The 144,179-nt window shown below is 29.3% G+C and overlaps 1 long non-coding RNA gene across 1 annotated transcript; it reads left to right on the top strand.

Annotated features, from left to right (window-relative positions):
* The first annotated feature begins 49,213 nt into the window (after positions 1-49,213).
* On the top strand, positions 49,214-138,966 carry LOC129959122 (uncharacterized). Its single transcript, XR_008783403.1, has 3 exons — positions 49,214-49,646; positions 113,851-113,941; positions 138,680-138,966. It is a non-coding gene; the product is annotated as an uncharacterized LOC129959122 (long non-coding RNA).
* The last annotated feature ends 5,213 nt before the right edge of the window (positions 138,967-144,179 follow it).

The raw sequence follows: 144,179 nt of genomic DNA, 5'->3' as shown, positions 1-144,179 counted from the left end.
TGTATCTCCTCTCCTTTTTTTCATTAAGTTTTGACTTTCATTGCTTCCCTTTCTTTATGCTTTCATAGAAATATGGTTCAGTGCGCAATTTAATTTGTTCTTTTTCTTTTGTTTTCCATTGTGCTAATAACTAGATTGTCTCGGTAAATTTATTGCAGCATTCTCAAGAACTGGATTCAATGGTTATCGATTAATCAACTATGCAAAACTAGAATTCCAGTTATTTTTAGTTGCTTTTTATCCGTATTAATTTCAGCATAAACCTCCGCATAAGATTTCACGACGTAGATTTTTGTATTTATTTCATTAAATTAAACTGGACAATATTTTAAAAACTAATACATATATTCATATACAGAACGTTATTAGATAACATTAAAATTGCTTTCACGACGTAGAGTTTTGTATTTATTTCATTAAATTAAACTATGCAATATTCTTAGAACTCATACATATACTCATATCCAGAGCGTTATTAGACAACATTAAAATTAGTTTCACGACGTAGAATTTTGTATTTATTTCATTAAATTAAACCGTGCAATATTTTTAAAACTCATACATATACTCGTATATAGAGCGTTATTAAATAACATTAAAATTGTTTCCACGATGTAAATCTTTGCAGTTATTTCATTAAATTAAAGTGCAATATTTTCAGAACAAATACCTTGCATCTTGATTTAAGTGCACTAAGTGTATATGAAGCCTGTCAATCAAATCAATCCAGCGTAGTTTAATAAGTGAGTGTCACTTTGGAATAAACATCAATCATTGGAAGAAATCGGTGTGGAATAAAAGAAAAATAAATAGATGTTTATCAAAAAAAAAAATGGACGTGTAATTAAAACATTTCTGTGACCTGATAGGAACATTATCCAACAAAATGTTTAGAATATTTCCATTCTATTTAATATCGGTTAGAAATTGATTTCATTGACTGACTGAACTTTTAAACAAAATGCAATTAATAAATTTAAATTCTATCTAACTATTATTTGAGAAAGATTGAAAAAAATCAGTGGTAACCCTATTTCATTTTATACAAAGAGAGTTGGTTTACAAAATTTTAGAACTTTCACCAGCGAAGGCTGTTATTTTATCCCTGATAAACCTGATAGATGTCATTTAACAAGCAGATGTCACTTTGAAGCAGCTGTCAAGCACAAGCGCCATTAAAATCACGCAACACCCCTTCCTTTTCACATGAAATGGCCCTTATCTCCCTCTGAAAGTGAACCATAAAAATCCCCATGCGTTGCATCCACGAACATTTCTACCTGTACTAAACAGCCGCATGTTTTAACCGCACATATTCTAAAAGCTCTGACTGTTTTCATTTGAGGTACTTGCAGAAAGTAAACACCACGCCATTATTGACAATTCAAAAGAATTATTACTTCACTTTTTCTTCACCGACTTTGAACTCCATTTCCTTCATTTCATGCTGCTTTTAAGCATTTTTATTTAACTTGTCATGTTTCATATTTGTAAAGATGGAATTTTGTAATCGATTTTTCTCTCACTTTTAGATGAGTTAAGAGTTTTGAAAGTATTTCAATTTGTTCAAGAGTTTTGAAAGTATTTCAATTTGTTCAAGAGTTTTGAAAGTATTTTCAAATGTATTATCATTGTGGAAACACAATTGCATTTCCAAATTAGATGATATTCTTATAAGGTTTCAGAAATATTTTAATTGAAGTACTTAATTTTAAGTACTTTAATTCTCAGTTAATTGGTTAATATAATTAAATAGTGTTTCTTACAAGTGGCTCCCTCTAATGGTGAATTTGAGAATTTAAAAGGTTTCAAAACCCTTTAAATTTGTAATAAGGAATTAAAAATTAAATACTGAGTAGTAAAAAACAATTAAAATAAAAAAAAAATCAGCAAACTGCTATACGTGATGTGTTTTCAAAACCTCGCTATATAAATTTATTGCTTAATATATTATGTACTGCTAAATATTCATGCCGATGATATTTTTAAAGGATTCAATGTAGTATTTTGAATTCTATATCTACTAAAACCAGGGACATAACTGTTTAAATTCAATTAATCTGAGATAAAAATGTGCAGGATTAAAGACATACACTGAAAAAATCATAAATAATTAGAATTAAATTTAACTGCATTGAAAAGGACAGATCGCAAGTAACATTTCATATATATGAAGCTGAGTGTGAACATTCAAAAGGAAATTAAATTTTTGACTGTTTAATAGGAGTTCAGAATATGGAGTCTAGCTATTGATAACTGGCAGCTTGTCTAGAATTTGTACAAAGAGCGGACAAAAATGTCGACAGCGCATATTGGTTATCTAGGTAGAGCGTTTAAATTTAAAAATGCAAAGCAATTATCTATCGATATTACAATACTTTGAGAATAAACCATTCATAGTACTTTGTAAATAAATCATTAATTTTCTATCCCTTCAGTCTGGACATCCTATATTAACCCAACAAAAAAAATATTTTCTGAAAACGCAACTTTTGTGGTTTGCATTACTCCACGTCTCTTTCAGGTGTTTTTATTTTTTGTTTTTTTGTCGGTTAACTATTTTAAGCCAAATTTTTGGCGCAGTAGCTTCTGAGGGCAAAGACCACTGAGCACCCGAAGGCAGAAGTCTGACTTCAAGCTCAAATGAAGATAGCAAGCGCACACTCGCTTGCACAACCCCTTTATACAGAAGGGGGGGGGCTCATTCATGCACCTCACAGAGAGAACACACGGAAGATAACAACCTCACCCGAACCAGGAACGCCTAGATCAAGGCGAAGGCGCGCTACCCCTAGGCCAGGACGCCGGCGTCTGTTTCTGATTGTATAATATAAAGATAAATAAATATTAACACCCCTTATTTGATCTCAGGTAAGTGGTATTGAAATTTATCAAATCACTTACATGCAAAAGAATTTGATACGGTTGAAAAAGAAATGGATTACACTGATTTTTTTTTTCAAACAAAACATCAAGGATATGAATGGAAGGAACATCAAGGAACATCATCAATGTATATGAATTATCTATTTGGTCAATTTCAATGTCTTTTTTATAGCCATTTTTGCGTAACCAATACAAGTTTGAAAAATATCACCTTCTCCTACTAAGTTTGCTAATTTTTTAAAAAAAGTATTTAATTTCAGCTGTGTTGGGGGTGACTGATTTTCATAAAATTTCTCTAAAAATAAGTTGTTGTTTATTTTCGAAATAATAAACAGTAGACAAATTTGTCATTTGCTGTCATTGAGTTGATAAACATTAATGTATATGAATATAATCCTTCTAAAGCCATTCGTAAATATTAATATGTAATGATATATGCTAATCATTTTAAAACTTATTGCTATGAAAAATACATACCATTACTCTTTGTAAAATAAATGTTTAGTTTAATATTTATTGATGTATACAAGAACAATAAATCAAAAGTTTCACTTTTCAGAAGCTATGTTATTTCAGCTTCGTAAGACGACATATACAAGCACTACCTGAAGGTAGGAACAAAAAAAATATTGTTTTTTAATATTTCATTTCTTTTCTCATCAATTAAATTATATTTTGTAATATTTCAGCATAATTTGCTTTGTTTGCAATGGCATTTTTGCACATTTAGAAAATTCTGAATGGATGAAATGCCTTGTTTTTGTACTGATGCTGTACAGTTTCTTAGAATAAATGCTAGGAAAACATTTAAATTCTACTCGTGATAAATATTATTTGATAAAAGTATCTCTTAATTTAATCTCCAAACTTAAATGGCAGAAGAAATATGGTAAACTTCCATTGCCCGCTGCTTAACTCATCACAATAAATACTCATTAGAATCAAGAAAACGAGAAAGAAAAAAGTTTTCAAAATTGAAAATTTTAAAAAATGAACTAATGAATGAATGAACTTTAATGAATGAATGTTTTAAGAGAAGAAGGAATATCCAGCAAATTGAAAGCTTTTGAAGAAAAATACTTTTATCTTATTATTAAACATTAATAACATAAAATTTATACTCATTTTTTTCGAAATAAAGTTTTCAAAAATATTACTTAAAATTCCTTAAAAGTTAACTTACTTATTGTTTATATTCCTGTTTAGGTATTCAGCCAAAATATAAGTACAATTAATAAAGTATTATAAAATTATGCAGCTTTTAAGCTTTAAAAAAAACCAAATAAATAATCTATGATTTCACACTAAAATTTTCGTAATTAATCAAAATTTTGAATTTTTGCTAACCTTTTGCATCAGTCTCTAAGCAAACACATCAAAATACTTTTATGTGTAATACAAAATGTTTCAAATATTATCTTTTAATAAAGGCTTCCGAACATAGTCGAATATCTTAATTACCATATACAGTGTATTTGTGACATTACGAACAATTAGTTTGGAACAAAGCCGATTATGAGTGATGCATTACTTTGGTTTTCCATTACATTACCGGCTATTATTATATTCTTGAAAGTCATTAAAAATGATAATTCCATAATGTGAAGTCAATTAGAAGCTTTAAGTTTATTTAAAAGCAGTCGTAATACCCCCGAAATAACCAAAGTATGGGGCTCTACTTTACAGGATTATTTTGACGCACTTAAACTTCTGCTCATTGCACAAAGTAATATCTTAAATGTAACAAAAGTTGTTTCATCTTCTATTTAAGATGAAAAGTGAAATGCCTTCTGAAATTTTAACTTCAAACGGATTTTTCTTCATATTAGGTTTTCTTCTATCCCCTTCATGTTTATAAAGTTTAATCGTTTATTCATATTAAAAATAAATCTTTTAATTGTTTAATAAATTTTTATCATTATAAGAGATTACAATATCAGACCAAAATTTCAATACCGTTATTCGGTATTTTTTAGATCTTAATACCGGGATACCGGTTTTAATACCGGTATTAAAACCGGTATTAGAAACTTTAGAAATAGAAAGAAAACATTTTTCTTTGTATTATTTGTCAGTTTTATTAGAGAGTATAAATATCACAAACATAATTTGTAACTTCTAAATTATAACAATATATAAAAAATCACAAAAAAGTAAAGGAACATCTTATTTATTTAAACACAAAAAAGTGTAAATATCACTATTCAGTCTGTGGTACTATTACAAATTTTTGAAATGTGATCTTAAAAAACATAATGCATTAATTGTACTGTCATTAAGCCTGAAAAGTAATTTTTTGCAAAAATTAACAGCTGTCGAAAACGCTCTTTCGGCATCTAAGCTAGTTGGTGGTACTGTTAGTAATGCGCGATATACTTTTTAAAAGTATTTACCTCTAAATCCCTCATCTTCAAATAAATCGATTTCTCGTCGGATGGTTTTGGATATAGCTGATTTCTGTATTGTATTTTGGTTCGTTGAAATTTTCTTATTTATCGCTAATTCTAATTTTTGTTCAAGAGATAATTCCTTTTCACTATCGACATTATTGTCATCATAATCTTCGATAACTGAACCGAATTCTTCTGAATGTGGATAGGTTTGTGGGTAAAAAATTTTAAGAAAATTTACTCTAAACTTAATCAGATTTGAATTGGTTAGTCTCTTTTCTTCTTTTTCATTTATATTTTTAAAATCATTATAATTATGTAAATATCGTAAAACATTTTCTATTTCGGTATGCCTTTCTTCTTTGCGATTTTTCAATGCAATATATAATTCTTCAGATAGTGATGAGTGCTGTTCTTTCAGTGACTGCAACATGAAATTTATTGTTGCATTAGCTGTTAATAAATTAGAATCTATCCGACACAATGCCTCAATAGTCAGTTTTATTGGAAGTAGAGCTGATACAGTTCTTGTTATTAAGTCGAATTCACTATCTGAAAAATTAATTTACAGGTTTAAGTCGATTAATTCTTTTTGATTGGATATCTCAGTTTCCAAAATCGTTCCATCATTAGGAGTAAACTGTTCCAACGTGTTTTAGAATCTTATATTAACATATATTCTGTTTTATTTTCAGTTAGTATATATTTTAGTAATATGTCATTTTTTATAGGGGAACGTTTAAATATCTTAACAATTTTTCGAAGTTTATAAAGTATAGGAAGAAATTCTTGATGGGTTAATATTTCATCCTCATTAGCAGTATCTTCTTCAACAATTACTTTGTCTTTATCTTCATTGTCAATATCACTCTCACTCTTGCTCTCTTCAAAGTTGGAATCCGAAGTTTCTATATCCACAGTATTTGGATTTTTGGATTCTTCTTTCCTTTATTTTTTTTTTTTGGTATAATACATCTATTATTCCTAATGAATTTCATGAGCATAGCGCAATTACTGATTTGCACCAATCAGCTTTCCAACTTTTTTCATAACTGTTGCTCCCTCAGTCGTTATGGATACAATATTTTCTTTCAGGGATAATCCATGTTTCGCTAATTTATATTTAAGCAATTAATGAAGCCATTAATTAGCTAATTAATTTCGCCCGTTAGGGAGACATAAAAACAAAAAAACAGGTACTATTTTGCTATGTTGGCGATATAGCGGAGACAGTTTTAAAAAAAATTCTAATAAATACCGAAAAAACGGTATTTAAACTTGTGAATACCGGTATTGCAAAATTGTACAAATGGCTCAAAATACCGGTATTCGATATCCCGGTGTACCAGCATTGCAATCCCTATCATTATGTATAGGATAAAATTGTATATTTAATAAGTATTCATTTGTTATTTTTTATATGAAAATATAAAATTAAGTACTCATAAATTTCCAGTTTTTGAAGTTACAGTAAAAGATAAATAAATTATATTAAATTTAATAATAAATGTATCTTGAAATCCAAGCACAATTTTATGTCAAGTATGTCAGTAAATCTGTAAAAAATGTTGAAAGCAAAATTTCTATTTTAAAAAGTAGTAGAGAATATTTTCAAAAAACTTAAATTGTATCTAAACAGACAGATCAAAATAATTTTTTTCAAGCTCATCTTATTTGAATGCTAAGTTTCGTCATGATCAAAACGTTTTAAATAACATTTGAAATAAAAGAAAATTTTAAAAAGATATTGCTCTTAATGTAGGGTATTTGTCACAGCGTAATATACTTGCATATAGTAAGAAACATATGCAAGAATGAATGTAATAAAGTATGTAAGAATATTGTTTTAATAACATGAATTTCTAATATCTTTCTATGAAAGTTGATATAGTTAAACGTCATTTTGCAATGCTTGAAGAATGCAGGAAACATTTTTTGGAAATTCCAATCCTGATTGGTAATAATATGACATCGTTCCCAATAATTCCATCTTTTGTGATTACAATATGTATGGAAGAAAATTCTACACTCAATAATAAACATTCATTTGTTTTTTTAATAATATACTGATACAAAATAAAGCACTGATAAATTTCCAGCTCCAGTTACGTTATAATAAAAGATAAAAAACTATATTAAATTTAATAATAGATGTGTCTTAAAATTCAAGCACAATTTTATACAAAGTATGTCAGTAAATCTACAGAAAGTGTTTTAAGTAAAATTCATATTTGAAAAGTAGTAGGGAGTGTTTCCAAAAAACTGAAATTGTACCGAAACAGGCAGATCAAAATAATTTTTTTTCCACTGATTTCATTTGAATGCTAAGTTTCGTCATGATCAAAACGTTTTAAATAACATTTGAAATAAAAGAAAATTTTAAAAAGATATTGCTCTTAATGTAGGGTATTTGTCACAGCGTAATATACTTGCATATAGTAAGAAATATATGCAAGAATGAATGTAATAAAGTATGTAAGAATATTTTTTAATAACATGAATTTCTAATATCTTTCTATGAAAGTTAATATAGTTAAATGATATTTTTCGATGCTTGAAGAATGCAGAAAACATATTTTGGAAATTCCAATCCTGATTGGTAATAATATTACATCTTTCCCAATACTCCCATCTTTTGTGACTTAAAAAAAAAAGTCCGAAACAGAATATGGTTTCCATTTTCAAGACTTTTCCAACTTACAAAAAAAGGAAATGGCAAAGGCAATATAAATACTTTATGTCTCTGGCAAGAGAGAAATACAATTCTTGAAATAGAGAAAATATAATTACATTTGTGTGGATAGAAGAATAAAAGAAAAAAAAAAATACAAAAAAAAAAGTTCTTAAAAGATTGCCTATTGCTCGTGATAATTCTCGGGCTTACTCATAAAAAAAAGACGCCACCTGCGATTTTCTCAGTTTGTTTTTTAGTTGCGCAATTTTGCGCATATTGAATCGCAGCTTTCAAGAATGCGGGCAATTTTGCGTTTCAAAAACTCCTATTATTCGAATCTGTATTTCTTTCTTTCATTTTTTTTGGGTCCTTTAAAGATGCCATTTCCCAGGGAAAAGATTTCTTTAGTATTCAATAAACGACTAAAATATCCATATATACTTACAGAATTCTCTTGCGTCGGATTTCGCTTTTCTCTTCACTGATGTACCACCCTCTCCCCCCCCCAATCCGTTTTCCAAACCTCTGTTTAATCTGCTTGATGCTGCAATGAAGACGCTTTTTTTGTGAAGCTTCTTTTTGCTTCTCTTTCCGTTTCTCTTGTCACAGCTGCATTGGAATAAATAAGCTTTAGAGAACTAAGGGGTGGAAATGTAATCTTATCCATTCTTAATTGCGCCACTAATCACGCTGGGGTGAAATCCCTTCTCGAATTAAAGCTCCTCGAGCATATACTCTTCTCTTTCCTCTCTCTCAAATTTTTTTCAATCTCCCCATATTAATGGGGAACTTCCCTCTCTTAATTTAAGCTCTTAGAAGAAAATTCCTTTTTCATATCGAAATGGAGAACACCGCTTTGTTTACTGGATCCTGTTATTGTACAGAGCTGGATGGCTCATAAGAGATCGAAGGAAGGACGTGCCGTCAGCTCGCTTTTCAGCTTTTCATGGTGCTTTTAATTTAATTAAAGAACCATAGCTGAGATTTTTCTTCGTCTCGGATTGCAACTAACTGATGAATTTGGTTCAATTTAAAGATTATATGGAGCCATTAGTAGCCTGATTGGATGAGTCATGGCATTGCTGAGGAGCAAGAATGAAAGGGCTATGGGTTCTATCTTCTTGGTGTCAATTTTATCTTCTCCTAATAACAGACATATATTATACATTACTGTATGATATTAAATAACATCACAATATTGAATAATATAATATAGCACAATATTGTTGCTTCAACTCTACGTGAATTTATGTTAGTAACAAAGCTTTTCTAGTTACTTTTAAATGAATTAAAGAATCATAGTTGAGATTTTCTTCGTCTCGGATTGCAACTAACTGATGAATTTGGTTCAATTTAAAGATTATATGGAGCCATTAGTAGCCTGATTGGATGAGTCATGGCATTGCTGAGGAGCAAGAATGAAAGGGCTATGGGTTCTATCTTCTTGATGTCAATTTTATCTTCTCCTAATAGCAGACATATATTATACAATACTATATGATATTAAATAACATCACAATATTGAATAATATAATATCGCACTATATTGTTGCTTCAACTCTACGTAAATTTATGTTAGTAACAAAGCTTTTCTAGTTACTTTTAAATGAATTAAAGAATCATAGTTGAGATTTTCCTTCGTTTGGATTGCAACTAACTGACGAATGTGGATGAATTTAGAGGCTATTTGAAGCCATCGGTAGTATAATTAGATGATCCATGACATAATCCAGGAACAGGAATAGAAGGGCTATGGGCTCTATCTTCCGAATGTTAGTTTCATGTTCTCCTAATAGCACACATATATCATCGAGTATTGCAAGATATTAAACAAAATCACAATATTAAATATTATAATATCTCGCAATATTGTGCATGATTGTGCAACATTCTGAGCTACCTGGGTCTTAAACGACACACCATCATATTATCTATTCAGGAATTCCTCGCTTTTTTTCATGATTTCTTGAGGGTAAACAAATGTAGGCTTTTAATATGTAGGCGCAAACAAAGGTAGGCTTTTATCTCTTGAAATTTCTTCAAGAAGGCAACTTACTATATTTCGCAGTTAAGTCACATTTTTACATTAGATGATTTGCAAGTGCTCCAAAGTTATATGAACCAGCAAAAAATAACATAGTTCCATTTATCATGAATCCTAGTCTCAATATTTGTCTAGATAAAATGGGAATAGATTCACCACAAATCATTTGAAGCTAGAAAGCTCTTCACAGCTTAAAAGCAGCATAGAAGTAAAAAAAAATCAGCATTAAAAATAATTTTAACTTAAGCGGCTTAGTAACTGCATTATCAAGAGTAAATGACAGATTTTTGTTTTAAAATGCTTTATAAAAGGAAAATTACTTTGTTTGATTAATGTACAAAAATATATATACAAGAGCATTTTGAATCTGATTTCAGTGTAAGGGCATGAAACGTTGGGTTTTTTTTAAGCTAAAGTATTTGAATTGATTTTAATTCTTTTCGATTTATTATATTTAGATTCCGAAAGGTTTATTTTTATACAGATGCCTTTCCACGATGAATTTTTAATCTGTTACCTGCTTTAGTTGCTACAGAAGACAGAAGCATGTACAAATTTGCAATTACGAAATTATGATAGAGACTAGGCAAATAAAAATTTAGTAATTTTGTATTTTTACAAAGAATTTTCGTGGTTTTAAAATCTGCAATCTCCAGAATTTAAGCTATAAATTTCAGTTACATGATCATTAAATAAATGACTAGCTTTAGCTAAATGCATTAAAAAAGGACATAACTTTTGTATTGTTGAAGAAAATCAAAGCCGGAGTAATTCTATTGTTGTCACTATGTGTCTTAAAGTTTTAACGAAATGATAACATAAATATAAACAAAATAGATCATAAGTAAAAAATGTATTAAGGAATTACTAATGTTGCATAATTAGCAATAATAATAAATTTATGTGCTTTCTACCTTGTGCGCCGTAAATTAAAATTTCATTTTAGTTGAATTTTTTTCTACGGCCGCTTTTTTATCGTCATTGCTACAGCGAAAATTGTAGAATTCAAAAGAATTTTTTAAAGTTTCTCATAAGACGACGAATATATCATTCCTTTATATTGTCAGTTAAATTTCAAAAGGTCGTATGACCTATGGTGGCTATACAGGATATATGTCCTTTTGCAATTTTAATGGTGATGTACTGTCATAAAAAATGGAGCTGTCTGAAATATATAAAAATATTGACATGCATTTGATAAATTGTGACATATACTTATTAGTGATAGAATCCATACATACTTTGCAAAATATTAATGAAATTTGAAAACATTTCAATTTATGAAGAAAACTCAGTCACTAAGTAAAGGAAGCAGAAAATGACGACAAATATTATCATCTTTAAGATCTGCCTTTAGTTTTAAATCGTATCTACTTTTTGTATATATGATTTTATTTTTTTACGTATTTTTTGTTTATATGATTTCAATAATTTTGCGTGATTTAAAGGAATAAATTATCATGATCATGATCTAAAATCATTTCGCATGATCTAAAGAATGTTGTAAAGGAATCAATTATGAAGCAGCATAAAGAAAGCATTAAATAAAATGGAAGCAGAAAGCAACAAAAGTATTACCATCCTTAAGATTTATATTGATTGTTATTTCCTATCTAGAGTGTAGATAGCAACAACTGGCAATTTCCCATCTGGATATCACAACAAAATTCGATCAATCATTTTATTTTTACGAATCAATTCTTGCGCTGTTGACTCTTACTGCCTATTTTCCGTTTTCGTTTTGCCATGAAAGACCTAAAGCTTTACAACTAAGAAGTATCCCATCTCTATCAATAAGAAAGCGTTATTTTCTTGCACGTAAGCGGGAATACCAAATTGGGTCAGGAAAACATGGAATACGCAGAATTTTCGCATTCATGATGATTAAATGGTTTCGGAGCAATTCAAGAAAAATAATTGAAATTCTTGCAGAAAGGTGTTTAAATCTTCAAGGTAAAAGAAAAAATAGAAGTTATCTCTCAATAAATGAAAATCTACTTCAAAATAGGGTTTTTTTTTCTTTTCTTTTCTTCTTTTTTGCAGAATCCAAAGAGAAAATTGAATAAATAATTGTGAATTTTCTTGAACCATGTCGTTAAAAAAAGATATGAAAGCGACGAAATTGAATTGTATTAAAGCCTAAAATGGAAGATTTAAAACAATGTCATGATGATTCGTTACTAAAAGACATGGAAGTAAAAGTAAAATGGAAAAAAATAAAAGTAAAGTAGAAAAAGTAAAAATAAAATGGAAAAAGCAAAAATAAAATGGAAAAAAATAAAGGTAAAAAAAAATTGCGATAAAATTAAATTGCGAAGAAAGTAGTAACCTCTTTCAAATGCTTTAAAGCGATATGTTTCTCTAATACACTCATTTTATGCTGAAATGATACAAGTCAAACATACCTTGCTAATTGAATTTTGTAATCCCTTAAGGAATACAGGAAGAAAATACTATATTGCCAATATAGGCGACATGCAGAAGATGCCAGAAAACGATCAGTAACAATTTTCAAACGAATATGATATGGAATTAATTCAGCATCCTGCAGAGAGAAAATGGTATGTTATCCCAACGTTAGACAATGTGCAGTTGATATTAGAAAATGTGGAGTTATGCTAATGGACATAGAATGCATTAAGTATCTTACAGGAAAAAAACGAGTCGTCATCATATATGTAATTGATGTAGAAGGCATGTGCAGTTACATTTGTCATGTAAATGAGACATTACTTGAATAGATTTCACAAGGAACCAGAAGAAATTATCTCCCCGAAACTTTCTCGCACTCTCTCAAACTAAGGCATTATCCTCCTCTCCTCGCAAAAAATTGTAGACCTTAGTAGACTATGAATTGGTTTATACCTTATTGTTTTAACCTTATTGTAGACTATGAATTGGTTTTGCTAAATATTTGGTAAACATTTGGCAGTGAATGCTTTGCTTGACTTCAATGAACATTAATTACGCAATATAAACCATTGGCTTGAATACAATAATTTTACATAATATATTATGCAAATATTTATTTAAGGCGCCTTTTTGTCGATCGATTGAAACAAAATTTGACATGTAATTACAATTGTAGTCCGAACTTACATACTGAATTATTACTTTTACATGCATGCGAAAGCACAGACAGACAGAAGATCAACCCTCTGACAGATATGTTTCAAAATTTGATAAGAATCTACATTTTAGATTCCAAACCTATATACCAAATTTTATCTGTAGCTTTTTTACATTTTCTATTTATTGAATTCACTTATACTCAAATTGCCAGTCAGGCAAACTTACTATGAATTGTTATTGCTAAATATTTGGTAGAAATCTACCAATTCGGTCATAAATACAAGTACTAAATTTCATCTGTCTAGTTCAAAGTATTTTTTGATCTATAGTATAAGCATTGTATACCAAATTTTATCTGTAGCTTTTTTACATTTTGTATTTATCGAATTCACTTATACTCAAACTACCAGTCAGGCAAACTTAATATGAATTGGTATTGCTAAACATTTGGTAGAAATCTACAAATTCGGTCCTAAATACAAGAACTAAATTTCATCTGTCTAGTTCAAAGCATTTTTATATCTATAGTATAAGCATTGTAATCAAATAAATATTGGAATAAAAATGTTTTAAGTTCTATAAAATTATATTCTATTAAAATAAGGATTATCAACTAAAATGAGGCATACAATAAAAGAAGTATTTCAACGATTGTGGATTGCTGGTAATTCACTCAACAGCAAGAATCTGCATGAACGACTTTAGGTCCCAGCATATCTTCTACTAAATAAAGTTGTAATTAAACAATCGTAGATTTTACACGAAGTCTAGTATTAATTACCAAATCCGAATATATATATATATATATATATATATATATATATATATATATATATATATATATATATATATATATATATATATATATATATATATATATATATATATATATATATATATAAATTGTTTAACTTTCATTTGCGATCTTTACTTGCAACAGATTGAGAACAAAAAGCAACAACAGATTTTGATACTACATCCCTTACTCAGGTTAGTTAGCTGTAAAAGTATAGAAGCACAAGCGTTTTCTAATTAAATTGCTCCAAATATAGGGTAAGAATATCTGAAACTGGTATCCTTACCCTGGATTGCGAATTGCTTTTAATTAATTAAATCATTTCATGACATTAAATTTTAGATGGAAGATCAATTTCAACACTAAACTGATTCGTGAGAAAAGAGTGTCCACACACTACTAAAGTTATCATAAAAATTTTAATTTATTCCCTAATTTTTTTATCTATAGTTCAAAGAATATTCCAATTTGTCATCTCATTGTTATGTGTTAATTCGTGTAAGAATTCTATCTTGGTGTATTTTTCTGTATAGTTTCCTTCCAGATTTGTTATGGAAGTTCTGAATGTGGCTAGCATCTCAACTTAATGAAATAGTCTTTATCGTTATTCGAAAAGACATATTTATTGCAATTGATCAGAAAAATTTCCAGGAATTTATGCATCTTGGCACATGTGAATGGAAATGGTCAAAGAAGAATTCTGGTGAATATATGAGAAGGAAATACGAGGAAGTGTTCAGTTTATTTTTTATTTTCTTATTGAGTAAATTCTAATGTATTGAAATAAGAATAAACAGATTTTTCTAGAAATAAGGAAAAGACAACCATCGGTTTTATTAAACATGTATTTAGAAAAACTAAAGAAGACTATAACTTCCTTTAATTAATCTGTGACTGTTACAATAAAGATATTGTTAACAGGATAATAGCCCGTATAGACGAACACGTCTTCGAGTAAAAATATAATCCACAGAATTTATTCTCCTCCGTAAATAAACAAGCTAAACTCTTAAGTTATTTAATCAAAATAATTAGCTTTATAAAATGATTCAGAGAAGTATAAATTAATTTTTCATAAATTAAAAAATCTTTCAGTATTGAAATTATCTAAAATATGTATGCATGCTCGTATCAATCATATTAATGCAGTATTAATTGCAGTAATTAACATTTTTCTGTATCACATTAATGTGCTAAATTATTTAAGACTCTGTGAAATTTCCCTGATATTTAAATTGGAATAATAATTTCTTCTGGAATGTTCAATTTCATATCAGAATGAAAAGGAGAAAAAAAAAATGTTGAAACTCATATCTTTTCACTCACTAATTCTTGTCGTTATGGCACCATCAATATATATTCTTGCATTGTTGTGAAAGACCTGAAGACACGCAAGTATGAAGCATCTCATTTCTATTAAAAAGTAAACATCTCTTGCACGCGAACACGAACACTGAAATGAGCTGGCTAGCAGAATTACCGATACGTAATGTTTCTCTTCATATCTGTTTGGGGAGTGGCCAAAAAACAACAACTTTGGTGAAAAATCGCGAATGAAACGTTTCTTACGGAAGGAAATGTATCGACACCTCCTTACCTTTACTTTTTCATCGAGTAAGATAAAGCTCCAGAGGGTGTGTGAAGAAATAGAAAGAAAAATCCAACTCAAAACGAAGAAAAGAACGCTACTTCCCCCCCCCCTTTTTCAGCTCAACCCTTAGCTCGGAAAGGCCGTGAACATTGAGAGCTTTATAACTGGTCTGTATTTTCGATTTTCTGTTAAAGAGAATTCGACATCAGCTGTGACGGGTGGTAAGGGTGATGGTGTAAGAGGGGTCTAGGGAGGGAGATGAAGTTCTGTCGAATGTGCGTCGAATGCTTAAGCCTTTTTCGAACAAAACAAACCCAAGAAATTATTCTCTACCTTCTTTCGGAGATTCTAAACTCTGAAACGTGATTCTAGTTTTAAGATGGTAAGATCCGATCGCAATACGGACTCTTTTTTTTTTTGGGGGGGGGGTCTTTCTTTTGTTCCATCAAGGTTTCTATTTCGGTACAATTTAATCGTAAGGTGTTTTCTTATATATATAAACCTTGTAGATTCGAACGTGATACTTGTTTGTCTCTAAGTTACTCTTGATGAAAAGTAAATACCTTTGGGATAATACATGTTATTTTCTTCTTTATAATCCCTCTTTAGTTTTGAAATTCTTGTATAGCGTTAAGATAGGATATCCATAGTAAATGGGGTCGGGAATTGTTTTTATCCTGTAATGGGACACAAACTTCTAAAATATAACATGTATAACTGAAAAACTAAGCTTCGCTTGGAATTTGTTTTTTTTTTTTTTTTTTTTTTTTTTTGGCAAACATATTTAGATACGCATCACATACTAATTAAATATGAATATTTTTCAGTCTTATCGACATACGAACTGGTCATTCAAATAATTCATGAATGCATTATTATTATGAATGCATTAGTACATTCATGAATGCATTATTATTATGAATGCATTAGTACATTCATGAATGCATTATTATTATGAATGCATTAGTACATTCATGAATGCATTAATCTGCTATATTACAGCATTCATTTTACGGTTTATCTATCTTTACCTATATTTTTGAACTTACACTCAGTTTTAACATGGTGAAATAGGATCCCAGATGGCGCTATATGACATTATCAGGATGAGGGCAGATGGAAAAAGGCTCTAATAGTTATTAAAAAAATGTTTTTATGGTGTGTAAAATCGCATTTTTTTCAGGAAAGACATCTATTTAGATAAACTTAAAAAACAAAACTTTATCTAAATATAAAATTTGATCCAAATCGTTAGGGCCGTTTCCGAAATTTAGGGTTAGCAAGAAATAAGTTACCCACTTCAGAGGGCTGTAAAATGCGTTCTATTGGTCCAAATAATATGAAATTTGAAATACAGATTATTCAGATGATGCGCTTTACATTTATTAAATAAAAAAATAGTACAAAATTTCACCGTTAAGTGGCGTTGTAATAAACATAAAACCATTTAATATGGTTTATAATTGTTAAATAAAGTAAAATTAAAATTGCTCAATACATTTTCCTTCCTTTTCAACAATATGCTCTAATCGGAGAACCATATTTTCTATAAATGACCGGAGTGAGTCAGCTGGAATATTAAGAATATGGCGTCGGATGTTGTCCTTCAGATCTGGTAGAGATGATGGCCTTTCACGGTACAAGTACAAAAATATGCAATATTTACTCTTTAAAGTTATAAGATAAAACTGTTTATTTCGTATGTTATTTTAGTCATTACAAACTTTTTTTTTATATTTCGCGATTTTTGCTACTTCGCAAACATAACATCTATTGTTATAACTCGATATTTTTGTATTTGATAGAATAGTTAAATGATAGCAAAGTAGTCTGTAATAAACAAATCAAACATTATAAGTTGGTCGTAAACTTTAACTTATAAAAAAATAGTATATTCTTGATAATAAAATTATTAAAAAGATGAAGTTCTTTTGAAAGATATTAATTTTTGCATTTTATAATAAATTCCATGATGGAAATTGAAATCTACGATATAATGTTGTCACCGTTTTTGTTTGAACACTGAAGAAACTTTAGCTCAGAAATTAAACCGTGTCTTACAAAATATATTTATTATTTTTAATAATATTTGTTCGGAACAAGTTTCAATTTTTGTGTATAATTTAATACATTATATACTTATATTACATTTAAACATATCGGATACTATGCGAAGACATTCCTTCCCATTTCGGAAGATTCAAAATATTTGAAGAAAATATATGTAAAAATGTAAATATATAAAGAAAGAATGAAATAACAAACATAATTTTACAATGGGATTCAGATTCGGTTCATATAGCTCCATTCTTGAAATGACAAACATAATTTTACAATGGGATTCAGATTCAGTTCATATAGCACCATTCTCATAGTTCCGCAGCCCAATATATTATAGAAGAATAAATGCAGATAAAACGGATTAGTTTGGCTTTTTCCTTTTAAAAAATAGCCTGTGAAAACTAGGCAGTTTTGGCATTGTTTTTACAACATTGTACATGTATACGTACAAATGTAGATTACAGACTTTAGTGCCTTTATCATTGCTGGAATTTGAAATTCAAATGGGACTAGATCAGGGCAATAAGTTGATTGGATGGAGCTCGTTATCCAGCAACATAACATCTCTTAACCGCGATGGGAAGTAATAAATGCCTGCAATTACGAGTTACGCACATGCCCTAAATGTATTTGATTTCGATAGCATAATAATCTTAGCCTTTTCTGAGGGAAATGGCATAATTCATCTACATTCAATTCATTAATTTGAAAATTAGATAAAAAAAGACATCCAAAATTTCTCAGAGATTGAAATACCTTTATGACTATTTACTACAGACTAGACATAAATAAGTTGGTCAATTTCCTAATTGAATCATTTGAAAAATATTAATTGCAATGTACTAGTTCGATAGCGTATGAGTAGTATTGTATTCTACATTTGTCGAAAGATAGCCTTAGTAGTTTTAAGTCTACATTGAGTGAAATATAATCAACGATTTCTCAAGATTCTTCTGTGTTCTTTCAAAAGTGGGAAGTTATAACAACACTCTAAAAGTGAAATGTGTCTAAAATCTCATGAAGCACATTCCTTTGAACAAATACAACGTAATTTCTGTGGAAAATACCATGAAAGTGCCCAAAAGGAGACCTTGCATTGCTTTTGATTGCACGTGATCTTACAATCCAGAATTCATTTATCGATGGGAATCTGAGACAAAGATAACTCAAAAACACTTAGATCTAGACGGATGACATTTAGTATACTGTCTTTAAACCAAACTTATAGATTTCTATCAAATTTTGAGCATTATCCGTTCTGAGGAATTCTATCTCTCCGATTGTTCGATTATATGTTAATATGATAACTGCAAAACGAAGAGAGTTACATTGATAAAATTCGTTACACACATTTAACATCTATTGTATTGACGCCTATCAAATTTTGAGCCAAATTCAACGAGGGGGTGTCGGTCTTTACTTTCATATACATATGAACGTGACAACTCAAAAACGCAATGAGTAAAATATATTAAAATTGGCATGGGATTTTGTGACAACAATTCTGGATTTTTTAATACATTTTTGTTTCAATCGATTGGAAAAAAAAGCATCTAAAATACAGATTCGATTTTCGGATGTTATTAACTGTATGTCAGGGCTTAAACGCCAAATAACGCACCAAGGAGACATGACAGATTCAGTAAAAAGGCTAATTTCGCGCCAAAGGTTAATATTTCGTTAACTATTGTATGTCAATGCCTTTCAAGGCGTTCTCTAGTACAGCACCTTTTTTTAGAGAGTATGCGAGAAAATTTTGGAGAGACCACCACTCCCACTTGTTTTACTAGCCTTTAATTATTCAACTTAAAAACTTGGAACTTAAATAAAGTCTTCAAATATTCACTATCGTATAATTAGGAAGCTTTACATCATCAGTTCTTAGGCAGATTGCCTTTTCTTATTTGTTTTTTAATACTAAAAAAAAACGAAAGCGATATAAAATTTATAATTCAGTAACACGCAAGAAATTAAGGCGAATCAAAATTATGTGGGGAAAAAAGCATACAAAAACACTCTGATGAATGGAGACGCGAAGTAATTTCTTCTAACTCTCTTTCGGACAAAAAAAAATATTTATGATTTGAAAATAGCTTATGAATAAATAAATAATCGGATACACAAGGATAAAATTGGTATTAAATAAATGTATAATTAAAGATAAGCTCGCGCAGAATGGTTTATCTATGAATTAGTAATGACTGCATTTCTCTAAAATAAATGCTCTAAAAGCTTCGGGTTTTTTTTTTTTTTTTTTTTTTTTTTTTTTTTGTAAAATTGATACTATTATGACATCTAAATAATCTATCTCCACGAAGAATGCTCAGTTTAATTAAGGGAAAATATTGTTTACCTTTGCGTCTAAGTTACAACTGAATCTTATGTGTAACTATATTTTAAATAATACTATTAACATTTAATAGAGGTATATTCATTAACTTTATTAAATTCACATGAATATTCATTATTTTATTCAGCTCAGTATTTCCAGAGAAATCTAGGGGCTAAATTTATTTTGATATTTGCAATTAAAATTTGAATTCATTCTAATTACTCATTAACATAAAGCAAAGTAAGCAATAGAAACCCATAAAACATATCTACAAGCATCCATTCCTTATGAAGAATTCTAACTGTTTTATTTATATAGGATTTGTTATTTATTTTTCTTGGCTCTTAGTTGTTAAAAAATGTTAAATGTAATGTTTATTTTTCGGCACAACTCCGAACAAAATTACTTATTTATTAACATATAGCAAAGTAAACAATAATTATTTATTTCCAATGTCCCATTCATTCGACGGCGTTCAAATGTTTTAACGTAAATACGATAATATCATTACGATAAATAAATCTCTTTTTAGTTAAACATCTTTCAAAATTTACATCTCTTTAACGTATTAAAGTCTTCATATCTAAAGTAAAGCATTTTATCATGTTACTCTCTCAATATAATAGATTACGCTCCAATTTGCATAGAGAAAGCGTTTAACGCTTTTATAAAACACTACTAAAGCTGAATTTCTTTCAGAGGGATAAAGAACCCTTTTATCATTTTTTTGTGTATGCATCTTATTTAGAATAAGAAAGATCCATTAGTTCATTCAAACAACAGAAGAGGAGAATCCTAGCGATGCCGAAAAGCACTTATCGATAAACTAAATGGCATTGTCAGAGAATGTAGTGAATTGTGAAATATGTAGTAATTCAAGAATAAATGCGTGGAAATAGGTAGTAAATCTTTGGGCGTGCCACAGCATCGATACAAAATCGCTAGAGCTCCCTTTTGGATTTAAGTGCAAGCCGAAATAAAAGCTTTTCGCGGAAAGAAAGACTGCAATCGTTTCAAAAAAGAAGAGAAATACACCAAATTTAGCTTACCATCACCTTAAAGTTTATTCAGTTTTTCGTCTGAGTATGGGCAGAGGGGAGCAAGAACTTCCAGCTGAATTTGGATGTTTTTCTAGGCTTTTAGTGTCATTTTCGAATGATTTTGAAACGATGATTTAAAAAAATAAGAAAAAAAAATTTATATTGATTATCGACATTTTTGGACTGAGATTTTTGAAGAAAAGTACTTAGTCTTTATGGATATCGCCGAAATGCAGAGGCAGGAAAGGATGAATAAAATATGTCTTATTGTTATTCAAGAGGGCCAGGGTTTCAAACGATCGATGCATCTTCGTCCCGGGTTTTAAGTGAGAAACAGCATCGATCACGGTTCTAGGTTTTCCGCAGGTTATCAAAACAAGTTCCCCGACAAGGCTATTTTTGTAAAGATTTTTTAAGCAAAAGCAAATAAATATTGGCATATTTCTTTTTCTCAAGTAGATTTTGCTTTGAAACTTTAACCGTTAAAATGGTGTTTCCAAATTTATTTTTTCTTTTAAAAAATGTATGTAACCTGTAGATGATACGGCCAAACTAAAATTTGTAAGAATGCGGTAGTTTTGAAAAAAATGAAAACCATGTGGTTATTACTGCTATCTATCATCTTAAAGTTTTTGAAAGGTTTTTATCTTTTCACTTCTGAATTAAAAATTTTCCAGAGCATCCTACTTTCAGGAATATATAGCCAACGATTGTTTTTCGACAACTTTCTAATTTTTTTAATAAATCCATTTCACTTTAATTTTATTTCAATTGATTAAAAAATAACAATGATAAAGAATATAATTTCATTATTTTGATAAAGAAAACTTGATTATTAAATTTTAAATAAAATAGTTAGGAAATAACCTTAAAAAATAATTTATGAAATAATTTGAATGTAAATTTTTAAAAAATTAACAATAAAAAAATTCAAAATGCCATTAAAAAATTCAAAGGGATGAAAACCTTGAGATCATTGTATCAAAAAAGTGAGATTGGACAGAATGAATCTTTAAGTAAAAAGAAGTGCTCTTTAAAAGTAGGTTTAGAAAATCTTTTGTAATTCATGCAAAAGCCAAAAATATTTTGACAAGATTTATTACTTGTTGTTGAGGAACATTCAAATTTCTACGAGGTACAATATATTGCATTTATTTAATTTAATAAGTACATAAAAAATGAAAACATCAAGAAAAGAACAATCACTTAGGAAGATAAGCAAGAATATAAAGTTATTGGCCAAGTCAGCTCGAAGTATTTGTAACATCTTCTAAGTTTCTTTTCCATTTATTAAATCACGTTTCTAAAAAAATTGAATCCTACCTTATGAACTTATTCTAAAACTGTCAAGTAGCCGCATTGATTGTATTATCTTTATATATGCTATTAATGCTCTGATATCCCGAATATAAACCAACGGGAATGGACTCCCAAAAACTTTCTCGCATACTCATAAATAAAGCATACTCATACTTTCTCGCATACTCATAAAATAAAGCGTACTCATACTTCCTCGCAAACTCATAAATAAAGCATACTCATACTTTCTCGCAAACTCATAAATAAAGCATACTCATAAAATAAAGTATACTCATACTTTCTTGCATACTCATAAAATAAAGCGTACTCATACTTTCTCGCAAACTCATAAATAAAGCATACTCATACTTTCTCGCAAACTCATAAATAAAGCATACTCATACTTTCTCGCATACTCATAAAATAAAGCGTACTCATACTTTCTCGCAAACTCATAAATAAAGCATACTCATACTTTCTCGCAAACTCATAAATAAAGCATACTCATACTTTCTCGCAAACTCATAAATAAAGCATACTCATACTTTCTCGCAAACTCATAAATAAAGCATACTCATACTTTCTCGCAAACTCATAAATAAAGCATACTCATACTTTCTCGCATACTCATAAAATAAAGCATACTCATATTTTCTCGCGTACTCATAAAATAAAGCATACTCATACTTTCTCGCATACTCATAAAATAAAGCATACTCATATTTTCTCGCGTACTCATAAAATAAAGCATACTCATACTTTCTCGCATACTCATACTTTCTTGCATACTCATAAAATAATATTATCCTCCTCTTGCCGTATAAAATTTCAGACCTTGGGCAAGGTTGCAAATGCCTTGTATGTCAATGGAAAATATTATGCGCGAAATATTTTATCTTTGGCATGAATCTAGCATTTTTACTGAATCTATAGCGTGAATTTTATCGATATTGATCATTGTTATCATTGATTAATCATTGATATGCGGTTAATGCACAAATACATGAAAATCGAATTTCTATTATGGACACGTTTTACCTGGCCGATTGAAACCAAAATTGGACATAGAACTACAATTGTAGCTACAAGATAACATACTAAATTTTGTTCATTTAAATCATTGTGTTTACATGCATGCGGAAAACCGACATATGGTCATCTATTAAGTGGATATGTATCAAAATTTGTTAAGAATCTACATATTAAATGCTAAACTTGTGTAAAAATTTCATTTATCTAGCTCTATATATTTTGTAGTTACCGTGCTTACTTGTATTCGGGAAGCCGGACAGACAGTCTACTCTGAATAGATTTCGTTCAAAATTTGACAGAAATCTACAGATATATTGTTAAGTATATATATCAAATTTCATTCGCCTATCTCAAAGCCTTTTTTAGTTATCGTTTACACAGGTAGACAGCTGGACTGACAGAGAGATATAATTCCAAAAATGTGCTTTTCGGACTCATTTAAGTCTAAAAAGTAAAAATTCGTCAAAAAATGAATTTTGAAATTTTCAATAATTTCTATTTATATGCTCCATTTACGAGAATGTAAAAATTGGACTTAATCATGCATCTTAGTGTTTCTCACGTTCGATTTTTCTTTAAAAGTTTTTTTTATTTTTTATTATAAGGATTATTTTAGGATTTTGAGTTTCCATGAAAGTATAAAACAACACCGATCATCCGGACGTCACTAAATCGAAGCACTGAAAATCTGATCTAAGTCACCAACTCCATTTAAATAGCTCATAGCTGACAAATGGAAATTATTTTGTTTTGAATAATCTAGACGCCGTTAAGCTAAAGAAGTGGAAATCCATATTTCCAAGTCAATGCAATTAATCATTAATGAGTAATGTTCTTAACCATTAACACAATAATGAGTAATTAGAATAAAGATAATCATTATTACTTCACAAAGAATACCGAAGACACAATAAAAAATTATTACGGTATCGTTTTATGTCTATATGTCGGTACTATTAATTAAATTTAGTACTCTGAAGCAAAAAAAAAAATCATATTTTTTTTTATAGTTTTATTGATTGACAAATCTTAAAATAGTAATGGTTAATTCGGTAGGTTCTTTTCTGGAAAACATTTTGACTGTTTTAAACAATTTTGACTATTTGACTATTTTTACAATAAAAAAGTTTTCATAAAAGCATATTCTAAACTAAAATTTCAAGATGAATTTATAAACCTATGCTTTGGTATTATAACTGTAAGATTCAGAAATAGATAATCAATCTATGCTGATTTTCCAAGCAACCCGAAAAAATCCACTAATGCAATTCAATGAAGCATTAATTTTGCGACCTTATTTTCTTATGGCCATGCACTATATGTTTGATTCGATATAATATTTTATAGAAATGGCGACCAATGTATGCCTGAAAATTACCATATCATAAGAACACGGAAATATCTCATTCTAGCTCAAGTTCCTCTTCTATTATGCAGATTTGAGGAAACCTGGCTTTAAACCAATCATACTCGGATATTAAAGCATTAAAACTGTCAGTTCATTATGGTCCAAATATTCTAATTAATTTATTTATGTTTTTATAATTTCACTGCATTGACTTATTCACGGCGAAACATAAGTGAACTTGTTTCACTAATTATGATATGTATGCAATTCTCCGAGTGTCCAATTATATGGAGCTTTTAATAAACGAAAAGTGGAAAAAAAAAACCATGAAATTCTTCTACTTTTTCAGAGGCCTTTCGTAAGCCCTGATGGAAAAAAAACTGAATTCTTTTATTTTTTTTAAAAGCTCTTACTGAGACCGGATAAAAAAAGTTAAATTCTTCTTTCCTTTTTAACTTTTTATACTTCTTATTTTAACTTTCACAGCTTTAATTTGCATTATATATAATAATTAAGAAGCTTATAACACGATATCTTCATTGCAACAAGTCATTATTTCTAATAAACACTGAATATTTTTTTTCTTCCAACGCCATATAATTTATTAAAAAAAAATTTCTTGCGTTGTAATAATATAAAGTTTTTAAGTAGTAAGTACCTTAACAACATTTACCTTTTTTAAAAGATCACTTTAAAAAATTGTCTTGTTAAGAAAAAAAAAAGGCAAAAAGAAACTTTCAAAAAAAAGCTAAGCTCGTTTTAATTTGAAAGTGCACCCTAATCACTCTAACGATCCCATTAATATCAGAGCAGAGCGAAAACCATAAGCTTTCATCGTAAAACTGTATTTTTATTTTATTTTATTTTTCAACTTCCAGGGTCCTTATTCAATTACTTCTTACGATTCTAATTCTAAAATTTGACATCAAATACATGAGATCATTTAAAAAAAGGCAAAATTTTCTTCAAAAGTTAAGTGTCCTTAAAAAAAGCAAAGTCGCAGCAGTTAATTAGGAATATTAATAAAAATTGCTTCTCTCGCTGAATAGGGTATAAAAGATATTTATTTCGTTAGTGACCCAAACATTCATTAAATATCACTATAGATTTATTTGTATGCTACAAACTTTTGATTGCTGTTTATTTATTTAATTTTTTTTCTTCTTAATTCTTTTATTAGAAAGTCAAGCTTCTGCTAAATAATGTCGACTGGATTTTATTAAGTTGTTTTGTTTAATGAAGGAATAAATTCATTGCATTATTTTTTGCTAAGGAATTATGAATCTATTTTGTAGCAATTCTCATTTTCTTAATTTTAATTATTTAAACTTAAGAAGAGATTCTATTTTATTTCAGAAAAATAAACGTCATAATGCAATTTTTAAAGTTTTTTTTAATTATTTTTAAATATGATATGCTGTATAGGATTAAACAAAGTAAGACTAAAAAATTATTTTGTAACGCAAACTTTGTACATTAATTTGAATTGAATATGATGTATACATTTGTATTTGATTACATTTCAGATATACTAGATTACACATTTCGTTTTGATTTATATACGGATTAGTTTAAGCAATCAATTTTAAAATATATATCTTTTATTGTAGAGTTGATTAGTATGAATTAAATATTATTTATGAATATCTTACTGCATAAAGAAGGTATTATTATGTTTGCAGATACAGAAAAACAACATTGAATTTTATTCAAAATAAAACCGGCTCTCACTTTCTTTTGTATTTTCGAGCTCCCGAAAGCTGCTTAGTATAAAAAAATGCTAATATGATTTATATATGCTTACTGACGTCAAAACAAGTTTTGAGAATATGTCTGTTTTATCAGTATTTCAAAACAAATTCTCGAATTTTCTGAAAGTAAATTATCAACTGATTCGACCTTAGAAACTAGAGTTTTAGTGACATAAATAAAAAGGAGAAGGAGAAAGAAAGATTTATTCATGGCTAATTGATTATTTGTTTGCATTATATGGGGACTTCAGACTTTATCTCATCTCAGGCATCAGTCAAGAAGGTGAAACATTTTGATATTTTATTAAAGTATTTTTTTTTTAAATTTTGATTGTTAAAAATGCCTACAGAATGATACGAAGATTTAGATTAATTTTTCCATGAAATTTAAGTTAAAACAAGTATATTTATTTATTTTCGGAACAATAAACAAGTCCTTGTATTAGGTAAATAATTAAGCAAAGAATTACTTTTTCGAGAGTGTTAAAAATAAACTTCAAAACAATTTTATTTCTAAAAGCGACTTTTAAGTATTTTTCGGAAAGTTAATATTTTGCATTAAAATGGTTTTGCATTTTGTATTCTAGTCGAAATGATGATTTCTACTGAAGAGCATCCGCTCAATACAAAATGCACCGATATTAATAGGCACTTTAGAAGGAAAAAAAACAATGAAATTTATTTCAAGAAAATGGGAATTAATATCAGAATTTCTAACTAGAGAATATTATTTTTCTTTCTAGCTAACATCTCTTCTATATTGTTGACAGAATGAACTGGCGTTTCATTAACATTTCGTGTAAATTAGAGAATTCATTAAGAGCTTTTACAATGCAACTATTTCATTCCACGCTTATTGAAATCAACATATTTGGCGCAATGGAATCAGTGTGACGTAAACATCCGTGTTATGTAAAGAATTTATTTTATTGTTAAATCGGTCTATGTGAAAACCTTGTTGTCAGAACGGCATTTTGTTGCTGTATTATAACAATTTGAGGAACTCATTATTTTGAGGATATGGGTACTTAGAAGGAATGATGATGAGGATGAGGAATTTATGATTTCATTAAACCGGGTTATATGAAAACATTGCTGCCAGAATATTGTGTTGCTGCTGCGATATAGCAATTTTTGTGCCATGTTAGACCAGAATCTTATTATTAGAATACAGTGGCGTAGGTATGTTTACTGTATTCAAGTAATGGGAAATTTTACTGCATGAGAAGTCGTAATTCAATTAATAAAATCAGAAACAGCAATATAGTTGTTTGTTGAGAAAATATCAAAAACAAAAGCATAGAGCAATAAAAAAACAAGATCATGAATGAACTTAGTTTGGCATGTTATTTGAAACAATCTGCTATATTACATTTTACAGTTTATCTATCATTACTTATATTTTTGAACTTACACGCAGTTTTGCTAGCGGCCGCGGTGGCCTGTTGGTAAGGTCTCGGCTTCGGAACAGGAGGATTCCAGGTTCGAGACACCATTCCACCGAAGAACCGTCGTGTAAGGGGGTCTGTTTCACGTTAAATCCCTCCTAGCCAAACGTCCTCCCGCTGGTGTGGTGTGGAGAGGAGGGTGCCAGCTCAGGTGTCGTCCTCGTCATCTGACCACGGTTCAAAATTGCGAGGTCCGTCCCAAAATAGCCCTAGTATTACTTCAAACGGGACGTTAATACAACTAAAATAAACTAATCAGTTTTACTATGGTTAAATCGGGTCCAATGTGGCGCTATATGACATTGTCAGCATGCGAATAGTGGAAAAATGCTCCAATAGTTAGTTACAAAAAAATGTTGTTGTTTCGTGTTTGTGTGTAAAATCGTGTTTTTTGAATAAATACACCTATATAAATAAACTTAAAAAGCAAAATTATTAAATATAAATACACAAGTAAAAATATAAATCAAAAGCCTCGACTCGAACCTGGATTACACATTCATTCGTGCTGTTCTGACCACAATACGGTATTGCCCACACTTTGAAGTATAAGTTACATCTACTTATTCTAATAGTTACAAAAAAAATTGTGTGTGTGAGTATGTGTAAAATCTCGTTTTTTCAGGAAATACACTTATATAGATAACTTAAAAAGCAACTTCTCTAATTATAAAATTTGATCCAAATCGTTTGGCCCGTTTCAGAGATACATGAAATATATTACAGAAATACACGAAAAATATATAAGAATTGCTCTTTTAAAATATTAGGATAAAAGTCTTCTTAGAATAATGATAAAAGAAATTTTGACAACTCCAGGATATTTTTTCTATCCGAGATAGAATAGAAATTTGGGATTAGTCCAAGATTTCTAGTCACTCTAAATATATATATCAAAAGAAAGTATAATTTATTTCGAAATTGTTTTATGGCTCAACTAAACACGCCAGAATAGATTTCAATTTCAAATTTTTTATTGCGTTCCTGGAATCGTTGTATAGAATTTTACTTCTTATTTAATTTTTTAATTGAAACCATTTGATGGTAACATAAATTTGAACCTTCCGGGACATTTTATTCAACAACTGGTCAAACGTAGGACACCTTTTCAATCCAAGGCAGAGAATCAAATTTCTGCACTAATCTAGGACATCTAATCATTTAAAGTATGTTAAAAGAAAACATAATTTTTATTTTTCATTGCTTGATAGTCTATTTAAGTCCAAAACATCCAAGCAACAGGATATAGATACAAATTTCAAGATTTTTATTGCCTACCGACAAACGATGTAAAGAATCTAGATTTTCGTTACGAAAAGTATTTTTTTGTGATAAAGTGAAATGAAGATAAGTTTAATTTCAGTTGTAGATTACAAGGTGCTTCCAATCACTTGAAAGGAATATTTTGATCCTAAAAACAATGAACAAAAATAATGCTTTCGTTACTTGAGAAGCGCATTAAGAATATATGCTTTAAATTCCTCAGTATTGAGGGAAAAATTAGCACTGAAATAAAAAAAAAAACACTTTTTCAAATTTCAGATGATATAATAGAAGGGAATTCAAGTCAATCAAAATAAGTGATATGTGATAAAAAAATTTCTCCATATTGGTATTTTTTTAAATAAAAAGAATGCTGAATAAATATTTTTTTCACTTCCTGACGCAATTATGATTAAAAAAAAATATTAACTTTTTTTTATTGGGTTTTTAAACTAAATAAGAATGAATTTCAAAACCAAAGCAATTATCTTCAAAGTAATAATCATAACGTAGACCTTCTTATCTTAATTGCAAGCTTTTTAAAATGGGGAATAAAAGAATACATTTCTTTTATTTTCTGGTGAAGTCATGAGTCAATGATGATTTTGAAAAATAAGTAACTTTTATGCCAAATTTCTTTCAAAATATTATTTTTTTAAATAATTATTTTTTGAAAAATTGCCAAACTGTCTAGCGATACTTACAGAATCACTTTATCTTATGCAATTTAAATTATAGTATTAATTAAATTATAGTATTACTCCTTGATGCAATGGCTCATTAATTAGAAAATTTTGTAACAATGCTTGCTATAAAAATGCCATTTTTTATTTCATTGCAAATTTTTGCTATTTAAATGGTTATTACTTACATACAGTCTTCCAACCTAAAGTCATTATCAAGTAATTGATACTTACAAACTTAAAGTTTAACTTCAAGAAAACTATATAAATTTCATAGAAAAAATTTATAACGCTCTTTTCTGTTTTGAATAAATTGTGACAGTGCTGTAAATTTTCTTTATGAAGAACAAGAATACAATGTTAAAAGAAAAAGTATTATTGCCTAAGGATAAAAATTTAAACGATTAGACCTTCAGAGGTCATGCAGTTTTATATTCATATTAAAGCGAATAAAATCATAGTAATGCGTTTTGATATTCTAATTAAAATCGAATAAAAACATAATTAAATATATTAGAGTCGTAAAAATAAATTATAATCATCTGTAAGTTACCAAAATTTAAAAAAAATGAAGAGATGAATTTTAAGAGAGCAATAAAATCTGTCTCACAGAGAAAAAGATAAAAGTTTCATTTGAAAATTAGTTTCTCTAGCTTATTATTTTAATCCGAGTCTATAATTTAGAACAGTTTCATGTTTTAATATTATCTATAATGTGTTTTAAAATATATTTAAGCGACCTGATTAAAATTTTATCTTGTTCAATAACAACAATAAGAGATATTTTTGAGATACTGAGATTCATATTTATTAAATGAAATATATTGTTTCACACTATGAATTATTTTTGTAAGGATAGTAAAGTTTATAACAATACATCTTTACTTTCCTACAGGAACTAAGTTGAGAGTAAATAAATTTAGTTTTATTCATTATATTGCATTTAAATATACGATTACGTAGTTTTCAAGATGTCTTTGAAAAAAGATACGATAATATTATATCAATGAAACAAATAAATAATTTTAGACTGTCTTATATGCAAAGCTATCTGATTCAACTGATCATAAATGAGAGGTGATTAGTTAAATTAAATGAATCATCTTTAAGTAGTCACTGAAACTGATTCATTTAATTGGGTAGTTTTTGATATAAATTGTTGGATTAAGCCTTTTTAAATTTTTCCTACTGTAACCCTTTTTCAGTTAAACAAGGTTTTCTTGATACCATTTCTAATCCTCCTTGCTCGTCGTAGACCTCGGGATCGGAAATAAATAAATAAGAAAATGCAACATCAATTCTAAAAGGGCTGCAATCACGATAATTATTTGGCAAGCTTTATTGAAATATTTTTAGTCAAAATAAATTTCTTATTGCTTATAGAAAAAAATATTGAAAAAAGGAAATAAGGAGATGTAAAAGGTCTTGCGACCTCTGTTTTGTCCATAGTAACTCAAATCGAGTCATGATCCATGCAGTCTAGTTTAGTAAAGTGTAATTAATTCACATTTAATGCAATTTTAGGACGGAACTCGTATTTTTGAGCCATGTTCAGATAATGAGAATCATACCTGAGTCCCTTGCCCCCTCTCCAAAATTCATATTATATCAACATTAAAAGACCTGTATAAACTCAAAATCCAATTTGAAAACCTCGTATGGTTTATTTTGAAATGAAACTCATAATTTTAAGCTACTGTGAGCTGAACAATATTTTTAGAGAAGGATGTCGTAATATGAAGTGCCGTTTATGATATATAGACTCAACCTTTCATGAAACACGATTTCTTAAATTCTATTCTGGGTAATACGGATTACTAATACTCCCGAAAAATCTCCAGTTCCCAGACATCGCTCCATGCAACTTTTAGCTCTTTTCGTTGATAAGGAAAGAATTACAAATACATCGATGCTTAACGTAAAAGAATTACGTTAAACATCTGTAACGAGTGTTGAAGAATGTGTTATTGTTCAGTCGCCTTTTAAAAGCGTCTCTGGCGAAAAAGCATGAATTATGTTTACGAAAAGGCAATAAAGTAAGTTTCTAAAAGTGAAAATAATAGCAGTATTTCTAGAGGGTGCATGAATACAACATGATAGGAAATAATCATTGCAAACTTCTTCGTAAAATGAATCTATATAGATAGATAATGTATTTTTTCAATCATCCCTTCATTATCACTTTATTTAAACTACATCAAAGCCCTCTTCTTTGTTAGTTACTGAAAAGGAACTACACCCCTACACCATTATTGGAGACCATATAATATTGCTGATAATATGAGAGATGTTGACCTTTTTTTTTTCTTTTGTACACAGCTTTATAGTTGAGCCATTGCTTTTTTTACATGAATTATCGTTTTTACAAAACCCGATCGATAACGGTTAATTCTAAAATAAAACTGAAGTGCTTTTTAAACATTAAAAAATAATACTTTAATATCTCGTAGTTCGATTACTAACTATCCAGAAGAAAAAGAAATCATTTCATTCGAAACAAAACAAAAAGAAATCTTTTTTTTATTTAATACACGGTCTTTTTATTGGATTTAGCTAGACGTCATATTCCCTTTTTTTTCATTTTGATTTTCCAATTAATTTTTTAAAGCATAATTCAATGACTCTCCATCGAAATTATCGGAATACTTATGCATCTGTAGGCAATAAATTACGACAAAGGGTCCTGACATTTAAAGTTTAATCAAGCACACATGCTCGGAATAATCTGAAGTAACAGTAAACCGAGTCTAAGCTGTCAATTGCAAACACTGCTACAAATAATATTAACTGATTATAATGACATACGGCGGTATATTATCTCTTCAGCCGAATTACCAAAAGATGCCGATCGATTGAAATTACCGCACTGAATAATCTCATAAAATTGTTTTATTTATTGCTGGTATGGATAAAATGAATGACTAATCATTTTCCTTCCGATATAGTAATTAAACGTAACGCAGTAACTAATGCAGAGTAGATTAAGTAACAGACATTAATTACGTGATTGAACTTTAAATATAAAAGATTGTTTATATTAAGGTTTTAATTACTGCATTATAAATACCACCCTCTATTTGGTCCATAAATATTTCAGTCTTAATGATAGAATTTGACTACCTGGTAATTGACTATGCAGTTAATTCTTTTCAGGAAAGTTAACATTATTTAAATAGATTTGTGTGTTTACATTCCATTCGACTTCTGCGTAATAATGCTTCTTTTTTTTTGCGGATAGTTTTCTTTTTAATCGCTTATTAATGTTAAGGACAACATGGCATTTTATAGCGTTGAAGAGTGTCGCTTTTAGATTTTAGTCAATGTATTTAGAGATGAATTTAATGCTTTATTACCTTAAATAACTCAGTAAAGTTAAAAGTGTAATAAATATCACAAAGTTAATAAAAACTGTGGAATTTGTGGAGAATAATTACCATTAACATAATTATTTTTAAGAATACTTTTTTATTAATTTTTAGCATTAAATATATTTAAGGGCAATATTTCATCTTAAATTTTTAAATCCTCTATTTACACAGAAAAAATAATTTTGGAAGCAAATATTAAGATTTAAGATTTGTTTCAAATGCTTTTAAAATGTTTTTCTATACATATTCATATGAAAGTGCTTAATTAAGTCCATTTGACAGGATAACAATAAAAAATAAAGATTCTGAGCAAATGATTTTTTCTTTACTTTTGAAAACATTCTTATTTAATTAATAAATTACATTTCAGATTTTTAAGTAATTAGAATAAAAAACATCAAGCTATTAAAAAAGAGCAATATTAACTTAATATATTAAACTAAAGCAATATAAAAATTTCTATTTCCTCCCTTCATTCAGATGAATAAGTTCGATAAAAATCATAAATTTATTCCATGCATTCTTTCTTTAGGATTAGAAATTTAAAAAAAAAATGAATTCCCTGAAATTTCTTCTTTTGCAGAAGGCCTAGAACATAAATAAAAATAATAAATCCTGAAATAATAAATTTGGCCTCGTGTTCTCTCCTTCATTAATCTAATTGCTTAGTATTTCCTTGAAAAATATTATTTTTACTGATTAATTCAATTAAAATTTTTTAAAAAAATAAACAGATTCATGGAAATTTGCTACAGTTCCTTAGCAAGAATTGTATTGACCAAAATAGATTTTTCAGAGCTTTGTTTTAATCGATCATGCCACCAATTTTTAGGTTATACGTTGGAATTATTTAAATTAAAGTTTAGATAGATGGATTTACAAACAAACAAACAAAAAAGATGTTTCCAGAATTACGCCTTGCTCACAATTCCGTCGACCATTGGCAAATGGATTCATTGGAATAAAGTCTAGACGAAAAGTTGTACAGTTTTTTCTCTACAGCTTTTCGTCTAGACATTAATCACTTGTAATATTTTATTCTTGAGCTAAAGTATTTAATACCAAAATTCAACAATAAATTAGATTCCTTTAAAAATTAAATATAGTTCTTTTTTAATATTTTCTGCAAGTGTTTATTATCTGACAGATGATTGATGGGCAAACCTTAAGAAATTTTCCTTTTCCGTTTTTATCACATTCCAACTAGAAGCATTTTCTTCATGTACAGCACATGTACTCATTTTTCCCTGACGATAATCTTCTTGAAAATTATGTATGCAGCTAATATGTCTAACTGTTTTAAAATAAAATTTTTATGATAATGGCATATATGAATGAATTAACTAGAACAATGCACGATATTTAAGAATTTTAATACATTTTTGATTATAATTAAAATTCAACTCGCTTCAAAGAGTTTATCATCTCCATCAGTGGTCGACCGGATTAAGACATGGTATAACTGCAAACAACGTGTAAAAGGAAGAGGACTAGGAATTCAATCCATTCTCTGGCTGCGTTTTTACCCAGCGTTATTCCAAAAAATGATAGATATCGCTGTACCAACTCTTGTTCACTGAGATAAGACTGGCTATTAGAAATTTTCCAGACTTTATTCCAATCTAAACACAAATGTTCACCAGTTTCCCCTGAAGTCCATCATGGAAGGCTACCACCAATACTAGAACTTAGTCAGGTTTCTGCCAAGATGCTCCAAGGTCGCTTTAATCAAGACCTTATTCAGCTACTTGCTATACTTTCCATAACTCCGTGATATACTCCTTTTCTTGATTCATTTACTCATGGGCTAGGTTATATTTGGCTTGTCCAAGCAGGATTTACCATCAGAATTTGTAAATGATTGACAGTATAAAATAGTTTAGCTTTATAAGCAAATATTTTTATGGTAACTTACCACTTCCTTATGAACAATTCATAATGTATTTCAAACTTTGATAAATATTTTTTTCTTTAACATAATAGTTAGCACCAGCAGTACGATTTTCGACAGATTCTTAACAAGAAATAATTTTGAAGCATATTTTATTATAATAATATATATATCATGGATTAAACAAACATATCTTAATCCACTTGAAATATATGAAACATTAATGAATTCTTAAATAAATAATAGCTACAACTGAATGAACTTACAAGAATTCATTAAGTAAGCAATACCAAAAGTTAAATCAATTTAAATATTAAAATCAAGTGCATCATTTCCTTTGAATAAACTCTGAAAATATTTTAATAGATGGTTGAACAATAACTATTTAATTTTCTTTCTTAAATTCATTGCATTTGATATGAAATAAACTAAATAGAGTTTCATTTTCAGCCAAAGAACATTGCAGCCTGCTTGAAATTTTGCTAAATCTATTTAAAAGAATATTTTCTATTGAGTTATGCAGTAATATGAGCTTGAAATAAATTTCATAACATTAACATAAAAATTTCCCTAGAAAATCATTATATAATTAACAAGTGAAGAATATCTTAAACCGTGATAAAATTTCAAATGAAAGTCCCAAATACAATAAAATCATCGATTAAATCTTAATTTATAGCTAAACTATAATTCACTTCAAAAAATTCGCGAATGTAATTGAATCCAAGAATTAAATTACTCTAAACTGTATACAATAATATCACTAGCAGATATTTCGTCAGAGAATGTTTTTGAATAGAAATACGAATACTCTGTATATTAATAATAGCTGAATAAAATTGAAGCTGAGAAGATTTCAGCTTTCAACAGAGAACACAAACCCTAATTCTTCATTAAAACCTTAAGCTACAACTCATATTTAAATCTCTTCTAAGAATTCGTAAATGTAGCTCAATCCGAACATCAAATTAGTTTCGCATTTAATATCATTCATATTGTAGGAACAGCGAAAATTCTTAGAATACAATTTAATAGTTCGGCGAACAGTCCCCCACATATGTATCGTAGGTGAATTAGAATAAACTCTAAAGGCTTTCTGTAGCAGGAAAAGAGCATTAAAACTGGCTTGTTTCATGCGAAATCTAATCAACTTTCAGAGAACATTGTCGATATTTAGATAAAATTTCGGATCATCGTCTCAAACACAATAATAAATTTCTCTTTAACATCGAGATTTTACCCTAACACGAAAGCTAACGTATTAAGATTTTATTTTTGTTGCGGTAAACGAGTATTCCATCGTAAGCTGGCAAATATTTTAATTATCGTGGAAACAGCGCTTCTGTTAGAGCAGAGGAGGATCATGTCCCCAGTGGAGTGACGACGTCTAAAGCATTTTCTGAAACTTAAGACTGTCGCCTTCTTTTCTTTCTGGGCTTCGTATTAACGGAGTTTGATCGGGTTTCTCATTGAAAACTTCCCGTTCTTGCGATCAAATTTAATCGCAGTTGTGAGAAGAGTATTTTCCATCGATCCATCGCACAACACCTAAGAAATACGGAGCAACGTTAAACCTTCGGGTTATATCCTGGAAACTTTACTGGGGGTAATTTTTTACGAACATGAGAGTTATTTCGTCGATTCTTTTTAGAATTCTTTTTTTTTTTAACTAGTCGAAGAAATTACGAAAAGTCGAAAGATATATATGTTAAAATCTTTTTTACCTTGACATTTTCTGGCGTCTTTAACATTAGGTTTTTTTTTTTTTTTTTGTAGAAAAAAGAAATTTTTTGGACGTTGATGAAAGTTATGTTTTGGATTTTATTTTAACTTGGGAGAACTATTTTTGAAATATCTCATTTCTTAAGAGATAAGAAATGAGAGATTCTTAAGAGATAGATCTTTAAGATTTTTTGGGGAGTAATCGTGTATACGGAGTTTTAAAATAAATATTAAAAGGTATGGACCAAAGATGCTTGTCCGTGAATAAAAGTGTTATTCTCCATAGCTATTTAGCTTCTGTATCTAAATATTTAAACGATAATCGCAAATTGACTACTCCGACCCTCCATAAGGAAGAAACTGAAGAAAAATAAGAAACTGAATGACCAAATCACCGAGAAAGCAACACTGGCAGGAACTGTGGTTGAGTCCTAAGGGACATCACCGGCCACGATGCAACCGTGACATTGGGAAGTACATCCCATCATCGATGGGAGGTAAGCAACCCCCACCTTTTTTTGTACCCACCAGAGCGGCAAGAAGTAACCACCATACCGGAAACTCTTCATCCTCATTTTTGAGATGGCCCCTTGAGGAAGATATTTAAACGATAAAGAAAAGCTATGCTATATCCGTATTTTGTGCTACAGAAAAACAAAAAAGATATATTAGTTGCTCTCCCTTTTTAAACTTGCGAGCCATTTCAGGGGAAGAGATGTTCTTAGGACACTGTTGGTGGAATAGATTCTCGAACCTGCAACTCTCCGAGACTTCCTCTCTAGGCCATTGCAGCTCCGGAACGCAAATCGTATATTATTTCTCTGTGTATTTTTATGAACCTTTACATTTCCAATTATTTCTCTCGATTTGTTCAGTTCTTTCCCTTAAATTGCATTAATCATTAATCATTCCCTTAAATTACATAAAGTTCGATTATCAAAATTTTCTAATTTGCATACTTTCTGCTTGTAAGTAGGTTCTTAGAAAATAGTCAATCACTTTGAAAATCATTTTCGATAGTTTTCGAAGGAATAAAATATATGTCTAAATTATTTTTAAATAGACCATGAATTTCTGAAAACGTTTCCGTTTTTAATTTGCTATCTTCAAATTAATTTTTACTTCTAATGTAGAATTCCTTGATCAGGAAATATCAATTACAAATCTCTGTCTTACAGACTTCCTTATTAGTAAAGTTTGACTCATTCTGAAATCTAATACATTAAATAAAACTCAAAATATTGATAGACCCATTTCATTTTCATATATTTATCTCTTAATAACTATGGTTTTTAAGAACATTCTATTTTCTTCTTATTTCAGATCCATTTTTCAGTTTCCATTCTTATTGTTATACTTTTGTTTTGAAATTTTATACTTCGTTAATACTTTTGTTTAAATTTTAGTATATTTCGTTTAAAGTATATTAGATTTCTATTCTAATAAAGGGACTCGCGCATAATTTTTAATAATTACAGATATAATAAAACTGAAATTTAGAGTTAGTTTTAAGAAGACCAAAAACACTCTGTCAAAAATTATAAAATATCAAAACTCTAATTAAAACTGAATATAAATATTACATTTCTTCTATTTTATATTTATCTGATTTTATGTCCTTCTTTAAGTAAAGCTTATACTTCTAATTACATGATAAAAATACTGGTTCATTGATTCGAAATTTCTAGACTCCTTTGATTTTTCATACAAAGCTCCTGTCAAACAGACAGTCACACACCATTTTCAATTATTAGAGCTTTAAAAAAACTGATACCTTTTAAACTTAATTAAATCCAAAATATTAATAGATTGGTTTCATTAATTACCGAAAGCATATCTCTTGTTCATGCGCTTATTTGATATTCTTTTTTTTAATAAGATTTTACAGTTTTCATCTCAACGAAGCACTTTTCTCTTTGAAATTGCACGACAGCGACGATACTTGGTTGCGAGGAAAAAAGTAATTGCATAACCTCTTGCAGAAAGAAAAAAGGTCTCACAAATTTAAATTGCTTACGGTATCTTGTTAATATTTATGACTAGTTAGGATCGGGAAAGACCGAGGTGGATTTAATTATTCATAAATGCGGAATATCGTATAATGAAAATATCATGTTATGTCGGATTATTGGGCTCATTCTCCCTTTAATATGCTGAAACCTGTTTTTTTTTCTTTCCTTTTTGTTTTCACACAAACGTGCATGTGCAACCTTTATGAAGCAAAAACTTCAACAAAATGAATTCATCGATTTTATTCGAAGCTGTGTAACCTTAAGGCTGAAATAGTTTCCTAGGAAATTAAAAAAGTTCTTGGGAATGCTGGTTTAACACGGAGAACGATGAAACCGTGAGGTGGCTTGGTTGTAAAAATATATTTCCGTATCAGTTTAAGGAGGAAAGTAATACAGGGTTTTATGAACAAGTGAAATTTATTTTGAGTTGTTATTAAAATGTTAAAAAATACATCAAATTTTATAAAGATATCTCAATAGATTTATTAAAAACAGACTTTTATTAGTGCATTAAAAACGAAAATAATTTTGTTTTAGTTATTTATTGAAATTATTATTTGAAATGTTTTAAAAATTATATATGGTCGATATTACTTTTTGAAATTATCATTGAAAAACTCAATATAAAACAATTAAAATTTAAAAAAAAAACCACGCGCACGCACAATCGAAAAGTTTAAGTGGTTACCAGTTTAAGGGGGAAAGTAATGCAGGCTTTTATGAACACAGAGTGAAATTAATTTTGAGCTCTTATTAAAATGTTAAGAAATGCATCAAATTTCATAAAGATATCTTATATACCTTAACAGTTATTAAAAACAGACCATTTTTATTATATTAAAAAGGAAAATAATTTTATTTTGATTATTTTCTTTTTTGACTTTAATTTATAATTCCCTATTTCTGCTAATTATAAATGAGCATGTGTGTGTGGAGGGTGTTGTCACCTTAGATGGAAACTAGACACGTATCTATCTGAAAATACTAAAACAGGATATTGTAAACAATTGGAAATATCTCCAAGTCTACAAAATTTAAAAAATTGGGATCACTGAAATTAAATAAAAACCTGATTATAAATTTCCATTTTTACAAACATAAAATAGGTGGGATTAAATAAAAGTAAAAATAAATGAAATCTATACCAAAAACATACAATGAAAAATAAAAAAAATAAAAAATACTGAAACAATTTCATAGAATTTATCAAACCGTCACTTTTTTAAAGAATAGTTTTTTCATTGAAATATGAGAAATATCTCCAAGACTTTTTACTACAGTAACCGTTTTATCTTAAAATCATAAAAACCAAAGATAAGATTTTCCCAAAGCCTATTTTTGTTCAAAGATTTAAAATAAATAAGTTTCTTGTAAACCCTCGCCCTTTGGAAGCCTTTCAGTCAAATTCTATCTTTCGAAATGTTGAATATTGAAGTTTTCTATTGCATACCAAATTCTCCAAACAAGACACGGAATGTGGCAACTTCGAATAAAGATATGAAAATCTGAAATATATGAAAAAATAAATATATGAAAGCATGAAATATGTGAAAATACAAATATGTGAAAATATGAAATATGTGAAGATATGAAATATATGTGTGTGAATATGTATATGTATAAAATATGAAGAAAAAGTCGACGGATATGAAATATAAATAATTCAATATGAAAAATAAAAGCTGTTTTTTAACAGTCATTTGATTTACATTTCCGCTTTTGTTTTAACATCGTAAGTAAGAAGCTTCATGAATGTTGCTTACTCTTTTTTTCAGCTCGTATTTGAATATATATATATATATATATCCGTATCAATTCCTGTACTTTGAATATACGAGAAATAACACTTAATTCACAATTTGTTTCTCAAAATAGTGAACACTGAAAATTTCTTCCGGAAAGGTATGCTTCAAATAAACCAATTAATTCACCAACTAATGTCGAAAATGTAATAATTTATAAATTTTGATAGATTTCGTTAAAATATTGTACAACAAATAATGAAAACTTCAAAGTTTTTCATTAAACTTTTATATTTTCATTATTATTCGTTGTTTCACAAAACCATTTTTTTTATCAAAAAAAAATAAATATTTCTAAAAGTTTTATTCTATTATTCCATGTTTACATTATCATACAAAAATGAGGTTAAATAGATTGTCCAAAATATTTCCTGCTTGCCTTATCGATTTTTATGTTTTGGATGTAAACCACTGAATGAATTGGGAGTAGCACTTCGGTCGAATTTTGTTTTTCGAAAACATGAATAATGGAGCTTTCTATTGGTTTATTGGTAAAACCTAAAATACTTTCATTAAAATATCATATCTTCATTACTATTTGTTTGTTTGCACAACACTTTTTCAAATAATAATGTGAAATATTTCCTTCAATTTTTACTAGGTTTCTATTTTTGTTTTAACAACAAAAGAAATCTTGTACAATATGTTGCCTAAACTATTTTCTGCTGATGGATCAAGTTTTATGTGAATGGATGTTGTACGCTGAACGTACCAGAAGACATAATAGGATCAAATTTTATTTTTTGAAAATATATATATGGAACTTTGTATTGGATGCAAAAATTCCAAGATATTTTCAGAATTTCGAAAATATTGGGGAAACTTAATAGAAATGATAATCTTAGATTTCTTTTAAAAAAAAGTGCATTAATAATGAAAATTTTTATTGCTTTTATTAAAACTACAGAAGCTTCTCTGGCCCCGTGATGAAGTTTCGAGATCGGAAAGGCAGGTTTGGAACCCATTCCCACTGAATATCCGTTGTATATGTAGCACTAGTTTGCATTGAATCTGAGATTATCTAAACTTTCTCTCGGTGGTGTAAGGTGGAAGTTTGTTGGGGAGAACCGGCACAAATGTCGTCCTCGTTATCTTACGACGGTTAAAGACTGGAGATCTGTCCAAAAAGAGACATCATGTTGCTTTAGAAAAGAACTTTGATAAGATGAATGAAGAACTAAACTTCATCAAATTAATGACATCTTATACATTACTATTCTTTGCAATTTATAATTCCAGTATCCTGAAGCGGAATGGTTGATTAAATCGATAATCCACGTGTTCAAGTCATTATTCCACGACACTCAGTAATTTCAAACTGATAATATGTAATGTCTTGTATCAAACGCGCTATTGATGGTATGGCGTAAAATTTAGAAGAGCAAGAGTATATTTTACAAGTTGTCTTCTTAGTATTATATATTTCAGATTTACAGTAATAGTCAACGAAATCTTACCACCCTAGAATGCATCATATTTCTTACATGAGGTTGATGGGAAACTTAATTGATGATTTAATCGAATAGGCCATAAAGAATTCATACGTTCCAATAGGGAACTGATCTAATTACCTTCTTTTTACCAATTTTATTTGCCTAACATAAATTTATATCCGTATATTCATTAAAAGATGCATGAGGTGAGATTTATTGACAACGAGTGCATAAATTTAATGCTTAAAACGTTTAACCCTCTGAATGCGTAATTTTTTAAAATCAGTAATTAGATGCGATGTTTGAAAATAAGCTCAAATATTTTTTAAGCAAGCAACTGATATTATCTGTTACACAACAATAATATGATATAATAAAAATTTGTAATAGCAGAAATGAAAACACTAAACTGAGAAAAGCATGAAATGCAATAGAAAATGGACTGATTGTCAACCCACGAAAATCGCAGGATAAGCACCTGGACTGCTAAAGTACCGAAAATTACAGATTAAAGGAAATTAAAATATTTTTTCCACTACTCATTGTAATTTATTTTTAAAATTTAATTTTTTATTAGACCATCAGTTGATTTTATATTGTCGTATTCTATTCATTAGAATGATTTCATTATATAATAAGACATCATTTTTAATCAAATTCCATATTGGGGAGTCATCGAATTCACTAAAGCAAGTTCGACTTTTCTCAACTAATCACATTCCTCGACGCCAAGTCGAAAAAATGTGTCGCTTTCAAGAACCAAGGATTCGATAAAGTTAAATCCCTCCCATACACCTTATATCTGCAATATTTTTCCACGTCAAGATAAATTTTTCCTTCCGGGGGGAAAATATTCACCATTTCTATGATAAATGACTCGAAATGTCCGTCCCTCCGCCATTTGAACGGTAGCGATCTAATGCCTCCCCTTTCTATAGAAGCCAATAAATTCTACCTATTCTCTTCAGCGTATTCGAACTCTCAGAAGTTCTGGAATAGATTATATCTCAATTCGCGGCTCTCATTCAGCCATTTGTTAAACATTAGAAAATTAATTCATTACAACACCCTTTTCTACCCCCAAAATGGCAAGTTTAGAGTTGATGCACGTGATTCGCAACTCAGAGATGGAATACCCCTAGGGCTTTCGTTCGAGTACTCTTCGCCGGATTAAGTCTCCTATTGTTGAATATGAGAGCCGCCCTGGTACACAGGAGGGACTCGAGCAATATAAGCTCCAGTACAAATACCTCACTCCCGTCCTAGTTGCTAAGTCAGTGAGTGACTTGTTTAATACCCAAGTTCCATACATTTAATTTAAGTTGGTGAATTTTCCGGTTTGTGGCACGAGTTGCTTCTTATCGAATCCCGTCGCTATGGTGATTACGCCAGCATTTCTATCAGGCCTTATTAAAATAACTGGTAGAGTTTCACTTTGCACTTGCTGCTTCGGCATAAGCAGCCAGGAATTTCGGGTTGCATAAGTTTTCATAAGGTACGAAGTGAAGCAGAATTAGTTCGGATTTCTTGTTGCAGAGAAATTCAGAAATTGCTTGCAAGGATTAGATGGATGTCGAGCTATGCCTATTAAACGTTATGTCATAATTTCGCGGTTTTCATCCAGAAGTTTCTGCTTGTTAAAGAGAGAGAGAGGAAGCTCTCAAATTCTCTCTAGATTTTACGAGCAAAGCTTCTTGGCTTTAGGCTACTTTCTTAGCGCTCATCCTGTCATTTATTACAAATGCAATAACTGTCAAACTTGATGTAACCAATTTTTTTATTCATTTTAATAAAGATACGAAAGATTTTTGTTCTTCTTTCTTCAGATTTTGAACTTCTTTTAATTAGAAAGATCACAATGAAATTTAAAAGCAATAGTTTTTCTGCTTTTAAAATACTGTTAAAATTGTTAATTGTTAATTAAAATTGTTGTTAAGTTAAAATTAGTTAATTCATTAATGCATATTCAAAATCTGCTTTTACGAGATCTTACTGTCTTTAAACGTTTTAGAAATCTGTGTTTGTGAACAAGGTCTCTTATCAACAAATTTTTCACCATACTCACAAACTTTAATAATCTTCTAAAATTATGCCATTTCCAACTATGCTTTACATGCTTTCAGTAGTATTTTAAGCCTTAAATTAACATTATCTTGCATTATAACTACACTGGCTACACCGTCGCGCTGAATTAATCGGATTAAATTTGATGAATGATAAATGAATTCCTATTAAATTTGATGAATGATAAATGAATTCCGATTAAATTTGAAATGCATTGGCAGGAATTGTGATTCAGTCCTAAAGGCCATCACCAGGCCACGATACAACCCTTCCAGTGGGAAGCAAGTCCCGTTATTGATAGGAGAAAGCCGACCCTCACCATTTCTGTATCCACTTGACTGGCGAGAACAAACCACCATACCGGAAGCTTTTCATCCTCATTTCTGAGGTGTTACCTGGTGGAAGTACTTACATTGTCCATCCAACTTTGTATTAGAGTATTATTATAATTATTTTCTGTTGTTACTGTTATGAATAATTTCTTTGTTTTTTATAACAATGCAGCAGTTTTATTATATTTGTGATAAAAATTGTTTAACCCTCTTATTCCAAAAATCATTCGGGATTGGGTACTTCAGAATACTGGAATTGTCCTCTTTTAAAGATAAGAAAAATTCCCTACTACCATGAACACCAAATGATAGCTCGTGTTCGTAAAAGGTTGGTATACAACAGAGGCCCCTGCTTAGTTAATGGCTTTTGAGCAAATGTATGTTCGGACTCTTTTGAAAACTCTCCAAAAATTTCTCTGTCTTCCAAACCCAGCTTGATAAGCATCTCTAATGAATAAAGAACGCATGGCGGATATTAAATTAATAGTATTTAACGAAAGGTAAATAAATTTTCGCCTTGATATCCAGGTGTTTCGGGTGCCGACTGTAAATTCGTCAAAAAGGCATTCGGATCCTTTCAATAGTGATAGAATAAACAAACAAAAAATTCTACCAAATAAAATTAATGTAAGCCTAATTTATTTATTTTTTAATTCCTCATACAATATTTTCCTAAACTACCTGAACAAATATAGAATAAAAATTGTTGGCAAATTCCATTATAGGATAACGTATCTATATCTGGATACTTATATAATAATAAATAAGTAATTATATCAGTTTAATGGAAAATGAACGAAATCCTTCTATAAAACAAATTTTTATGTAGCCTCATATAAGCTGCAATTACTTTTGTCACATACTTATATGATTAAAAGTAAACAAAGTAAACAACCAAGAGTATATAACCAAACATTCAATATAATTATTTTATCACTTCATCCTTCTTTTGCAAAATATATTACAAAATTATATCCTTATTTTTATGATAAGTTTTAAACGATAATATAAACAAAAAGCTTAGAAATTTATTTTTATCAAAATATTTCAAAATGATATATCTTATTTATCATATTATGTATTACATGCATAAAGATTATGTACATTTATAGTATCTTTATAAGATTAAAATTAAACAAACTAAACAGTCAACTGTATTCTGTATAATTATATAATTTCAATTTTTTATGCAAACGTAGTTTATTAGAAAAATAAATCATTGGCTTTTAAGCTACGTTTCGAAATGATAATATTAGTTAGGAGCTTATAAAATTATTTTTATCAGAGGAATTCATAATAATATATCAAATGCGTAAAAAAATAAAGATTATATTATGTTTTCCTTCCTTTACATACTTATTATGGAGGATTTTGTGAAGGATTAAGTGTAGTTAAATGGACTAATTACGTTGTTTGTGCATTTTCCTTTTTATGTGTTTACTTTCTCACAAACGAAATATAAAAAAAAGAAAATACTGTTATCCCCAAAATCGATCTGAAGTATTAGATCAATTTGTACGTTTCAGATATCTCTGAGTACGAAAAACATTTTTGGAGTCTTTCTACGAGCGTGATATCTTAAAAACATATTGAGTTTGTCAAATGCAATTCGATGCTCGGTTTCCACACCAAATCCGTAGATTTTTATCAAAATTTAGATGAAAATCATCCAGAGAAAGTTTATCTGTTTGTCATTCCGAGTACAAGTGAACAAGATAACTAAAAAAACGTAAAGAGCCAGACAAATGAAATTTGGTGCTCTCGGTTTTTCATCTAAAGCACGGAGTCATAAGCAATTTTCAACTAAGTCCATCAAAGTTTTGAATTATGTTGCTATGTATATTCGACTGCATATGAATATGAAAGTTCAAAAATGCAATGACTTAGATAAAAGAAATTTTGCATGTGATCTCGTATTTTTTTTTTTTTTTAATTTTGCAACACATTTCGATTTTAATCGGCCTTAAAAAGTCATCCCCACTGCATTCCAGCTTTTCTCCACTCTACTACAACTCACTAAAAGCACAGGGGGAAGATTGTGTCACGCTACGCAAGGGTCGGAAAAAGGGATGGTGAGCTTATGTGAGCGCCTTGCCTCAGCCTCCATTTCTTAGGGCGAAAAAAATCGAACACTCATGGCGTTTGCGGTTTTGCTCAAAGTCCATAATTTTCGAACGGAGGGAGGGGGTTAACTCCTTTATTGGGGAGTATGAAACAATGTTTTGGGATATCATGCACACTTGCCTGTTTTTACTGTTCAATTCAGTATCCTAAGATTACCACTTTTCAATTATTCTACCTTACTAAGGAGTGAGACGTGATAGGATGTGCACATTGTCGGAATTCTTCGTCATTCTTTGACCTTGATTTTCGTCCTATTAGATATTTTTTATCAGTTTTTTTTCCCGCGTGTATGTGAATGTCATGCCGTTTTTGGCCGTACTATTATATTTTAACTCAAAATCGAGTATTAATTGCTTATATGGATAGTTCAAGTGGCCAAAAGGCTTCCAGGTATGACACAATGAATATTTTATAAAATATCATTAACTACATAATATCATATTATACAAAACTATCATATTATATAAAATCATCATATGATCATATAATATCATTTATATAATATAATTATCTGATATTATCGACCGTTGTTAATTTCAAATTCAATAACAAATAAAAACGGGAGTCTTTTTAAAAAACTATTATTTAAAAAGGGGGGGGGGATGATGAATTTTAAGAATAGGGATCTTTCATTTATTCATTGTAATTTAATGTTTAGACCCCTTACAGTAAATAAAAATGTTCTAAAGTATTTTATTTCGAATTAGAATCTTTTTCCCACAATATTACGAATTATCCCCCCCCCCCTTTTTTTTTTCTTCTTTTCGTTTTCCATATCAGCGAATAATCCGAGTTCACTTTATTGTTGAATGTAAACATCTCTTCTTTTCATCTTTCCTCTCACCCCTATTTTGACTAAACAAAGCCCTCCTGACGCATGCGCAAAAGCTCGGAGGGTTTTCAAATCCGTGAGAGAACAGTATCAATATAGAAACAAAATATTATTTTAAATTTCATTATACATATTATATTTATGTAAATGATATAAATTATACAATGCCTTTTCTAATATAATCAATTTCTTATATCTTTATTACATTGTAACACTATCTATAGTCTTTAATATGATATCGATATTCTTTCTGCAGTTGAATTGGCTATCATGCATCATCTAGTTCCCAAGCAAGCATTTAGTTAATTCTCATTCTAGAATTTCTGTAGAAAATTTCAGATTCATTTTCAGAGCCCACGTAATTATTTTGTCATCTGCAGTGCAACATTTGGGGCTGTTTTGAGAAAATTAATTAGAAATTATGCTCGAGTGCAGGAATTTTCGTAAAATCCTAACGTGAAATAGAACGTGATATGCAATCTGTCAAACACACTTTAAACGCATCGGGAAGCAAGTAGTTTCACAGTTGCGGGTGTTTTAAAATTCTACAAGTAGTTTGAATTCTTCAAAATCAGCTCGGATGATTCGTTACAATTTTACAGTAAATTTGCAATTTACTGACTCTGATAATTGTATAGAACCACCTTTATACTACGATATTTTATTAGGTATTTTCATTAGAAATTTTGATTATGGCAATGCATGTTTTGGCCTCATTATCTAATCAAGGTTCAAATTTGCAAATCAAAGTGGGATATTATATAAGTAAGCTAAATTAAATTAAACCCTAATAAATAAAAAAGTTCTTTATATTTTTTTGATAATAACCTATAACATAAGATGCTGTAAAATGCACAACATTGTGCACAACAACTGTAAAATGCACAACAACTGAATAATGCATAACATCGTGAAGATACGTATCACTAATCCACGGCAGTTTAAGCTAATAGAATAAACTTCGAGTTCAGCAGTTATTTGGTTCTAAAAATTTTTAATGTTCTTAATGTTAATGTTTTTAATGTAATAAATTTCTGTTCTAAATACGATGAATAATTAAACCGATTTTTGAATAATTTTCAACTTGTCGATCCAGAATTATATAAGGAATGCAATGAATCTCAATGGCAGTAGAAACTTTAGAAACAAAGGCATTTAGAAACAATTGTTTCCATGATATTTATAAGGAAAACAACTCATTCTATCTGCGTTAAATTTTATATTGGAAATATTTACCTTGTAAAAAAATCTCTTTTATTTACAATTCAAAGTTTGGCCATTTTTATTATTGAAAACATCCCTGTTCTTTTCAGTGTGCGGCACACTAAGTAAAACACACCCACATACTTGCACAAAACTTCGATACTTACAGGCAAATAAGTTTGCAATAATAAAAGCTTAAAAACAAACAAATAAATGCATTGCACTCAACGAGTTTAAGTTTATTTAGTTATTCCTATCAGATATCAGCTGGAGCTTTCAGTAAGAAAATCAACCCACCTACACCTATAAATATCTTTTTGCCATTTTATATATTCTTCCACTTCTCTGGAAAAATTCCGAAATAATTATCGCAAAGAAATAGATTGAAACCAATAAATATATGCACTAAACTGAATATGTTATATGCTTATTTGTAAATTTAAAATCTCCATTTTCGTTCGCCATTACTTTTAGACTTCAGCTGATCCTTTCAACAAAAAAACTAAACCGCCCATACCTATGAATATTTTCCCTCCTGCATAATCTCCCACTCCTCTGGAAGAATTAAAAAGAAATTTCCGAAATAATCATCGCTAAGAAATAGATATCTTCCCGTCATACGGAGCTATAAAATCGATTGTGACATCTCTATTTCAGCTGATTCGCTAAATCAATTTGGAATCTCCTCCCGTGTAACGCTAGCCTCGTGTAGAAAACAAAGAAACTCTGACAGCTACATATATATCTAAATAAAAGAATTGTTTAGAAACTGAGAACCTTCGACAGACGGCGCAGATCTTTCGGGGGATTGATTACTTTCGGTGGAACCGTGTCGAAGGGTGGAAGTACCTTGTAAAGTGAATTACTGTGCTCTCCGACCCCGAAGCAAAAAGGTGACGAGAAGAGATGAGTTGCAATCAGGAGCGCAATCCCAGGAGGATTCGCTCATAAATCCCGAACCATTTCTTCAAACAACACGAGCATCATAATTTCGGTGGCACCATCTGCAAATCGGATTTCCATTCTGTGCCTGCTTGCAATAGCGTAAGGAAAAAAAGAGGATGGGAAAAGGAAAGAATTACTGCCTCTATGAACCTATGGACATGGACTGAAGTAACGAATTCGAGGCATGTCCAATGGCAAAAAGATTTCGGTAGGTTGCTCTTTTGCGTCTAGAAATAATATTATTGAAAGAAATCTACTGACCTGTTTCTGTGTCGTTTCGCTCTTAGCAGCAATTTCTTTTTATATAAGAAAGAAAATGTATCGCCTTAAGGTTGTGGTTTCTCAAGAGTCAAGTGTTTTGGAACCTTATTCTCAATTGTCACCTCCTCCCAGTAAATTTTTGAATTCGACTTAATTAATATCATATATGTTTTTTAAAGGTCTTTTACTTTATTTTAGGTCTGCATTCCATTAGTTCATGTATATTTCCCTGTATATATTTTAATAAATAGTTTTTAAAAAAATATTTTTATGCCTTTTTGTAGAATTTAACTTGTAGAATATTTACAGTTAAGTTGTATTAACGTCTCGCTTAGAGTCAACACAAAGAAGTATTTTCAGTCGGATTTCTTACAGTTTAGTCTCAGTGGTGATATTCGGGAGTACGACACCTAAGGCGGCGGCTCCTCTCCCAACTTCCACGCCATACCAAAGGGGTGTTTAGCCCCTGATATTGCATTTGACACAAGCCTCGAATCTTTAACGGCACTAAAGCTGAAACTTCACCATTAGGCCACCGTGGCTAATATATCTATTATATATATATATATATATATATATATATATATATATATATATATATATATATATATATATATATATATATATATATATCGTTTCATGTTTATAAAAATGATATTTTGTAATATCATTTTTAAAAACATGTAATCCATTTTGTAAATCCATTTTTTATTCTCTTCCTGATGTATAAAAGTTTACTTTTTTTTATACTTCTGTGTTTTCGATAACATTACATCTTTTAATATTTTCAGAACATGATGTTTAGAAAATAGTGTTAATAAACATAAAGTTATATCTATACGAAATTTGCCACCCGGTAATGAATTTCAAAAAAAAAAACTAATTTAAATTTATAATTTAAAGACTAAAGGTAGGAAATATTTAAATTAAAAAGCCAACTTTTAACACACCAATATAAGCTTGGATTTAAAAATTATTTTTACAATATTGCTTTACATACAATTAATTCCTTCTTTGAAGTTTGTAAAGATGAAATTTAGAAAAAATAGAATTTTTTCTCATCTGCTGATGTGCCAAATACCTGAAATTTTGTGATTCATGTATCTCGATGACAATCCAATATTTTATCTTTTCAGAATCAAATCATCACTTAATATTTTAATTTAAATTTAGTTATTATTCTAGATAAAAAAAGGGAATTTTATCAAATTTTAGGGAAAAAAATACAAAATATCTTAATAATCATAACATAAAATTAAGGAAGTGGTTAACAAGTAAATGTATTTACAGACATAGCTTTATTTGTGCATTAGAAAACAGGATATAATTTTTTTTTTCAAAAATCTAGAGGTTAATACAAAATTATAAAAATATGAGGTACCGAAAACAGTGCTGCAATTAAATTGAAATTTTAGTCATGTTTATAATTTAAATATTAATGGATATATATAGAAGTTTTTGTTGTTATGATATGCATTGTGACTAGAAATGTTTATGGTATTCTTTTCAGCATTTAAAACCTGTACGATTTTTTTTATTTCCAAATTCTGATTTAAAAAAATGATTTAAGTACTGAAAACTATACCATATAGTACCACATGAACTTATATACCATATACTTATATACCATAAGAACACAAACTTCTATAGAGTCATTAAAATTTAAATTATGAATATTACTAAAATTTCAGTTTAATTAGAGCACCGTTTTCAGTATCTCACATTTTTTATGATTTTGTTTTAACCTCTTTGAAAAAATTATGCCATATGTTCTAATGGACAAATAAAGTTTTGTCTTTAAATATATTTAATTGTTACTTACTTTCTTAATTAACTGATATTTTGTAAGGAATTTGTAATTATTTTTCTTAAATTTAAAATTGGATGGTTCTTTTATATACAGCATAATAACTAATTTCAAAATCAATTTTTAATTAATAATTAGATTCACTGAAAATTCCATCAATTTTAAAAATAACTCCATAAAATATTTTTAAGTGCTTATATTATGGTATTGCGTCCATTTTTCTAATTGGGCTTTTTGACCTATGTCCTTTATTTTTTTGTACCTTTCTTTCTTCGCAGCTAGGGGTGCTTTAATCTGTCTCAATAAATTTAGCATGGTCACTTTACTTTAGTTACACGTTACTTCCCTGGCTATACGAGACGCCATTCTGACTTTAAAGGGCTTAAAATGACTTTATCGATCACCCTATTCTTTTATGAAGTTATTGTTTTCATTTAGAAGAACATTTGCACCGATTGAACATTTTAAAATGATCCACTGTAAAGCATTTTTTACTTTAAAACCTTCACTATAAAGCATATAAAAGATAAATATATATTCATGATGAGTGATATTATGATGAGAATTAACCTCATGAAAAGAGATTTTAATTATTTTTACCCATATGAAAAAATGCAACCGTAATGGAAAAAATGCAGTAATAATAATTTAAGTCGATGTTTTAATTCATGATGTATTATCTGATAATTCTTGATGTATTATATGATTATTAAATATGAAAGATAGTTAACTTATAATGAATTATCGAAAATAAAAATAAAACTTATGTACAGCATTTAAAAAAAACACTATTTCTAAAGCAAGTATCAGTTACTGCGTTGTTGTTTTTGTTATACTTCAGGATTAACTAATCCATGCTTTAGCAAAGTTCGCAATGAAATTTTATGTCGAGGAAGCAAAATGATAAAAGCAGTTTCTTAAAAATAAGTTTATTAAAGAAAATTTAAAAAAACCAATTAGCTCATCACTGGAGCAATCAAAATTATACTTTCATATAAAAAAGAATTACTAGACCGTAGGCAAACGAATCGAACCGTTCCATCACCTACCGACACGTCTCATTCCTTCTCAGAAAAACAAACGCAAACCGAGTATTTCTTTTTAAAGCAGTTAGATTTGCATAACAGTTATTGCCAATCACTAATCACTAAACTTAGAAAAAGGTCGGGTTCGAATCAGTCAGTTGTTTACATAAATCGAGATCATGGTGAGGAATTGGAAAAAACAACACAAAGACGTCATAATAATTCCAAATATCCAAAATATCCAAAAATTCATTTTTGTAAACAGATCCTTTCTAAATATCCAACAGGTTTTTTTTGTAATTAAATACCACCTTACAATATTTGCAATAATTAATATATGTTCACTACATTACGGAATAACTTTTCTGGAGCGAAAAGTCACGAAATATGACAATATATAACATTTCATTTCAACGCTACAAACTAAAACTGAGATGTTTCTGAGGCTAAACTTCCTTGTTTGCAGTGTCCCAAAATGATGACCTTTTGGAGAGATTTTAATGGTTGGCTAAGTTTCGCGGACTCATGAATGAGACCGTGCCTCTTCTTAAGTTAACTGTAATTGCGCCTCGCTAAGGGCTAAATAGTCTCATGTAGTTTGATGGAATGAAATTTTTACACAAATATTATAATACGTTATTTTAAATAATAACTATTTATTTGTCGAAATTTATTTTAAAATAATGAATAATTCAATTTATTCAGGGAAATATTAACATTTTTTTGAAGATGCATATTTTATATTTTAGCATATTTTGTTTTTTATTTTACTAATAAGGAACGAAAGAGATATGCCCAATTTTAAAGAAATAACTTTAAATAAAGAAGCTCAAATGCAGGCAACAACATACGAAATTTCAAATTTTCTCATCAGAGCTATTATTATTTCTAAATAATCTTAAATGAGCAGGCACAAACTCCATCAGCAATATACGAAATTTAAAATTTTCTCTGAATTGTTGTTACTATTTCTAAATAATCTTAAATGATGAAACTCGAATACCAGTAACAAGATAAGAAATTTTATATTTTCTCAGCAGTGTTGTTATTATTCTTAAATAATCTTAAATGAAGAAACTCAAACACCAGCAAAACTGAAGGAGCGAAATATTATAAAATAAAAATGTATATTCAGTTAAATACAATAATTAAGTTAGTTTATGTAATTATATGTAAATTTTTAATTTTCTCAGCAGTGTTATTACTATTTCTAAATAATCTTAAATGATCAAACACAAACTCCATCAACAACATACGAAATTTCAAATTTTCTCATCAGAGCTATTATTATTTCTAAATAATCTTAAATGAGCAAACACAAACTCCATCAACAACATACGAAATTTTAAATTTTGTTCTGAATTGTTGTTACTATTTCTAAATAATCTTAAATGATGAAACTCGAACACCAGTAAAAACATAGAAAATTTTGTATTTCCTCACCAGTGTTGTTATTATTCTTAAATAATCTTAAATGGTGAAACTCAAACACCAGCAAAACTGAAGGAGCGAAATATTATAAAATAAAAAGGTATATTCAGTCTAATACTATAATTAAGCTAGCGTATGTAATTATAAGTAAATTTTTAATTTTCTCAGCAGTGTTATTACTATTTCTAAATAATCTTAAATGATGAAGCTCAAACACCAGCAACAACGTAGAAAATATTAAATTTTTCTTTATATGGCCTAACTATTACTATCTTTTAGCCTTACGACTCTTATTTAAGCGCAAGAACCAATACAATCTATTTTTTGTGAACTTTTAAATTTTCTACAGATACAAATTTGAAGCATAGGGAACAATTTCTGCAGCATGTTGTTATTTTCAGAAGAAACTACGAAGCATTCCTCCCTGTTCTATACTCTGTGTTGTTTCATTATTTGACATAAACTGTCAAATAGTGAAACAACGCAGATCACTACGGAGATTTTCGCGTTGAGAGTGGTTTGGATTCCGAGATTTTGGAGGACCATAGTAAGGAAGCCGTAAAATATTATAAAACGAAAATATATATTCTGTCTAATGCAATAATTAGGCTTGTGTATATCATTATATGGGATTTAAATTAGTCTCATTTTTCTGCTATTTGTAAATCTTAATTATCCTAAATACTTTCGATTGCCATAAATCATTTCATATTAATTGGTATTATATTTCATGAAACGACACTTATGATTAGTTTTAACAATGATGGGTATACACTGTGTACATTCTGATCGTAGCCAGTAACTAATTGCTAAATAGTTAGAGAGAGATGACGCGAATAGTTATAGTTTAAGTTGCTCCAGTCTTTAAATAATTTATTAAAAAATTTCTAAAATTTTCGTAATATTTTCTGGTCTTGTCAATCATATTTAGTAAAATATTCTTGGTACTGACATTTTAAATAAAAAAGTTCCACTCTTCTGCAAATAAAATTAAGCAAATTATGAAGCACTGAATTTCATTATTTTTAGATTAATCAATTATCGCGGCGAGGGAACAGAGTTTTTCAATTTATTAAATAATAATTCTTGAAGCAATAGCTAAAATTGTGTAAAAGCATAATGCTCAAAGTTTTAAAACATGGTCAACTTCGGTCAGAAAAAAAATATTTTTTTTATTTAAGATATTAATTCGCTAACAGTATTTTATGAAATATTAAAAACTATGTTTATAAAGCTTAGTTCTGTGATAACGGTGTGGCTAGCTGTAATAAATAAAAAAAGGGACCACCGAATGTATAAACCTGTTTATAAGGCTTAGTTCTGTGGTAACAGGGTGACTGGTTGTAATAATTAATAAAAAAAATGAACATAGATTATATAAAAAAATTAACAGTACATTAATTGACTGTATAAACCTGTTTATAAGGCTTAGTTCTGTGGTAACAAGGTGACTGGCTGTAATAATTAATAAAAAAATGAACATAGATTATATAAAAAATTAACAGTACATTAATTGACTGAAATAATATAAAATATAATTTTTCACTTCATTTAAACTTACTCGAATTGGTATTGAATGCCTATCTTATTGGTTCAGAAACTTGTTACTGGGCAATGATCAGAACGGACGTATTGTATAGGGATGAGGGAAATTAAAGGATATCAGATTCTTTTAGGTAGAGGAAGGAATACAAGGAATACCTTTAAGGAATACATCCTATTAAAATAGTTTTGATGGCACTATTTCGGAAAAAGTTTACTGATCTTCAATAATCTTGATACCGACATTCGAAAACAGCCCTCGTTTAAAAGTTCATGTATACATATAATGCTTTGTCAATATTATTTTTGAAGTAAGATAACAAGAGAATTTTTAATGGTTTTATCTGAAGATGAATATTTTGTAGAGGGTGTATGTGTGAAAGTAGATATTTTGAAAGTCTAAGTTTATAGATGGACCCTCCATACAATGGAGGTGGATATGGTGAGGAGTTGAAATTTTCATTTTCCCATCACTCCTTCATGATTGGACATAAAAAATTAATTCAAAGTATACGGATAGTTAGTTGCCCTACATCAACAAACAACTTTTTCGCTGGAAGTTTTTCAACAGCTGCAATTGTTTAGAAATTGTGAGCTGTAAGGTTATTATCAACACTTAATTCATCTGCTTTTTAAGCTATGCATGGATCACCTTGTTCGAAAATGTTCATCAGTCTCATTTCCATCAGCCTTCTTTCATCTTCATTGCTTCGACTTTCAGAGAAGAATGTGGTGGAGAGGTAAAATGCTTTCTCTATATCTTCCAAGAAAATTAATCAACTCTTATTTTCTAACTTGTCAACAAAGTTTTTAAAAGGATATCGCAAAAATATAAGCTTTGAAGTTGTGTCTTCATTGCCATTTTTTAAAACATTTCCTACGCTTATTTTCTTTTGACTTTTCTCATACGAACAATGCTTTTAGCTAACTTCTTGATAATACTTCATTTCCCTTTCAGTATTTTTGGAACATTTTTCGAGCCATTAAAATATGAATTGTCCCCAAAGAAAACAATCATCAAGTCACAGGTGATTGATTTCATAGGGGAAAAAATAGGTTTCAAAGTTGGCTGAATCGGAAGAATGATGATTTTAAACCTTTGTTCGTCGCAATTTCTATTAGATACGCGCTGTGATATTGTCCTCAAACTGTACTTTTTTTCAGGCATTAACTTGTCAAATGTGTCATTCTATATTTTAGTTGCAATCCAACGAAACGAAATTTAATGCTTTTCAAGTATAAATTCGGGTTTCTTCTCAAATATTCTATCCTAGAATGTGTCAACAAAACTGTACTGTAAAAACTGTGATTACTATTAACAGAAGGGTAAATTTTTCTAGATTTTATTTAGTTCTCTCAGTAATGTCCCATTTTAAAGCAATACTAAGTATATTTATTAAATGTAAATAATTGAACCACAGTCAAAAGGTGAGTTGGACATCTAGACTGTCATCCTCTGCTTAAATTTCCACACCACACTAGGGGTAGCGCATTTGTCTTCGTCCAATTTAGTGCTCCCCAAACAGATGGTTCTTCGGTGCCATCGAGTTTCTAGAGCTCTCCATCTCTGAAGTCAAGACATTATCAACAGTCTAATGTTGCCCAGATACTTTAAGAATTGCATGTAGAGGCATTAGACGTTTAGATTCTGACTGCATGAGTTATTGCCTGGATTATAGTCGAGGTTATATATAACCAACCAAATCAGAAAAAAAATAGGCAACCAAAAATCTGGTCTTTCCATGTAATTGCATTTAATAATTAATTGTACGTTTTCTTATGTTGGTTTTTCTTATCGGAATTGGTGCACATTTCCATTTGCACGTCCTTTCTCTGAGAATACGGTCAAATGACGTGGCTTCATCAACGAACTACTAACCAACCTTTGTCTTACCCTGATAATAATACATACGTGTGATACACAACTTCACTGCGATTCTCCTATTCCTATCTTTCGTCGAATAATTCTGTCAACTGATGTGACTTTATCAAATAATTATAATTATATGTTATAATATATAACTTCGTCTTTTCTCCAAGAATGCAGCTGATTGATGCGACTTCATTTAATAATTACTACTATATGCTATGATATATAATTTCCTTTCTCTGAGAATGCAGCTGATTGACGTGACTTCACTTAATTATTACTGATATGTTATGATATATAACTTCAAGTCATTTCTCCGAAAATGCAGCTGATTGACGTGACGTCATTGCTTTATTCTGCTTTTCATATCTTTTTCCTCTTAAAATACTGGAATGGATTCCAAAATTAAATCTGCCCTATGCAAGCATGAAGTCCATAATATGAAATATCTTGACTGAAATTATATCATTCAAAGCATTAATTTATTAGCAATTCTATTCATTCTTTAGAATTCTAGAGTAAAAAAAAAAACGTTTTTATTTTGTTCTTTTGTGTAATAGTATTGTTTGACATTTTTACAAAGCAGATACGATAAAACACGAAAGAAACTGGTTTAAAGTGCGAGGGGCTTTTTCGTCTCATTTCGAAACCACTTCATAATAGTAAAACAAGTTTAGAATTGTATATGTTTGATACAACGAATGATAAAACATGCTTTACAAAACATAAAAAATAAAATCTCTAGCATTTGTAAAGAAATTTTTTTCCATAAATATTTCATTACCTTTGCAAAAAAATCGTGATCGTGCTATTTATTAAATTCTGATACCAAAACTCAATAAAATTTTCAGAAAATAACTCTACATCACAAACATCATTATTTCTGAAACAAATTGACAGTATAGATGTGTAGAGCAATTTATTTCATAGGCTCAAACATACCACTTGGCTGTGATTTGTAAATCTAGACTTTTCAAAGTAGCGGAGAGAGTCCATCCATTTCCATCGGTCACACAATGTCTGGAAATTCAAGACAAGTCTTTTAATGCCGACATTTTCTGTCAATAAATTAATCATTTTACAATACCCATGTACTCTGGTTCAGTTGCTCCAAAGAGGTGAGAAAGGATTTCCTAATTGAAGTTTGTGAGTCAATGAAAAGGGTTTCTGTGTCCTGAGCGATGCAAGTCACTGATACGTAAAGCAGAACTAGCTTAAAGTAATCTACAGAATTACCGCAAATTTTCGTTTTCTTTTTCATTTTCATTTTATGTTTAAGCGGATTAGATTAGCTGTAAATTTCATTTTTTACTCGGATTTTTTTTTCCTTTTAGATACAATCCTTAATTGCATTATCTTCTGTAAAATAATTTTTTTCATTTACAAACTTAACAATATACGGCACCTTATTTATAGCTAACAAGTAAGATAATGTGTTTTTAAGGTACAATTAAAGTAATCATTATAAATAAAGTACAGAATCATTAAGATAACATTGTACTTCTTGCAGAGTATATCTATTCGATTTTTTATATATACTCTCCGATTCTGACTGCGTATTAGGGCAAGCAATATAAAAATTAACAAAAACAAAACAAAATAGAGAAGTGTAAAACCTCACACAGATAATAACTGTACACGAAAGCATACATAGGATATTCATTTTAATTCCCGCCCAATAGCTAATTCCAAAACCATTAGAGATAGGCATATATTTTTCAATTAAAAAAGTTATATATGACTTAAAACATTATATATATTATATTATTTCAGTCATCTGAAAAAACTGCAAATTCTAAATTTTTATACTATTCCACAGGCCTGTAAGTCAAATTTAGAACGATAATTAATGTATTAACAAAATAATTTTGATATGCAATCATTTTAAATAAAATAGGTTTCACATCTCTAACGCTAAAACTGCCCGTGTTATGAAGCTTTGAATATTATTATTTTAAGTGATTTTAGAGTGTTTCAATGAGCACCTCAATGTGGAATCGGCAGATCACTTTATCTGGGACAGTAATTGATCTAAAATAGTACCCAGTATATTAGGGTTCAAGAATATTTTATTATAATTAGTGGTACAGGGATTTGTATGATTTTTTTCGATGTATAATTATTGACTCAACCGATATAAAATATAATCTTTTAAGTCATTCATAACATTTTTTAATCTGAAAGCATATATCTATCTCTAACGATTCTGAAATTAACTTCTAGACTGCGATGCGTCGGCATCCTGGCATAGGGGTAGCGCGTCTTCCCCGTGATCTGGGCATCCTGGGTTCGAGTCTCGGTTCGGGCACGGTTGTTCTTCATCTGTTCTATCTGTGAGATGTGTGAATGTGCCACCCTGTAAAAAGGGGCTGTGTAAGCGAACGTGATGCGTGAGTAGGTAAGACGCACTTTTGACCCTAGTTGGCGCAACTAAAAAAAACAAGAGACGCACTCTCAGCTTAAAATCAGTGACTTAGTCAGCGAGCTTGTCCATGGCAAGTGCCATTAGGAACAACAACAGACTTCAATTTGAATAGGACCATGTATAAAAGTCAAATACTCTTTCACCGAAGTAAATATGCTAAATAAACCTTGATTTAGTGAAATAATATCAAATATATTTATGGGTACATTTTTTTCGAAATATTACCATGTAAGGTTTTCGAAACATCCTAGGAACATTTTCTCTCAAATTGTGAAATCGGAACTTCATTTTTTTATGGGAGGGGGAAACGACAGGTAAAGTAATACTGAACAAAATAATAATAAAAAAATTGGAATATAAGTTTTTCTAAAGAAAATCCTGGAAATGCTATAAAAAATAAACTTTTCCGAGTAACAGCATGAAGAAGAACTATAAAGTTTTTTTTCCAAAAGAAACTTTTGGAATATATAAAGGAAAAGGATCTGTATAAACAACATTATATTCCAACCATATTTAAAAAATTACATAGAATACGGCATTTTTATAATTCTGAAAGAGATATTTTTCCAACAAGTAGAATTTCTTTCGACTATCTTTACTTGGAATCGTAGGAGCACAATTGCACAAAGAAGAGTTTCCCAAGAATACTTTTTTCCAAGATAGTCACATAAGATACAGTATCCAATTTAATATTTCTGGTAAATATGCTCGTAGTGGGATTCTATAACCGAAAAATATGTCCTCATGTCGCGATGTTGCATCTTTTGGGATTTCTCTCAACATAAAGCAAACGTCTAAACGACCGGGGAAAAAAACACGGACTCTACTTATATAATGTATGCATGTCTAGAATCTGGTGTTCAGTATCTGACCTGCTCTTACTCTTTGGAATTATCTTTTTTTATTTTTTTTTCGTGCATTCCCTCCAATTCAAAGCTCCTGTCACCGTCCATAAGATCATACACAAATCTCTAAAAAAAAAAAGGATCAAAAACTGGCTTTTTTCTTTTCCTCTACAAATTTAAATCCCAAGGATTTCCTTTCTCATAACAAAAAAAAGGAAATATCCAGCATATCCATTTGAAATGATCATGCGGGACTTGTACTATGCCATGTCGTATTTTTGTTTGTAGTTGTTTATTTCTCACTACACTAGGGATGTATCTTCCTAACAAAAAGATAAGAGAGCAGATAAAATATGTGTGTTTATTTTTTTATTCGTTTCGAATTTTTTTATTACTATTATTTTAAATCTATATTCGCAGAGAGCCTTTCTTGCACTCCTTTACTGCTTGTTCATGGGCTCCTTATTCTCTCTTCTGCCCATTAAACGATTTCGAGTAAGATGTGTCAAATAGGACGTACAGGAAAATATGACATAAGATAGATATGGGTAAGGAGTAAAACAAGCGTTTTATGATATTCCCCGTGTAAGGCAATCGTAAATATGGTAGTAAAAGTCGGAGATTGCTGTTTTACTTAATGGTGGATAAAGAAATGTCATAGGAAAAAGAGGGAATCGTCAGTTTGCTGTGTGGTGTTTTTCAGTAGTTTCGGCGGTCCTGATTAATTTTTAGACATTGAAAGTAGTTTTTTAAGCCATAAAAGGAATATTAAAGTGAGAAAAATATGAAAGAAGAAGGTTAATGGAGAAAAAACATGCTCAGTTTCGGCCTTTGCATATTATAACTAAAAAAATTAGAGTGGAGAGTTAGGAACATAGAAATCTCTTCTCTTCTCTGCTTTTAATCAAAGATGAGAAAAAAGAAACCCGAATAATTTGAAAATTGCCCAGACGGAAAGAAAAGTAATCACAGAAAATGTTTTAACTATTCCCTTGGTGAAAACTAATATCAGTAATGAGTTCTTTCTCAGTTTCATAATTCAATATATGGTTAGTGTAATTTTCAGATTAAAATTCGAATACTAATTTTTTTTAAAGAAAAAGAGAAATGAGGTACTGATTAAAAACAAAAAACTTTTCTGAATATAATTAGTGCTCTTTCTTGCACGAATAAGTTTAATGATTACTTTCTACTTTAAAAGGATAAACATTGCACCTCAAAATCAATAAAGTATAGTACATTTTATTCATGTTAAAATGTAATAGAGATTGCATTTTTAATGAAATTAAAATTAAAATTAAAAAAATTAAACTCATGGAAGATTTGTAATATTTTTACACAAAGAAAAGGGGATTGAAATGAAACATTTTGCAATTGTGAATACAGCTGATATTAAAATAAAAATTTAAAGTGTAACAATCAACTATTCAGTTACGGAATAAATACGAGAAAAGATAAAAAAGTATACCTGTTTTGAAACATGTTTAGAAATAGGAAGAAACACCCACTTCAGTAATAAGGAGTTAATTTGTAAACAAAGGAAGCATTATTTCAATCCATAAAAGAAAGTAATTGGTCTACAACTTTATTGTATCTCAAAAGAGGGTAATTGGTTTTCAACTGTTTTCAGATTTCAAAAGAAGATATTGGTCTACAACTGTATTTTCATTTCGAAATCATTAAATTTGTTTTACCTCATAGCATTATTAAACCTTCCAAAGAATTCTTTCTTTCAATATAATTCTTTCATAAATTTCTGTTTTCATCACTGAATGATATATACGAGAAATAATTTTTATGGAGCATTGGTAATGATATAATCGAAATAAAGCTTTCATGATCTGTTCTGTAACGCATTTTCAGAGCCAAACCTTACAGGATATTTCTGTGCACTCCATGAAATGGAATTCACAGCAATTTGCAAAAAAAAAGGTATTTTAAACTACAATCAACCTTAAAATTCAGTTCCAAAACAAAGATTTCAACGTCAAAAAAACCCGATTAAATATGTAGAAATGGAAAATAAAGAAATTAATATTAAAGTCGCAGCAATATTGATTTATTAGTATTTCCCATCACGTATAAACCTAACACTAAAATGATCACTAAAATCCTGCACTATACCTGGCATAAAATCCCTGTATAGCCGATATAATCTCAGATGTCGATTATTTGTTTCTACTAGGTTTAAGAATAAAGGATCCCGAACTTTCATAAAACGTCTACTAATACCCAATGTTGACTTCTCAGTAAATAGTTCAAATTAAAAAGAAATATGAAAAGCACTAAAAAGCACTTCGGTAGAACTCTTTTTTTTTCCAACTTTTATTATTATAAAATAGAATAACCCTTTCATAATAAATGTGGATTCAAATAAAAAAATAGTAAAAATAATAGCAAAATATATTATTTAAACTTCCACCTTATTCAGTTGTTTTTTTTAATATTTTAATGCATAACTATTTACCATACCTTATCTAATAATTAAATATTTTCCATTGTAATTTACTCTAAATTTTATTTCATTAATTAGTTTATTTATTTTATGTATTTTATCCAGCATATATCCTCAAGTAATGTATTGACATGTACGTTCAGACTGTATAATATTCCGAATGAAATTCAAACAATCTGGCTACTTTATCAGTGTTAAAATAATCCATTAAATCATTAGAAACTTATCAATCATCAAGATTGTATATTAGTCGAAACCTAAATTTGCGTTCGAATTGTACAAAATTACAGTTGAAGTTCAAATCATTTGACTACTTTATCAGCACTAAATTAATTCCTGAGATAATTATAAACTTCTCAAGAGTCAAGAATATACCTTATGCGAAACTTAAAATATCCAAGTGAACCACAAATATTTTTACTTTAATTTCACGTTTTTCATGGCAGAAAGGGTGTAGAAAGAGGGGCAATATTATACCCCTGATACCATTTATTACTGCTAACCCTCTGTCAAGAGCAATTGCACTGATAGCCCAAGGGAATCTGAATGTTCAGGATGGACGTGCCCAGAGATTAGCTAATAATTCTAAATATTTTGCTCCTATACATAAGCGGACTAGAGGAATTTGGCATAACAGAATGAATAATAGGGATTGTAATTGGGATATGAGATGTTTCTGATTTTGGAAATCTCACCTTAGTGGTTGCTATTCATGACCCTCTAAAAGCCTTAAAAAGACATAACCACCTAAAAAATGGTGCATCTTTGAAATTTTATGGTTTGTTGAGAGGACATTGACTTATATGCAAAATATTTGTATTTGGCAGTCTTCGTACTTATGACATATTTTCATCAACAATCGTTTTGAGAAATTTATGCTTTTACTGCAATTCATACAGAAGAAAATGTTGAAGGGGACCGTTTCAAATAAATGGTCAATTTGTTTCCTTTCTGATGGAAATTACCTTCTGACGCTGGCTAAAATCGGTTACCTAACTTGCTTGTTTTTTATTGCATGTGTTTTTGCCGAAGAATGAGTCAAATGTATGATCAATGAAGATCGATTTTTATTTCTAATTAAGTAGATTAATTATTATTTTACTTGTATATTCATTTCTTTAAAAAGGATTTCATTGTATTTTCTTTTTATATTCTTTAGTTTTAGGAACGTGAGTTTTCTCCTTTAGAGTTAAGTGCAATGCATCGCAAATGTGCAAAATTAATGGATATCCTCATAAAATGTGACACTGTGGCTTTCCTTCGACAGCTTAGCTGGGATGCAATTCGGAACAAATTAATCGCGTTATATAATGCGTGAATGCAGATCCATTTTAATTATTTAAAGCTTTAAATATGATCTTCTTGCCAACCTTTTTACAAAACTACATTCTGACTGCATGGTGCAAAGATTGAAAAATTTCTGTAATTGTGTTTTCTGATAAGAAGAGCCGGTGTACACTCTTTAGTGTTCCTTAGATAATGCAATGTACTCCTTAGGCAATCCATTCATACAGGGAGGCCGTTCAAAAATGAGGATGACAGGCTTTCGATATGGTGGTTGCTTCTCGCTGTTCTGATGGGTACAGAAAGAGGTGGGGGTTGTCTACCTCCTATCCATGACGGGACGTATTTCCCTATGTAAGGGTCCCGCCGCGGCCGTTGATGGCCCTTAGAATTCAACCACAGTTCCCGACATTGTTGCTATCGTGGCGGTCCGGTCATTCAGTTTTATCCGTGGGCCTACAGCCGGGTCGCTGCAGTTAGTTAGTAGTTACCCTCCTAATCCCAATGGGGATGTACCTCAGATATATGAATGAAAAGTTGCCGCACAAGTCAGCAAGTTCTTACTTCCCCGATGGCACAGAAACGGTGTAAGTCTGAGCTGCAACCATACAGATATCAGGTAACATCCCCACTTCGTGAGGGATGGACGTATGGGCTGCACTGTAATGAAGGTCATTTCAGATTCAATTTAATGCCTGACCATGCTGCGGCGTTCATATTTTCTGATTACCCCAGTCGCATTATCATAGCAAGGATATCTCGAATCAGATTACCCTTCCTAATTTTCAATTCCAGATATTTTTCATCGATTTTAATTGAATACATATACAAAAAAAATTTTGTATAGGTATAAATATGACGACAAATTGAAAAAAATGAAGCATTTTCATTGTATGTTATTTTCATGATTTTTTTTTCTGCATAAACCAGAAAATTTAAAACTAAACACATACCAGTAAATTTTAAACTAAACACATACCAGTAAATTTAAAACTAAATGTAATTTTAAGCAAAATGGGAAAAAAGAAATTTTTTAATGGATGCTCAATGCGCAAAATTTATCTACTGAATATATGAATACTCAAGAGAAAATTTGGAAACAAAAAAAAATTCCAAAGAACAATATATTGAATTTACACGACAAGTTAAATGACAGAAGAAATATTGAAATCTGCCGGTTCCAGTTGCACAGAATATCAAGGTAAATATTTATAGGAGTAAAGAAAAAGAAAAAAAAATCCAAAATTGTAAATTTAAAAAAAATTAACTGCGTTGAAAAAAAGGAAGAAATAAAGTACGAATCTAGGAAATTTTGAAAGGAAAATTCTTTTTTCTTCTCATTAAAAATTCGAAGTAAAAACTTGAAACTCATTTTTCTTACCCGAAATTTTCATTTTCAGGCCACGATTGCAAGAATGCTATTAAAGATATCTCTCATAAAATTTATCACGCATTTTCTATATTATGTAGGGAATGAACCAAAATATAAGTACAATAACAATCCATTGTAATGCAGAGTTTAAAAGTTAGACAAGGGCCACAATTTTAAAAAGTACGATTTTGCACCAAAACTCTTTTGATTTGCAAGAATTTTTAGTTATTTCTAAACTTTTGCTTGAATTCCCAGCCAATATATCAATTTTTATAAATACTGAAGTCTATACCATTCTGGTCAACGGTATTTAAGAGAGAGTGTTTAAAATAAAAACAAATTTGTAGCAAAAAAATTCTAAGTTTTCTCAAATTTTTAAAAGATATTTAAATTATAAAATATTTTTGTACGATATATTAAGTTTTTACATAAATGTCATTTCAAAATTATATATATATATATTTCAAATATCGTTACCTAAAAAAAAATAATAAATAAAAAAAAACTTCAATCTGCTCGTGAACATGCCCTGGCATATTAAATTAAAGCACAAAATCATGTTACTTTGGAATGCTGTAAAAAAAAAGAAGAAAAAACTCTCGAACCCCCCTAGGATTTGCCTCTTTGATAATACTGCCAATAGCACTGCTTTCACGTAGCAAAGTAAAAAAAAGAAAGAAAATAGCTGTCTTAGAGACGATCAGAGGACATGTTCATACAGCACTATAGAAAAATAGATATTTCCTCATTATTCAAGTATTAAAACATTGTCAAAATCCCCACAATACCATACTGTGATTTCCTTCCCGCAGCATGATTTCGATACCCCACGAAGTGAATCAACTATGTTACAGGATATTTAGATAGGATATAGATATATCTAAAATAGATATTTAGATAGGATATATACAGGATATATCTAAAATAGGGACGAAATTATATTTAAAAGCAAATTCTTGAAACTTTAATTTTTGGTGAAATAAAAGTAAATATAATTTTCCATCTAATTACATGGTTTTGATACAATACTAAACGAATTGGGTTTTGAATGTACTTGAATTTCTATGATTTAGGCCTTTAAACATCTGCCAGAAATATATTTCGAAGAAATGTCTACAAAATTTTATTCTCCGTGATGTGAACACAAATATAAATATTACAATAAAAACATAATTTCTGTAAAAATCCTTTAAAAAAACAGTAAGAGACAAAAAACCCACACCTTGCATGGCATCGACATACAATGAAATATTAAGGTTTGGCCTGAATTTTGCGTTTATATTGAATTTATCGTGTTATCCTTGATAAGTTTACTTTTTATGGCTATTAATTTCTGGCATGCGCTTAATAGTATCCAAAACTCGAATTTGTATTTTAAAAACATTTTTTCCATTCGATCGAAACTAAAATATCACGCAAAACTACAATTGTAATCGCAAAATCAATTACTAGATTTGATATATTTAAGTCACTGCGTTTTTGAGTAATCACGTTTACGTGCTTCTGAAAATAAAGACCAATAAACGATCTACCTCTCATTGCATTTGGTCCAAAATTTGATCAGTAACTACACTGTAGATGTTTAATGTGTGTACCAAATTTTATCCATCTAGCTCTCTTCGTTTTGTAATTATATAATTAGCTTATATTCGAACATCCAGAAAAATAGACTTCCGCTTAATTCATTTTACTCAAAATTTGATAGACATTAGTGGAAACATTATATGTTAAATTTCATCCATCTAGCTCAAAGAGTTTATGCGATATCTTTGTCACATACCAAAAGCCATTTTTCGGAAGTTTGCTTCTTTTTATATAACTCAAAATGGTCTTTAACATGGGGATTCGTCTAAACCGCCAGTGATGATTACAATACTTTCTACATATTTCGTATTCGAGAAAGTAAAAAGTACAAGTAAGCAAATCTTTTTAAATTCTGCACTTCAAAAGAATTTAAAAGCAGTTCCACATCTCTTTTCTGTCTGTAGAAAATAAGCAACATCGAAATTTGCTACATAGTGCAAATATTACAAACGGTTCTTTTTTTAACGGTCTTTAGATTATATGCATTACGTGCAGTTCATACAAAATCAGTTTTGTAAATAAAACATGTTTTCTCTATTTAGAAATAAGCATCCATTAAGGGATGGAGCTGTTTTATGGCCAAAGCATACAAAGCCCCGCTTTAAAAGAAATATTCTTTCAGTTCATATGCAAAATACTATGTTATCGTAATCTTTTAAATTTTTTTTCCATGTCTGAAAAGACTTCGTCCTAAATCATAACATCGATTTCCAGTTCAAATATACAAGAAAAAGATATTTTCTTCTTCCATTGACAAAGAAATGCGTTGTCCAGAAAATTTGAATAGGAGGGTATTCCGCAAATCCAAATAAACTAAAATTCTAGACTACCTGCAGCAAAACGCTAAACGAACTTAAATTCCTCTGCCAGCTGATTTCAGAGCATACGCGAGGCCAACTTCTATTCAAATTCATGATTCAGTACATATAAAAATGCAAATGCGGTGCACATTATTTATTTGAGTCAGAAAAGAATATCAATACATTGTTCAGTTTAAGTACGGTGGAACCTTCTTATTCGAACGATGTTTCTGTTTTCCGTTCAATAAATTTAACTGTTGAGGAGGGATTGGGAGGGGAGAGAGAGGAGAATCTTCTCTTTCTATTCTTTCCTTTCAAAATCAAGTTGCGACGTTTATTAAATTTCAAACGTAAGAAAGAAATGATTAGCATATTTCCCGATGTAATCGCTTATTGGTGATGTAAATGATATGTAAACAAGCAGCTTAAGGCCGTTTGGGTGTAAGAAAGGCGGGTTTTTGCCCCTGAATTATTGAGCGGTTACTCTAGTCCTCTTTATTACTATGGCAACGCCTGCAGATGCTGTTGGAAGCGCAGTTCATCAGAATGAATCTGATTTGTGTTTTTACCAGATATCCCCCCCCACATGCCTCCAATGCACACACCTATGGCGGAATTAACGAGTCAAGTCAGCCCAATTAATATCCTCTTTGTAAAACCTAACCAGCTTGGTACTCGCTCGAACAAGATTATAATGAGCTGAATTAATCCCAGCAGGCACCGTGCCGGTTCGCATCAGTTGGAATTTGCGATCTCGATTCGGAAATGGAAAGAGGATGGAAATAAAAAATAAAAAAAGAAATGGAAGAAGAACAGAAATGGGAAAAATCCTTCCATGTTGTGCCGAATCTTTTATTGAGCTTCCACGCTACCATCATTAGGTGTAATTAAAGTAGCACGAACGTCAAAACTGGGGTCTTTATAGTTTGAAAATGAAAGCATTTGGGGGTCTTTACCGTTTCCCCCATGACATTAGTCTTCGGAAGAAAGTTTTCGACTTAGTTCCGACTGCCTGTCAATCTTCAGGCGCTACAGAGATCGTCGTGATAACTCACGATTCTGGGAAATACGTTCGTCTTCTTTAAGAGTGTATTTTTCGACGCAACTCAAGCATGACGAGTTCTGAATGGGGAGCAATTGAGTCGTCAATATTTTTTGACGTTACTCCGCCGGCCACGTGTTATAGGAGGATAAACAGGTGAGGGGTTAATGCAATATTCAGTGGAAAATGAGACATAATTCGTATAATGGGAGTATCGAAAATCGATGTGTGAACGGAAGTCGTTAGTTAGAGAAGAATGATGGCATGTTACTAACTAAATACAGTAACCGCTTCGATTATAAGTTGTTTGTTTTGAATTTCTTGTAACAACATTTATCATTCAGTTCTTTATTTCGAAGTCGTGTTTTATACTTTGATTCTATGTAAAAGGTAGTTATAATTAAAGTTCCACTTTGAAATGGTCAGAAGAGGAAGCTACTGGAAAACTACTGGACCAAATGTTATCAAACTTGGTAATAATTTAAAGAAGGTCATGGGAATTTCTTTTCCACCAAAAAGAAAAAAAAATCTCACCACCAGGGGGGAAATGGCGCTGTATAAATTTTGTTAAGCAAAATAGTACATGAAGACACAGGTAAAAAGGCGGATCATTAATTCAGTAAATACGACTTTAGCACATTCAATGCAACGAAAGACGTTCTTGTTGTGACTGACCAATGCACCATTAACTGTATTCTTTATATATAGGTACTCTAAAATACCTGTCAGGAGTGTTGCTATTGTGGTACTTCATTGCATAAATATTTACTCTCTTTATATACCCTGAAACAACTATCAGTGTCATTCATATTGCGGCATTCTCTGTATCAACATTGCCCTAAAACCACTAGCAGCATTTCCATTGTATCTATTCAATGTTTGAATTTTGTTCTCTTAATATATATAAATGTCTGAAATAATTGTCAGTATTGTTTGTATTTCCAGATAATTCCATTAAAATAATCTGCAACAATGGAGGAGTGGAAGTTTTACTCATTGTCTAATCAAAACAATGCACCAAATATGTTTCATTCATTAGACGTCGCTATGAAATCTAGGGAAGAATGAATGCTGAATTTTACACTCCACGTTTTTCCGAATTTTAAGGTTAAACAAAAAGCCCCCATTCAGGAAGCTTGCTAACAGATCCTAACATAATGTATACATTTCTAGGTCAAAAGTAACTGCTGATTTTTGAAGAAAGTTAACAGTTATAATGTTATAAAGTTATTAATAGTTACAGAAAGTTATAGTTATAATGTTGACAGCTGTAACGAATAATTTTTGTTAGTTTAACCGTAAAGAAAATCTATGTGATTCAATGTTTGTACTTTTCAAATTCATAGTGTTTGCTTAAGTTCAGATGCCGCCTGCTTTCTCTTTAATGTTAAAAAATGCGTATATATCGTTGTCGGAAGACCAGGTAGGATTGATCAGAAATATAAATGATACCGAAAGTTGTTTCAGAACAATCTATTTACAGTTAGCTACCATATACAGTAAGTATCCAGAAAATAAGATTTAATCAAATAGTAAAAAAATTATATCTCTGTTTCTACAAATGGCAATTTACAATTAGTTCTAGAAAAATGTAGTAATATTTTAACGATGCACTATCAGCTTTCTTCACATATGAAAATCTGAGTTTTCGGCCTTATTCTAAAAGAAAAATTCAGGGTCTGATTGCCACACAAATAATAAAAAAGTTACAAACAGGCATGAAATTGCCGAACTAACAAAGTATTGGCAGAATAAGATTTTTCGATTAGAGCTTATTTTGTATTAAACAATGTTACAATGCTAAAAACGATATCATATATTCCAGGATATACATAAAAATCTTTAAATTTTTAAAAGCTACTAGAGCAAGAATTGTATTGTGGTTTGGGTTGCAATGCAAAACAATGGAGGATTACCTCTGAAATTCATCGATCACTGGATAAATATTAATGCAGATTATTATAAACAGGACCAGTTGGCTACCCATTTATTACTATATGCTAATATATAGCATCCCCGAAAAGAGTTGGCTAATTCAGTTAGATTCTGCCCCATCGCAAAGAGCCAATTCTGATTCATTGCAATTGTCAGAAGCTTATCTAGCAAGTAAATTGACCACCATCTTGAACGGATCTAAATTTGTACTGGGGTGGGGGAGTATTTTAGAGGCAAGAGTAAATCATCGACTGACTACTCTGACTTGCTCGAAGGCACACGGAAAAACTTAAATAACCGGATCGCCGCTACGGCAACACTGGCGGGAACTGTAGTTGAGTCCTAAGGGCTATCACCGGCCACTGTGCAACCTTTCCCTAAGGAAGTACGTCCCGTCATCGATGGGAGGTAGCCATCCCCACCCTTTCATATACCCACAACGGTGGCGAGAATCAACCACCATGACGGAAGATTCTCATCCTCAATTACGAGATGACCCCCCCCCCCCGTGGGACGAGGTAAGAGTAAAATCTAAACACAGAAATGTTTAGACTTTCTTAAAGCTTCCATACTGCGTGCATTGGACAGAGCGCCTTTTAAAATGATTTATGCCACAATCGAATAATGGCATAAGGACTTTGGTCATTGATAATACTGGTGATTGATTCGACTAAAGTTATTTATTAAATAATAATTATTAAAATTTTATAAAGTTAAACTTTCACTTCGAATTTTCATTATATTGGCTTGTTTATCATTTTCTACTTTATATCTGTAAAATAAAATGACTCAATATTTATAGCCGTAATTTAGCACCCTCTATGCATAATGGAAAATGCTAATGTGTTCGTTAAATATCTAGGATTCTGCGTCCAAAAATACACAGAACGACGCAATTCTAGGTAATATTTAGGATTCTGCATGTTTCGAGATCAAAGACAATATGGTGATTAATTATGAGTGGGTTTAAATATCCGTTTGGAATCAAGTAATACATCTTCTAATGTGATGTAGTAATTTCTACAGGGAGTTATAGTCTCAGGTGTTGTCATCATCATCTTACAAGGTTCAAAATTACCATCTAAATGTTCCTTGTGTGTTGACAAAACGGGACGTTAATTGAACTAAATTCGAGAATATGGCACTAGACAATCCACATTCAAGGAATTCTTTCTGGTATTTGAAATATATGAAGAATATATTGCAATCATCACAAAAATTCAAACAAGAGAGTTGACAAATCCCCATATTTCAGACCTTCTGAAATTGCAAAAAACGCATTTTTGGAATTACGTCTGTCTCTCTGTGAAGGCGATAACTCAGAAACGCTTTGAGCTAGACAGATGAAATTTGGTATATGGTCTATATTCTAAATTTGCCGATTTCTATCAAATTTCAAATGAAATTCGTTCAGAAACCTGTTTGTCCGGCTGTCTAAATATAAGTTAATGCGATAACAACAAATCGAAGGGAGCAAGATAGGTAAAATTTGGTACACAGATTTAAAATATAATGTGTAAACATGTATCAAATTTTAAGCAAATTCGCCAAGGGGTCGACCGTCTATCGGTCTGTACTTTCATAAACATATAAGCGCGATAACTCAAAAACGCAGTGACTTATATATCGTATATCGTATATATCGTAATATATCGTATTTAGTATGTAATTTTTTGACTACAATTGTAGTCCTGCATTACATTTTGGCTTTAATGGGATTGAGAAAAGACATCTATAAAACCATTAAATTTACTAGTACTTGCATAATAACAGCATCCCAATGATTAATCGCCTCAAAAGTGCCAAAGATCGCATGCTAATTGGCTCTTTTGTAACTATTGTTCGTCAATGGCATATGATTAATAATACACAAGTACATTTATTAAATAATATGCGAGAAAGTTTCGGGAGACCATTGCAGCTGGTTTGATTTCATACCGTATGAAGTCATAAGTTATTTTTGAAAAATTTATTTGATGGAAGTTTGTTTTTCATTGTATTTCTCTATATTTAAAAAGATAACCAAGGGCGAAGCAATAGTATAAGAAAAAATAATTTTATCTGTATTTGTATTTGATATCTAATAGAATAAAATTTTCTGTTCATTGCATCTGAATGTATTTTTATATCTTCTTATTTTATTTTTTTAAAAAGTTTTAAAATGGCTTTGAATGACAATGTTGTGATAAAAATGCCGTGTCACTAGCTTCGTATAACGATAAGGGCTCTAGATGGATGGATCTGGAAAGTAAGGGAGAGGGGGAACTTATAATCTGTGAAAAATTCTTTTACTTTCACAACGGAAGTAGAATATCGGGAAACACATTTTTTACTCTTACACGGAAAGCTACATCTTCTCGATTTAATTTCAAGCAAAACGAGCATTTTCCCCTTTTTTTTCCCATGTCACGAAATTTTATTTCGATATTCTGCTTTTGATATACATAGTCAAATGCATCACTTCGCATTTTTGGAACTACTTTTATTTATAAGTTTTGCGAATTAAAAGGTTAAAGGACTATGAAAATATCAGGTTAAAAATCCAGTTTCGCATTTAAGTTGCAACTCAAAAGCGACTGATCCGGGTTCTCTAAAAGCCTGCCTTTAAATATGTTTTTGAAAATTTCTATTATTTGAGGACGTCTCTTCTTTTCTTTTCGTTCTTTCTTTTTTTTTTTTTCTTTCTTTTTTTTTATGGAAGAAACCTTAAGATTTCTTCAAAAGCTACATATTACATGAAACAATGAATTTAAATTAATAAAATTGGATTAAGTTCACCGTTTAGTTGTAATAACGTTTCATTTTGAAACAAAACGAGGGGTATTTTATGATGGCTTAGTAACATGCTCTTATAGTTAACATTGCGCCTATAACATATTTCCTTTGAATACGCAGCAAAAAGAAAGTTTGATTAGATTTAGTTTAGTTATATTTACATCCCGTTTATAATCACCGCGAGTGCTACTTTGAAACAGAACTCTTAATTTTGAACCATTTTCAGACGATAAGGACGACATCTGATGCATTATTCCTTTTTCGAGGTTCTTCACCACACCAGAAGAAGGACTTTTGAGTCTCTACATCAGATTTTATGTACCCTAGGTGTGGATATGCGAAAAAATTTTCGAATAATCAAGTTTCGGAGAAAATATTCTTCGATTCCGCGGAGGATTTGTGTTAAAGCCTCGACTTCACCACAAGCCATCATGCCCCATCACCACCCCATTCCAAAAAACAAGGAAATTAATAAAGTTTTTATTTAAAATGAAAAGTTTTCTGTGATGCTAAAAAATTAATGCAATTTTTATTCGTGGGAATTAAATGTATTAATTTTACAGTACAACTTTCGGTTTGTAAAATTGTAAATAAACTTACAAATTGATTTACAGGAGTAAAAATGGTAGGTTTTGTCCTGAAATTGTTTTTGTTTTTTTTTTGCTTACTTTTTTTCTGTAAAATCAATTCTATAATATTGCCTTTAATCTGTAATAACGTCTTAATACTGACACTATGAATGTTTTTTAAACTTTTTTTCTATTTAGTAAGCTGAGATTTCTGCACCATAATTGAGAACACTAGAGTTTTATTCCTTACATGAGAGAGAAATAGCTCCATTATTAAGTGATCCTATTAGAATGAAATTCTCAAAAAAATAGTTTCATTATGTTAGCGATATTGCAGGGCATACAGAATCTCTATCAACTTCTTGAAGATATTGCAACATGTTCTGTGTTAATTAGGAATTGAGTTAATTCAAGTGACATTATTGGTGACGGTCACAACAATTGACGTACAGTCAATTTAATTATTGGTGGTGTACAACCAATTTCGTTTTGGATCTTGAAGGTAGAAAAAAAAAAGATACAAAATCACAGAATAGTGTAAAAAAACTTGCAGTGGGAGTATAAGTCCATGTACACTTTTTATGATATCACGTACATTCACTCCATCACAAGATGATTCAAAACTATTTGGTAGAAATAAACTATTTGATTGGCAGATAAAGAGGATCAAAATAATCAGATATTGTAATGGCATGTCTGGAAACAAATAGCACGCTGAAATGGTAAAGGCGATGATGAATCAGTCACTGATGATGCTACATTGACATCTTCAGATACTCCATAAGTAAGTTTCCACTTCCTAAGGTTCCATCTTTGATATTATTATAATTCAAGCGGCAGGAAATTACGTTTATCAGGGAAAGTTTTCCATTCGTATTTGGACTAGCTTGGTACGCAATTACTTAATACGTGCTCGAGAAGTATCACATTTTGTGAATGACTTTACTTCTAAGAGCAACCATGTTCAGAATTTTGAAATGGCGTCTACAAATCGTTATTTTAACGACAGAGTTTTAAAACTGATAAAAGTTAGGCGCATTGTGAGAATTTATCTGCTTTTTTTTTTTCTTTTTTTTTTTTTTTTTGGCTTTCGAACATTTTTACTGTCTGCAACAAGATTGATATTTATATTTAAAATATAATTAATACTATATTACATGCACAATTAATATTTAAAATTCTATATTTAGTTTCAGTTTATTTTATTCAAATATAAATAAAAAACCGAATTATTTTTTGTTTACTGGATATATCTGGCCATTCTAGTTTTAATAAGATTCATTACTTTTATGGCATTTAACTTAATACCTCAATGAAATTTGCACGAAGGATGGTCTTTTCTTTTCCGTTTTTTTTTTTTTTTTTTCAAAATGAATATCCAATTATTCTTGTTATTTTTTTAACAACCTGGCTAATATAAAGGCAAAAAAGTTAATACAGTTTCTGAATTGCCCAAAAAGATGGATTAAAGTTTTTTTTTTAATTTCTTATTAATGTACCGAGATAGATATAACCATATCATTAATTGAAATAAGATTAAAAGCAGAAACGTCTCGACAATTAACCCACGTTCTAATCTTTACCTGAGTTTCGTGAGAGATTCCCTCTTTTTTTTCTTTCGCCGAGGGAGAAATATTCTCAACAAGCTGTCTTTTTATGCGCCTTAGGCATTGGTATCGTCTAGAATATAATGTAGAAGGAATGCGGTGACTACGAAATCGGTCCACCGCGACTAATTTATCAGAGAAAGTGTGCTATCGCGTCGAAGACCTTTGCCTGAACACCTTATAAGGTAATGCATCAATGTCTGGAAGAGGTACAGAGGCTTAAATTCCGTGGCTGTCAAGTGACGCGCAATCTATTGCTCGATTATTAAGTAGTTTCCGAAAGCTCTTATCGATGTAAAATATGGAGGGATATGTAATGTACTAGGAAATGGAAAATGGATTCCACACTTTTTCTGCTGAAAATGAATTTATCATCTAACTACTTTTTACCATAGATCATAAAAGGATTCTTTTACGAAAGTATTTATTCCTTCGAATAAAAAATATTATCTCATTATTGGAAGTGATATATTTGAGACATTACGTTTCATCTCACCTTGCTATTTATTAGAAAATGTAATTCTGAATTTAAAGAAATGCAATCCACAATATACTAAAAATCATTTATTTTTAATTTATTTCTTGCTTTAGACCCACCCATCAGAGTATCTTCTTTTTTCATTCGATTTTTAAAGAATTTATTCGGTCGAATAAAAAATATTATCTCATTATTGCAAACGATCTATTTGAAAGAAATTACGTTTCATCTCACCTTGCTATTTATTACAGAATGTAATTTTGAATTTAAAAACCACAATCTGCAATGCACTAAAAATGAACAATTTTTAAATTATTTATTACTTTGGAACCATCGGAGCATTTTCTTTTTCCATTCGATTTTTTGAGAATTTTTTTTAAATGTTAGAATAGTGAACTGATGAGTATTTTTTTTTTCATTTAAGGCAAATAGTTTATGAATTTTAATAAAACGTCTTCATCAAAAAATGTCCTCAAATATTTTGATTACAAATATTAAAAAATTGGATTAAAGTCATCGTGTCAGAGATTATGCAACCTAAAATTTATATACCGCTATTCTATTAAGGATCGAGCCTTACTGTTTAAAGAAATATGGCCTACATCAAACGTTTACTCAAAATATTTACTGACTTTTGAAATTGGGCGTTGAAATCGAATTACTGCTTTTTCATTTCAAGCAATACGTAGTTATTTCAACAGTAAACTAAACAGTGCGCGATATAACTTGCTATATATATTACCGCAAAGTTTGAAATCCTGCTCTCTAAAGAATGCCTAGGCAATTTTAGGCAAACTATTAATATATCACACATTTCCTAGGCATTCTACATTATGTGAAATGACAAACGGCTAAATATTAAATATATATAGCCTTTTAACTTTTTATAAGAAATAAAATTAAGTGTGATTCAAAATAAAACTATTTTTTCTTGGTGCAGTGAGTAGATATTCATTTTAATTTGTTTTCTCTAATGAAAATGTCATAAGTTTTGTTTTGTAAAACTTTCATTTTCTTTTATTCATTATATATATATATATATATAATGCTATATTGTATTGTTAGTTCTAAATGAAGTTTGTATATCTGTACAATGTCGTCTTTTATATATAATCCTATCGTAACCTTCGTTCTATGCTAAATAGCATTTACCATACTATAATATGCTAGGTATTGCATACAATGTCTAAGGAAAGTATGTAGGTAATTCAAATAATTATCGCACTCCATTCTTTGCCTAGAAATACTTTGAAATTCTATAGAATGCCTGCGTTTAGGAAATTGTTGTAAACATATAAATTAGAAAACAGAATTTAAATTTTTGATGAATTTCTTTGATGAGTTACATAACTACAAAAGACATAAAAGGTCTGCTTAATATCATCAAATGCAATTCTGTATACAACGCTTGTTTGGCTTAAAGAATCTACAAATCAAGATGATAATGTTATTTCCAAGATTTAATTAAAAAATATTTTAAGTTTTTTTATTATAGTTTATACAATATTACACTTGAGCTTTTCATTTTTATAATTTTTATCTCTTTATTTTTCTTAACTAATTTGATAATAAATCATAATAAAATCTAAAAATTCCACAGTGGATTTATAATTCGAAATCAATACACTCGTTTGTTTCTTACAGGTAAACATTTTTCTAGTACTATTTAATATAAAATATTTAATCATAAAAGCTTCACTAATTTTAAAAGTGTTCAAAGCTTTGAAGAAACCAATTTTATTTGTAGTTGAGCTTATACCATAACATTTTGTTCACTATTCGATTATATGTACTAATATAAAACCGATGCTTTTGAGAGTTTCCAATCTCCCATAAGATCTCAAAAGATAAAAAGATTCCAATTTCGTTTTGTTAAAGCCCTAAGAATTTACATAAGCTGAATTGCTCGATGAGAATGGGAGAATATTTACCCTTGTTAAGAATGAAACGGAGAATGCAAGTTAAAAATTATTTTATGGTTTTCAATTTTCTGCAAGTTGGCATTTCAAAGAAAACTCCTCGATAAAACGTTATTGTACGAACATTGTTCATTATGCGCTCAACCGTAAGGCAGCATTCGAAATAGGACTGCTGAAAATTCATGTGTACAAAGCTTTAGTAAATTACCATTTCTGCATCCATATATGCAAAAGCAGGTTTTGTGTCTAACCATTTTGAATATGCAAGTATTCAAAATTTTGCATTCCTGATATTAAAGCAGTTCTTTGATTTCACATTCATGCCATGAATTCATATTGCTACGTTTACGGTGCCTGGAGTTGAAATAGTACTTTTATAGTACTGTGCTGGAATTCAACACCATCTGAAAGCGGATAGTTTCGCACAATTTATATAGAAATTTTATTCCAAAATGATTTTTAGTGTTTAATATTAGCTAGAAAATCGATAAAAAAATAAAACTCTGGTTGACTTCATCTACAGATTATACCAGAATTTGATTCAGAAATTCATTTTTTCTGCAATCCACCAATATAAAAGTTTATCTAATTTCTTATTATAAGTCTTTTTAAGCCGTATCACATTTCCTAGTATAGAGTGATTTAGTAAAAAATGTCAATGCTTTATAATTTATTCTAGTGCAATATATTGAAAGAAACTGCATGATCTAAAAATTTTTAAAGGAAATCTAAAACATTAATTTTCCTAAAGAAATCATTTCAAATCAAAAGCTAAAGAGGAAAACATTAGTTATAGTTGTAAAATATCTGACATTTTATTGTTCATTTAAATATAAAATTCAGAATTATTAACTATTTAAATCACATGCATGTTCTAACTTTTTGAAAAGTGGATTCTTCCAATTAAAAGACGCGAAAAAATATTAATATTTCAGCAACTGATTTAAACTTTCTAATATCCCTATCCTATTAAAATCTATTTAATATAAATGAGGTGCTCGTAAAATCTTATGCTAGTACACAAACTAACAGAACACGCGACTTGCAGTCAATAGTTTATGCTAATATCAGATCATAGTAACGAATTTCCATGTACTTAGGCAGCACTTTCAGAAACATTCCTTTACCCGATACCGAAAATTTACCTGGGTATTTGGCTTATATAATGCGATGAGATCATAGAAGTGTCTCTTTGCAAACATTGAATTGCTGATATCATCTTCGTTTGACCCAGATGGTGGCAATGGTTTGCAAACATTTCTCACTGAAATTGTTGGGGAATTCTCTTCAAAATGCAACTCATTTATCTATGTCTTGACATATTTCCAACACTGAAGGAATAAATTCGGTAATATCTCCTTTGATTCCCCCCAGTAGCTGTATAATCTTTCGGCAGTCTCAAACATTCTGTGGAAATACATGTTCGGCATATTTATCGAGCACATAGAAGATTCCCTGGAAAGGTTCAGTAGAATACAAAGTGCATGGATGTCTGCTTGCTTGTGCGTCTGAAACGATAGTAAGGGATGTATTCTTGGATTTTGTGGTATTTGCTGTGATCATCATGAAGGCGTAAAAGCTATAGAGAGGCTGCATCAGGATTCAGAAACAGGATTGAGTTAAAGCTTTACAGGGAATTTAAGGAACGCTAGTTTAATGGCATGTGTTTCAGGCGCAATAGTTTATTTCAGGAAACTTCTTTCTGAAAGTAAAATTAAATAGTTTATTGGATGAACTTCCATTACAAAAATTCAAAATTTCAATTTAAAAACTTTTTTGTGATAAAACCTCTCATTGAACCTCTCAATTCTACTGTTCTTCTAAGGAAAGACACCGTAGTAGCAAGAAATTATTTCATAATTTGGCATGCATTTTAAATACCCAAAACATTATTGTCATCATTTTGAAAAATTTTGGGGCAGGGTTAACTGATAAAATGCTTCAGAATTTATTTTTTTAAAAGTTAAAAATGAACTAAATGTGTTAAATTCTGGAAATTAAATTAATATTTAAAGTAATGACGAGCCCCAAACTCGCTTGCATATAAACACAAATTTTAAGTTTATATATATAAATATATGTTTCATCTTTATATCATTAATTTCTAGCAACAACCTTTGTTCATGCATACTTTCGGTTTCAAATCGGACATTATGTCTCTAGAAGAATTTTGAGAAAATAATATGAAATTAACACGAATTTTCTTGTAAGCAAATTTTGCAAACAAATATTACCGATCTTTCTTATTTATTTGAACCCTACTATAAATTTTCGCTCCTTTGAATCATTATACATACATTATGTACTGAATCATTATATATACATTATGTACTGAATCATTATATATACATTATGTACTGAATCATTATATATACATTATATACTGAATCATTATATACATTAAAGATCAATATGAATAGTATATTGATCTTTAGAGATCTAAATGTTAGTGAACTATAAATTGGATGTTCTAGAAGCTGCTTTAGAAATAGTAAATGTAAGGTAACAAAGATTTCTGAAATAAGCCAAGCACTCTTTTCCGTTGAAAATTGTTTCGAATTTACTTATTCATTATTGAAATCCAACAAATCAATAAGTCATTTGTTCAAAATTTTATAAAAATTCAGTTTTGACAACGGATATCCTAATTTACCCATAAAGATAGATGATTTTTGGGAGAAATGCTATCATGGTTTTAATGGTTTTTATGGCCGTTATTTTTCTAATGTTTATATAGGATGTCTAGTAAAGAACTGAAGTTTTCTCAAATGGAATAGCAAGAAAACTGCGAGAGTTTCTTGAGTTTCCTTACAGAAAATTATATAACGATGTCAAGAATATTTGTAATTCTATCTCTTCGAATCTGTACTAAATATTATCAACTGGAGATGGCAGTGCGTCAGTTATTCTAAGAAAAGGACGTTATGCCTAGAAATTACTGTGTAAATAACTGTATCAAAGACATTATTAGGCCAATTGTTATGCTGAATAAAATTAAATGATTTCGGTACTGTAGAATCTGTTATTAATTTACTTTTAAATGACTTGGATCATTCATTCAGAAAAGTCTGGTTTATAAAGCGTTGCAAAAATTCACAGGAATATCAAACAATTATTATTTTGAAAAAAAAAAAGCTTTATTAATGCACCTCTGAAGAGTTCCTTGCTACAAAAAAAATTCATATTGACTCCAGTATTTACCAGATGTCTATTCTTACGATTTTTTCCTATGTGCTACTTCAGTGATTCAGTTCGCCAACAAAAATCGCACGATCCTTGAGCAAATGGAGATGATCCTTAGTCATAAACGCACAGCCACTTTATTAATGTTGATGCTGAGCATAGGAACGGATTTCGTGCTTCAGTTGAGGCGTGCATTGTAATGTTATTTTCAACAATTTCCTATTGGATGAAAACTTCTGAAGCACTACTCTCTATTTACTAGTCGCTATTATTTATAATATTTGGAAGAAATCCCAGGAAGTGTCGGAACAAAAATTTTCTGTAAATGCACTCATTAATCTATATCAAGAAAAATTTAAATAACTGTCATGGTTTGCAAACTGTTCCATTTTTAAAAGATGTCAATTCTTTTCTGAATATCACGTTACGTACATTCTCCTTCCTTTTTCTGAAATGAAAAAACTGCTGGTTGTCAGCGTACATACATAGCTGAGATTAGTTTTCATTAAACATCAATAACTCCAACATTTGATAATTTTTGGAATACAAACCTAATTTAATATTTAATATATATATATATATATATATTAAATTAGAGCTTGTAAAGACATTTCTCGAAATGAGTAGTTTCTCTCCCAAAAATGATCAAAAATCAAAAAGCAATGCATTAGGCTCCTTGGTAAATTTGTTAAAAAGCATCAGCAGAAAATTACAGTCAAATTACAAATAAAAGTGGCAATTTCCAAAAGTTCACATTTTGCGACATGTATTCTGATGTTATAAAAAAAACTCCATTTATTTTAAAGATTTGTAAATAAAATAACAGAATTCCAGTCAGGGCAATGTAAAGTAATAAGAAAAGCTAAATGGAATGTTTTTATTTCATACATTCTAGATAGCAGATTTCCTAAATTTATACTCTTGGTTTGCTTCTGAATCCAACTCCCTTAACCTTCTATAGAAATATTAATATTTAAATCGGCGATAAAACACACAAAATAAAATAAATTCCCCGTCAAAGTATATTAGTCTGCAAATAAACATATGCACATCTTGTATATCTGTATTCCTCTAATCCTAAAGAGCAAGAAGAAAACACCTGCTCGTTCGTTGTCCGCAAATGTTTTCAGCATAAAAGTCATCCATTAAAGAAAAACAGGCGATTCTGCTTCTATTTCGTGACATACATTCAGCAAGCGCAGAATAAACGAATGCATGAAATAACTGAAAAGATCCAGTTTAAAATACAGCAATAGAATAAGGGAAACGGTGTATTTTTTTTACCTTGTATTCAGTTACAAATTTCATTTTGAAAAGGAGAAATGAAAAGGGAGGGTAGAATTTCCCCCCAACTTTTTCCCAAATGAATCGTGTTTATTGAACGTCTAGCGGAAGCGCATACACAGATGTAAACTGAGGGAGTGGCACGTGGTATCTATGTCGTATCCCAACTCCCGTCAGAAACAAAGAACTTTCAGTATTTGCATTTTTATGTACACTGTAATGGGAATTGGGGCGTGGAAGTGTTTCTCTTTAACGAAGGGGATTCCTTTTTCCATCGCTCCTTCCTTTTCTTTATCTTTTTTTTTCTTTTTTTGCTATGCAATTTTATGTGTACTACGCTTTACTGTGGCAGACATGTCAATTTAGATTCTGTCTTCAGCAGGACTCAGTTTGGAGGCACATGTTATATTGATCCCTCAAGTAATTTTTTCCAATCTACAAGACCCTTTCAATACAAGATTTCTCAGTTATAAAGACATATTTTTTTCATATTAGTTCATAATTTGCTTAAACTCTGTGATACTATATTTGTAATTGCAAAATTTTATATTTATGAACCAGTTATTCGTTGAAATTTTTACAAAATGTAATTTCAAAAGGATGTTCTTTACAAAAATGAAATAAAATAAATTTTAAAACTCATGTAAATACGCTATCCCTTTATTCTCTGTAACTCGGCAGTTTTGCTCTCAATTTGATTTTTAATTAACCTCTTATTTTGAATTGAAATAACTTATCAGAATCTCACCAAATATCGCTAGATGAGCGAATATTGAGGTGGGGGATGAAAGGAAATTGATCAGCAATGCTGCCACTATTTTTCGAAATGGCTTCCAGATCTTCATATTCAATCAAAGATATGTTTTTTATTAGTGAAAATATGTAATTAATTATATGGCGAAATTGAAAACTACTTTTATGGATTTGCACTAACATTAAAAAAATCTGAGCTATAAGGAGAATTAGCTCATCAAAACCCAAACTGTTATCCGGTGTTGCTCACCTTATTCATCTTTCCGTATGATTTCTATATTTGCAGTCATGTGTAACGTTTGGTTAAGAAGAAACTGAAAGATCTTATTAAACTCAAAAATGATATGACTGAAACAATTTCAAGCAAAGAAAAGAAACATTCAATTACATTTTATCTAACAAGGTTTTGACAAAATTGCGTTATAGTGTTATCTCTGAAAGTTCAAAATTTAAAAACATCAATCAAATCTCTTTTTCACACTGTTTTGGATAAAAAATATTTGTTGGGCTTTGTGCAACGACTCAAAGTTGTTTCACTTTAAAATTGTAGGATAATAAATACTGGTTAGAGTGATTTGTTACTGTGGTTTAAAATTCAATGTATGCAAATTTGGATTTCGCTAAAAGATTCAAAAACACAGTCATATAAATCGCTTTGGCTGCGTTCCTACAGATATTTTATTTAGAACCAAAGTTTCGAAAATATTTATGAATTCTTGAATTTCACCCATCCTTCCGCAGCATTATGTTTTGAAATATTCTTTTTATTAGGGAATTTGTGGGACGTAAACTTAACGATATATATATATATATATATATATATATATCGACAATTTAATGAATTAACTAATTACTAACTTAGGAAACTTATTTTGACAGTAAACTAGTTTCCGAACTTCTGTATTCAACAGTTTACAGTGGATGTAGAAATATTTTTCAATGATTATTGTTTGTGATCTCATTTCATTACACGACAATGGATGATTTCGAATGACATGCATTCACCATGTTTAACATACTGAATTAGTCAACTGATTGCAATTTCTAATTACATTCAGAATAATACAAATTTTTGAAGTAAACAAGTACTTGAAAATGAATATATAAAATTATATTATCCGCTTACTCAAAAATAATATTTATTTTAAAAATCGAAACAATTTTAATGCATCTCGTTTTTAAAATGAACTAAAAAGCCTAAAATAAATTTTCCTAGCCTCATATAGGCTGTCCTGATAATTTGTTTTTGTGAAATTTTAAAATTCATGGGTAATTAATTCATTTGTATACGTTTAGAAGAAATTATTTCATACTTCTTAGTCAGCTTCAAGAACCTGATATAATAAAAAAAAATGTATTTGAATATTTTTTTTCTGCATTTTAGATGTGTATGTATGAAATTCTTCAATCGATCTTAAAATAACTTCCCGATGTGCTATTGACTTAGCATGGCGCCATCTGTCGGTAATGAAAGTCTTTAATCGATTGTAAAATTTGCATCGACATACAAACAAACAAACAGACAAGAAAGTGAGTTAATAATAAATTGTCGTCCAATTTTAAACAATATTTAAAGGTGCAATTCTCTAGCTCATCGGGAAATTAGTTGAAGATCGGTTACAAAATTTGCACTGAACAGACAAAAAGACAGAGCAGAAATCGAATTAATAAAAATATGTTGATAATAAAAAAGAAAAATTTTTAAATTCTATTTCGTGATTTCGGGTATATTGTTGTAACGATTATATTTAAATTTAACAATATATAATGGAAATTTTTAAAAATAATATAAAATATTCTGCATGAGAAAGCCTATGCAAATAAAGCGTTTTCATGCAGGTATGGTTATGCCTAGAATACCAGTTTACATTATAGAAATAGGATTGCTTTTTAATTGTGGTTCTGAAGTTATACAAAGGAATTTCCAAATAATCAGTTCTTTGAATAGTAAACTAAAAAAATAGCAATATAACAACTTATTTTAATAGAAATGTGGGACAGACTTAAAGTTCAAAAGTATTCAAAACAATTTTTACTATAATTTTTTACTTAACGAGCATTATATTTTTAAAAACAAGATTTAAATTATCTGTAACCTATGAATGCTCATCAATATCTCAGAAAAATACTTCGCAGTGTCTGACGTGAAATTGATTTCAGCATGAATGTTATAATATCGCCGAGGAAAATTTCATTGGACAATTATTATGCATGTTAACTAAACTTTAAATGTCCATTTGTATTATGTTCAAATTTTTATCTAACCATAATTGTTTAAAAGAAAACTGTAGCCATTTGTAGTCGAAGCCAAAGCTTTCAATAATGCAGCATTTCCATAAGAAAGTAACCAATATCATTTTGATCCTTAGAAAATATATGAGACCACTCTTCTCAATCCAATATGTAATCACTTTATTTATTCAGTCCGAACAGATGAACGAATTTCTAATCTTGTTCCCAATTTCCTATTGCTGCCAAATGACGGAAACATAGAATTCTAGCTGATGCTGAGAGATTCGGGTCTGTTAACTTTTTAATTAAATGTAATCTTCGTTGCGATGTTTGAACAAAACACGGAAGATAAAAGGACCAAATATTGATTCATGCTCGAACCTCTCGATAATTCCTCTGTGACATTTCTCCTCTATCTAATATTTCAAGAATTTAAGATTAATATTTGAAATTTTCAAAGCAATATTTATTTCCAACTCTTTATTTGGAAGTTATTTGCTTAACCAAACTCGCTGCTTAACATGATGATTAAAATCCTTGCTAAATTCTTGAACTATTCCAAATGTTGAAGGTTTTTGAATTTTCGAGCATTTAGATAATTATTAAATTCTAGTTTACAGTCTGTATGATAAACCATTTTTAATTAATTATATACACAATGAATGTATTTTTAAAATTTGATTATGCGTTTAAATGGATAATTATGTTTATGAAATTTTGAATCATCTATACTTTCTAAGTTAGCTAACTATTATTGCGTAAATTAATATATTAGATGTAACGATATTTTACGACATTTACACAATGTTTCTAAAAACTGTTTACGGTTTTCTGGTTAAATAATTTCTCAGTATTCTCACTTATCATATCTTTTGTGAATTAACGAAGCGAATTATAAATCCAAACATCCAAACTGACTTAATTAAAATATTTTAAACGAAAAGCATTTTTTTCAGCAGAACTTATTAGCTTCGAAAGTCATCACCGACAGTCAGGTTGATGCATTTCTATGAAAATCAATTAATAATATTAATTTCTAAGCACATTTCTGAACTATGAAATATTTACTACAGTCTGATCTTTATATAGACTGTGTCGGTGATGACTCTAATCACACTTGGTGTAATATATTTATCCAAGTCTATGGCAAGTATAACCTCTATTTCTCGTCCGAGCAAATTGGGATACCTCAGGAAGATACGTGACCTACCTCAAGTGCAAGGACAGTAGGTTATCATCTAGAATGTCTTTAGAAGAAACTGGTCTTAATTATTGTTTTGCTAGGAATAAAATCAAGAAAGGTTTAGAAATTTTTTCGAGTAATTAGTTCCGAAAGTGTCCCTTGATTTATCAGTTTTTGAATATCATTGGTTAAGAGTAGAAATAGTGGAAAGATATTATGACCCTTTTTTTCCCCCAATTTATTCTTCTCCGTACTGCCTTGCTTCAACCCATTAGACACTAGTGCAAGATCAACGTTTTATACCTTTTTAATTTAAATTTTGGTTTAAAAATTCACTAATCTTATATAGAAATGAGAGAGAAATGGCCTTTTCCAGATCATTCATAAAAATAAAAAAATAATTTTTGAGTATTTTATTTTGATTTCTTTATCAGATTCTACCACTATTGTTCGAAGTATTAGTTGAAATATTAACAAGAAGAAGCAATCTTTCTAATTCTCTTTATTCTTATCAAAAATTTTATCATTCTAAACCATAAATATTCTACACATCGAAAGCAAATTGTAGCTTTATATTCTTACTTCAAACAACTCCTCGCTGCAAAATTATAGAAACATGTATTTGTGAAAAATCGATTCCAAAGTGAAGAATTGCCTTTTTTTAATTCTGAGGATGATTAACGATGGATTCATTTCTTTTCCTCCCACCCATCTATTTATCACTCAGAAAGATTTATGCCTCTGTAATACACTGATCATTGTGACAAAGTTCTTTCTTTTGTGTATCTTTCCTTTGTGACAAAGTTGACAATTCAAAAGAATAAGTTTATACGGCACAAATGCTCCCGTCTACGAATGTTAAAATAGTTTCATTGATTGCAATAAATGATAGAACCTTTGCCAGAACGTAATCACCAAGGTCATTTTTAGGAGCACTGTAATGACCATGGCGTGGAAATGGCCTTAATTTGCAGTTGTGCTTTATTCAACTAAGCATGCAATACATACAATATTCAAAAGTTCAAATCTATGTCCATTCATAGAATACTTACCTAACTGCCAATTACATACACCGGGGCACGCAGTCCCGTTTCGCTCAATCGGAGCTCGATGGACAAGTTTTTTTTTTTTTTTTTTTTTTTTTTTTTTTTTTTTTTTTAAAGAGACGATTTTAGGATTCGAATTAGCTGATTGATAGATTTTATTCCCAGAATATCTATGAAATGGTTACATTTGATGTCTCTCCAATTATCAATTCAATGGTGATAAAATGATGTAGCACTTTTTATTAGTTTCTTTTTATTCGGCAATCTCTATTACGTAAAAATTATTTTACAATATATACAGTAATTTAAGCCTTCTTTAGTGACCACAATTGTTCACAAGATTTGTATTTTCGATTTTTTTACTAAAATTTGTTATAAATTTAAAAATTTTTTTTCTAAATATTTTTGCCAGATAATTTTTTCACAAGCAGGCACACAGAGATAATTCTGAAAATGTATTTTTAGGACTCTGGGGTTTTTGAAACGTGGAAATTCGTCAAAATATCGAGTTCGAATTTTCTGATGACTACAATACTTTGTATATGAGAAACTAAAAATGATGTAAAGATCAATATAATGATGGAATTCCGAATCCAAGTATGTCAGAAGGTACTTTTAAGTGGAAAAAAAAGGAAATATCTTAGAAATAATGAGAAAATCTTGTTAAAGAACGTTTATCTGAGACCCTATGTTTTCTGGTAATTTTTCATCTACTTAAGGCCTATATCTTTGCTCTGAATTTGTCTTTTGAATTTGACAACGCTCTCTGCGAACATCGATACTGAAGTTGCAGCGATATTTTCTGGTTCCCATTTTAGTTTTTCTTGAATATCTTTAAAACTCCCCACTTCGCACACTACACGCTTATATCAAATTATAGAATATAAAATTCCTTACATTTTCAAGCTTTTATTTTTCTTTAAATTCTAATATTTTTGCAAATTTGGGTTCTGAAATACTATTTCGTTTTCAGCAATTTCCGACCCCCTAGATCACCAAATCCGCATGTTACCTACTTGAAAAGATACTTTTAAGAATGTACTTTCACTTGAAAAAATTCGCAGCTAAAATATCATTTGTTATTTTTTTATTAATTTTTTACAGTTTCCAACAGTTCTCTGATTCCCTATATTTTTGCGATTTTCACCTACTAAACGTCGTTTAGGACCCTATGTTGTATGGTGATTCTTTATCCTCTTGATGCCTATTATCACCGCTCTGAATTTATCGGTCGAATTCGGCAACACCCTGTATATATATATCACTCTCACAAAATAAATGGTGAACTAAATACGATTTAAATAACTTATTTCCACAAACTACATGAATTTTTTATTGTTTCCTTTACGATAAATAATTAAATATTTCTAACACATAAAGTATTTTATTAAAAATAAAGAACAGATTTTCAAAACTTAACAGGCGCGTAAAACTTTAATAATGAAGTGTTCTCCGAAATAACGGGCATACATTTAACGCAACGAAAAACTTGTGATTAATACTCATTAGAGCGCGAAAAGGACTCCCATATTATATAAGATAAATGTAATGTTTTTACATTTATACAGCATGTATATTCATGTATAAACAACAAGTATAACGTTACACTTACTAGTCTCTTATACATGAGCAGTGAAGCTGACAGTTTAGAAATAGTAGCATCCCACTATCAGCACGTATAATGAAAGCTTAGAAATGTGTTTAAATTTGCATAAATACACCCGATAATGCATGTGCCGCACAAAGCGATTTCCTTTGTCATGTATAACATTCCTTGCACTAAAAGAAATTTCCTGTAGATGATTTTAATATTTAAATTTGCGATTTTGGAGTTTCTTTTGTTAGAAATTTTTACTATTTAACGACAACAACGATTGAAGTTTATCATCTTCGTTGATATTATCAGGTTCGTATCGGATTCTATAGTGGACTAGTGGACAGTAATGAAAAGATAAATATTACTTTTTAATCTTCATTTTTAAAATAAAACTTTTTTTTTAATTCAAATGATGCATTTTTATATAATTTTTAGCAGGAAGAGTAATTAATTTTTTTACAATTTCATGTGTAATAATAGCGATTGAAATTTACCAACTTCAATTTACCTTAATATTTTCAGGTCGGGATCGGATTCTATAGTGGAAATAAATGAAAAGCTAGGTATTAATTTTTATTCTTCATATTTAAAATAAAACTCTTTTTTATTTCCTCTGATGCGTTTTTATATAATTTTTCTCAGGAAGTCTGATTATTTTTTCACTATTTAAGGTGTGGCAACAACGATTGAAGTTTACTATCTTCATTAATATTATCAGGTTCGGATCGGATTCTATAGTGGACAAAAATGAAAAGATATATATTACTTTTTTTTTCTTCATATTTAAAATGAAACTTTTTTATTCCCATGATGCATTTTTATATATATTTTTTCAGGAGATTCAACTCGTTAATCATAGTCATTGTATTCTTCTAACTTTCAAACACCATGTAAAGGCTAGCAGGCATGCTTTATGTCGGATATAATAAATAATTAAATTACATTTGCGTTGTTAAATTCAATTATTTCGTTCTTATTTTCAAATATATATATAAACAAAAAAAAATATAAGATGTCGTTGGATTTCCTTCGAGTATATTTCACAATATTTCATAAAAATACTTTCTGCCCTATGGTTAAAATTCTGTAAAGTTCTGTAATATTGCTTCCCCTTCTTCTCATAAATCTAAGCGAAAAGTGAGTCCAGACTGCTTCCTAGCAGAAAAGTGAAAATTCGAAAGCTGCGTAATGCATTAACTACGGACAAAATCTGCAAAGAAAAAAATCTCCATCGCTTAGTTTCATAAAATATATGTTTGCAACAACAAAACTAAAAACGCAAATCTTATTCAAACACATAAGCAAAAAACTTCCAAGAAAAATGTAGCTATAAGTATTTGACATACATTTCAGATAGAGAAATAGTTTCTCAAGGAATTCTAACATGAAACTGCCAGTTCTATGGGACAGCTTAAATTCTACGACGGCAACTGAATTATTTTTTCTTGGTGCAAAATGTATATTTCACTGTCACTCTGCATACGCAAATAAATGCAATAAAGAACGTTTACTGCATTCCGTTGGCTACTGTTACAAACTTGATTTTGAAAATAGAGACCTAGGGTAAGAAAGAAATATAAAATACTTGATTTCAGGCTTTCCTCTCTCTATCGCATATATTTAGAAAGATTTTTTTTAGAAAAAAAAAAGTGTTCGCAATTCGAGGAAATACGTATTTCGTAAATTGAGAAGAACATCCGTTTTCGCCTCTGATTGAAACGAAAGGAGGAGACGATTCAAGGGGAGGGTATTTATTCCCTGTATGGAAATTTCCGCCACTGCTAACTTAGTATGATGGAAAGTATTATATATCATATTTTTATTTTAAGCATTAGCAGTATTGGAAAGTCTACACCATTTCAAATATATTTCATCGCCTATAACTCTTATTAACTCTGCCGTGGAAGAATTTTTACATTCGTTCTGAAAAAAATATATTCATGAGTAATAAGATACTTTTTAAACTTTCTACCGATTGATTAAATTTTTAAAATATTCACTCAGCGCACTCGGTATGTTTAATATTCTCATTTAAAATCGTATTTAGCTGAAGGAAAATTGACAAAGTGTCAGATTTATAATGAAAATAGAACTCTTATTTAAATAAATACAGATGTTAGTTGTTGTTATTCTTGTTATGCGTATATTCGGAATATATTTGGAGAATGAGTTTCATTGTTCATTTAAAGAAATATAAGTTTTAAGGAAGCGCTATACTTTATTGTTAATTGAGATACATTCATTTGATGTTTACACTTGTCAAAATTTTATTGTCTTATTTTGTTTCTTTGTATCGAAGGAAGATATCACCTGTAATTATAATCCGGTTGTAAAAGCATTATCATCATGGAAATTCTTGTTAAAAATTGTTTTAAAGTTGGAAAACTATATAAAATTCACAGAGTTTGAGGTCTGGCCTGTAAGGGGAAACCGACGTTTGTAATAAATATTGCTACTTACAAATTCTGTATGAGGAAGCGGAAAGGAAATCAATCATTTTAAAGATTTTTCCAACCCGTAAAAAAAAAAAAAAGCTACACTGCTGCAAATGTTAACTTCATGGAACGTGAATCCCGAATTTGAGTTTGACAAATCCATTAATGATGTAAGCTTTATGTTCTGCAAGGGTCACTTTATTTAATTTCATAAAAACGCGGTTTTAATTCGATTTTTTCAATACTTCAAAATGTATCCATAATATTTTATTTGCTATTAGTATCCTTATAATTATTTGCTATTAGTATCCTTATAATTATTTGCTAACAGTATCCTTATAATTATTTGCTAACAGTATCTATTAGACATTGTTATGCTATTAGAATATATTGAAACTTATTATATTATTATTATACTTTGTGCCTTATTCTCTTATTAGTATCCTTCGGATCTTATTATGCAATTAGTAGTCATTGGACCTTATTATGGTTTATTATGCTATTAGTATTCATTAAGTCTTATTATATCATCAGTATCCTTTGGCCTTATTTGCTATTAGTATCCATAGCAATATACACATTAAATATTATTGTAAGGCAATTCAAACATTTTTTTCTTCCAAAAAAATTTTTTTATTAAAATTTTTCCTAAAAGTTTGCTATATTATAATAATTTTCAAGAATGAAATTGCAAACATGTGTCTCAGAAAAACTCAATAATAAAATCTAATCCTAACTGATTTCTCCTTTTTCTAAAAAAACTCGAGTCACCATTTGTTATAAAGATAATAGAAAGAATTAACTGGAAAACCCATCTAAACGAATTTTTTGTTTCTCAATATACATTTGGTGTTTCTTATAGATTTCGGGATACTGAAAAACAAAATGTTTTATCATCCTCCAATTTTAATTCATGTTGTTATAACATAACTATATTATATTTTTGTTTTACATGTGCTTGATCTACAAATACATTTTTGTTTACTTAATGCAGCAATAAATTATATAACAAGAAACAATCGAAGCAGAATTTTACTTCTCTAAATTTTATGCATACAAACCTAGAAATTCACCATATTTTTCACTAAAATTTGTGAAAATGTCCAGAAGTTAATTTAATGAACCTGATTCTTTTTTACGTGTTTGGTGAGCTAACTTGGAAAAAGATTCAGTACACTTTTATACCCCTATAAAAGATTACCTATCTCTTGTACTTTGGATATCAAGTAGGTGAATAAAATAAGGAATGGACACTTTATTGTTGCTGTACATGATGTGCCAAAAACGTCCGTATGTAGGTGAAAGGTGCAAGAAAAAGTATGCCATTTGCTATACCCGTGTTCCATCCAAAAGATCATGGCGGGAACTGTTGAGTCCTAAGGTCCATCACCGGCCACGACACACCTCTTTCCTAGACAAGTACGTCCCGTCATTGATAGGAGGTAGCCAACCCCTAGGTCTCTTTGTACCCACCAGGGCGGCGAGAACTAACCACCATACCGGAAGCTTCTCATCATCATTTTTGAGGTATCCCTCCTCCAGAGAGAGGCCAAAAGTTAATATAAATAACTACTACTTTTGTATAAAAAATAAAAGGATTCTCTGCAAGAGTTAAACATAAAACTAAGTACCTGAACTTAATACTCAGCAATGCAACCACTATCTCATAACGATGAATTACCAATACCAAAACCTCCGGAAAATATTATATATGGCGATGCAGTAGTGAAAATGGAAATTAATGGCGTTGAAACTTCATCTAGTACTTTTGAGATAAATTACGTTCCTCACATAAATGAACAATACCCAATTACTCCGAAAGAATTAAATGATCTCGTGCGAGACTTTAATTTATCAAAAAAAAAAACACAGAATTATTTGGATCAAGATTGTTAGGTTGGAATCTCTTCCGAAAGAACAAAGAAGAGTTTTTTCCCATAAAAGGCGATTTATGCTGTTCTAATTAAATAAGTGGTTTAATTTATGTTTTAAATCGCCATTATAGCTCGGGAAAATGGCATTTGTTCAGTGTTTGCTCAAAGATTGATTCACCCAGATAGGAGACTTGCCTTTCCATAATGGAATGCCTTACTCTGTGTTCTAATAGTATACTCTTATATAATAAAGGAATCTTAGGAAAATATGATGATATTGCTTCATGAAAGGGACTGATGACATCATAATGGAAACATATGTTAAATCGAGGAATAAAGAAAGGCAAGGAGTAATTTCAAGAATAATTTCTGTGATTGAACTATGCAAAAATAACGGATAAAATTTTCATCGACCCGTAAATTAGATAGCTAATGAAGGACTAATATTTTAAGGATACATTAAGGGATTTAGAAAAATTAACTTCGGATGATTTTAAAAATTTAATATTTTGGTTGATTTTAAAACACATTTTTTAGGAATTAAACAAATTTCGAAATCTGAAAAATTAATTCAAGTCATGTTAAAACGTTACAACACATAGAATGCTTAGTGCCATTGATAGCGAGCTTTCGACAACATATTCTGCAATAGAAGGCCAATATCAAGGTAGATGTACCCCTAATAAGAAGTAGATTATTGCTGGAACTTTATTAGAAAAGCTCTTGACAGAAGGTATAAGAAAACATCCACAGTTAAGGCACTGACAGCTACAATACGTATGAAATTTGAAAAATTTCTTATGATTACCATTTCTTTTCATACACAAAAAAAAAATGTTTTTCATATTTTTCTAACACTGTATAAATTATGTAATTGTTCAACATTTTATATTAATTTGAATAGTTATATATATATATATATATATATATATATATACATTCCTTTATTAATTCTAAAGGACTAAATATTAAATTTCATGCAATAAATATATTAAATAAAAATTGTAAAATTGATATTTTCAAAATTTTGAATTTTTTTAAAATTTCTAAATGTTGGAAAGTTGTTAATGTCAATTTTTTTTTCAACGCCCCTAAAAATAGAAAAATCGAATTACTTATTTGGAAAAAGAAACTTTGTTCCCCTGTGTTGTGTCGTGCTCTTGAGAAAGAAATAAAATATCAAAAGAATAATAAATTCATCTATTCTTCCATTATTTTTATAATAATGATAATAAAAATAATTATATGTACAGCTCATTTTTCAAATCGATAAAACGGAAACTCGGTAAAACGGAAAATGGAGAAAAGTGGTAATATACTTTATATACACTTTAATATACTTTAATATTTTAATATACTTTATTTTATTTCTACTTTACTTATATACTTTATTTTTTGACATTTTTATTAAATCGTAAATTTATAAAGAAATTACAGAATGCTTCATGTAGCCTTTATTTAACGGATTATAAAATATGTAAAACTGAATATTTTTGGATTTATTAATATTAAAATTTTGTTGTAATTTAAGGAGATAATCGATTAAACAAATAAAATATCAAATTAATCTTCAAATTATTTTTTAATGATGGATTTATATAGAGAAGGTATTGTAATCATCAAAAAACTCAAACTCTAGATTTTCAGGAATTTCCACATTTAAGACTTCCCACAATCCTAAAAACACATTTTTTGCAATAAGTCTGTCTGTCTACTTGTGATCACGATAGGTCAAAAATAATTTGAGCTGGAAAAATGAAATTTGTATATCGTCTTTACACCAAATTTGTTCATTTTTACCAAATACTAAACGATATACATTCAGAAGTATCTCAGTCTGGCTGTCCAAATACAAAGTAACACCATAATTACAAGGCGAAAACAACTAGATGGATAAAATTTGGTCCGCTTATTAGTACAAAAACGCAAGTACAAACGACAGTACAAAAACGTAACGTAAAATTTGGCAAACATGTTTACCGTTTGAATGATATATTTGCACTAAATTTGAAATTAAATTCGTCATGTGTTTGACCATCTGCCGGTTTCTACTTGCGCACACATATAAAGGCAATAATTTAAGAACGTAAGATAAATGAAATTTAGTACACAGTTTAAACATTTAACATGTAATTCGATATCAAACGTTAAAGCTATTTATGTCTGTTGGCCTGTATTGCATGCAAATGAACGAGATAATGCAAGAACTTAAAAATTTAAATTAGTGAAATTTGATACGTGATCTTGTTAACTAAAGTTAAAATTATAGTTCTGAGTGAAATTTTAGTTTTTATTCGAATGAAAAAAAATTCTACCCAAAATTGGCTTTCTTTAATATATTAAGAAGCACAAAACGCTTATATGTGAACTCTGAAAGTAAATATCTGAGAATACATGACGGTCTTGTCCAACATTCAGAATTTTATGCCGCGGGAGGGGGGGGGGAATAACACCTTTGTTACAGAGTATGCGAGAAAGTTTCGTAAAGACCATTACCACTTCTCTATTGTTTCATTATCGTATATTTTTCATGAAACATTTTACAATAATAATTATTATTAATTTGTTTATACTGATAATTCAGCAACATAAACCGTGTCTTCTTCAACTGTATTTGAAGTCCCATCACTTTGATTTCATTTTAATTTTTTTGTAATAATTTTTTTAATCGGATTAATATATTTCCACAGATCAATCATATAAATAATGGCATAGCGTTCCCCTTTTTTAAAAACCAATAGCAAATAAAATTAAGATAATTGTTCAGTAATTTACATGTATACTTATTTTTGTGACAATTGGGCTTAAATGACTAAATTCTTTTACTTACTAAATGTGATGAGAAAACATTAAATTTTTTACCGTATCTGCGTAGCATTTGGCAACACACACATATGCACAAGACGGCATAGAATAGCATGAAATTCATACTGCGGTGTAATTTAGTGGATTTATATAAAAACACAAATTTAAGTGAATTTGCTTCTGAAATAAATAGTATTTTTTCAATTGATAATAAAAAAAATTCATTAAGTAATCTTGATCCTTATTATTGGTGAAATGTATTATGAATAGAAAAAATAATTGTATATCATTGCTTTTGGCACTAAAATGCAAAGATATATAGAAAAATGGGGTTAATCAGTTTAGTTTGTGAAGGGATCAAATGTTGCTTTCGAAAGTTGCTGACAAAAAAAATGTTCGTTTAAGATTCACTGATATAAGTGTATATCAGTGCTTTTGATACTAAAATACAAAAATTTGGAGGAAAATGGGGTTGATCAGTTTGGTTTGGGAAGAGATCGAATGTTGCTTTCGAAAGTTGCTGTCAAAAAATTATTTGTAAAAAGATAATGAAATCCTCATCTGTACTGACATTTTTAAGACAGTTTATTAAATGACGTAGGTATATGCATCTGAGTTTTTGATATGTTTTCGAAACTGTCCTATTTGTCAAGTGATTAAGATCAAAATATCCAGACTTTCTTCCAACACCATGGTTCACTGGAAACACCATGTTGTTTTAATCGGATTGGTCTGTCTCAATTTGCAATGCTGTCTCGATTGCTTTATCCATACCCCATACCATGTTGCTTTAATCGGATTGGTCTGTCTCGATTTGCAATGCTGTCTCGATTGCTATATCCACACCCCCGACTGTCTGTCGCCTTTATTTGCTTGCTAAACCACGATGCCGCCATATCTTCTTATGATACACAAGAAAACAAAATATTTACAGCAAAGATATCGTCATCTTTTGGTATTTGAAGCAAAATTCCTTTATCCAAATCCGTAATACACATTCGTTAATGAATTATGTCAATTGATTTGATTTTGATTTTTAATTACAATTTAATAAATCTAAAATAAATTAATATCGAAGCCTTTTGTGTACTTTTAATACTTTTGTCTCATAAAGATAAAGCTTTTACTTAAATCTCAATAATTGTTTTTTTTAAATATTTCATATGTTTTCGTTTAAATTCTTACATGACTGTAAAGATTAAATTTTTGTATGTGACTTTTCATTTACTTTATGTTATCTTAGTGTTCTGAAATGCTGTACATTTGTGTGCTCCCTATGAGAGAACAAAATTTTAATATTTTCAGAGCTTAACCATCAGCTAATATGTCAGTTTTAATTAAATGTTGATTCCATATGAGAAATATCATATAGCGGTGAATTTGAGAAAAAATATTATTAAATTCCCTTATAAATACAATGATGAATTATGAGATGGAATGAGCACTGGGAAATAGAAAGAAACTTTTTAATACAGATAATTTAAACGTACATTTCTATAAATGCACTAAAAAATTAAAAATTTTATATCAGACATCTGGAAGATAAAGCAAAATCCTGAAAAGCAAAATTGCTAAAATAATACTATAAAAAGATAAATCCATGGAAGAATGTAAATGCCATATGGTTTTTAGTTATCCTTACGCCCTCATGGTTTTGTTTCGAGCTCCAAATTTTTGATAAAATAATTAATATCCTCTTATCAGTCTAATAATATAACCGCGCTTTCTTTTTAAAAAAATATGGATTTGCTTACCATTTCTTTTTTTTTCTCCATACTTTTGTTACTCTCTGATTGTTATTTAGCTCCTCTGGAGTAATTAAGAATCCATGATTTATGACACTAACCATCGCTATCGAATTGCAAAATTAGTATAATTAATAAAAATGAATTAAATCGGTTTATGACAAGTTGATCTATGTGAAAGTATACATAGAACTACTTGATTCTCGGTTTGGGAAATAGAATTAATATATATATAATTTATATGGTTTATACTGGAAAGTTAAATTAAAATCGTATATATTTTCCAATTTTTGGAGAATATCGCAGTTATACTTGTAAATATTTAAAATGCTGCTTCAAACATTAGTTAGTATCGGAATTACATAATTTTCTCTATTTTTATGTTCCAATTAGATGATAAACATTTTAATTGCCCTTTCTTCATCAACAGAGACACTAGAGGCTTATCCATTGTAATCGTTTTGGTGCAGCTGTTTATTCTACAAAGTGCAGTAATGAATATTTCATCTTTCATTCAATATCATTTACATCTTATATAATTATCTAATCTGGTCCTCGGTGCTAATAGAAAGGATAACTAATTAAGCGCTGTCATATTCTGGATACAGCGCTGTTACAAATACATCAAAAATTGCTGAGTAAATCTCATTGCCAAAACATTAACTAGCCCACAAAATAGTATATTTAACATTCTTTATCATTAATATAATCTTCAACGCTTGATAATTATTGACTACTCTAATGACATATAGCACTTTCCCTATTTCATTTTAATAAATAAATAATTTTTCTTTGAAAATTTATAAATTAAAAAAAATAAACGAAATTTTTACAGAATGTACATCTTATTATCACAAGCTAAAAATGTTCAAAGTAATTCCGGAAAACAGCGAATTCTTAGAATTCACTGTTTCTTTACCTTCAGAATGACACGTGCAATCAAATCACTAATTCTATAGAGCTCGGTAAAGGAGAGTGAGGTTCTTTAGATGTTTTTCCTTCAACGTTTATAACTTTATTTTGATTTTTTTTTCTCGCGAGAAAACGAAGATATTATTTCCAAAATTTAAAAATCTTAAATTTACTCTGTTCTGTTGAAATTTATTTTGCCAAACTATATCTTTGACCTTGTTTACATTATACCAAGGTTTATTTACGGTAAATTTAAAACTTGAGTCATATTAAACTTTATCTTATGGAGGGTTTTTTTGTAAATATTTGCTATTAAGTTCAAAGAGTTTTGTCCTTTATTTTAGATTCTAGTAAAAAATATTAAGTTTAAATAATTAATATGCGAGGCGAATTATTATAGATTAATTAAAGGCCTTTGAGAATCTGTTTATTTTTCTATGAACTGCACAAAAGTTATTTTCCAAAAAGTAAAGAATTAACCGCAATTTACTTGTTTAGATTTTTTATTTTATTTTTGAAAATAGTTTACTTTTTTCTGTTTTTACCCTTTAAAGAGCCGCCCGCTTTTATTCATTTTGTAGTAAATATTTATTATCCTGTTTCATTTTCCCAGTATATCAAATTTCTTAATGTCTATTAAATCAGTTTTGTTTATTTTGTTTTGGAAACGTATCTTTCTTTTAAGTACTCCGATTTAACAGTCTATAAAGTAATGACGCATTTATTTAGCAAATACTTCTAGCTTAATTTCGAACAAGCGAAAACAAAAATCATTCGCATGTATATTATTGATGAAGAATTCGACAACCGAGAGTTTTAGCTTTATTCGAAGCATTTGAACTGTTAGGCTGAATTTCGAAAATTTTACAATTCAAAAATTGTATATTTATTTTGCCACTCTTTTCCTATCTGACTCCCAAAAGGAAGATTTTGAAAGGCAACTTTTCAAAGTTTGTGAAATTCCTTGTTGTTGAACGATTCTTCCCAAACAGGAAAGCCCACAAAACTGGATGGAAATAACGTTGATCATATAAATTCCACACTGCAAGGCTCGAGAAATTATAGAGACAGCTACCCATTCAAGCTTTCATGACCGCCTTAAACAGCCAAGATATATGTCAGCGAGCTCGATATTTTGGTACTTTATGAACTCGTAGAAGTGTGTTTGATAGTATCAGCGATATGCTCGTTAAATGGAAGGAAAACGGTCGTTTTTTGAAACGACTGATAACTGTGAGGAAGGGTAAATTATTTACAACAATTTGAGGCTCAAATGTCCTTCGTCCAAATATAAAGATTCTGCTCAAATGTCCTTCGTTCAAATATAAAGATTCTGCTCAAATGACGCTGAGGTAATTGAAGTTAAATTTACAATTTTATAGCACAAGGCTCAATTCTGAATAAGGTTCCTCCAGTCTAAGACAAAATCATCAAATCTTTTTAGTGGCTAAGTGTACATGAATCAAAGATAAAAAATTTATGACTTTGCAAATGTATAACACATGGTGAACAATAGACTAAAATCTTATTGAACAAAGGTGACACTTAAAACTTTAAATCAAATAATTAAAATTTATGATTACAAAAAAAGATATAAATATCCCACTAAATTTTCCAGGTTTAAAACAGATGTATGAAAATATTCGCCAGAAGAAAATTATTTGTAGTGGATCCCGCTTAGTGTGGTGGTCGGATTTTTAATGTGTCGGGTTTTTCAATCACTCATCAATAAATGAACTGGTGCAATATGGCAAATAATGTCTCTTACGCTAATAAATCCAACTAATCCCCAAACAACAAGCGAATAGTCAATCTTTCCATTCAATTATTGAACTTTTCAGTCTGGTGACTGAAAATTACTTCATGATTATTGTCTGGTGATTATTACTGATTTCAAATTACTAAAAATGTGTATTTTTGACATTTGAATCATTTGAATAAATTGATCACCCATAAACAACTAACATTAGTTGATTGAGAATAAGTTATGCTTCATCAAGACAAGTGAGATCACATGCTGGTTTTATTATTCGTTAAAATTTATTGAACTTCAATGAGTAATGTGCTGCCATATTATTTGATCACATTATTTATCAATTTTTAGCTAGAAAGATAAAAAATTCTGAGAAGAAAAAATTAGGATGTTCATCAAAATATAGCAAAGTATTATCGAATGAAAGGGCTAATGGGTGATAGAAATAATTTTAGTCTTTTAATTAAATAACCTCTTAAATGGATAAAAAATATGTCTTTTCTGATATGAAATTACATAGATTATCTGATGGAATTAAAGGTATTATTTTAGATAATTTCAGGTATGTTTTAACTTAGATCATCTTAAGTGAGTATTAGAACTTTTCCAGTAATTTAAAGTATTAGAATTTTTGAAAAAATGCTCTGAAGTATTTTTAGATGAGCACATTGATTCTTGAAATATATGGCAACAACCAGAACTTAATAGCAGTCTCCATGGGAACTGTTTATCGACCATAGTAAAAAAGAAAGATTCCATTCCTTTCCAGTTTAGTTAATGCAAGTTATTAGATGCTTCACTTATATCCAGCCAAATTACTTAAATTTATTGGACTTTTCAGCCAGGTTACTAAAAATCATTCCATGTTTTCCTCTTTCCCAGTCAAATTACTGAAAATTATTGAATTTTTAGATCAAGCTACTCAAAAATATAGGATGGTATATTCCTCCATGTAAAGCTTGAAAAATTGATAAATATTTTCTTCCTTTCAAGTCACATTTCTGAAAATAGTTAGATAAACTGAAATGAATTGTGATTCAAAAGTCTGAAAGCTTTCTCCAGTAATATTTATGTGAACTTAATATTTGGTTGTTGTTTTTTATCAAGGTTTTTTTTGTAACATAATTTATCATTGAAAATTACTATTAGAAGAAGAAGAGTATTATTGTCAATAATATTTTCACTTTACAATTAACCATAAACAAATAGTTTAATTCCGAAGTCAAAGAAATTTCTTTTAAATAAAGTAAATTTATTCATTTTTTGAATTGTTATTCAGGGACTATTTAATTGAACGGGATATTTCAATTCAATCTAATTTGTTTTCATTGCAATAAGTTGATAATAAAAAAATTAAAAACATTTATAGGTTTTTTTTAAACACGGTACGAATTAGCTTTAAACTCTATTCAATTTAGTAACGCAGATTTCTTTTTCTTTTTCCAAGAGGATACTAACCGAAATAAGAAAAAAGTTATATTCTCGTTTACTGATCAGTCAGTATTTACTTGACTGAAAAATTGTTATCAATTTTGCGTGTATTTTATCACATCTTACAACCTTCGTTATACTTATTGGAAAATCTGTTATTTAAATGGATATCTTCTAGTAGTCGAAATAACATATTTTGTTACTTACCTGTAAATTTGTTTTATGAAATTCATTCATAGTACAGTCAATTTTCTTGATTGACATTTGTACGAAATATAGATTTTCTATTCGATGAGTCTATCTTACAAGTCAGTCCAAGAGAACTTTCAGTAGATAAATGAAACTCAAATGAAGGATGTTTACAAATAAGATATCCTATTCTCTTTCTAAGAAGATTTTCTTTCATATTTTTTTCCAATTTTGTCTTACATTTGCAAAACTGTTAGATATTTTAAAAATATCGTTATAATATTGCAGAAAATTTTGATATGTTTGGATGATGAATAAGAATTGAACATTGAATATCGAACAAACTGAAAAGTATTTATATAAACCAAAAAAGAAGCATATCTTTTGCTAGAGATATGAAAAAATTGTTACGAACTTGAAAAATTTCTTGCATTTGTTTCACATATGTTCATTACAACTGTTAACAGTAACAGAGAACTGTGTTTCCAGTTAATGTTTCTTTGAATTTGATATATAACATAAATACAAAAACATCGTTCTATTATTCAGTCAATTCCCACATAACCTAGTAGGTAATTTCCTACTTTCATTCCGCTATAGAATATGGTCATTACTAATGATTCACTATGCATTTATTGAATTTGGCATTATTACATCTTTCATATCCTATTAATTCTATCTATCCGATTTCATTCTAATTAATTCTAATTACCTTGTCAATTCCGGATAAAAATGTAATTTCACTATAAAGGAAATCCATACCGAAAAAGATAAAAAAAAATTATAATGAAAGTCCTTGATTTCATATATTTGTACCACATATGTATTAGTACATCAATCACAGTATCAATGAACTCTGTGAATTAATAGTTCCCAATTAATATTTCGTTTACTTTTGATGTAGCATACATATGTACCATTTAACTATTCTGTCATTTCCCCACCCCTTAATGACTACTAGTCGCCTCCTTACCTTGATCCCGCAGAAGAATATCATCATTATCTATAATTCACAAAACTCGGTGAAAGTATTGTAATTGGGCTTCTAACCAGTCTGGAATCGAAGACGTGATGCAAAAGACTCTGAAACGTGTTTTCCCTTTTTCTGAGCTGCCCCTAGGCGGCTTGGCAGCTACTAAAATGGGAGGTCACGATCCAAAAGCTCACCATAATAAAATCATGTCCTCCATCCACACTTCGGGCCGAGTATCCAGTCCTGAATAATGGAGGGTTTTTATTTCGACCCAGACGGACGATCGTGACCGTAAAGCCTAATGAAATTCGCTGGCTGCCAACAACCGACCATTACAGTCTCCAATGCTAATGCAATGTTCGGCTAAATGAGATGTAAGTCAACGAACATTACTACCTGGTTGATTAGTCTAATAAAAGGTATGGCTTTCTATGAAAGATATTTAGAACTAAAACCTTGATACCATCCACTTCCCAAACATTGAGAAGGGCTATAACTGTGCCTTCTCTGTATTTTGGACAGTAATCCTTTTTGTGCTTCCTATTAAAGGTTGGAACAAGGAAGGGCACAAGATAAAATTGAACCAAATAGTAGATATCAATGTTTGTGTGTTTTCCACTTTATAGGTTGGTATGTTTTAATTTTCATTATTTTTTATTAAGATAAAGTTTGGAACAAGGAAGGACACGTGATAAAATTGTATCGAAAAGCAGATTTCATTGTTTGGGGCATTTTCCACTTTGTAGATTAGGTATGTTTTTATTTTCATTATTTTTTAATAAGATAAATTTATTTTTGTTAAGATGAAAACAAGGAAGGGCACAAGATGAAATTGGACAAAATAGTAGATATTAATGTTTTGTGCATTTTCCACTATGTAGATTAGGAATGCTTTCATTTTCATTATTTTTATTATTTTAACACCGTTTTTTTAGAACTTGGATCGACTTCTTAAATAAAGGATATGTTACAACAGTTTCTTTTCAATATTTTAGAATTATTATATTTCACCGACTTTAGAAAAAATCTAGATAGAAAAATATGAAGTGTTACAGAATGAAAACAATGTTTTCGATGTTAACATATTCAAATAAATATGTCGAATTATATAGGTATATCTGAGTTATCCTTTTTTTTTTTCTATATACTTAAGAACATAAATAAAAAAAATAAAGAAGGGCTCAGGACAAAAACTGAGTCGAAGAGTAAGCATTCAAGTTTTAGGTATTCTCTGTTTGGATTATTTTAAAGATAAGGAAATTTTCATTAAAGTTTTAACAATAGTTTTCTGAAGTATTTGAAATTACTTCTCAAACCCAAAAGAATATTAAAATGTTTTTTCCCAGTATATTAGAATGTAATCCTTTTCCTTATATAAGAATGAAACAAGATAAGAACCAGCGGGAGTGAGCCTCTAGAAACTTTTTCACATACTCTCTAATAAAAAGAACTGTGATCCTTTGACAAAGCTGTGAGGGCTCACAGTTTTATTTTCGGAGCTCCGCTTAAGTGAGCTGTATGTTTCATAACATAGTATAAAACCCCACTACTTGTGTATTAATAGTCTGCCATTGGCAAAATATATTAAAGAGGCTATTAGAAAAAGATAGTTGGAGAGTTTTTTTTTTTTTTTTTGATTATTCTCTAGAAAGCGGTTAATACACAAGTAACAGAAAACCGAATATGTACTTCGAATAGCTTTTATCCTACCTATTAAAATTAAAATTTTACACCTAACTACAATTATAGTCATAAGATCACTAAACAAATATAATTTATTTCTTTGCGTTTTTGAGTTATCGCGTTTACATGCATTCAAAAATACAGACCGACAGACGGTCAACCCTTGACGGATTTGGTTAAATTTTTGATGCGAATCTACATTTTAGCTTTGCAAGAAATCTACAATTTTTATTTATTTATTTTTGGATTCAGAGAGGTCTGAAATGTAGAGATTCTCAAAATCTAGAATTTGAATTCTTTGAGGGTTATAATACTTTTTCTTTGTATACTTCGCATATGAAAAAGTAAATATTATGGAATGGTGCCGAATGAAAATTGAAATAGTGAATAAGCGCATACTTATTATTGCGTACTTTCAACGTAAGCTTTTTTTATCCTTAATAACACTTAACTCTTTATCTAAAGAAAAAATACAAGATTGATCCAAAGAAATTTAAACAGGTAAATAGCTATGTTCACACGAAGTCTATTATTTTTTGAATTTATTAATTTAATTTTATATTAATGTTTATAAAAATTGACGAAGGGCGTTAGAAGCCAAAACAATAAAATAAAATCCAAATTTCCTTTGCACGTAGTTAATATATTTTATTGTTTATTAATTTATCAGCTGCGGTTGTTTACATATGAGCAAACTGGATCTTGAATTTTTAAAATTAATACCCCTGATACATGAGAGAGAACTATAACTGTTTCGTTTTTATATAATTCACAACACAACCATTTTCGCTTTCTAAACTACAGAACTAAACAGTAACAGAAGAATGAGGAAGTGAATTGCTCGGAGACTGAAACAGAAACTACAAGATTTCGTGCTCACACAAAGTTAACACAACTTCTCATTCATAAATTTTTTAATTTTAATATTAAAATTATCTTATGTTAAAACGATCTTTCACTAACGGGAGTGTTGACAGTTTATTCTCTATTTTTTTTTTAATGAAATACTTTTTTCCTTACTTAAATTAGGAATTGAAGGCAAAAATACATCGTGATGTATGGTAAAATTTACTGTAGTACTAAGTAGCTTATATTAATACGTATATTAATGTAACATTTGGTTTAGAATGTTTAAATTTCTTTATCTAAATGCAGTTCATTTTCTTTAATTGCCCACTTGGTTCGATTTACGATAACTTGATATTCATAAAATATGCCACTCCTCTTCAATTTTGGAATTCATTTTCTAACTTGCGAAAAGAAAAAAGTATAGCTTCACAGACATTTATGTTTTGACAGGGAAATCAATTAAAATTTTAACTAGCAGCGAAAAAATCATCCGGAATAATTTTTTTTTTTTTCAAAACGTAGTTCTTACATTCTTAGCAATTCTTCCAAATGGATAATTTCATATAGTCATCAATATTAAATGAAATGGAAATGTGTAGGAATATAAATTATAATATTAATATTAATTTAAACTTTGAAAATAATTGCTCGAAAGAAACACAGAGGATAGATATACTAGCATTTCATCATGTCGGAGCTTTTAAACCCGAATAGCAGTAAAATACTGAGGCATCTTTTATTTTTTAGATAAAAGTTTAATACCAGGAACTTTTTTCAGATCATGAATTATTAAATGAGAAAATTTAATGATGAAATTTCCAGTGTTAAGTTTATTTTGCGAATTAATATGAATTTATAATTAATAAAATGACAGTTTTAAGATTTTAATTAACTCTCAATAAAATTTAGATGATTTTCTAAATAGTTTATTCAGGTTTTGGATAATTTATATACAATAATATCCCGAGGTTACGCGATATGTGGGACCATCAAAAAAGAACGTTGGTTAAAGGCAAAACGTTGGTTAGAGGAGGAATTTAATGAGTCGTAGGCAAAGGTTGAGAAAGCAATTATCTCTAAGAAAGGCTTGGAATAAAGAATGTGCTTTTCATACATATCAATGCAAAATATTGTATATATAATTACAATAAAAGTGCTATACAGGTTGAAATTATATCAATATAGATAGCTTCATGAAATGTAACAAGTTCTTCTGATCATCTAACGGCAATTTTCTTTTTCGCATATAAAATCTCTTCAGAGTAAGTTTTTATTTAAATTTCTATCCTTGCAGCTAGAAAACTTTAACATTAGTTTCTATTGCCTCCAAAATGAGTAACCCTTTCTCATGTTAACCGATAGTTTCTTCCATGCTTTCATTGATTGTATGCTTTTTCTGATTCTATTCTTTGGATCTGAGGTATTGACTTCTGTAATAATGGCTTCCTTAACTTCTCTCTGTAAGCTTCATTTATTGTCATCTCTTTGCTATGACAGTCCAAAAGTTCATTGAATTCTATTCAACTTCCAAAGTGAATTATATGGTAAGAGTGGCAACTTCTTTAATCATAGCATGAACAATTTCTTGCATTACTTCTAATTCATTTTTGAAAAAGAAAAAATAAAAGCTTTAAAAAATTTTTTTAATGTCTGCTCTTTGAGCTTATTTCTGATTTTTGTATTTACTTTATATTGTGGAATGGGAAGTATTCGATATTCGAGGAAAAAAATAAGAAACAGTGTTATTTCGAAAAAGAAATTCTATTAAATTTAATTTTTAACTCATGCAATGAATTTCCACGCAATATGATTTCTTCCATAACTAACATTTTTTTAAATTTTCCTTCCATATATGCTGTAGCTTAGATACTTTGATCTAAATTATTGATTTGCAACAAAAACCAAATTCCTTGAAGCAAATGGTAATTATTAAATGAAAATTTGTCTCATCGATTCCTTTTTCCCTTAATATTACTGAAAATATTGCAAAAATAACTACGTAATGATTTTTGAAGTCGTTTCATTTATAGACCTTTTTTTTTAATTCCTCCACTACATTATATCTGGCATATCTATCATAATTGGCATTAATATCATCTGGGCTTTGTTATTTCAAAAATTTACCTAATTTATAATTAGCAATGAAGGCAATTTTTTTCCTTTTTAAAACCTTGTTCTTCTGGTATTCAGAAATGGTGGCAATACATTTCTCCTCTCTTTAGTTATTTATTTGAGAAAAAATGTATGCAATTTTTTAAAGTCTAAAAAATACACAATTTACAATTCATAAAATGTAAGCAAATAATAACTCACAAAATGTAGGCAGTTTCTAAAATGTGTGTAGTTGATAACTTACAAAATATACAGAATTTATCTCCGATCATTAGTTTTTTATTATTATTAAAATTGCATATGATTTTGTAACTCATAAATGTACGCAATTTATAATTTATAGTTCTGTACTTTTTCCTTATCTTCTTACAGCACTGTTCTTTATGGTATTTACAGAAGGCGGTAGACCGAAAAATTATACCCACCCACTTCCAAATAATGAGATAATAATGGCAGCTATAAGCAACCTAATACATACATGCGATGTTTCCAAAGTGTTCCCTAGATGCTTATTTGTAAACAGAAGCGTAACGATGGGATATACATTCACCTGCCTAAAAGGAAGACAAAATATAGTGCGTTTATGCAATATAATACGAGGAATATAAAGTTAAAACATCCGAGTTAGTTTTAAAAGTAAATGCCACAAATTTATTTCTCAGGTGCCCTTTACTAAGTCAACGTACATAAAACTAGTATTTGAAAATGTAGTTAAGAATCATACCTTAAAAAATTCATCAAGGATTATTACAAAGAATCTATTAAATATGTGAATATAGATGATTCAAAAATGAACAAAAAGCACACATTTTTTAACTGAGCACTTTTATTTAACTTGACTTGTTTCATGTTAGTAAAGTTGGAAATCTTGAGATCGATTTTTAACTCTCATCTTTAATTATGGATACAAACATTTCGATTGGAAATATAATAAATAATATCCTTTATTCATTGATCTACATGGCTGTGTACTTGAAATTAGGAAAACCAAACACAGGATCGACTTGAAATATTTCTTTAGAATTAATGAGATGGTGAATATCTACTAGAAATGTAATAGAATGAAATACATTATTACAAATTACTAGCTGTAGTCAATACTAAGTGCATATTATTTGACACAAAAGGAAATTATAGTCTTAGAAATCGTTGCATTTTTGAAACACAAAAGGTAAATTGCTTAAAATTCCACAGATTCAACAGAAATTAAACTAACAAAACTATTCACATTATTCAGAATCAAGGAACTCCTTGTTGCATATAATAATGGGTGAGACAAACTAAACTAACATATACCTTATAAGAACACTGCATTGTATGCTTTATTATTACATTACTTACTTTTGCTTTAGTATTACATTACTTACTTATACTTTATTATTACATTACTTACTTATGCTTTATTATTACATTATGCTTTATTATTGCATTATTATTACATTATTACCTTACTTTATTTCCAATAGTTCTATTTTTAGAAAGAACCTACTTTACTTGCTTTGACCTTTGCTATTTGTTGATTGTTTCGTACTATTATATATAAATTAAAAACATTGAAGCGCATTAAAAACACAATTTAAACTAAATGAAAAATGAATGCCTCATTCTATAATTTTCTATTTATGAATGTTCCATTTCTTAACAAATTTCTAAGATTAAAACAAATAACGCCTATTAAAATCAAAGAAATATTTATTACTTAAACCAAGTCCATTCTATTCAGTAAAATTCATAAATATTTCTAAGACTAAAAATCTGTGATATTTTGACTAATTCTTAAAATTCAATGATTTTCATCCTTAAGATATGCATTTCTAGCAATCCTTCATAAATTATTATTAAAAATTTATTACCAAGAAAAGCTCCTTCAGTAATAACAAACATGAAACTTTCTCTCGAGTTCATGAGCCCGAAATAATTCGAGTAATATCTATGAAGAGGAACCAACCAAGTAAATAGAATGAATATGAGGATGCAACAGATCTTAGCTTTTAATGAAAATTCCCCTCGCTTTTAATTAGAGCAGGGCGTCAACGAAAGATCCATTAGAGAGCAATTAAACTCGCATTCTGGAGTTGATAGACATCTACCAATTATTGCCGTTGGATCAAGAATTGATACATTGCCTTCATAAGGAAGGGGGAAGATTGGATCCGAGACAGTGTGATAGTTACCTCATATATTGTGTTGCAAGACTTGTTACAAAACTGATTGCAAAGCCTTCAGAATTTCTAATTCTAGGAAATCATTTGTGAAGAGGGAAGATACTCGGAAATGCAGAAATAAGGAAAAGGAAGAATCGTTTCGCCAAACGATGTATATTTATTTCATTATTGAGAGTATATTTCCTTTGGATTCTTTAATTGCTTTTTTTTCATGCTTTCTCATAAACACTAAAATATTTCAAAAACTATTCTTCTTTTAAATGATTGCTTTATATATTTCGAATGCAATTATTAAGAGTTCACAATTATTTGTATCGTAATTTTTCGTTTGTTCTGTCAATGCTGTCTTATTTATTCTATAAATATGTTTCTATGTTCATCGGAAACGCAGAAATAAGGAAAAGGAAAAGTAGTTTTTGAAACAATGTGTATTTATTTTATTGTTGAGATTGTACTTCCTTTGGGGGCTTTAATTGTTTTCTGTTTCTCTTTTAAAATATCAAATATTGTCTTTCTTTTAGGTGAATGCTTTATATATTTCGGATGCAATGATTAAGAATTAATGAATATTTTATCTTACTTTTTCGTTTGTTCAATTAATGCTATCTTTTTTATTCTGTGGGTGTGTTTTTAATGTTTCCGACGAATTTTGAAAAGGTTTCTGGAAATTTATTTCATTTTTTTTTCTTTTGTGTGTGTATGTATGTATGCCACATTTATAATACATTTTTCTTTATTTATTGCAATCATTTGGTAATTATTTTTACTTAATGAAACCGTGATTCGTTTTTAATTTGCTTTGTTAATTAGTTAATTTAAATTAAGCAAAGTAATTACTTTTACTAACCAATAAATATTGGTATGACTCTCTGAAAAATATCTGACTTTGCCCCTATTTAAGCAAAAGATTTTTTTTATCCTTAGCATAAGATGAGTAATTTTTTTGCATGAAAATTTAATATTATTTCAGATTACATCATTTGATATTATTTCTCTCTCCCTCCCTTCTCTTTCTAGTTTCTATTTGATTTACTTTTATGTTTTAGAGTGAAATCAATAATTTAACTCTATTTTAGTTCCTGATTTATGCATTAATTCTGCTGATTTTCCCAGTATACTGATGATATAATTTCAAAAGTAAGCAATAAAACTTGGATTCCTCAAGCGTAAAACTAATGATTAGCTTAGAAAGGGGTTTTATTTTCATCATTTCCTATTCCCATCTCGAATACTGTAGTTTTTATACTATAAAAATTATAGAAAAATTCTGGAGCAAATATATTTTTTCAGAATATATCTTCATCTTATCTACGTAATATCTTTGCTATTCCTAGTTTTAAATCCCGAAGAGATCTTCCCTGTAAGCTATTTTTTATGAAGTGATCAATCATATGATTGATTACACTGACACGCATTCATTTTTCTGTACAGATCAGAACTTTCAGAGAGGAAACAGTCTGAGATTGTGTTTGGTAGATATAATTACATTTATACTTTCTCTGTACAGAAATCCTTTTAAAAATTTGATGAATTTGTTAGATCATTCTATGTATAATATACCTTCTAATACTCTTAAAATTATGTGCTTATATGCTTTAAATTTTACGTTTGATAGATAGTTTTTGTTCCAAGCAACAATTTTACTGGAATTTCTAAAGAGTGCATTTGCTTTAAATAAATAAATATTCTATAGTCACAGCTAGTCTTCAAAACGGATGCATCTTTGTCTCTTAATTCCAAAATTGTGATAATTGTAGCAAATTCCCATATATTGTCATATTTGGCTTCTATTCTTCTATTAACTACAAATTGTCATTGATTTCTGAAGAAAGTGATAAAAAATGTTGTCTCTATAGAGAATAATAATAGAAAAAAGTATTGGAAAAGGCATCAAAACTTTGAAAACTTGATAACTTTATGAAAAAAAACTTCAAAAACATGATTAAAATTCTTGTATTAACTAAAATACATCTTTTTTCCTTCAAATTTATTGTCAAACGTCATATTTTATACATATAAGAACTTTTATTTTATTTATATATTCTTCGTTCTATTTTAATCTTCTTGCTCACATAAATTTTCAGAGAATCAATAATTCTATATTTATTCTGTTTTGCGGTAATTAAATATAAATCAATTTAAGACCTCATGAAAATCTAAAATCACTTAAGAAAATTCTGAATAACTTACAAAAAAAATGTCATTTTTTTAATTAAATAGTAATTTGGAAGTTTATTTTTACCTGTATACATGTAAATCATTCCTTCTAGAACTCATTTTTTTTCTGACTTCTAGCTTCAAATCACTTCGAGATATTTGAATATCATTCAATTATATGTGAAATCTATTAGACGTACTTAATTATCTGGTAATTACATCCTCACATGAACACATTTGAATCAGTCTTGATATGTTAGATAAAAAATAAATTGCAATCAGTGTCTTGTAGTGGTAGATAAGGGAAAGAAAATAAACTATTGCACTTAGGTCGATTATTTATGCGCTCATTTGCGCCTAATGACAATAAATATAAAAACAAAATCTTTATGCAAGTTACAAGCAAATGTCACGACGGATGCACCCAAGGTTGCAATAGTGGTTCAAGTCAAAAAGTTATTTATTTGGTTATGCATTATGCCTTCAGAAAAAAGTAAGTATTGAGTAAGTTACAAAAAATGCAAAGACAAATGCACTTATGGCTATGCATGTGGTCTAATTCAAGAATATAAATAAATTAAACTATCACTTTTTTTGCAGGTCATCTTCTCATGTTACCGTTATCCAAAGTAATACTTAAAACGTTCGAAAATTGAAATCTTAGATCTGTTTAATTATGCTGTTATAAAACATAAAAAATATTTTGAAATAAATAAATACATGTCTTAGACACACATTTTATTTTGAATAACAATAAAACTAGTTTCTAATGATCTTTATTATCTTTAAAGTTCGTGCATAAAATGCATCATGAGATAAAATTAATTTATAAAACTAGTATGACCAGTTCGACACATCATTGAATGATTTTCTCCAATACTTACACATTCTGACATGTTTTGTAATAATCATAAAGAGTCTTTGAGGAAATTACAAAAAAAAAAAAAAAAGACAAATGTATTTATGGCTTCGCATGTGGTCTAATTCAAAAATCTAAATAAAATATTTTTTCATTTTTATTGCAGGGCATCATGTCATGCTACCGTTATCCAAAGTGATGCTTGAAAAATTAAAAAATTGAACTATTAGAACTCTTCAATTTTACTGTTATATTAGGTAAGTATTAGGTGCTGTTATATTAGGTATAGAAAAACATACTATGAAACAAATTAATACATGTCTTAGATATAAATTTTATTTTAAATAGCGATAACATTATATTCTAACTATCATGATTATCTTTAAAGTTCGTGTATAAAAGGCATCATGAGATAAAATTAATTTATTAAACCAGTATTACCTATTCAACCGGTCAATAAATGACTTTCTCATGTAGTTACACATTCTGCCATATTTTGTCCTAAATTTAGTGCTCGAATTAAAAAATGGGGTATGCAGTTTGTTCTACTTTCTCTTGACCAATTGCATAAAAATTTTATACAGATGTACATATGGTGACTATATCATACAAGATATTGCGGATTAATTTTATCTCTTTCATATACACACGAAGTTTACCCATTGGAGGATTTGGTTCAAATTTGACCCTGACCTAAAAATAGGTGATAAAAATATATTCGAAATTTCATCTATCTGACTTATTGTGTTTTTGAGTTATTGCTATCATACTCAAACGGATGAAAAGAAAGACTTCTCGTGGCGGGATTTCGTTCAAAATATGACTTAAATTGCAATTTTGCATTTAGAAGACATACCAAAATTTCATTTACCTGATGTATTATATTTTAGAACAAATGTACTCTCAGGTATAGTTTTTAATGCTTTATTTGGACTGAGTGAAATCCAAACCGAATAAATTCAGTAAAACCACGAGTTCAAATATTTTTAATGAATAAAATACTTCTTCTTTGTATATACCGTATATGAGGCTGTACAAATGTAGCATGAAAGTTCTTTATTTTACTTTCAGTTCCATTTAAAGAACCATAAGAAATAACATTCTCTCTCCTAATAAAACTGACTAACACCATTACACATCTGAATCGCTAGGCATGGAAATAAAACCTTTTCTTTCCCATTTCTAGTCCACAACAGTGTGCTTAAATAACCATTTTCCAGAAAAGTGTTAAACAAGGAACAGAGTCAAATTCCATTTTCTAACTAGACAATATGAAGCATAAAAAAACACTATTCCGTCAACTTTTCCCAGACACCTAATCCTCCAAGAAAATAATTTCCTAAAAGAAACCATCAACCTTAACGCAAGCGCGAAAATTCTTCTACAATATTAAGATCCCCCTCTCACACTTTCCAGCCACCCCTTCCAATGACAATAACTTCTCAGACGTACTGAAACGGTCCTCAGGCACTAAGCCAACCGGGATTAAATCAAGGATTCATTCGTGGGGGTGAGGGGTTCTTTCTTTTTTATTATTTTTATCTCTTCCCTTACTCTCTGCATACCTTTTTATCTCGTTAAACGTGGAGAATCCGATTCTGAGCAAAGCGACCAGCTCTTTGGATGAATAATACACGAAGATAAGGGAAGAGAACGCCAGTAACTCGGCCTTCCAGAAGCTGAAACAGAGAAGGCTAATCGATTGACCTGCAGTTCCTAAGGCAGGCCAATTGAAAGCGCGAACAGGTTTGCACCTTGCTCACTAGGGGAAGGAACCCTTAGTTTTACGAAGAACATTATTACTCATTAATTCACAAGAGCTTTCTCGGCAAGTCTGCGTTAGGGAATATATTGGAAGGGTCTCTAGGCGTCTGGGGATATGTAGCTTGCTTTAGACGAAGCTTGAGAAGATTTCTTTATCGTATCTTGTTAGTGAACGTGGCAGATGATTTCAGCTGACGACAGTTCCCCTACCATGAGGAGCTGCCTAATATTTCTTGGCTTACTCCTGCTAGTCAGCAAATTTCTAGTGGCATTTTCTTTTTTCATGATTGGTATATTGCTAGACATGGGTTACTTCGACTGATGATATAATAACAACAATTCGGATAAATACGGGTTACTTCGATGTAACAACACTTAATATATTATTATTATATCGAATGCGTGCATTTTTATGAATATAATATAAAAAAATACTGATTTTATTTTTTTAATTCTTTTTCATAGAGTAAAAATGCTTTCCTACAGAATGATGACTGGAAGACATTCTTAACTTTAAAAGCATTATTACTTATTAATTTTCATGATTTTTCTCTGCAAGTCTAGATTATTTAATCTACAAGAAAGTCCACTGAGTATCTGAGATTTGGTTGGAAGATTTTTGTACAATATGAACTTAAGCTTAATTATGGGACAGATAATTTAAGCTGATGGCAGTTCCTTTAGAATGAAAAGCTGCCTAGTATCTTATGGCTCACTTTTGCTAGTCAGTAGATTTCTAGGTGATTTTTTTTCTCTCTGGACTTACAGAGTGAGATATATTTTAAGGTGTATGAAACTTGAAACTTCGAAAATCGTTCAAAATATCGAATATTTTTTTATTGCTTAATAATGTTGTCTGATCCTTTAGCTTTCAAACGATACCAAGATGTTGTCAATATTCGAAATATTTCTCGAGTTATAATTATTTTTCTTGAGGTGCTTTCATTAAAATCTCTAGTTACGGTGTTTTTAAAACTCATTTTATGAAGAATGATATTTTCCCCTATGTTGCTTCATTCAAACAATCATAACTCAGCAAGAAATGAACCAAATACAGTTATTTATATATCAAAATAATCTGTATAATATATCGGATGTTTTGTGCCTCATTCAAAGTTACATTTATAGAAATAAATTTTTATAGCTATTTAAAAGTTAAAATTACAGAAAAAATCTCGCTTTTTCTATTCATTGTTGATGAAAAAATTGTTTAAAAAAACTATATATTTTTATAGCTTCATTGAGCCAGACAACATGAAGACTAATATTAGGCATAATTTCCAACTAGAATTATGTGTCTGTACAAATTAGAATTTAAGATATCATGTTTCAAAAAATAGGCTAATTAGCTCGTTAAATATTATTTAATTAATTAATAATTAATATAATATGGTTTTTTCTCACTGAAATGAGTTTAAACATATATTAATGACCTACTGTGAAAAAACTGGATTTTTAAAGTTAAAATTTTAAAAAAATGTCAAGTGTGTACGTACACCTTAATACTGAATTATTATGCTGAAATTGGATTCTGAAAATAATGCCATTTAATATGACATCACTGTCATTTCATTTTAAATCAAATTCTCCAAAAATAAGAAAATGAGAAGGAAAAAAACATTGTATATATAATTGGTTTTAGTCCCGTAAGTTTCAAAAATAGAAATGTCTTTTTTTATTTTTAAAACATTTTAAAGGTCTTGTGGTAAATTAATTGTAATTTAGTAGATGCAAGCTAAATAAGTAATATAACTACCTTATTACCGTAATTATTCTCTAATCCATATTTCATTAAATCTTTTCTTAATTTTTCTTTCTTATGTGTATTTCAGTCTTGTACTACGAAATATAACACATATTTGTTTATTATTATTTAAACCTTTATACACACTATTATTTAACTTGCCTTGTTTCATATTTCTAAATATGAAATTCTGCAATAGATTGTTTACTCTCTTATGAGCTTGAGTACTAAAATTCTGTAAAGTTGTGAACTCTCGATGAGAATATAATGTATTTTCATAACTCAAGCATCAAGCAGACTACAAATCCTTAAAGGATTTGGTCCAAAATTTTATATATATTTTTAACTATAATGATAAAACCATAAGCCAAGTTTGATCTACCTAGCACTTAGTTTTTTTTTATTTATTGTATTCATATGAGCAAGGATAGATGGATAGATAGATTTTCAGTAATTAAGTAAATTTTACGCAAAATTTGGCACAAATCTTTTGATTTTATGTACAACCTGTATATCAAATTTAATTCATCTACTAATTTGTTGCATTTTTGAACTACCATTTTCAGACGATCATGATTTCAAAAAGAATTTTTTTCTGAAGCTTGGAAATATGTTAAAATCATGAGGACAAATTTTTTACTATTTGTCTTTTCTTTTTATATTTCGTATGCGAAAAAAGAAAGATGCAAAAAATTACAGCTTTAAAGAAAATTAATTTGTTTAAAATTAGTATATTATGCAAAAAAAATTCAAAAACGCATATCAGTTTTAAAATTTTTTCATCTAAACCCAAAGAAATCACCTGTTAGATTGGATTCTATTTATTATTAGTAGTTACGAGAAACTTACATTTTTATCACAGTAAAAATTTACATTTTTCTTCATTTTGAAAATTATTTTTCTTATTATCATTGATTATGCATATCTTATTCTTGGTATTTCACCTTCATCTGTAATGATCCATCAAAAATTCTGTTCACTAATTCTGTTTCTGTGCGCATGAAATAAAATAGGTTCTTTTTAGTGCTGAAGCACTAGAGCGAGTTATATTTAACTGCTCAGATTAACATGTTATATCGATATCCATGCCGATTTTCAGTCAGTCTATGGGAATGAAAATTGTATATTTATACAGTGTACCCATGAATAATATCTATTTATAAAGGAAATTTTTTAATAATTTTAATTTTAAATATAAGTGATATGAAAAATTCCTAAAAAGATTTAAAAATTTCTATTTTCTTTCTAGTTTCTTTTCTATATTTTATCAACTGAATTTAATTGTTACTGATTTCTTAGATTCTGTACTGTTTCATGGCTTCACTCGATGCGCAATTTAGTTTTTTTGGTTGGCTGAGTTAAAATCTGAATGCGGTTTGAAATTGAAGTTTGGGAAGATATTATTTTTGAAGACAGTTTCTATTTTTATATTTCCAGTGCTTCACTGGAAATATAAATTATGTAATAATTTCGATGATGCAAATCACAGCCTCCCTCGTGCTTTGATTTCTCTTTCCGGAAGCGTGGTCATCAAAGTCAACCAATGAATTAAATTCACCCTCCTGAGAAACGGAATGGAGCTCTTTTTAAAATTCATTCAATATTATGTTTTTCTAAAGTTGAAGCCAACTTCATTTGTTCTAGAACTTTCCAGAATCCCTGAATATGTTTGAAAGTTAAGTTAAATTTGTTTTTTATCGCCTTCGTGTGAAATATTTATTATGAAAACAGCATCTAGCAATTATATATATATAATTTTCAATTTCATTAACTATATGCTTACAATTTTAATGTTATTACTGTAACAGATTTCATCATTTGTTAAAAAAGTGACAAGGCATAATATTAAGCACAATTTAACATAAAAGCGTCGCAAATACATCAGAAAGATTTTAAAAATATCTAGAAAATGTGTCACAATAAAAATATTAATATCCAATATTCATATCATGGTAAATATGATTTTACTAAATTAGAAACTTATTCCCAATAGACGAGACGATTTATAGACTAAGCTTATCGAAATAAATTAAAAGTTCTTATAAATTTATTCATTAAAGGCTTTTGGGGATATATTCTTTTTCTTCAGGGATGATCGCAATAAAAATATTCTTGTCTGAAATAAATATATTCTTGGCAGCGTTAATTCTAAGCTGGTTGATAAAAAAGGTAATTTTGGATTAAAAAATATATTTCAAAATAGATCGATAAAAAAAGAATTTTTTAAAACTTTATTTGCATTTTTTTTTCTATTCTGTAAAATCTTTAATTAGAAATAGTTTAAATCTTAAATGTTTTTATTATTCACTTAATTTAGCAAATTTATCATCAAAATCTATTTGTTGTACTCTTACAGAATGTATATGAATAATCAATGCATAAAAATTATTGCCTCAAAAATGTATTGATGAAAAATAGCATAATCAATGTAATTATGCAATTTTTGAATAATGAATGCATTATTGTCTCATAAATGCATTGATTATGCAAAAGTTATTATCTCAAAATTTATTTATTCAATGAAACTCGTATTATATTCATCATTTTTTTTTTATTCAAATCTGTGAATGAAGTAATCAAATTGATTTTTTTTTGCTTTCGAATTCTACGAACTGAAACTACTTTAAGCTGTTAACTATTATTTTGCCTTTTTTTAATAAAAAATAACCTTGATAAAATACTACACAGCAATCTTATAGGCAAGCCTTAAACTTTAAAAGTTTATACATGTATTACATATTTAAGCTTCGGTTCAACGTCAGAAAAGGTTGTTTTATGATGGACAAAATTTTTAAAAGTTTTCCTAGAAAAGCTAAAGAAGAAAAACTGATTAAACTTTTTTAATTTTCTTAGTACAGATAAATACGAAAATTGCCTGTAGCTTTTAATTTTCTCAGTTAAAATAAGAAAGAAAAACTCGTTTTACTTCTAATTTCCTCGGTTAAGATAAAGAAGAAAATAAGCTTATTCATTTTGATTTTCTTGGAGAAGATAAAGAAGAAAAATTGCTTAGGCTTTTTAGTCTAACCAAGCTAAAGAAGCGGCACTCCTGATACTTTTCAGTTTTCCTAGTTAAGATAAAGACGAAAAATCCTTTCGCATTTTAATACTCCTAATTAATATAATGGAGTAAAACTACTTATAATTTTTTTGATTATCTTAGATAAGATAAAGAAAAGAAAATGCTTTTACTTTTTTTTATTCGGCGATTCTTTAAGATATCTTATAATCTGATGAAAAAGATAATAAATTCTGATATTCATGTAACACCAATGAAGCATGCAGTAAAAAATATTCTGAGATTTTAATTCTGTCCATAGATTGATTAAAATATGATAGTACGTTGAATGAATAATAGTTCTGATTATACTAAACATAGTTTGTAAAAATGTCCTATAAATTTATCAACTTAAAATTTAATTGAAATGATAATGAATTAAAGACAAAATGTGATATTTTGTAAGTCGGGAATCACAAAAGTTCTGTCGATATATTAGGGCATTGTATTGTACTATAAACTTAATCGCGCTCTCATTAGATGCGCTTAAAGAGCTACAAAACATTATTCATTTTTACCATATTATAAGGCATTGCATATTTTGAACTTTAATGTGAAAAAAAAATTTTGATTTTTGTTTTTACATTTATATTGTTTACATTGTTTTATTATTATTTATATGGTTTAAATATCCGTTATAGTATTCCGTTCTTTTCAAGCAGATACATTGTTTTAAGTAAAACCAACAAGGCGCTATTTCCCTGTGAGCTTCTCATATATGTTTCAAGAATAATGCATTTTGTGTTTAATATCTGGAAGAGACCAAATTTTGCTCGGATGTTTTTTTTGTATTTTTTTTTGGGGAGAAAATATTTAGATAAGAATCATATACTGATTATAAATGAATATTTTTTCAATCTTACCTAAATATGAAAGGTAATATATAAAAGTAAAGGTATTAGATAAGAATCATATACTGATTATAAATGAATATTTTTTCAATCTTACCTAAATATGAAATGGTCATTTAAATAAAAAAAAATCATGAATACATTTAGTTTAATGTGTTATTCGAAACAATCTGCTATGTTACAGAATTCTTTTTACAATTTATCAATCGTTAATTACATTTTTGAATTTACAGTTTTACCATGGTGGAATAGGGTCCGAGATAGTTCGATATGACACTGTCAGCGTGAGAGCAGATAGAAAAAGGCTATAATTGGTAGTTATATATAAAAAAATTGTGTGTAAAATCGCGTTTTCTTTTCAGGAAAGACGTCTATATAAATAAACTTAAAAAGCAAAAATATTAAATATACAAGCATAAGAGAAAAATAAAACAAAAAGCGTGACATGAACCGAGGACCTACAACACATGCGTCATTTATACTGTACTGACATCTATACTGTACTGGCCACAGTTTGACCCGGAAATTGAATATATTTATTCTAATAGTTATTAAAAAAATTTGTATGTGGAAAATCGAGTTTTTTTTTTCATGAAAGACACATATATAGATAAACTTAAAACGCAAAACCTCATCTACATATGAAATTTGATCCAAATCGTTAGAGCCGTTTTCAAGATACATGAAATAAATGAATAAATTTATATATATACAAGAATTGCTATAACAAGATAAGATTTTCGTCGTATGAAGAAAGGAAATGAATATGATTATGGAACTTCTCCCTTTGAATGAATAGGTCTTAAAATTTGATATATATCTACAAATTTCGTGTAAAAACTACGTTATAAATTTCAGTCCTCCAGGTGTTTTTTCCCTCTGTCAGATACCACGTTCACAAGCAGACAGATAGACATCCGATTTTTTTTTCGGTACCCAGAGAAGCCTAAAGTATGGAGATTCATTAAAATCACGAAGTGGAATACTTTAACTTTTACAACACTTTCGCTTCGTATATAAGAAAGCACGAAAACTGTTTTCTAATGCATCAACTTTTATGTTTTTTTCAGAGCTCATCCTATTAAAAATTGTTGAAAAACAATAATACAGTTTTAAGCTCCTTTAAGAATGAAGTAAAACACAACAAAGGGGCTTCAAATTTATTACACTTCATACAGATACGATGGAATCAGTTCTTGTTGTAAAACTATTTATACCTCGAGGAAATTCTTATTTGAAAGATACTAAATAATTTGCATAAAAGAATACGTATTATTTAGCCCTTGTTAACTGAAATTAAAAAACAAATATTTTAATAGACTAATGAGAAATTTTTAGTTTTTAGTATGGATTTATTTCTTTATTTTAGTATTTATTTATAAATTCTAATTTATTATAAAACAAATATGATGGAATTAAACGCTATGAAAATATTTTGTATATAGTAGTGGCGAATATGAAAAAGTGTTTTAATTTACCCTTTGCATAAATTGTTTTTAAAAACTAGTTTTTATCAAATGATATCGGATGGTATGCGCGTAGGAATATTTCTTACGCAACTCTAATGAAGCATGGATTGATACTTGTGAGATAATTTCAGTGTATCGTTTAACATAGAATTTATTTTCTGCTCCTTTCAAAACTTCTAATTTGGTCAAAAAAACAAACAGTAGTCTCACATGTCCAAAATTAAGTAAAAATTTGACTGAAATGTTAAATAACCAGAAAGCTAAGTTATGAAAAGTTTATTTTCAGCTAAAAACTTAAGTAAAAGATTAATGCCAAAACGTAAAATAAAATGTTTTGCCCATATTTTACAAATATTCAAGAAAAACACTTAATGAATGCGTAACAATTTCAGTAACTTTTCGAGTGATTTTATTTCTGATGTATTCTGTATTAAACTTAAAAAAAAGTTTTTTTTTTTTTTTTTTTTTTTTTTGCCTATTTCTTTGCAAATCCTAGTTTGATATAAAAAAAAAGAGCAGTCTCAGATTTTCAAAAATAAATCCACATTTTCACGGTATATAAAATAATCTAGAAATAAGTAATAAGAAAGTTATTTTTCTTGCATAAATACTTAGCAAAGATAGATGAAAATAGATTAAAATAATAACAAAAAGTATTAATACGGTAAAAAGTAACTGATTTATTTATTATTTACTGATACTACGAAATAATTCTTTAAAAAAATTAACAAGCAGACAATTTCGCTTTCATGAAACTTAAGAAAGAAAATTTTTATGGAATATTTTATTTATTATTGAATTATTGAATTTGTTTCTAAATCTCCAAAAATCCAAGTCTGATAAAAAAAAAAAAAAGAGTTTTAGATATTCAGTAAGCTAGTAAATATTTTAAGGATGCATAAAAAATTCAGACTGATAAATAAAAAGGTTTATCTTCATGCATAAAATTTTGCCCAAGGGTAAAATGGGAAACCGATCAAAGAAATATTTTACAAATGCTCATAAAAAGTCCTTAGAAAATTCTTCCTACGGAAGCTTCAATCTTAAGCAATTCCTCAAATATATGTGATATTAAATTTGTGTAATCTCTAGTTCTTTACAGATCCCAGTTTGATAGATTTAAGTATAATAAGTATTTCTATATATTCGCTATAAGAGTAATCATTATAAATATATTAAAAACAATAAGTAGCTAAAAATTTATTTTCAAGAATAACAGCATATAAAATAAATTACGTAGGACGTTCAATAAGGAATAGCCATAAATTACTTAAACTTATCCACCAAATTTTGATAGCCTTTCTCAAATGATTCTCTATTACATGTAAAGTGCATTTATCCCATCTCTTTAGAGGCACCCGGTGGCCTGGTGGTAAGATCTCGGCCTCGGAAACGTGGGTTTCAGGTTCGAGACCCGATTCCACCGACCAAAGAACCGTCGTGTAATGGGGTCTGTTGCACGTTAAATCCGTCATGACCAAACGTTCTCCCGCTGGTGTGGTGTGGTGTGGATAGGGGGGTGCCAACTCGGGTGTCGTTCTCGTCGTCTGACCGTGGTTCAAAATTACGAGGTCCGTCCCAAAATAGCCCTAGTGTTGCTTCAAAACGGGACGTTAATATAATTAAACCAAACCCTCTTTTTTATAGTCTTCAAAAACATGGTGAAAGCCATTTTTTGATGGGCCTTTCAAAATTGCCTCCGCGGCTTCTATCAATGCCTCTGATGATAGAAAATGCTTGCCTCGCAAGTGTTTTCTTTAAATTCGTGAAAAGAAAAAATCGCATGGCGCTAAATTAGGATTAAAGGAGAACTCAGGTGACGTTGATTTTTGAAAGATAAAGATGAGCAGGCTCGAAACCCACAGCACACAAACACGTGCCAATTTTTCTGTGATCATTGTTTGAGAGTTAACCAATGAAATGTTCAGCCTTTTTTATTGGTTTATTAATGCAGTGAAACCATTTGCCCTTACTATCAAAGCAGCTGTGTCAGCCTTTACGTCCATTCGAGTAGATAGGTCTTTCTTTGAAATAGTTTTAAACATTTTCAACATCTTCTATCTGGGTCATAGGGAAGGAAAAACTCCCCATTTCTTGTAGCATTACATATGCTTCAAGGGGTGAATTTTCATTGAATTTTTTCTTTTCAAACACATTGAGAAACAAGATTTCAATGTATTTGTCGATTGCCACATCCATTTTTGGCATCAGCGAAAGTAAAATAACATGTAATTTGCCAGCTGTCAAGGTCACAGTAGTGACGTCATAACCCTGAAACATGTGCCATGTATTCACTTTTCTCGCTACATGTGCAATATTAATTTAACTTTTCTTAATTTTTAAATACCTTTATAAAATTATGATAATTCTTTATTGGAGGCTCCCGCACTCAGAAATGGTAGTTTAAAAATTACAATGAACATCAATTCATTTATAATAAATTTCAAAGTGAAATAGTTCTTACAATTTATTGCACTTACTTTTGAATTTATTCATATTTCTTCACAAATCTTAGTTTTCAAGAAGGATAAAAAAAATCATTAATATTATCTTAAAGAGTAAGCATTAAAACGATGTGTAATATAATATGCAAATAAAATTTATTTTCAAGCTTAAAAGAGAATAAAGTGAACTATGTTCCAAATATTCTGGAATTATCCCTCCTGATTCCTGATGAAAGAATTCACCGCTACATCGCTTCATTTATAGCAAATTTCGCACAAGCTGCTTTTGAAAAAAAAATTCAAGTAAAGAGGAAAACTCCTTTCTTGAAAATGGGAAGCCCGGAAGCAATTTTCGCACATGTTAAAAAATAAGCAAATACAGCAATGCACACATTTGTCATAGTGACCAAAAATTCAAGCTTCGGTCGCACTTCCTTTTCCCACAGCGTGCACACAAATACAGACCTTCTACTGGTTCTTTATTTATTTTATTTAGTCCTGTTCTCGGGCAAGAAACTCTATTCGCCCAGATTCGTAATACATTTTGAAAGTAATAAAGCGCTACAACTGGAAGGAGGCGGAGAAAAAAAAATAAAGAAGTTGCCGAAATTTTGCGGAGTAACCAACCAGCCCTCGGGTTAAAATGTGGTCGGGAGAGTTCTTGAGTCACAAAAAAATGGTCACAAAAAAATCAGGAAGTGTCCCTCAATAAAAGTGTCCAGGGTCTCTAGTGACGATGAGAGGTTAGACCGCTTTTGCTTGGGGCTTGTTGGATGCCATGACAAAAGCAAAACGTGCAGTCCTCTATCGATCTTGCCTTACTTCGCGGGTTTCTCATAATGGAGGCGATTGTTTGTTGCCATCGATGATAAAGAAATATTTTTGCAGTCTTTTCCTTTGGTCGATTCACAACACAGCGAAGAGGGGATAAAAAATGTTTGGGGGGGCAACAAAAAAAAGTAAATAAATAAGAAGAAAACAGAAGCTTATCGTGGTCCCATTTTTCGATTTCTTCAGGATGAAAGTTTCGCGGGTTTTCTTTGTCTGTTTCGTCTTTGCGCTACCCAATTATCAGAATCAACAGAAGTGAAGTTGATGGATGAAAAGTTGGAGATTTAAAGAAAAGACGCGCTTCACGAATTTGAAGAAATATTTTTGTTTACAACAAACTATAGACAGCCAAATCTCTCCTGCTTCTGACAACTGAATGGTATAATGGTGACTACTGTTACAACAAAAAATGTTTAACAATAGCATCATTCAAAAAACTTATATCAATTTTTTTAATAAGCATTATTCTCACGAATAAACAGAATTTCAAAAGATCGTACGCATTAGAAATGGATGTTTGCAAGGAATCAGGCTTATGTTTATAAATTTAAATAAAAAAAGGACTTCGAATGTGATTCGAATTGAATTGATTCAATACAACAACAACAAAAAACACGAAGATTTTTTTTCTCATTTCTTTTGTAACTCCAGTCATATTGAAAAATCTCGATGTATACTTCTGAGAAACAAATAAGACCTCAAAACACATTTTGCAATATGAAGAAGCAAAGAGAAATAGAAGGATCAAAAGAATAAATTATGGCATTTCACAAGTATAATCAACATCGAACATTACTTAAAGAGACGTGGTACTTATTTTTTTTCTACAATTCCAAAAAAACTTTATTGTTCTGCTCGTTTTAAATGGAAACTGTTCAGAAATTTAAAGTTCAATTTTTTTTTTGAAGCAATATCTTTAATGCTTTTTTTTCATTTAATCTTTGATATTTGCTAATAAATATTTTGAAGTATTCATTTAATATATTTTATGGAAATAAGCATTCGCAAAAACATGTTTACCCAAATTAGCTTCAGAAAAAACATGTTTACTCAAAAAAATGAGTGGTTTTGGGAAAAATATCCGATTTTTTTTTTTTTCAATTTCGTTATTTATTTATTTTTTTAAATTTAAGTACTTTGGATAAAATGTGTTTGACTTTTATCATTTTGTAATAGACATGATTTTGGAAAAAACTAAACTGGGAAAAAGGAATTTAAAGATTCAAAAACAATAATATTACAATTAAACCAACTTATATTAAATAATTTGTTTTTCTCAACATTAACTAAATATTTTTAAGCCAGAAAGTAAGACGTTTTAGTTTAGGTAGTTAATAATTGTTTCAGTTCAGCTTAGTGACAATTTTTTTTTTAAATTTAAAAATTTAAAAAAAATTATTTCTTTTAATTTTTTAGAGTCAATATATTTCAAAAATCATTCTTAATTCTTTTTCCTCCTTAATAATAATTATAAACAACTTAAATAAAATATAAATTGGAAAAAAGCCACATGAAATGAGCAAAGTTTCTAGAAAAAACGAATTTAAGTACTTTGTTTAAACATAGGAATATAAGAATAGGTTTAAACATAACTATAAAAATTTTTTGATTACTATTTCTTACATGAAACAAAATCGCATTGTAAAAAGCAATTGTAAATTTTACATGGTTTCACTGAGCATACGCAGAGTCATTATTTTCGGTTTCAACAATGAATTTGACAATCAAATATCAAAACCGTTTTTTGAAGCTGTTTTATTTGGGAAATCTGATTTACGCGCTCTACAATTCATTCTATTCATAATGAAATATTGTACCTTTCTGTTAACTCTTGTCATTTCTAAATCTATCATAATTAAAGTGAAGTTATGATTCTTTCAACATGCTATTTTTAAACATAAAATTGTGATGTTAAAAATGCTTTATTTTATAAGCCTTACACCAGATCTGTTTATTGTATGCGTGAACCTTTTTAAAAGAGTCAAGTCCCATGACATAATAGTGCCATTAAAATTCAGCCTTTTCTATAATCCATCTTCTAACTATACGTTGTTTTTCACTGTACTGTAACTTCCCCATTTTTTATTCGTCATGTAAATTGCACAAATATTAAACAGAATCCTTTTTCTTCAGCTTTCCCCAATGAAAGAAAATCATGGATTAAAAATTTGATCAATCTTGAAAAAGGTTTGAATTTCATTGCAATAAGGACACAGATTGTTGAAAACCATACAAAAAAAAATATTTTTTTTAATTATCAAAATTCAGAGAAAAATTACATAACATTTAAATTCTTATCATTAAATATATGCTGCATTTCTGAATTTTGAAATGGAATAAAAATCCTCTTTTTGAATTAATATTTTCCGAAAAAGTACCGGTGAAATGCCAAACTCACGCCAAAGTTTTAATTAGTTAAATTTCGAAAAAAAAAATTATTCTAAGGCGCACAATCCCGCCCTTCAATATACCAAATTTTTCGTCCCTAGATTAAACCTTTAGGGACATGGCTTACCTGTAGACTGACATCACACTTACATACAAGCATATATTATCTTTTATTATTAGTAGAAATGGATAGAAATTTGTTTCTAGCGCAGATAAAATTATATAAATTCCAGATTTTATTGATAAATTAAATAGTTTTTAAAACATTAGATTTGATTCCGGACATGCCTTCTCATGTCTTAACATACGGCAAAGTATTTCAATTCATATAAATTACTAATAATTTGCCATTAAACTAACAGTTTCAATATGTAACATGAGTTACACTGTTTTATATTCTTTTCATTATATTAATTCAAAAAAAAATTAATTTATTAAATATAGCGATATTACTTTTCTTTAATATCTTTCACTAATTAATTCTTATCGCGATTGAAATTTGTTTAATTTTTTATCACATATTTGCTTTATTTAAATTGTCCAATATTTACATACATGCGTGATTAATTTCTACAGTTTATGCATTTACTGTTCAAATTTAATGCTAGTTATTTTGTTTCTATTTTCATATATTTTGATATCGTTTGCTTTTTTTTTTAACAACGATTGAAAAAGAAAATATTTATTTTTACGAAGTCGCATGGTATATATAGAATAAAAAAAAAGATAAAGCAAATATTTGTCAAGAGGATAAAAGTATTACTGGTTTTTTGAGAAATGTGAGACATCAAATTTAATATGCCTCAAAATCGATACGCTGTGTTATCAGTTTCCGATTTTTTATCTTCTGACATGGTTATTTCTGCTCTAAAAAACTAGAGCAATATTCGAATAAATTCTCATGGGTCTGAAATAGAAAAAAAAAATTCTATAAAGAGGAAAATTTTTTGTAATAAGGAAATTATTTTCTTGTTTTCAAAAACATATTAGCTATACACTAATGAAGAAACCCTTGCATAAAGTTTCATCAAACGAAAGAAGAAGGTTTTATTTACCGAATATAATGAGAGCGTATAAAATTTCTAAGAAAATATAAAACTTTCAAATAACCAGAAAAAATTTATAAATAATAATGGATCGAAATAATTAAAATATTTTTGTTGGACAATATATCATTTCAGGTTCCATTTTCAAATGCTATCTTTTAATTACAAGTATATCGAATAATTCCCTGAATTTAAGCTGCTAATTCCACATATGTGATTTTTTTAATTAAATGACACATTTCTTTCTTGACTTTACTATATTAACCCTCTTGCATCGGGCAATGCAAAAATCCCGTTTCAGTTTTCTCAAAGGATTTCGCGGAGTATGTAATAATAATTATTAAAACATTCGGTTATTATTTAATACTATTATCGCATTTATTATGATAATCAGCTTACCATTTTGTTGAAGTTTAGTTTAGTTTAGTAACATTAACTTTCCGTTTTAAAGCAGGGCTATTGTGAGAGGGAAATCGTAATTTTGAATCACGGTCAGATGACCGGGACGGCACCTGAGCTGGCACCCTCTTTCCAAACTTCCACACCACACCAGCCGGTCCATTTAGTTGAAAAAATATATGGGAATAAATTATTTGCCAGCGTTACATATATATAACATTTAAAATTAAACCAACGCTATGGCCAAATTTTGACGTTACAGTATGGAACCTTGATAACAAAGCGTTACATATAAATAGCAATTACAAATAAATAAACATTATCTCCAAATTTTGACGTTACGATAGGGAACATTGGTAACAAAGCAAGGAAATACAAATTGAGAGAGAAATCTGAAACGACATTCTTCGAAATTTTAATCCTCACCAATTTAAAAATTTAAACCTATAATCAAATCTGGCATACACCAAAATGCATATACATGGCAAATCTACTAAGAAATCCGGATTCCAACATTGGGCCCTTCAATCAGGAAAATGAATTTTAAGCAAGGGAAACATCTCTAGTTTTGTTGAATAACAAATTTCTGTGAGATGATGAAAATCTTTTATTTCGCTTATATAACATATCTTAAAATTGCACCAATGGGGAAATAGTCCGATTTCATTAAAGAACCCAATTAGTGTAATAAATATTTATTAGTGTAATAAATATTTATTAGTGTAAATAAATATTTATTAGTGTAATAAATATTTATTAGTGTAAATAAATATTTATTAGTGTTAATTTATTAGTGTGTATAAAATAAATATATTTTAGTTAAACACAAACATGTTTACAACATCAGTTTCTAAAAAATATGCAAAACGTAATCGAAAGATATGTCCGATAAGCCGTATATATATCACTCGCTTTTTCTTCACTAAAATTTTATAAACCAGAGGGCGCTGTTTCAGCTGTCTAGGCCAGTTAGTGTCACCGGAGCATTTACCAGTTCTTCCCTTTATTTTTTGAATGTAGCTTTTTGATGTAGATGTGAGCCGAGTTGCTGAGCTGTCCGTATTACATACCGAATTATTACATGCAGTTTAATTAAAATTTATGAAAACACTGTCAATTTTAAATCTTGATACACACTTTCCATGACGTTTAAAACAAATCCATAAAAAAAAAAATCTCAGAACCTCGCTTAAGCTAAAAATAACATAAATATGACATAAACTCTTATACAATAGATTTATCTGAGGTAACCATCCATGGCTACTCTGGTCCGCCTAATTAAACTCATTCGAATTAAATTTAAATGACCGAACCACCGCGACAGCATTGACAAAAACTAAGGGTGAGTCCTAAGGGCCATCATCAGCCATGATATAACCCTCCCCGTGGGAAGCTCGTCCCACAATCAATAGGACCCCCACCATTTCAGTACCTACGAGGGGAGCGAGAACCAACCACCATACCGAAAACTTCTCATCCTCATTTCTGAGATGCCCCCCGGTGGGAGTGATTTGTTTGAGGTAAATCATATCATTGACTCTCCGACCCACCCGAAGACGCATGGATAAATAATACTGAATGACCGAACGGCTGCAACAGCAACATTGGCGGGAACTGTAATTGAGTCCTAAGGGCCATCACCGGCCATGGTACAACCCTTCCCTGAGGAAGTGCGTCCCATCATCAATGGGAGGAGCCAGACTCCCATATTTTCGTTTACCCTCAAGGATGAGGAGAACCAACCCCCAGGCTGAAAGTTTCTCATATTCATTTCGAGGTGCCCCCCCCCTGGGGGAAATTTGTCTGAAGTAAAATAAAAAAAGAAATCTGCTTTTTATTTAGATTATGTAACTACTGACAAATTGGTCATATTCCCGAGAAATTTTGAAATTAATTAAACCTTGCAATAACATTTATGCCCTTCCTTCCTGAAGATCTCTAACACAAAAATAAATAAGTAATGAATATCAAAAGTATGATGAACTTATTAATAAATTCAAAAATATTTCATATAGAAAAAATAACTGATACAAAATTTTGGAATAGCCAGAAATACATTACATCTAGCAAGGAACAATTCAAAAACGTATAAAGAAAATATATATATATAATATTATAATATTATAAAGAAAAGTTTATATATATAATATTATAATATTATAAAGAAAAGTTTATATATATAATATTATAAAGAAAAGTTTATTATTTTTTGACTAAACACAATTTTGTATCAGAAATTTTTATTATCATTTTATTATGAGTTTAAATAAAGGTTTAAGAAAAAAATTAAATGTAGGAAACTTTATTGTTTAAGAAATAACACTTTGATTGAAAACAATTCTTCTCGTCTTTTCTTTTCTTTTAATCGAAAGACATAAAGCTGATAGTCAAAATGTATAGGCGGTCTGTAAAGATGATAACTTACCTAAAGATAACTTTAAGATAAATGGTGTTCAAATAACCAAATTAGTAATTTTCAATGCGAATCAAAAGGGAAATGAAACAAATACTTATTTTAAAAGCAGAACCAAAGAAACTCTACTTAATTGTGTGCAGTTTGTGGTGTATTCTGAGTAGAATCGCAGCTGATGAGATAACAATTTTCAATTGTTCTATCAAATGTAGATTTTCAAACATTAAATTTCTTTCTTATGAGATATTTTTTTTCTTAATAGGATATTTTAATTTAGGGCTCACTAAATTTTCATCTTGTATTTTAAGGTAATATCCTCTACCTTTGACAAAGCCTTTCATGAAAGAAGCTATGAACAATATCTGAATAAGATAGTCCTTGTGGATCAACCTTTGGCAATTATCTTATTAAACCTGACTGTTTGTTTAATAATAAGAATAAACATATTTAACGATAACTACAACTTTTTTACGTTTTCAAGTATGATAATTAGTACTAATACAAAACTTTACAGAAATAAGAAGAAGCATTTTTCAGGTTTCCTACACTTGGCAAAATAAAGACTTTTAAAGTAAAGCATTTAAACAAAGATAAAAGTTTTTTTTCTTTCTATTTTATTCGGCTAAAAATAGACCTCAGAAATGCTATAAAGTAATGGTGAAAGAAAATTAAGAATCCCATCAAATGTCGAAAATATCCTGTCAATACTGCTATGTTCTGTGATGGTGGGGTGGTCGGCTGCACGAAAGAAGAAGTGAAGAAACGTCGAAAATACATTTGATATTACATAATGCGTGCAGCCAGAGGTGAAAACGTTACGGGAAAGCGCTTTATATACACCCACGTATTAAAATGTCTTAAGTTTCTCTTTATTAAATAAGGCACTCTTTCTCGATAATATATTGACACAAAGACAAGATTTCATAACTTTCTTCACTGTTCCATGCAGATGGAATCAAATTTCATAAGAGAAGTAAAAATCTCTAAGATTTCGAAATAAATTTTGGTGATTGTTGGATTATAATGCAGAAAACAGTCAAAATTAAAAAGGCCTTTCCAATAAATTTATTACTTTCTATACTATTTTAATAGAAATGACAGAATAATCGTTAAATTTTCATTGTGAATCATAGCACACGCTGCCTTGAAATAAGAGACAAGACGATCGATTCTTTGATGTTTCAAGCATCAGATTCAGGGGACAGAATTCTCCCCCATGAAAAAAAGAGACGCGAATAGAAAAAGAAAATTCCCAGATTCTAAAACACAGTGACGGGCTATGGCCCTTGACCGCATGTCTCGTCTAGTTTCTGCCACCTAGGTAAAAGTGGTGGCCAACAAAAAGAGGAGAAAGAAGAAGGTCTTTACGCTCTATTGGTTTCTTTGATAGAATTCATTCTTTCTGCTGCCGAGCACGAAAACTTTTTCCATGTACTCGATAGAGTGAGCTCCAGTGATGTCGAAGAATGTGATACTGTAACGGAATTGATTGCATTAAATGTAAGAATTAAATTTCCTGAGGAAGATATAATCATTACAGAATAATTATTACGAAGGTATTATCAGATATAATTATTACGAAATAATCATTACATAATTCTGAATGCATATTTTGATCCTCATCAATGTTATTTGGAATATTTTTTTAATTATTTTTGAAATTATTTCCTCACATTTTAAACCGATGTCATAATCTTAATCCATTGCCTCTCTCCCCTGGAGAACTAATCAGTGCGAAGCTCTTATCATCCCGTAGATAATTTTACTTTCGTTCCCTGCTACATTATTACCATCGTAATACTTAGATAAGGAAAGACAAGAATGTTTTTGCCATTAATCTACATTATCTGCTAATGGCAAATAACCGATGACAAGAATAAGTAATAAAATATATCATTTTTTCGATGGCTGAAAAAAAGGAAAGTCTTCCTATAAAACCTATGTCATAGTATTAATCTATTGCCCCCTCTCTGCGGTAAAACTAATCACTAAGAAGCTCATATCACTCCACTGATAATTTTACTTTCGTTCCCTGATACATTACTACCAGTATAATGCTTAGATAAGGAAAGACAAAAAAGTGTTTGTCATTAATCTACATTATCTGCTAATGTCGAATAACCGATGACAAGAATAAGTAAAATCATGGGCAGTCTAAAGGAATAAAATATATTACTTTTTCAATGGCTGAGAAAAAGGGAAAACCTTCCTGTTACACCCATGTCGTAGAATAAATCTATTTTACCTTCTCTCAGGGAGAACTAATCAGCAAGAAGTTCTTATCACCCAGCAGATAATTTTACTTTCGTTCTCTGTTGCATTACTACCAGTGTAATGCCTATATAAGGAAAGACAAGAATGTGTTTGACATTACTCTTAATTATCTGCTAATGGTAAATAACAGATGACCAAAATAAGTGAACTCATGGGCAATTGAAAAAGATGAAAATATTAAATTTCGATGGCTAAGTAAAAGGGAAATTCTTCCTGAAGTTTCCTCCTAAAGCTTAGTTTTAATAAGATATATTGAGATTTCATCCAAAAAAAATTTAATATTATGAAATGGAAAGTTCTTCTATGGGAAATAATTTTGAAGTCAGTGTTGAAAATTCTTCGATGAAAACTGCACCTGTGGTCAGTTTACTTTTAAATATGTAACACCAACGAAAGATTTGTAAGAATTGTTCATGATAGTAGCTTTTAATGTCAAAGCATTTGATGTTGCTTGTGTCATATAAAGACTCACATGTTCACTGGTTAGAGCTAAGTAGAAATTCGGTGATTAAGATACTGGTTTATGTATAATATTCGTTATCTCTCCAAGAATAAAAATGGATGTCCAATCTAAACAGTCCCCAACAAGCTTCAAAAGGAAAGTTAATCTATAGGATTAGAAATCCAAATTAGATATACCAGCTCCTTTTGAGTTAACTAATCAATCATTGTTTAAATAAATATCGCTTTAGAATAATAAGAGCAATATTTAATTACTATTACTTCAAACTGTCAATTTCGTAGCCAGGATTTGACTATTATTTACAGAATGAATGCATACTTAAAAAGAGGTATGATATTCAATAATCCCAAGAAAAAAGATATTAATTCATTGTTAATTTTTTTCTAAATCATAAGCAAAATAAATTTAAATTTTACTCGACACTAAAAATTATCAACTATTTTGACAGACCTGTTTTTCGTTATAAAATTTATCTTTCATGTTATTAATTCCTTGATCAAATTATTCCTGTGCCAGAAGCAAGATAAATTTAAATTTTATTCGGTACTAAAAATTATTAATTATTTTGACAGATATTTTTTATAAAATCTGTCTTTCATATTATAAGCCGGAAATTCTTCAAAATTGCTGGGTTCTTGGGAGAAAATTATTAGGTTTATTTTTTGCAATGAAAGAAGTTTCCTCTTTGGTTATGAAAAAAAAAAAAAAAAAAAAAAAAAAAGGATTCTCCCCCGCCAAAGTAAGAAAGAAAGATTTTGTTCTGATCCCTGCTTCTTTTAATATATTTTTATTCTTTCCTTTTCTCGTGCTTATAGCCTCTTAACTAGTCTTCATTCAATGAGATCGTTTCTTTGCAAACAATTTAGTTAGTGAAGTTTGAATTGAAGTTTCTTCGAAATTTATTTTGCTGGCTAGACACCAAACGATAATTTTAAATGTCTCAATGCGTAATTTAAAGGTCTATTTTATATCTTGTCTTTATGATTCTCTTTCTAGTCCCATTTTTAAGCAGCAAGTTTTCTTTTACAAGATAGTTAAACGTAAGGTTACATATAGTGTGGTTAATTATGTGCTTCTAAACAATATTTGAAACCAGAAATGAAACAAATTTATTGTAAATATTTATTTAAGTGAACTCATCATTATGATAAAATGTGTTTGGTAATTGCTCTATTTTCTGGGCTAATTAATGCGATTCATTAAAGTTTAGTTTTTCCGCATATTTTACTCTTGTGTTGTTTAATAAAAAAGAGAAATATTTTTATTTAGAATTTTCATACCATTATGGAAATCAAAGCCAAGAAAATCCTTTCTTTCATCATACATAATAATAAATTTTATTTATCATATTGCATTATTTTCTTAAAATAAGAGGAATTTTTTTTAAATGAAATAAATCATTCCCTATTGATTTATTTTATTACTTTTCATCTTTTATCATAATGGATAATACAATTTATATTGATATCATTGATAAAAAGAATAGAAGGATAGTAAAAATTAATACAATAATTTTAAAATCTTTCATAAACATCTATTTCTTCTTGTTCGTACCCCCTGCTCCTTCCTGTTTCAATGTATGGTATCGCCCCCTATATCCCGTTAATATATATACCTCTTACTTAACCAGTCCTGTTCTACTCATACAGTGTAGATGTACTTTTACTTTCCTTGTAATTGTTGATCCTTTATTATGAGTGTTAATAGTAATACATTTATTTTTTATAATTAATATGGAATAAGTCCATTAATCTCAAATTGTTCACAGTCGACGCATTTATTACTTGCTCCATACCGCCAGGATTACGCCTACCACCGCCATAACACTTCTTCTGTTTTTGCAAAACAAAGCATCTCTATCAGCATAAAATAAAATCAATTTCACATCTGGAGTCAAAATACGCGATATTTTTTGTTTTTGTGATGTTCATTTTTTTTCTCTTACAAGATGGATTTCAAAATTAAATTGATGCAGCATATTTTATATATGCCAAGTGAGCAGTGATTTACTTAAATGCTTTTCTGAGTTCATGTAAGTATTTATCCCTTTTCGAAATTCTCACAAAGGTTTGGGAGTAATGAAATGCATCATTTCTTAATTTAGATATAGGAATCATTTCTTCTTTGTTTTTAATTTTCCTTTTCTAATCAATATTTTCGTTTTATTTGTTATATTATTTGGTTGGATGTCCTTCAAATTGAAAATCATTGGTGTAAGTTAATTATCATTGTGTATTATATTAATTACTATAGTCTTTTACCTTATGAGAAGCTCCATAGGTTGATAATGATTGGCTTTCCTTAGTGCACTAGAAGATGTGTCCGTCTAGATGCTTTGTTATCCTGTTAACAATATTTTAGTTCGGATTGTCACAGATTCACTTACAAAGGTTTTAGTAAAATATCTTATGCAGATTGGCAAAGTGTTTAAGAAATGAAAAAATAAATCCTAATTTGTAGTGTACTGTAGATATAAACATATAGTAGCATAAAAGTAAACAATAAAATCCGGAATTCTATGAACTAAAAAATTTCACTGGCATTCGAATCAAAAATAATAATTTAAAACGAATCGGAAACAATTAGTGACCTACTAACAAAAAAAATGTACCCCCAAAACAAAATAAAAAATATATAATAAAACTTCATAGTAAAAATTGCAGATCTCAGCTCATTGATCTTTACTACAATCAGGCATTAAAAAATATAAATAAAACGTGAAGTTGACAATTTCATAAGTAGTTTGTATTTATGCTTAGCTTCATTCACGTACATAAAAAAAACTTGTCTGAGTTGTTAGACGCCCAAACAGAAATAGTAACTCCGCATTAGCGGGGTATTTTTAAATTCTGCCCGTTGTTATACACGACACTAGGCAATCATATATGCTGGCGTATTTGCCTATTTTCGAGGGTTTTGTTTTATTTTTAAATTAGAGAAATGCCGCATTCTTTTATTTTGTTCCAGTAATTCTTTTTTTTTATTTAGTTATTCCTTTTTCTAATATGTATATGCATTACATTTATTCTTCCCATTTTAATAGGTGGGAAATCCTTCAGGTACAGAATCATTGGTGTAATTTAATAATGAAAACATATTTTGCATTTAACCCAAATTCATTCCCATTTTCTTTTACCAGATGGGAAATCTAGATTACCAGATGGCTATCAATGAAGAAGACAACAGTGGCTGCAGATTTTGACATTTAATTCATAGTTATCACCATAAATTTAGCATTTTTACAAAGCAATTAATAAAACAAGTTAATTTTCAAAAGGAGGGCATTAGTTTACGTGAATATATTTCCTGAGTCATCATCACAAGCAATGACTTTTGACCTATAATCAATATTTTCTCAAATTCCCTAACAAATGGCGCCAATCATTTAAAACCAAAATTTAATTGAAATGAAAGAATTAACTATTTCAATTATAAAAATATATAAATATTGCACGGTCATTGGTAACTGACAGCTAAACGAGATTACTGAACTTAAATATATCAGGAAGAGAAGGAAATATCGATTACAACATTCCATCTTAACGAACATTAAAATTACAAATATGAAAATGTTCTTTCATTACTGTAAGTTACATTTTATTTATAATTCTAAAAATAATCAATTTTTATTGTCTCAAATATTCTGTTATCTGTTTCTGGCAGGAAAATATGTTCTATTATGAGATTTATTTCCTTCTCCAAATATCTAAAAAAAGGAAGACATTTCTATACTTTACTACAAATAAACACTATTTCTATTTCTGTTTGTTATAAAAATGTTTTAGTCCTTTGACAGTGACATTTTTCATAAACACAGTTCGCTATTATAAATTGAAAAGCATTCTTTTCAGGAAAACTGCTTTTGTTCTGCCTCACGAAGGAAGGCCTCCCAAGTAAAAGAAAACATCGATTGCCTTATCTGCATCATTTAGAGAAACGCTGACAAAGACTCAAATTTCTAGGACGTCTGACAACTGGGCTTTTTTTTTTCGAACGAATTACTATGACATTTTTATTTTCAGGAAAATGTACGTTTCTATTTTCTCAAAGCAAAGCGTTGCTTTTTATTTAAAAAGAACCCATGATGTCTTGCGTTTCGCTGAAATGGATTTCAGTTTATTTTAAAAGCAGGAGAATTTTATTTTAAAATGTATTGTTAATTATTTGTTTTCGTGTTATTTATTGTTCCAGCTCTTATTAAATGTTTTGAAGTTGTGCTTGCATTGTTTTAATAACAAATTTTGAGCCTTTTTTTAAAATTTAATCAATATTTCTCATTGTGTTGCGTATTATTTATTTTAGCTTATTTTCAGGAACATGTTAATTACTTTGCCTAACTAAATGCTTTGAAACATTGTTTTTAATCACATATGCATTGTTTCCTTCCTTTTCAGATTATTTGTTGATTATTCATTTAAATTATTTTTAAATTAATCATTTCTATTATGTTTAACATATTGGTTTACTTATTTACACAAAATACCTTATATTTGCTTCTAGTGAATTTCAAGAAAAGGAAAATCTTACTTAGAATAATTATTTATTAATAATTTTTCAGGTTATTCTCTAATTACTGTTTTTAATTGTATGCTTACCGTGCTTTAATATAAACTTAATTTAAAATATTATTCCGTATTTATTTGTGTTTATTATTATTCCTCAATTATTGTGTGTGTGTGTGTGTGTGTGTGTGTGTGTGTGTGTGTGTGTGTGTGTGTGTGTGTGTGTGTGTGTGTGTGTGTGTGTGTGTGTGTGTGTGTGTGTGTGTGTGTGTGTGTGTGTGTGTGTGTGTGTGTGTGTGTGTGTGTGTGTGTGTGTGTGTGTGTGTGTGTTGATGAAATGGCACAAAACATAACAAAACATAAATTAGCAACTGGGCAACTATTAGAGTAACTATCCTATATATTGCTTCGAAGTTTTTGTCTCATCCTTATTTCGATTACTTTCATCCTTTTATTTTATATTTTTAATTGTCTTGCTTCTGATGTGTGTAAAGATAGAATTATGTAATCAACCGTTTAATCATTATCTAATGTGTTAGAGGACTAAAAAGGTATTCACGGGTTAATATCTATTTTAATATTATTCGGAAATTAATTATCAGCCAATCATTAATTTAATTAAATTGCGATTCCGTACCAGGGGCACCACTTGGTAGTAAAATTGCGAAATAATAGATCTCAAAATAAAAATGTAGAAGCCAGTTTATAATGTCTGCTCTTTAGTATACAATAAAAGTTCTTTTTTATATACATCTCTCAGTTAAATTCATAACTTATTTAGCTAGAAATATTATCAACATTATGAAATTAAATTTTAAACCACATTTGGTTGTTTAACCTGTAAAGCATAATTCAATATAGAATACATTCTTATTTAGGAAAATAAAAATGTTTTAATGGTATTATTGCGTAGCATATTAGGACGGCGCATGCGCTCCATTTAAGAAATCAAGACAGTAATGATAATTCTTCATACTGCATTCTACATTCTGTAAGAATGGAAATCACTAGCTTTATTAATTCCGGAATGAACTGAAATCTAATTTTCTTTAAAGTTAATAAATTTATTGTTGTTTTTTAAAAAGAGTGCTGCATTATAAGAGATCTGAGTTTTATTAATATTAAATAGTCTTTTTGAATTTAATAAGTAAACGTGATGACAAAAATCTATTCTTAAAATTTTCTGAAAAAAATCAAAATAGTCACTTAAATGTCTTTCATCATATTAAAAAAGTATTAAATTTTGAAAAATTTAATATAGTATGAATTTTATAACTAAAAGAATTCAACTAAGTGAGGCCTATGTTAAGTACAATGTCCTTGTAATCAATTTTTGTTACATTAGATGACTCTTGCAACAGAAAAAGATAAGATTTGCCCACAAAACTTTATATTTCCAGATCAGCATGTCACTAAATCCACTTTTTAGAATTTTAAATAATTTTTAAGAGGAAAATTTAAACTATTAATAACTGAAGCACAAATCTATAAGTTAACTTTCTAGGCAGTGAGTAATTAGATTTCATTTAAATAGATCTTAAAAACAGGCTCTGATTAATATATTAGACATCAGGTACGGTTTTTCGATTAATTTATTTCTTTATCCTTATCTCGAATTCCCTATCTTTTCTCGAATTCCCTATCTAAAATCAAAATTCATTTTAATTAATAGTTAAATTCTAAAAATATTAAAATGTTGTATTGTCATTAGGAATACGCAAATGCACAAAATTTCAGTCATCTAGCGCATCAGAAAGAGCGTGAAAAATCGATTAAAAAATTCCATCTCTACAAGTATGAAACATAGAAGACTAAATAAAAATGCTGGAATAAACAAGGGAGACAGAGTAAGAACTTAATTGGGATTATATGTACTGTATCAACACTATTTAAATAATGACAAATTAATTTAAAAAAAGACGAAAAACACAAAGTGCGACGTATAAAAAAACTGCGAAGCAGCTGGTATAATAACGCTTAAAATATTATACTCTTCTGAAAACACACAAAGACCTCTACATATTCAATAACATATTATTAGCTAAAGATACCTTATCTCTTACCAAAAGGAACAATATATAAAAAAAACATTTACGCATTATCGTAGGTAAAATATAAATATTTATTAAAAAACTGTTATATATCAAACCTATATGATAATTTCTCTATCGATTACAGTAAAAAAAATTACTATGGCAATCGAAATCCCTTGATTCAAACATTTTCTAGTACGTCTGGAATTTAAATGAGCGAGCTGCAGGGCATAAAATTCCCAAGCCTCGAGATGTGAAAGTAAGAATCGCGCTGTAGAAAATACGGTGATAATGAACACCGTATTTTCTACGCCTTGATCCTCATTTTGGCACCGCTATACTACGTATTGTTCATTACCTAGAGAAAAGTTCGGCAAACTCATGAAGTCCATGCTTTGTCGTATATCTCCAGATCTAAGCTCTCATGAAGGACCTACGAAGCTTTACAGGGATTAACCAGTTTTTCTGGTTGTTTTATGTGTTTTCTTTGTGTACTTTCTAGGACAATCCTGGAATATTCATTTTGTTTCAGCAATTATTGTTATCTTAGGTTCCAAAAAATAACTCTGTAAGAATTCTATAAGAATTTTGAGCACAACTTTTCCTTTAAATAATAAGGAATTTAACAATTAAAATATCCTACTTTTATAATAGTGATTGTTTGTCTATAGAAATTGTCACAATACGTGTACGTATAAAGAAAATTTCTATAACAATAGAGCATGGTGAAACAGTGCAAGTTAAGAATGAAAAGGATTTGTTGTAAAGTATTAATTTTTTGTTAATAGTCCATTTAAAGCTAAATAAATAAAAAAAAAATCTCCTTAATATTTAAATAAATCCTTACTTTCAAAATAACATTTGCTTAAGAAATTGACAAAATATGTCCATAGTGAAAACAAAAGTACGGTTAAATAATGGTCACCCTCATGAATAAGCCAAGATTGATAAATATAACAAAAGTATGGTTAAATAATGGTCACCATCCTGAATAAGCCAAGATTAATAAATATAACAAAAGTACGGTTAAATAATGGTCACCATCCTGAATAAGCCAAGACTGATAAATATAGCAAAAGTACGGTTAAATAATGGTTACCATCATGAAAAATCCAAGATTGATAAATATATATAAAAATTGAGCATTGTAAGCATTATTATAATAGAATATGGTTAAAAAATGTAAGAGAGAAAGAAAGAGGGATAGTTGTTTGAAAATAGAATCTGTTAAGAGGTATTAAAGTATATTTAAATTGTTATACAATGCTAAATAGAAAATAATGATGTTTTCTCAGTTTCTTAAGATGTCAGAAATTACATTTCGAAAAATATTTAAAAAATAGGTTAAATGTATAAAAAGCTTTCAAAATGTACATTTTTTGTCTCAAATAAAATAATGATCTCTTGATTAAATTTATTTATGTAATTTACAAATATAGAAACTCTAACTTTTTTTTTTGCATTCGCATTTAAAAAGACAAATATGTTGAATGAAATTTTCAAAAACTTTTTCTTTTGAATAATAGAAAATTTCTAAACAAACACCCTTATCAAATTATAAATTAAAAGATTGGAGCGTTTATTGTAATAGTATGCAAATAATACATGCTTAAATAACTAATCAGTATTTTATTGTTAACATTTAAGCGATATTTTGAAATAGAAAACTGCAGAAATGTGAACTAAAATATTCAGATTTTTTTTTTAATTCTAGTGAGTTTTAGCTTCATATTGTCTTTATTTTCTGAAAGTTGTAGACTTTTTAAAATTCCTTATTTATTTACAAGCAAAAACTGCATAGCTTTAATACTTTTTGATTACTTCAGCATCTTTATAATAAATTATGCCTTTATTTTTGGAATTTATTTCAAATTTTTTTTTCAAATAATCAATTAGTTTAAAAGTTTCTACTTTTACAAAAAGGAATACTTTATTTTCATAGAATATCTCAGAATAAATTAATAAATATCAGCGGAAACTTATTGAAACTGATTAAATTCTAGAGTATTTTGTGTGACACTTCAAATTTTTTACTCAATTCAAAACATTTCCATGAATTTCGAGTTTGTTCACTGATGCATTCAGTTCACTGATTCTCAGTTTGTATGCCACTCCACCTCGAAAGTGCAAAGTAACAGATCAGAGGAGAAAAACGAAAACATAAAAAAAAATTCAAACATGCCTTGTCTGAAATTGAGAAAATCAAAAATTGCCATTCTTTGTGTTTGGATGTTTTTCTCTTGGATCTTTCTCTTTTCCTCTCCTCCAGTTTTTAATTGAATTCCTTAACCATTCTTTCTACTCAACCACTCTTCATTTTTGCTTTATTGCGTGCTTTTATTTTAAACCAATCATTCAGATAAGAATGTTTGAATAGACTTACTAAAAATAACTTTTAAAAACATGTTCTTATTACTGTGCTAAAACAAGGAATTTGCATCATTTTTTTTTACTTTTAACTCTATCTTTTACTTTCCGCTTTCAAATTATAAATTAATTGCTTTTTATTCACAAGTTTTTGTTAGAAAATTCGAAAACATTTTTTTTATCAAACTCGCGACACGGTGGCACTACTGGTATAAAATAAAATTTTAATTAAATAAATTAGTCTTTTAGCTTCTAATCATGTTCTAAAAATATCAATATAGTGTATTTTTATCGAGTGTACTCTGGTGTACAAAATTTTAAAGTCCCAGTACGTGATCAAGTAAATGAAAAATCGGTTACAAAATTCCAACTTTATAAGATGAAGCAAGTTATATAAAAGTGTTTAAAAATGAACATAATTTTTAGTACATTTCAAAGTCAATACCCTT

The sequence above is a fragment of the Argiope bruennichi genome, chromosome X1 (assembly GCF_947563725.1).
Source record: "Argiope bruennichi chromosome X1, qqArgBrue1.1, whole genome shotgun sequence".
Lineage (NCBI taxonomy): Eukaryota > Metazoa > Arthropoda > Arachnida > Araneae > Araneidae > Argiope > Argiope bruennichi.
Note: the sequence above shows the minus strand (reverse complement) of the source record. Positions and strands in the feature narration are given on the sequence as shown.